Source organism: Musa acuminata, chromosome BXJ3-5, assembly GCF_036884655.1.
Source record: "Musa acuminata AAA Group cultivar baxijiao chromosome BXJ3-5, Cavendish_Baxijiao_AAA, whole genome shotgun sequence".
Taxonomy (NCBI): domain Eukaryota; kingdom Viridiplantae; phylum Streptophyta; class Magnoliopsida; order Zingiberales; family Musaceae; genus Musa; species Musa acuminata.
Window position 1 is genome coordinate 30,704,844 of NC_088353.1, and position 144,179 is coordinate 30,849,022.

Sequence of the window (144,179 nt, forward strand, 5' to 3'; positions counted from 1 at the left end):
AATGGAAGTAAGACATGCAGCAGAAGTTGCGTCGAAGTCAAGACCATGATCACGTTGGGGGTTCGAGAGTTCGACGTAAGTCCGGACGATCGTCGGAGGTTCTGTGGGAACAAATCCAAGAAGTCCAGGAGCTTGCCAAAGAAGCTCATCAAAACTCACCAAGTGAATCGTCGCAAGTCCAGGAGTTTGCCAGAAGTCCGCCGGAGCATCGCCGAAGGTTCGTCGGATGTTCGCCGGAAGTTCGCCGGAAGCTCGCCGGAAGAAGCGATTGACGCACCAGAGCAAGTTGCAGTAAATGTCTTAAGAAATATCGTAGTTAGCATGTAGATTAAGTTAGGAATGGGAGGTAATCCCATTAACAAAATCTGGGAGCAATTGGGCCCTTAATAGACCCAAATTGGGCCAAATGGATCAATCCATTCGGACTAGAATTCCTGCTAGGCGATGGCACCACTAGGGTTAGTGGTGGCACCGCCCAGGAGATGGTCTCCCAAGAAAGCCGGGCGGTGTAACCGCTCTAGTCAAGCGGTCACCGCTTGGGCTCAGTCTCCGAGTGAGACTTAGCGATGCAACCACCCCAGTCAAGCGGTGGCACCGCCTAGGCTCAGTCTCCGAGTGAGATTGGGTAGTGCAACCACCCCTATCAAGCGGTGGCACCGCCCAGAGGCTTAGTCTCCGAGCTGCCAGGCGGTTGTATCGCACCAGTTATGAGGTAGTACCGCTAGGACCCCGAAAATCTAAGAAAAGACATTTTTTAGCTCCAAATTCAAACCATTTTAGGGCCTATATATACCCCACCCTTTCCTATATGAAAGGACACCGAAAATACAATCTTACTCTATGATTTTTAGAGCTCAAAAGTGTTGTAAAGGCTAGAAGTTCTCCTCCCTCTTTTCTTCCAAGTTTTAATCTTTCTAGATAGGAGAGAAAAGTTTGTAAGGGTTGTCTCTTAAGCCCGTCAAAAGGAGTGAAACTGTAAAAGGGTGGTTGGCCTTTGCCTATTGAAAGAAGGCCTATAGTGGAAGTCAGTGACCTTGTCGGAGTAGGAAGCCAAAAGTGGATGTAGGTCAAGATTGACCGAACCACTCTAAAATTGCGATGCTCTCTGGTTTGCATTTCTTCTTGCTGCTTACCTTACTGTCACGGCCTTAGCTGATTTTGCCTAAGTTATGCGGCACCCTTGCGTGTCTATCCGCAAAGGTCAGCCTGCCCGAAGCCTCCCATGTCCCTTAGGACCCACAAAAGAGAGAACGGGTTAGAGAAAATGCCTCATTTGGGATCCATAAGCAAACATCTCCGAAAATACTTCATAGACAATGCAAATAATAAACAGACTTGACAAGCTCTAAATAGTTGCACAACAAAGGGTAAAATGGTCCATTATAGACCGAAAATCTCTCACACATGTTCACATGACACAACCTTTATTTTCAAGCCTAAAGCGGCCACCGACCTAACTAAAATGGGACTATTAAGCCTTCGGTCATCCCTCTACATGTTGTACAAAGCAAGAACATACCAAAAGACACAGACAGACATAAGCATTACATCAAATATCCAGTTTAGAAGTTTGTCCGTGACATTCTCCCTCACTTATTCCTTCGACGTCCTCGTCGAAGCCTTTGTCAACACTATAACTCCTCACCTTTGCTGAGTCTTGAATCTTCTGCTCCAGCTGCAATGCACCTCCTGGCTCCCAGTTGCTCTCCGCTATTGCTTTTGAGTAGTCGAACCTTTGATCCGCCATGTTGCTTCAACCCGCCAATGACTTTGACTCTAGTGTGGGGTTGGCTGAGTTGTGTTGATCCCTGTTGGTTCCTTCAGATCCTCCAGATGAAGGAAAAGATCATCCTTACTATGCGCCAGTCTCTCAAATGCTCATGCTGCTTGAACTGGGTGGATGCTTGTTGGAGCTTTTAACGAGCATCGTCTCACAAACTTCTGAAATTTTGGGTCCTTCCTCCATAAAATTTGCTCATTGACTCTTCTTTCACTTAGTTGTCACATCCAAGTATGTTTGCATCACTTCCACTTTCGATTGGTATTTCATTGGGAAATGAAGCGGACAATCTACTCTCAGTAGCACTGATCACCGTTGGTGAGGATTTGACAACTATTATCTTCCATTATCTTCAAAGGGTCTTTGAACTTGTGCAGAGCTCCTCTGCTGGATAGATAAGAGAATTGGGGTACTCGGTTTCGCCCATTCTCTTAAGGGTTGAGAAGGCAAAGGTTACTTGACTTTGCCCACCTCCTCGAGGTTGTACTCCATACATCGAGTTAGTTACTAGCCTTTGCCTACTCTTTGCTCACACTTCTGAAGCACTTAAAGTGTTTGCGCTCCTTGTGTTGAGTTAGTTATTATGATTCACCTTCTCAATGCCATCGAACTTCTGGAATGCAAGAAGTTTTCACCCCAACTTGGAGTAATTCTCTCATAGGTTTGGTCACCTCTGGGATTGTACCGTCTTCTCCATCAACCCTGCCGCCTACTCCACTGAGTAGCAAAGGTACAACACCGCATACTACTAGCTTCATTCCTTGGTTATGCACTCTTGCATGACCCGAAGTCCTTCACTTTTGGCTATCTTGATAAGAAGCTCATTGACACCGGTCTTACGAAGTTCCTCGGCCTCTGCCCTTCAGCCTTGTCTCGGTACTTGGAGATTGCCTCTGCATGCACCACCTCCTCGGCCCCTTCCACGACCAAGCACTCTCCCTCCATGAGAGCAAGGGATCAATGACTTTCATGGAAGTCCCGCCTCTGCGGTACCATGACGCTACCATGCCCATGGCCCTACTATCAGTCGCCTCGCAACTGCATCCCTTTTCTTCACGATCTGTAGATATGTCTCCATGGCACTCCTCTAAGTCCACCTCCATTCTAACTCATTCTTGATTTTGGGTAGCTAAGTCCCTCTGGACTCGTTGTCGCTTCCTCGCCCCCTTCGACCACCTGCTTCACCACCTCTGTGTTCTCCAAGCAGCTCCCTTTGGTCGATAGAAAGACAGACTGCAACTCCCATGCATGGCCTCTGCCATCGCATTATAGGGTTTGCACCGATTCTGTTCTCCTTAGCTTCTTTGGTAGCAATGTTCGCTTACTCGACCTTGTCCTTTGACTTGTCGGGCTCCCTTAAGCGAATATGGGCTCTAGAGCAGTCCAACTCTCCAGTTGCTTCGATCATACCTCTGCATGATCAAGTCCCTCCCATGGGAATCATTGGTACTTGCATTAGAACTTTTCCCTTAGTGGAACCCAGCCCCCATATGCTGATGACCAAGGTTTTCATCCGATGCAAAATTCGATGCACGCACGGAAGACCCGCCTTTGCGGTACCATGGCCTTCACTCCTTGAATCCATAGCCCTTCTTGCCGTCGTGTTGTTCACCGAAGTGGAGCTTCCAATAGCTCCCGATCATACCTCTATATGATCTAGTCCCTCACGGGACTATGTCGTGTGTATCACATTGCCATGAACTGTTCCACCACGATCTGCTGCACCATGTCGCCTCCTGGTGACATCTCTATTGCATTCTAATCCTTGTGTGATGAACTCGAATTGTGAACCCTTCAAGTGTGGCCTCTGCCAATACATCGCAAGGTCTCTTCCACCTTCGATTTTGTTCGCTCCTTTGGCAATTGACCTTCATCCATCCACTCTTGGGTCACATCTAGATGAAGCACCGCTCTAGGACAATCCGTCGCCTAGTAGCTCCTGAAGTCCCCCGACTTCGCTGCAATTAGTGCCCCATTGTCTGGATCCTGGGCCTCTGCCCCTACCAGTGCAATCTCCGCTGCGTACCACTTCTTGCCTAGAACTTGATTTGCAACACTGTGGTATATTCTTCAAGAGTACCCACCTCTGTGTCCTCTTGCCCCGTACTGAGGCTTTCTGAACCCAACTTCACATCTGAAAATTGAGTCGCCTTAGTTCCCTTCGTCTTTGGCACCAAGCAAGATGAGTCCGCTCTGTCAGAATGAAGGACCCATGGAACAACATGATCCTACTCTTGCCTCTGCAAGAGTTCATGTCCTTGACCTCTGTCTAAGGAAAGCACTGTGCCTCTGCTCCATGTTCCAACTTCTATGCTAGCTCCCTTCATGCGGCTTGGGTACTTCGCCAAGTTACACCCAAGTTGCTTGGCTCCTTGTTTTTGCATTGAGTCGATGGTGGCCCCCGCGCCCACCATTCCATGGGTCAACCCTCCCTTGAGTCTGATCTCCATATCGACTCCAAGTATGCCTTCATTTGAGTTGCTTTGGGTCGCTCCCCCACTTGATCTCGCAATGCATCCACCAATGCATTCTCTCGAGCGAGATCATGCAACAACTCCTCGCCGCTTGCTCAGTCCATTGTGCTTCATGGAGTTATTGTTTGTTGAGGTACTCCTCCTCAATATGTGAGGTCTGTCCCACATGATTCTCCCTTTGGAGAGTCGAGACTTATCCCTCCTGGATAACTGTCCCATTGGAGCAACATCTCTCTTCGTTTTGGAGACCACCATCCCCTTGGCCTACTCCGATATACTGAACAAACTGTGCATTGTTCTGCCTCCTGCAAACACACTTGCTTAATTGCAACTCCATGTCAATACAGCCCCCGCTGCACCACTTAAGGCCTAGCAACATGCTGAACTCGTTGCACCCTTCAGCCTCCTACGGATATATCCTTCACATGCTGAAGAGAAAGTTTCAATACTCCATAGTGCCGAGTTTCAGTCGCCTTGGGATAGCCACGAACATTCCATCGTCTGCATACAAGCCCATACATGAGTACCAAATTCTTTGAGTTAGCAATTCCCCTCACCTCTGTGAGCTTTGCATAACTCTTTTGGTCGTTGAGCAACTCATTCCACCTTGCGTGGTCTCATCCTTTACCAAGCGCCTCGCTTGTCTTGAGCACCATCAAGTATAGTTGTCAACGTTGAGCCATAGCTCAAACTCAACCATCCCAACCTTTGTGCGCTCTGCATTCTTCTAAGCTTGCCTGTTCTCATGGTCCCTCTTGCGCGAAGGGTTGGTCATTCCTCTGAATGCCAATGTTAGATGCCCGCTCCTCCGAGCGACTCCTTTTCCCTACATCTCCATACCCGTTTTCCCCCAAACGGTCGTGCGTGTGCTGACTGCCCTCAACGCAGCCCCGCTAGGTCCCCCACGTTTGCATGCTAAGTGTTTCTATGAGTGCTTGTCCCGCTCTAATACCATATGTCACGGCCTTAGCTAGTTTTGCCTAAGTCATGCGGCACCCTTGCGTGTCCGTCCGCAAAGGTCAGCCTCCCCGAAGCCTCTCATGTCTCTTAGGACCCTCAAAAGAGAGAACGGGTTAGAGAAAACACCTCATTCGGGATCCATAAGCAAACATCTCCGAAAACACTTCATAGATAATGCAAATTATAAACAGACTTTACAAGCTCTGAACAGTTGCACAACAAAGGGTAAAATGATCCATTATAGATCGAAAATCTCTCACACGTGTCCACATGACACAACCTTTATTTTCAAGCCTAAAGTGGCCACCAACCTAACTAAAATGGGACTATTAAGCCTTCGGCCATCCCTCTACATGCTGTCCAAAGCATGAACATACCAAAAGATATAGACATACATAAGCATTACATCAAACATCCGGTTTAGAAGTTTGTCTATGACATTACTGCAAACCTCCATATGTGCTTTACTTCCTTATTACTTTTGTTGCACTCCTTTACGAACTCACTTTCAAGTTAAGTTTTTGAAAACAGTTTTACGTCAGAAATGATTTCATCGTACGAACGCAGTTTTAATCATCGAAAGTTTTTCGCTGCACTAATTCACCCCCCCCCCCCCTCTTTTAGTGCTCTTGATCCTAACAATTGGTATCAAAACGGGGTTCACTCTCAAACAGATTAAAACCCAAGAAAGATGGCATATGCCGGAAACCAAGAGGGCCACTCTATTACATGTCCACCTATGTTCAATGGGACGGACTACACCTATTGGAAGACCCGAATGTGGATCTTTCTTATTTCAATTAATTTTGAACTTTGGAATCTTGTCGAAAATGGATTTTCGAAGTCTTCTCTTCCAATGATCGATTGGATGAATAGGAGAAGAAGACTTTCGCTCTTAATGCAAAGGCTATGAATGCTTTATTTTGTGCACTTGATAAAAATGAATTCAATCGTGTTTCGGTTTGTGAAACCGTGTTTGATATTTGGCATATACTCGAAGTGACTCACGAAGGCACAAGTAGAGTGAAAGAGACAAAAATCAATCTTTTGAGACATTCTTTTGAACTTTTCCGAATGAAACCGAGCGAGACTATTGGCGATATGTATACCCGTTTCATGGATGTCGTCAATGGTCTAAAAGGACTCGGCAAAAGTTTTTCAGATTTTGAGCTCATAAAGAGGCTAAAGATTTAAACAACTTCTATCTTGAAGAACTAATTGGGTCATTAATGACCTGTGAAATGACTTGCAAGGCTCATGAAGAGCAAGAAGACATCCTTCCAAAGAACAGGAAGGATATGACACTTAGAACTTTAGATGACCACTTGAGAGAAAACTCAAGTGATGAGGACGGTGACGATGACTTAACACTTCTAACAAGGAAATTCAAAAAATTCATTAAGAAAAACAAGTTTAAAAATGACACAAAGAATAAATTTGAACCCAAAAAGGACAAAGTTATTTGCTATGAGTGCAAAAACCCGAGACACTACAAAAGTGATTATCCCCAAGCCAAGAAGAGAACATCAAATAAGAAGGCACTCAAAGCAATGTGGGATGACTCGAGCGCGTCCGAAGAAGAGGAGTCCAATACCGAGCAAGTTGCTCATTATGCCTTAATGGCCATCGGAGAAGAGGTAACAAATTTAATTGATGCAGATTTATCATTTGATGAATTATTAAATGCCTTCCATGACTTATTTGATGAATGCAAAATAATTAGTAGAAAATATAAATTGTTAAAAAAGGAGCATGATAGTCTTATTAGTAATTTTGATAAATTAAAAACTAAATATCATGATAGTTTAGCTCCATGTATAAAATGCCATGATATAGAAACTCTCCAAAAAGAGAACTTGCTACTTAAGAACACCTTGAAGAAATTCGAGGTTGGTAGCAAGTCTTTGAACATGATCCTTATAAATAAGGGTCATGTTCCCAAAAGAAGTAGAATCGAATTTGTGAGAAGTCCTCACCAAAATCTAACCACCTTCATAAAAGGCCGTATCTTACATGTTCGGCACCAAAGCAAATGCAACTTTTGTTGCAAACATGGACATAAAATGTATCATTGTCCATTCAAGAAAACTAGCCCGAACAAACTGATTTAGGTTCCTAAAGGAACCATGATAAACTCGATGGAACATAATAAACAATATAGATCCATGTTTGAGGCACCCAAAAGTAAATGGGTACCTAAAAATTATCCTTTCTTGTAGAGACATACACCATCACAAGCTAGGAGCAAGAGATGGTACCTTGATAGTGGATGCTCAAGGCATATGACCGGAGATCCATTTCAATTCTCTAAGCTCACTAGCATAGACGAAGGCTATGTCACCTTCGGAGACAACAACAAGGGTAAAATTCGAAGATGTTTTATTAGTTGATGGTTTAAAACATAACCTCTTGAGCATTAGTCAATTATGTGATAAAGGATATATCGTCAAATTCGAATATAATGCTTGCATCGTTGAAAAACCACTCAAAAACACATCTATGATTGCATTAAAACAGAATAACGTATACACCATTGACATCAATGATCTTTGCAATGAAATATGTTTCTCGGTTTTGAATGAGGATGCTTGGCTTTGACATAGGAGATTAGGTCATGCTAGCATGAAACTAATCACTCAAATATCATCTAAAGAACTTGTACGAGGAATTCCTTATATCAAGTTCATCAAAGATAATGTGTGTGATGCTTGTCAATTAGAAAAACAAATTAAGGGTAGTTTCAAATCTAAGAATCAAATAAGCACCTCTAGGCTCTTACAATTAATCCATATGGACTTGTTCGGACCAATCTCTACATCAAGCCTAGGAGGTAGCAAATACGCCTTCGTCATTGTAGATGACTATAGTAGATACACATGGACTTATTTCTTGTAACATAAAAATGAATGCTTTAGATATTTCATCAAGTTTTGTAAACTTGTTCAAAATGAAAAGGGTTTTATGATTTCATCAATTCGAAGTGATCACGGTGGTGAATTTCAAAACCGTGATTTCTAAGAATTTTGTGAATCTAATGGATACAACCACAACTTCTCTACTCCGAGAAATCCTCAACAAAATGTAGTAGAAAGAAAGAATAGAAATTTACAAGAAATGGTAAGAACCATGTTGAATAAACATAGCCTACCCAAATACTTTTGGACCAAAGCCGTAAACACTGCATGCTATATTTTGAATAGAGTTCTAGTAAGACCCTTACTCACCAAAACTCCCTATGAGTTGTGGAACAATAAAAAACCCAATGTTTCATATTTTAAAGTTTTTGGGTGTAAGTGTTTTATCTTGAATAAAAAAGATGCCTTAGAAAAATTTGATGCTAAATCCGATGAAGAAATTTTTCTTGGTTATTCTTCGGTTTCTAAAGCTTTTCGTATCTTCAATAAAAGAACTTTAATTATAGAAGATCCATTCATGTTGTTTTCAATGAGATTTCCAAAATGAAGAAAAATGATTTTGATGATGATGTTAATTTTGATTCTTTAAATTTAAATGAAACTCCTTCTCCAACTAGCAACTTGGATCCTTCCACTTCCGAAACATCCTTACCCAAGGATTGGAAGTATGTAGATGCTCATCCTAAGGAGCTAATCCTAGGAGACACATCTAAGGGGGTTCAAACACGTTCTTCTCTTAAAAATTTTTGTGCCAATGTCGCTTTTCTCTCCCAAATTGAACCTAAATGTATTGACGAAGCCATGAAAGATGATTCATGGATTATCGCAATGCAAGATGAGTTAAATTAATTTGAGAGAAATGAGGTGTGGAAGCTTGTTCCTAGGCCAAATGACCATTTAGTTATTGGTACTAAATGGGTCTTTAGAAACAAGCAAGATGAATATGGTATCGTGGTTAGAAACAAGGCTAGATTAGTGGCCAAAGGTTTTAACCAAGAAGAAGGTATCGATTACGAAGAAACCTTCGCTCCTGTGGCTAGATTAGAAGCCATAAGGATGCTCCTTACCTATGCTAGTAATAATACTAGATTAAGTTGTTTCAAATGGATGTTAAAAGCACTTTTCTTAATGGCTTTATTTTTAAAGAAGTTTATGTTGAACAACCTCCCGGATTTGAAAATAATAGCCTCCCTAATCATGTATTTAAATTAAATAAAGCTCTCTATGGTTTAAAACAAGTCCTAAGGGCTTGGTATGATAGACTTAGTACTTTCTTATTAAAAATAATTTCACAAAAGGTAAGGTCGATACTATATTATTTATCAAAAATTTTGAAAATAATTTTCTCATTGTTCAGATTTATGTTGATGATATTATCTTCGGTTCTACGAATGAATCTCTTTGTGAATTTTTTGCTGAAACCATGAGTCTAGAATTTGAAATGAGTTTGATGGGAGAATTAACCTTTTTCTTAGGCTTACAAATTAAGCAACTAAGCAATGGCATCTTTATTAGTCAAACTAAATATACCTTAGATCTGCTAAAAAGATTTAATATGAATAGCTCAAAAGCTATTAACACTCCTATGAGCACCTCCACTAAGTTAGAAATTGATGAAAGTGAAGAAAGCTTCGATCAAAAAACTTATAGGGGTATAATAGGAAGTTTACTTTACCTCACTGCAACTAGACCAGATATCATGTTCAGTGTAGGACTTTGTGCTATGTTTCAATCGAACCCTAAGATATCTCATCTTAAAGCGGTTAAAAGAATACTTAGATATCTTAAAGGTACCACAAATCTAGGATTATGATATCTAAAATCCAAAAATTTTGAGTTAATTGTGTATGCTTATGTGGATTTTGCTGTGTGTAGATTAGATAGAAAAAGCACATCAAGATCATGTCAATTTTTGGAACATTTCCTTGTTTCCTTATCATCTAAGAAACAAAACTCAGTCAATATCAACAACCAAAGCTGAGTATATTGTAGCTAGTGCATGCTATGCACAACTTGTGTGGATGAAAAACACCTTAGAAGATTATAAAGTCCATCTTAAAAATATTCCCATTAAATGTGATAACACAAGTACAATATGTTTAACAAAGAATCTCATTCAATACTCAAGAATAAAACATAGTGATATTAGACATCACTTTATACGAGATCATGTCACTAATCATGATGTAATCATAGAGTTCATTGATACTAAGCTTCAACTAGCTGATATTTTTACAAAACCTCTAAGTAAAGAATAATTTGATTTCATTAGAAGAGAATTAGGAAAGTTAATATGTCCGAATGCATAAACTTATTAAGATTATTTATTTGATTTTTTTTAAATCACTTAATTGCCATGATGATTTTACACAATTACATGCCTTAACTACATGTTGAAAATTATGTGTTTTGAATACAAAAATTTTCATGATAATAAGCATGTTTTATCTTCATAATTGAATTAGAAAATCTATAGCAAAACCTCGTCCGAATGCATGAAAGTGTTAAATTTCATTTTCGGATCTTCTTGATCCTGACAATCAGATTTTCTTGATACATTATTCTCTTCTGGACTTAATAAATATATGTCATATCGAGTTTTTGGATTCACATCATTGATTTTTGACACATGGAATCAACTAGCAAATGCATCTCTTAGAGACTTATCATGTAAAAAATATCTTTCGAGAAATGGATTTGATGATTCCTTCTTATATCTTTTGAGAAATAGTTTTACATACAAGGATTTGATTCACCTACATATCTTAATCCTTGCAAGAATGAAGCGTGCTTTAATATCTTGTCAATTTTAACTTCATTCGAGTAAGCTCACAAATGGCTTTCCTCCTTCATGCAAAAAGACAATAACAAATAAAAAGGAAAAAGTAATGAAAGCTATCTCCATGTCATGTTTGTATAATTGGTATCCTATCACTCATTATTGAAAAATGACATAAACTTAGTTAAAATTTGCTGATATCGTTCTCATTTTTGTTGATGACAAAGGGGGAGAAATATATGAATTGATACTATGATTGCCATATTTGAATGAGAAATATATGAATTGATGCTATGAGTGTCATATTTGAATTTGAATTATGTTAAGCTTGCATCGAAATATATGATAAATTGGTGATAGAAATGCTATGATTGTCATATTTGCACTATGTTATTGCCATATCATGATAAGATATTAAGAACTTGCATAGCAACTTTACTTGTTGATATCTTACCATGTGATGCTACGATTGCTAAACACTTAAAATGTTTGCTTTACGTTAAGATATCAAAAGCTTAAATTGTAAATTTACATGTTGATATCTTATGTTGAACTGCTACCATCATTCATATTTGAAATGTAAAACTCGAGAATGGATGTCAAGTCTTGACATCATTTTCAGTAAGATACATTGTGATAGGAATCATGATTGGAGTAATTGATAAAGTTAAGAGTTCTTAACTTATCAATAAGTCTATTGAATTCAAAGGCCTTGAATTCAAGAATGACTTATCTCAAGTATGGCATATAGATATGGGGAGTTAAGGTTAACTCCGTTATCAATTGATTGTCATCATAAAAAAGGGGGAGATTGTTGAATCTTGGATTTTGATGATGAAGTCAATTGTCATTTGTTATCTAATCCATATGTTGAGATAAGTGTACAGGATTAACTACGATGGAAGTAAGACATGCAGCAGAAGTTACGCCGGAGTCAAGACCATGATCATGTTGGGGGTTCGAGAGTTCAACAGAAGTCCGGACGGTCGTCGGAGGTTCTGCGGGAATAAATCTGAAAAGTCCAGGAGCTTGCCAAAGAAGCTCATCGGAACTCGTCAAGTGAATTGTCGCAAGTCCAGGAGTTTGCCGGAGCATCGCCAAAGGTTCGTCGGATGTTCACTGGAAGTTTGCTAGAAGCTCGCCGGAAGAAGCGATTGACGCACCGAAGCAAGTTGCAGTAAATGTCTTAAGAAATATCGTAGTTAGCATGTAGATTAAGTTAAGAATGGGAGGTGATCCCATTAACTTAATCTGGGGGCAACTAGGCCCTTGATAGACCCAAATTGGGCCGAATGGATCAACCCATTCGGACCAGAATTTCTGCTAGGCGGTGGCACCGCCCAGGAGATGGTCTCCCAGGAAAGCTGGGCGGTACAACCACTCCAGTTAGGCGATGGCACCGCTTGGGCTCAGTCTCCAAGCGAGACTAGGTGGTTCAACCGCCCTAGTCAGGCGGTGGCACCGCCTGGGCTCAGTCTCCGAGTGAGATTGGACAGTGCAACCGCCCCTATCAAGCAGTGGCATCGCCCAGAGGCTCAATCTCTGAGCTGCCAGGCGGTTGTACCGCCCCAGTCAAGAGGTAGTACTACCAGGACCCCGGAAATCCAGGAAAAGATATTTTTTAGCTTCAAATTCAAACCAGTTTGGGGCCTATATATACCCCACCCTTTCTTGCATGAAAGGACACTGAAAATCCAATCTTACTCTATGATTTTTAGAGTCAAAAGTGTTGTAAAGGCTAGAAGTTCTCCTCCCTCTTTTTTTCCAAGTTTTGATCTTTCAAGAGAGGAGAGAAAAGTTTGTAAGGGTTGTCTCCTAAGCCCATCAAAAGAAGTGAAACTATAAAAGGGTGGTTGACTTTTGCCTATTGAAGGAAGGCCTCTAGTGGAAGTCGGTGACCTCGTCGGAGGAGGAAGCCAAAAGTGGATGTAGGTCAAGATTGACCGAACCACTCTAAAATTATGGTGCTCTCTGGTTTGCACTTCTTCTTGCTGCTTACCTTACTGCAAACCTCCATATGTGCTTTACTTCCTTATTACTTTTGCTGCACTCCTTTACGAACTCGCTTTCAAGTTAAGTTTCCGAAAATGGTTTTACGTCGGAAACGATTTCATCGTACGAACGCAGTTTTAATCGTCGAAAGTTTTTTGCTGCACTAATTCACTCCCCCCCCCCTCTTAGTGCTCTTGATCCTAACACCATAGTTTTTCATGAACTTGTGGTAGTAGCCTGTTAAACCGAGAAAGCCGTGTAGCAATTTTATATTCCTCGAGGTCGGCCAATTCTGCATTGCTTCAATTTTGGAGGGGTCCACTACCACACCTTCCTCTGATATGATATGTCCAAGATGTTCCACCTTCTATTGAAGAAAGCTGTACTTTGATTTTTTGACAAAAAGAGCATTTTCTCGCAAAATCGTCAAAACAAGTCATAAGTGCTAACCATGATTTTCAAGAGAAGGGATGTAAATAAGGATATCGTCAAAGAAAAACAGCACAAACTTATGAAGATAATTCTAGAAAATATCATTCACAAGGCTCTGGAAGGTAGAGGGAGCATTGGTGAGACCAAAGGGCATTACCAAAAATTCATAGTGGTCGTTGTGTTTTCGAAAGGCGATTTTCGGTATGTCTTCTTCGCACACTCGCATCTGATGAAACTCGGATCGAAGGTCTAGTTTTGTGAAGACTTATACTCCCTTTAATTCATCAAGCAATTCATCTACTACTGGAATAGGGTATTTGTCCTCGATGGTTATGCCATTGAGAGCTCGGTAATCAATGCATATTCACCATGTTTCGTCCTTCTTTCATATGAGGAGCACCGGTGAAGAGTAAGGGTTGCAACTTGGCCGAATAACTCCTGTTTCGAGCATCTTTTTTATAATCCTTTCTATTTCATCATTCTAGAGATATGAATACTAATATGGCTGAGTGTTAGAACCCTTGCAGATTCTAAACTTGGGGTTGATCTCTTTAGGGGATTGGCCTCCTTGGAACTCTATAGGGGTTCCTCCCTCCAAGTTGCTGCTCAAAGGCTACAGAAAAGATTCATCTATTGCCTAAGAAAAGAGAAGGAATACATGGCTATTTATAGGGCTTCTAAACCCTAACTCCTAATAGGACTCCTACTTAAGACTCTTACTTCTAACCAACTCCTAATAGGACTCCTACTCAAGACTCCTATTCCCTTACAATTCCTAATTCTTCTATAAGAAAAAACCTCCTACATGAATGCCCCTCTCAATTAGGACTCTCCTAGCTAGAGTCCTAACAGAATGTCCCTCTCAATTAGGACTCTCCTAGCTAAAGTCCTAACAGTTTTACATGAATGTCCCACTCAATTAGGACTCTCTAAGCTAGAGTCTTAACAGACCCGCCCTCTTCAAATCAGCCTTGTCCTCGAGGTTGATGATTCGTGAATTCTGGGAATTTGATCTTCAAGTCGTCATAGTTCTCCCAAGTGGCATCTTCTATTGGTAGGTTCGCCCATTGTATTAGCACTTCATTAGTGGGTCATTGTCGTCGAGTCACGATCCGTCGATCAATAATGGCACTTGGCTGGGTCTAGAGTTCTCTTTGGGTAGTCATATTTAGTGGGTGGCTTTGGGCTGTCTCCAAGCACCTATTTAAAACTTTCATCTGGCTGTTGGTTTATGGGTGATATGTCGTACTCCTTTTCAATTTAGTACCCTGCATATGGAATAACTTTGTCCAAAATCTGCTCTTGAAGATGCAAGTAGAATTTGTCACAAGCACAATGCGTCCCTTATAGCATAATTCTTTTGAGTCCTGATTGTAATGAGCCACGGAGCTTGGTGCTTCCTCTAATTTTTTTTTTATCTTACTGGTCTCCGAATCTTCCTACCATTCCATCTTAATATTCTCAAGGAAGTCGTTGGTTGGAAGTAAAACGACCGAAAATTCAGCTTGCTCAGGTAGCTGCGAAAGTGCATCTGCAACAACATTCTCTTTCCACCTTTTGTAAGTTATTTCATAATCAAATCCAAGAAGTTTTGTTACCCATTTTTGCTGCTCAAGGGATAATATCTTTTGCTCCAAAAAGTACTTGAGGCTTTTATAGTCGATTTTAATTTGAAATCGTCGACCAATCAAGTAGGGTCTCCACCTCGTTGCTGCACGCACAATGGCGAGCATCTCCTTATCATATGTTGACTTATTTTAATGGGAGAGAGATAATGCCTTACTAGTGTATACGAGTGGTCGACCATCTTGCATGAGAATGACTCCAATTCTGACTCCAGATGCGTCGGCCTCAATAACGAAGGGTTGGTTAAAATCTAGTAGTGTTAGCGCCGGCGTCGTCGTTATGGCTGCCTTAAGTTTGTCGAAGGCAGTGGAGGCTCTGTCCGACCATTGGAAGACATCTTTTTCCTGTAAGGAAGTAAGTGGTGCACTGATCTTTCCATAGTTTTTCACGAACTTACGATAGTAGCCTGTTAAACCCAAAAAGCTATGTAGCAATTTTATGTTCCTCGGGGTAGGCCAGTTTTGCATTGCTTCAATTTTGAAGGGGTCCACCATCACACCTTCCTCTGATATAATATGCCCAAGATATTTCACCTTTTGTTGAAGAAAGTAAAAATTCGTAGTGGCCGTTGTGTGTTCGAAAGGCGGTTTTCGGTATAACTACTTCATACACTCGTATTTGATAATACCCGGATCGAAGGTCCGGCTTTGCGAAGATTTGTGCTCCCTTTCATCTAGCAATTTATCTGCTATTGGAATAAGGTATTTGTTCTTGATGGTTATGCCATTGAGAGCTCGATAATCAATACATATTCGCCATGTTCCGTCCTTCTTGCGTACAAGTAGCACCGGTGAAGAGTAGAGGTTGCAACTTGGCCAAATAACTCCTGTTTCGAGCATCTCTTTTACAATCCTTTCTATTTTATCCTTCTAGAGATATAGATACTGATATGGCCGAGTATTTGCTGGAGGTTTGCCTGAAAGAATCGTTATATAATGATCATGCCGACTGGTAAGACATAGGTTGTCCGGTTCGTTAAATATATCTGAAAATTCAGCAAGCAAAGGAAGTAGGTTTGGGTCTTCAAATTCTATTGGCTCTCCCTTAATTTGCTGCTCAAGTTGTACCAAAAGGCCGCTGCATGCTTTATGCAAAACCTTCTTCATTTGTTGTGTGCAAATCGTCGTTATGTCGCCCTCACGTTTCCCGTTCAGTATCACCTGTTTCTCCTTACTGTAAAATTTCATAATTAGTTGCATAAAATTTCAAGAAATATCACCTAATATCATCAACCATTTAATAATGAGTATGGCCTCATGATCATCAAGAGGGAGAAGGAAGAAATCTGCAATTATCTCTTGGTCCTGCAGCAATAGTTTCTCCTGCGGGCGCCTACGATCACAATTCAAAATCCGTCCGTCGATGACCTTAACGTCAAACCTGCTGCAATTCTCAATAGGTAAGGCCATCTAGATAGTAACCTTACTATTTAAAAAGTTATTAGAACTGCCCGTGTCGATGAGAACAGTGATCGGTTGTTGTTTGAGAAGGACTCCAACTTTCATCGTTTGCGGGTTTGAGTAGCCGGCTAGTGCGTGTACCGTAACTTCAGTCGATTGTGGATCTTCTTCTGCATCTTCTTCTTCATGTTCAAGGCTCTCTTCTGGATGTTCAATGACCTCTTCTTCTATCATAAGAAGTCTCCCTTTACTACAGCGATGCTCACGGCTCCACGGCTCGTCACAATGCCAACATAACCCCTTCGCATATCGCTCCCGAAGCTCTTCTCTTGTTAACCTCTTTGGTGTAGAGACTTGGTCGATAGTAGGAGGGGCTGAGGGCTTCAATATTACTGGTTGAGGAGCGACCCTAGTCCTCCGAGCTTCATGGTTCAATTGCTCCTCTTGATGTCGTACGAAAGAGATGGCTGCCATCAGCGTATACGGTTGTTGCGCTTTAACTTCTCCTCGGATCTCCGGCTTCAAGCCCTCAATGAAGGTCCTCAATAGTTGTTTTTGAGACCAATCATGAGTTTGATTAGATAACCTTTTAAACCTAGTTTGGTACTCCTGAATGGTAGAGGTTTGTCGGATCTTCGCTAGTTGTCCGTCAATATTCTCGTAATTGGTTGGTCTGAAGCGGATTAGCAGTCCTTCTTTGAATTGTCACCATGAAAGAACTCCATAAGTATGTTCAAACCAGTCAAACCACTGTATAGCATCCCCTTCAAGATGTATAGCTGTAATTTTCACCATAGATGCATCCGCGGTTTTGTGGTACTGAAAATATCGCTCCGCGCGCGAGATCCAACCAATCGGGTCTCCTTCTTCCCATCTAGGGAAGTCCACTCTCATGCATGGATAGTTGGGGTCAGTCATAGAGCTTCCCCTCTCTTGGAAGTCATATCTTTGGGTTTGGTGTGATTGGGCATAGCTCTCTCCTTGATGTGATTTCTTCGTGCTTAGTGGTCGGCCCAATCTGAGTTCGGTAAAGAGCGTCCGAATCTTATCCTCCATTCGTGCCTCGAAGGCTTCGAATTTAGCATTGATTACCTCCTCAGATGCCATAGTATATGCCGCCAAATCTGTGATGTTAAGATCTCTCTTTTGTTGTCGGGTTAAAGGCATGTATTGGTTGAGAGAGGTGATGGTCGAAAGGGTTGGTAGATCGGTGGATGTAGGCTACGGTTTAGGCTTGTTTTGTAGCTATTTTGGGTGCAGTTTGAGGGTGTGGTTTAGTGGAGTTTTAGGGTTGTAGATGAAAGTTTTGGATCTGTGGTAGATGGTAGCAAAGGTTTGATAGAAATAAGTTGAAGTTGCAGCAAGTATGTGCTGTCTTGTAAGAGTAGAATTGTCGTCGAAGAAACAACGGTTTCTCGACGTAATTTCCACCAAAAACATGAGAGAATTGAGGAGGGAATTGATAGCAAAATCACAGTTTATATGACAGCAAGGATATCTAATTTAATCAAGAAAATTTCAATAGTATAATAGTAAGGAAATTGGTGCAAGTTGCAATTGCAGAATTCTCGTCGAAAAATTTCAGCAGGTTACGATGAAAATCTGCAGCAACATAAAATCATTTTTAGAGATGAATTTCTTTTCTTAATAGATCAATCTTAGATGGAAGCCAAGATGATCTATGAAGTGTATAAGAAATTTCATTCAAAAAAGATTACAAATAGATGGGTTAAGGCAACAATATACGGCTGAAATTTTCTGGAGCACAGATTTTTAGGTATAGCAGATTGGACGTAAAAGATCAGTGGTTTATATTGAGAATTTTTTGATGAACCCAAAGGAAAATCTACTGTTAGGAAGTGTCAAAGCTGTCATAAAAATTTCGTAGAGATTTGGATAGAAACAATATAGTATCAAAGATCAAACAAACAGTGCTATGCGGCTGAAATTTTACAGTGTAGATTTTCAAGTATAGCAGATTAGACATAAAAGATCAATGGTTTATATTGAGAATTTTTTGAAAAAACCAAAAGAAAATCTGCTGTTAGGAAGTGTCAAAGATGTCATAAAAATTTCATAGAAATTTGGATAGAAAAAGCACAGTAGCAAGATCAAACAGATGGTACTATGCGGTTGGAATTCTGCAATGTATCTTTCGTCGTAGAGATGAAAACTTTGTGACGAAAGGTTTATGCAGCAATATAGGAACAATTTTTTTTTTTGGATTTTCGAATAAGGATAACTAAATTGCTGCAGCAGTAAGGTAGGAAACCAGAACCTGTTGCAATTCACGGGGAGATCAAAGGATGATCCACGGTGGTGGAGATGATGGCGGAATTCGGCGACGATCTTTTAAGCAATTGTGGGAATTGCTTTGGGCGGTTGTGGAGGGCTGATGGATGGCAGTGGAAGGGCAGCGAGATGCCAAGAATGCTGCTCTGATTCCAGGTGTTAGAACCCTTGCAGATTCTAAACTTGGGGTTGATCTCTTTAGGGGATCGGCCTCCTTGGAACTCTATAGGGGTTCCTCCCTCCAAGTTGCTGCTCAAAGGCTGTAGAAAAGATTCATCTATTGCCTAAGAAAAGAGAAGGAATACATGGCTATTTATAGGGCTTCTAAACCCTAACTCCTAATAGGACTCCTACATAAGACTCTTACTTCTAACCAACTCCTAATAGGACTCTTACTCAAGACTCCTATTCCCTTACAACTCCTAATTCCTCTATAAGAAAAAACCTCTTACATGAATGCCCCTCTCAATTAGGACTCTCCTAGCTAGAGTCCTAACAGAATGTCCCTCTCAATTAGGACTCTCCTAGCTAGAGTCCTAATAGTTTTATATGAATGTCCCTCTCAATTAGGACTCTCCAAGCTAGAGTCCTAACACTGAGTATTTGTTGGAGGTTTTCCTGGAAGAATCTGTATATAATGATCATGCCGACGAGTAGGAGGTAGGTTGCGCAGTTCGTCAAATATATCTAAAAATTCAATAAGCTAAGGAAGTAAGTTTGGATCTTCAAATTCTTTCGTCTCTCTCTTAGTTTGCTGCTCAAGTTGTACCAAAAAGCCGCTGCATACTTTGTGCAAAACTTTCTCCATTCGTTGTGTGCAAATCGTCGTTATATCGCCCCCACATTTCCTGTGCAGTATCATATGTTTTCCCTTACTGTAAAATTTCATAATTAGTTTCATAAAATTCCATGAAACATCACCTAATGTCTTCAACCATTTAATGCTGACCACGGCCTCATAATCATCAAGAGAGAGGAGGAAGAAATATGCAATTATCTCTTGATCCTGCAGTAACAGTTTCACCCACGGGCACCTATGATCACACTTCAAAATTCATCCGTCAGCGACCTTAACATCAAACCTGTTGCAATTCTCGATAGGTAAGGCCACATCCAGACAGCAACCTTGCTATTCACAAAATTATTAGTTCTCCCGGCGTCAATAAGAATAGTGATAGGTTATTGCTTCATCGTTTGCGAGTTCGCATAACCAGCAAGGGCATGCATCGTAATATCGACCAGCTGCTGTTCTTCATTCGTGACCTCTTCCTTATGCTCCTGGACCTCCTCCTACATGTCTTCAAGAGGTTCAATCAGTAGGAGGCAGCCCCTTTTGCAGCGATAATCGTAGTTTCACGGCTCGTCGCAATGTCAACAAAGACCCTTTGCTGATCGATCACATAGTTCTTCTCTTATCAATTTTTTTGGCTGTGAAGGACGGCTAGGAGCAGAAGGAGGTTTATATATCGTGGGCCTAGGAGAGGTTTTCATCCTCCGAGCATCTTGGTTGAGTCGTTCTTCTTGTATTTGGACGAAAGAAATCACAGTTGTCACGGTACGGGGCTGCCGCACCTTAACCTCCCCTTTTATCTTTGGCTTGAGTCCTTCGATGAATGTTCCTAATAATTGACGGTCAGTCCAATCACGAGCAAGGTAGGATAGCTTCTCAAACCTAGTTTGGTACTCTTAAATCATAGAGGTTTGTCGAATCTTTGCGAGTTGGCCATCGATATTTTCATACTTCGTAGGTCCGAAACGATTCAACAGTGCGTTCTTAAATTGATTCCACGTCGGAGCCCCATGATTGTATTCCAGCCAATTATGCCATTGAATAGCATCTCCTTCAAGGTGGATGACAGCAATTTCCACCATAGCATCATCCGACGTTCGATAGTAGTGAAAGTAATGTTCGGTGCACGAAATCCACCCCGCCGGGTCTCCTTCTTCCCATCGTGGGAAGTCTACTCTCATGCATGGCTAATGCATGTCCGAGGGCTGTCCCTCCCTCTCTGGAGGCCTCTCTGAACTCTCTCCTTGCTGAAATTTGGTTGGACTCGACGGTTGTTCAATTCTAAATTCTGCAAATAAAGCACGCAATTTGTCCTCCAAGCGTGATTTAAGCCGCGATTCAATCCGAGATTCCTATGCTTCAAATTTAGCATCAATTGGATCTTGAGAAGCCATAGTATATGCTTGTAGATCATAGATGTCCCTGTCTTTTTTCTGTTGACCCATTAATGGCATGGGGTGGTGGAAGGTTCAGAAAAATTAAGGATCACGGGAAGGTACTATTGCAAATTTTTACGCCTAAAGTGTAGCAATTTGGACGTAAAAGGTCAATGGTTTATATTAAGAATTTTTTTTTATGAAACCAAAGCGAAATCTGCTTTTATGAAGTGTCAAAGCTATCATAAAAATTTTATAGAGATTTAAAAAGAAAAATCGTAGTAGCAAGATCAAACAAACTAAAAATTTCATAGAGATTTGGATAGAAAAAATACAGTAGCAAGATCAAACAATCTATGCTATGCGGCTAGAATTCTGCAGTGCATCTTTCATCACAAAGATAAAAAACTTTGCGACGAAAAGTTTATGCAACAATATAGGAATGATTTTTTTGGATTTTTGAATAAGGATAACTAAATTGCAACAGTAGTAATGTAGGAAATCAGAACCTATTGCAATTCACAAGGAGATCAAAGGATGATCCGCGATGGTGGAGATGACCGTGAAATTCGTTGACAATCTTTTAAGCAATTATGGGAATTGCTTTGGGCGATTGTAGAAGGCTGATGGATGGCTATGGAAGGGTAACAAGACGCCAAGAACATTGCTCTGATACCAAGTGTTAGAACCCTTGTGGATTCTAAGCTTTGGGTTGAACTCTTTAGGAGATCGACCTCCTTGGAACTCTATAGGGGTTTCTTCCTCCAAGTTGTTGCTTAAAATCCGCTAATAAGATTCATATATTGCTTGTCAAAAGAGGATGAATATATAACTATTTATAGAGCTTCTAAATCTCAACTCTTAATAAGACCCCTATTCAAGACTCTTACTTCTAACCAACTCTTAATAAGACTCCTACTCTAATAACAACCTCCCAACTAACTCTAACCCTAGCCGACCTCTTCACCTCTCTTTAATAGGTCGACTAAGTAGGCTTTACATGAATGCCACTTTCAATAAAATTCAATTAGAACTCTCACGTATACTCCTAATAGATCGATTCAACTAAAAATAATTGAAACTGACCCATTCACAAAAATAAAAAGACCTAAACCATAAATCCTTCATGGGTCATGATGTCATTTAATCCAAAGTGAACATTTTTGTGTAACTTCCAAAAAAAAAAAAATCTCCCCCCGCAGAAACGATTATAAGGGATATATCTGATAAAAAATCAATAGATTTTATAACGAATGGTTTTTTATCCGTACATTGACTTTCCAATTTTCCAATAAATAACATAAAATACCAATCTGCACATTTACTCAGCACCATTAACGCTTTACTTTTAATTGTATGAATGAATAAAAATATTCATATATAATATGTTTCTACCAAAGGCACCAGGATAGATTTCTTTTTCATTTATCAATTTTATATTCATATTTTAATACATTTTTGTTGCTCCAAATGTGAATCATAACAAATCTTCAAACTGAGTGAAATATAAATAATAATTTTGTCAAAAGGGCATTCTTGGTCACTACTACTGTAAAAAGTTCAGCCTCAACTGGAAAACCAAGGAATAGAGTAATAATACAAATGTATGTCTACCTCCTTATGAACATTACCAGTAACTAGAATGCCAAAATCAACGTGATATCTGCCAAGTGATCAATACTTTCTAATAAAATCTTTCTGTATTTTGACCCTCAGAAGTGGTTCAATCAATAAATTATCAATCGGTCAGACTGAATATGAATCATAAGAACAATTCATCATCATAAACGACTATTTCCTTGATATGGTTCTTTGTCCTTGCACATCGATCATGCATCAAATCACTATCGTCATTGATGATTGGTTATGCATCACTCTGTTCCATCACGTGTGCTCAGGTGTGCTCAGATGACTGTAGGCAAAATTCTTCCCAAGACATCAACATTATTGTTATTAGGTGATGACATGTACATTAAGCTTTCCCAGATATCGTTCTTGGTGGCCTGACACCATGCAGCTCCAGGTATCTCCTCAGCGGGAGCTTGACTTGATCACATCTGTAGCATGGCAACAAGAGACAGCGGTAGACACGATTCTGCTAAATTCTTTGAGATGCTCATATGTCTACAGAAATACATCAACCAGAATGCTGGCTTCAGAACCTGAAAAAATTGAAGACAACAAAGAGGCAGGTGGTAAGCAATGAACAAGAAATTCAACAAGAATATTATTGTTATGGGCAATGAAGGCAAAGAATGCAAAGAATGATAATGATGACATGGAAGAATAACAAATGGAGGAAAAAACTTCATGCCATAGAAAAAAGGCCACAATATGAGGTGTCTAATAATTGCCAAAGCATTCAAGAATTCTTAACATAAATCTGTACCTAGAATTCAATCAGGAGTTAATGTCATATACTAGATGATTTTAAAAAGATAACGAGATGATTATTGGATAATGAATACGAGTAAATACCTCCGATGCCGGGTCACCAGACAATATCTGAGGATCATAGACCCCTCCATATGCTATTTCTGCCATAATTCTTACATACTGACCCATGTACTGCATTAAGACAAATCAACTAAGAAAAAATATGACAAACTTAAGGAGATTACTCCATGTAGTGAGACATTACCTGTACATATTGGGTCATATGAGAAGGATGAAACTGCTTAAGAAATGTTCCAAGTCCAATGGCCTAAAACAGAAATCGACTCAATATATACTATCATAAATTGGAAACATTATGATTTCAATATATACTATATTTAACAAATTCAGAAACAGAAACAAGAAGCTCCTATAACTGTAGCAGAATCTATCCATTCTTTTAATGAATATACCCTATAACTAGGTCAATTGACAAGAAAAAATATAGAGGGACTTACAACAGGAGAAAAGTCAATTATGGATTTCTTTGTTTTACTGGTCAAAGTGCCCAAGTGAGAATCGAGTACATATTGTGGCAGCTGCATGGAAAATAAAAATAAACATTAAATTAAGAACAGAACCAAGTAAACCTAGGATCTTCTTTTCTCTGTTAGTATTTTGCAGAGCATAAATTTTCAGGAATAAGCTATTCGAAAAACTCAACCTCACATTGTGGTTTCCATTGAACACATTCACACAAAAAAGCAAATTCATGTTATAAAACAAATGGTTTATAAATGAAAAAAATCTGGCTTGATAAGATGTGAGATACTGGTATATTCTCCATTACCCCAAAACAAATTCATGTTAGCCAGTCCATATGGTAGATATGAAAAAAAGACATTGTCCCCATCAATCGAGTCAGAGAAGAGGCACAAGTAGCCTTAAATAAGATGACTTGAACAAAGCACATTTTGCAATTATACAAGTCTAGGAGCAATTTCAAATATATACCAAAATATATATTTATATACCCTATGCTTAGGCAAAGTACTTTAAGAGTTTTTAAGACAAATCAGGCAAGAGTGTTAAAAAAAAAGAATCTATGTGTGACAAAATAGAAGCATAAATAAAAAAAATGTTAAAAGAACTCAATTTAGAATCTACATGTCTACATCTTTTAATGAGCATGTCTCCTGTATACATAAAAAACAATTGCTGTCACCTTATAAAAATACTATAGGTGATGTAGACCAGCAAGAGAAGTAGAGACAGAGAGTAAGAGAGGAGTGAGCTTAGATAGGAGAATAAGAGACTAGAAGAGAGAAGATGCAAATTTTTTCACTCAAATCTGAGCTTTTTCATCCTTTGACAAGCTCGACTATTTATAGGGTTTTAGGAGCTTTAGTACAATAAATGTGGGCAATGATCCCCAAGAGTAAACTCCTAGACTTCCTCCTTTTACTTCTAAGGGACTTATGTCTTTTAGAAACCCAAAATGCGGGCTCCTAGGAAACCTAAACAACTTTAAAAACTTATCGTAGTTGAGAAGAAAAAGATTGCACTTATTACAAAAGTAGTCCCAAGGTTAACATCTAGAAAGATTAAAAGACTCTTTATCTTCCTACAACTCATAGAATTACTAGGGTAGCTAATTAATGACTTTTTGTTGAATTCTGTGTAGAATAAACTCTTCTAAAATCTTTTATAAACCTAAAAGGTTCTCCATCATTCTCCTTGATGAAAAATAACTCGACCCCAAAGAGTGGTCTATAAAGTACTGGTCCAATAAGTCTAGTGCAAAATCATGAAATTCTATTAAGTAATCCAAGTGGCATATTAGAAGTTGCACAATCATGATATTTGATAAGAAAGTGTTGAGTGATGCTAGTAGCAGACGTAACAAGACGATCATCAAGAATAGCCTCTGCATCATCCCTATATTGTGGAAGAGTCTATGCTTTGAGAGGATTGTCACTTGCAAGAACATTGATAGACGGAGGAGGTTTAAAAATACCATGATATGGAGTTAAATACTCCATATTGAAAACTAGACATATTTAAATCCGAAGGCAAATCGAGCATATATGCATTAGATTTAAATTCTTGGATAATAGGGAAAGGATCAATAGCTCGAGCATGTAACTTTTTGAATAAGTTTTTGGGGAATCTCTCAGGGTGAATACCAACCAACACAAAATCACTAACTTGAAACTCTTGCCTCCTATTATGTGCATTGGCAGCAAGTTTGTAACTTTCATTACCTTGGGTAATTTTATGTTGAATCGTAGTATGCAAATCTTAGATAAGTTGAGCGAAGGAGTGGGCTAATTTTTTAGGTGTGATAGTAAGTGCAAGGGTGCAACATTAATGGGTGGGTCAAGACTAAAGCCAAGAATAACTTTAAATGAGCTATTTCTAGTGGAACGATTGACTGAGTTATTGTATGCAAACTATGCTGTGGTATCATTAAGTCCTAGTTTCTCAATTTCTCCCCAACTAAATATGTAAGAAGATTTCCCAAGGAATGATTAACAATCTCAGTTGCCATCAATCTAAGGGCGAAAGGCTAAAGAGAACTTCAATGTTGTGTCAAATTGTTTCCAAAAGGCTTTCAAAAATTGTTAACAAATTTTACTTCCCTATCAGACACCATGGTTGAGGCAAACTGTCTAACTTAACCACTTCCCAAAAGAACAACTTAACAATGTATGAGGTATGATTAGTCTTATCACAAGGGATAAAATGAGTCATTTTTAAAATTCGATCAATAACAACTAGAATAGAATCATGGCCATAGGTTGTTTTAGAAAGTCCACGGACAAAATCTAAACTCACATTTTGCATTGTGAGTGTGGAATGGGTATGATAATAGAAAATTCATCTAACAAGGATTTAACCTTAGTTAGCAGTGCAAGGGCTAGGAATCTCTTTAGTGATGATGGCCACACAAAATTGTTGTCTAGGCTCTCTACTTCTAAAGACTTAGGATCCAGTAAATGGAGTTCCCTTGGTGGTTGGGGCTTGTGAAAAGGACTTAGGAGCTCTTGATTTGCCCTTTTTCGATGGTTTCACTAGTCGCATGATGATGTTTTTAACTTTGTACCAAAAGACAGTTGTTTTTCCTCCCTTGATTGATAACATCGAGGTCATATAGCCAAGGCCAACTTAGAAGAATATGGGCAACATCCATTGTTAGAACATCGTAGTAAATTTCAGTCTAGTAATCACCTATTTTGATTGGTTCCAATCACCTCTCAATTATGTTAGTTTAACTTATCATACACAATTGGAATAGAAGTCTGCGACACAATGTTCAAACTGCAATACACAGATCATAGTAAAACCACAAAAGCTCAAACACACATGTTGATTTATACAATCCTCATAGGATAAATTTTCATTAGACATTTTCCTCAAAATGCTAATGAAATAACTGAGCTAATAGAATGTGTATAATAATGTTCTTCTGCATCCTCATGTTTCTGTAGAATTTCACTCAGATGCTTGCTTCCTCTTTATCCAGAAAAGATTAGCGTGTCCTGATATTCTAAAAATCTTGTGCATCTAGGAGCTCAGTGTCAATGCAAGCACATTGGTTGTCACAACAGCAATACATGGTTCTGCACTTGTAATTATTGGTGCATATTGTTTTCTGAGGTACCAGTGCATAATGCTTATCATGAATGAAGTAAAGCATAAAACAATGTGTGGTGCAGAACATGTAACACACATAAAAGCAACCACAATCAACAGTTCTGCCAATAAAAATAAGCCTTTATAGAAAGTTGATACTATAACTGTTATTGAAGTAGGACCTTCATTAGGGGAAGAGCAATTAAATCTAGATGCCCATTCTATAATCATCAGCTAATTAACCACTCATGAAGCATCATCAGCATCTAATTTGTTTTGCTATCATATTATCAGTGTTCCTAATGAGGACAACAAATTGAGAAGTTTCCTTGAAAGCATTATTAAGATCACTGACAGTTGATTCCTACTGAGTATTCAAATTGAGAAGTTTCATTGAAAGCATCATTTAGATCACCGGTAGTTGATTGCAATTCACCCTTTGGAAACAGGTTGAGTTTCATGCCATGGTAATTCATGAAAGTGAGCTTTTAAAGCAAAATTAATGATAAAGTTTCTTGCAATGGTACCTAAGTGGTATGCAGGCTGAAAGATTTATTATGGTTGTTACAATTTCATCTAATGCACTAAAGAAGCAAATCACCTAAAATCATCTTCAGTTTGCAAAGACTATAAAGAAGAGCATAGAACTCATCGCTAAGCTAAGTAAGTTAAGGAAGTTTATTAGGCCCCATTTAGTTCATTACCAATCAATTTAAAATGTTAGTTTTGCTACACAAAGTGGCTTGAAAGAGAAACAGTTATTGTGTGAAGATCCAATAACCACTATTGCTTGAGATTTCCAGCATGAGATCATGAAGCATTGACTCCACTATTGATATGATTTGAAAGGTGGAACAAAACAAAAAAGAAACAATGGAAGGTGCTTCATACAATAGAAAAAAAATACAATACTTCTAGAAAAACTTTTAGATCATGGTGCTTTAGAATGCTCAAACAATAATGTCAAGCATGTTAAGCCTCATTTCTGATTTGAAAAGGCTCTCAGGACTATCCAGAGTCAATGGTTGGCACAAAGGTCCCAAAAGCAACCTTGGAGAAAACAGCAAAGATTTAGTCATGAGTTACTGATAGGAAGGCTTAGAGCTAATTATTATGACATATAGCAGCACTAGTTTGAAAACAAGTTCCTGTTCAAGTAAAAGTGGCTGTTAAAAGCCAGTACCACATCATGCTCGTCAAATGTCTTGAGTGTGAACAACCTTTTTCCCCACATAATTGTTTTCTTCTTCGGATCCATCACTTCACCTCTGAATAGTATTGATGGCAGGTGCCATTAGCAGATTTACTCCATAACACTAAGATTCTAAGAAATAAACAGGGCAGAGAGACAGCTTTCGAAATTACACATGAAGTAGCTTTGTCATTTAGTGGTAAGCAATTGACTTGATTTTTTTTTACAGTAGAAAGAAATGAAATGATTCTCTTCCAGTTCGAAACTATGACTTGTCCTATGTAAAATTCAACTACACAAATTTCTGACATAAAACATCAAGGAACAATTACCTGTGATATGGACAAAATAGATGCAGATCTGCCCAACAAAATAGGAGGCTCTTCCGAAATATAAATGGTTTGAAGAGGAGAAAAGAGACCACAAAGCTTCCGCTCTTTGTTAAAAGCTTGAAGAAATTTTATAGATGGATTATCCTCCATTTCTGAATTTATGCTCTGTTTTAAGAAAATAATGACTAATTTATCAATATTTCTACAGTAAAGTTTGCTCTTTGAATAAGAAAAATTCACAAGAAACATCTACTAACCTCAAGTATTTCATCCCTCTGGGAGTAAATTGAGGCATTTAGACCTTCAACAACAGAATAAACATGACCTGCCTTAATCTGCTAAAATTATGGTATACTAGGTTATAAAATTGTCAAATCTATTTTTAGATGTAATTTAAATGAAAATATCAACTAAACAAAGAAAAATAACAGTTATATATACATACATATGTATAAGTATATATATATCAAGAACTACTTTGTTGGTACAAATGCTCTGAGGCCTCAAAGAATATACAGATGTATGTGCAACCATTTGAGTTGCTTCAGTCGGAAAATTAGAACACTTGGATAGTCAAAATTTTGGCCAAAAACACTTGTTGGATTTGTATATCTTGCTCTTTCGTATCATCATAGAACTTTCCAGTCTTACATCAATCTTATCAAGGTGCAAACTGAAGAAACCTTGAGATTTATCACTAAACATTGACCATAGCTTCATGCAAAATTTGCCCTAGTAATGAGCAAATTCTACAACTCAAATTACTTTTAACTTGGTCATGCTTACAGTCATGGGTTAAGTTAATCTGGGTAATCTTTGTTGTCACGAACAATTCATAGGGAAGGTGATCGATGTAATGTCTATGTATGTTTGTGCTTTTCTGTTTTGTTCATGCCTTGAACAACATGTAAGGGGCTTGCAATAGGCTTGGCAGCCCCATTTTGGTTAGGTTTTGTTGTCATTTCAGGCTTGTAAACGCAGCATGTGTGTGGTCATCACGCAGAGGCAAAACTACCCCCAAAAAAAATCTTCAGCTGGCCATTTTGGGTGTTTTCCATGTGCACAAAATAGCTAAAAACATCAACATCTCAACACCTTAGCACCTTAGAGCTACTTAGAAGACACATCGCTGAATGAGCTTTTGGGATAGTATCTTGGGTTGGTTTGTCCCTTGGTTCCGTAGCGGTGTCATATGGGTACTCGTTCGTCAGGAGTTCTGGGCACGATGGATTGTTTAGGAACTTCATTGCACAATTGTTCAGAGCTTACAAAGTCCATCTTTATATTTTGCATTGTCTACCAAGTGTTTGCTAAAAATGTTTTCTTATGAGATCCTGAGTTTAGTACTTCCACTAACCCATCTTCTTTTTTGCACGTCCTTAAGGGGCCTTGCGAGGTTACGAAGATGCTCACCCTTTGTAGATAGACATGCAAGGATGCTATACAACTTAAGCAAAATCAAGTATGTGACATATGATATCAGAGCAGGATAAACATGTTAAAAACACTTGGCATGCAACATAGGGGACCAAACAGGGCTATGTGGAGGGCATCTAGCATGTGTGATCGTTTGAGGGAAACGGACATTGAGGCATAGTGAAAAGAGTCACTCAGAGGAGCAAACATTCGAGATTGGCATTTAAAGGAATGACCAACCCTTCGTGCGAGAAGCACTATGAAGACAAGCGAGCTAGGAAGAACGCATAGCGCAGAAAGGATGAGATAGCTGATTTTGAGCTACAGTTCGACGTTGGCAACGTAACTTGATGGTGTTTAATGCAAGCGGGGGCGCTTAGCAAATGTGAGATAGTGCAAGTAGGCATAGGTTGCTCAACGATTGAAAGAGTTTGTACAAAGCTAGCGAAGATAAGGGAAATTGTTGACTCGAATAATTCGATACTCATGTAATACCTTGTATAAAAACGATGAACTATCCATGGCCATTGCTAGGTGATCGAAATTCGACGCTGTGGAGCATGAAAACTTTCTCTTCAACACAAAGGATGCATACATTTGCAATGGGTTCAGCATGTTGCTAGGCTTGGTGGGGCTCAACAGAGGGCTATATTGATGAAGAGTCACGATCTAGTAAGTGTGTTCACAGTGGCAAAACAACACACAGTTTGTTCAGTAAGGCAAAGTAGTCAAAAGAGATGATCTCCGAAACTTTCAGAAAGAAGTATACAAAGAAAGAAGTTGCTCCAATGAGATAAGTATTCAAGGGTTAAGTCCCGATGCTCTCGTGAGAGATTCATGTGCATTGGATTGCATATATTGTGAAAGGTACCTCAAGATTGAAGCTTTATAAAGCTCAAACGAGCAAGTAGTAAGGAGTCATCATAAGATCTCATATGAGATGATGCATCGAGAGACACATTGCATGATCAAAGTAGGGGAGAAACCAAAGGCAACACCAAACGAAGACACACTAAGAGTAAATGAGGAGAATATCGGGCTCAACAAAGGGTTAACCCATGATATGGTGGATGCGAGGACCACCATCATCTCAATGCAAACCAAGAAGCAAAGCAACTTGGGTGAACTTCATGAAGTACTAAAGTCGCATAAAAGGAGTTGAATTAGAAGACATAATATAGAGCGAAAGTACCAACTTCGTGGAGCTTTCCTTGGAAAGATCAAAGACATGAATTGTTGCAGAGACAAGAGCGGAACCATGCTGATCCCTGGGTTCCTTATTCTGATGGAGCGGACTTATCTTGTACGATGCCAAAGTTAAAGAGAAAATTGAGGCACATGCACTTCATCTTGGCAAGGCAATTGACAAAGAGACTAAGGTAGGAGGCCAACTCAATTTGCAATGGTGAAGTTGGAATGGTACGAGGCAAGAGACCATAGAGGTAGATGCTCATGAAGAATATGCCGCAATGTACCATTCAAGTTGTCACAAAGGAAGTTGTGCGCAATAGAGATTACACTAGGGCATAAGCCTAGGATCCAAATAATGATACACCAATTTTCAGTTAAGTCGATGGACTTCAAGAGTTAGTAGGTGACAGCTTGACCTAGAGCTATGCTTTGGCCGTGAGTGACCCAAGTGCGGATGGAGAAAGGTTAATTGCCAATGGAGGGAACACAATTAAAGATGGTAAAGGCCTAGTGATATGTCGACGAAGGCCACACATGGAGATATCGTAGTTTGAGTTCACCACACAAAGATTAAAGTGCAATAAAGACATTATCAGGAGGTGATATGATGCAGTGGATTATGGTAGAACAGTTTAGTAAGCAACACGATAGTAAGAAGGGCCTTGAATTAAAGGAATGAATGTCATGGTCTCATAAAGGTGAGTTTTCCAGGAGTGCACCAAATTTTGTATCAGATGAAAGCCTTAGACATCAACATATGAGGGTTATGTATTGCAATGGTGGATCTTTTGAGTGCAAGTACAAAGAGTCCTATGGATGACTTGGTAATATGGAGGTATGATTGAAGTTGCTAGAGGGTCGTCTGCTCTAGAGCTCATTCGCCTGAGGGAGCCTAGCAAGTCAAAGGAGAAGGCTGAGTGAGTGAACATTGTTACCAAAGATGCAAAGGAGAACGACACGAACCCTACAACATAGTAGCAGAGGCCATGCGTGGAAGTTATAGCCTATCTTTCTATCGACCAAGGTCAACTGCTCAAAGAACATAGAGGTGTTGAAGCAGGTGGTCGAAAGGGGTGCGGAAGTGATGATAAGTCCACAAGGATTTAGCTACCTAAAACCAAGCATCGGACATAATGGATGTAGACTTGGAGGTGTGCCATAGAGGTAGATTTGCCAATGCAAGGAGTAGGAAAGGGACACAGATGTGAGGCGATAGATAGTAGGGTTATAGGCATAAGGAAGCTCCACAGTACCACAAAAATAGGAATTCCGTAGAGCCAACGATCCCTTGCTTTCATTGAGGGAGAGCATATGGTCGTAAGAGGGGCCAAGACAATAGAGAGTGTAGTGGCAAACTCTAAGTACCCAGACAAGGCAAAAGGGCAAAGGCCATGGAACTTAGTAAAACAAGTGTCGACGAGCTACTCATCAAAGTAAACGAATGTTGGGAACTTTGGATCAATGCGAGAGTGCTCAACCAATGAACGAAGTAGGCAACACGTAGTGTTGTATCCTTTTCTACTCCAAGCAGGTGACAAAAATAGAGGTGGTACAATCCCAGAGGGATGATAAAAACTAATAAAGAATTGCTTTAGTCAGGGTGAAATTTTGTTATTTTTGGGCATATTTTGAAAGTTCGATGACAATGAGAAGATAAATCATAGTAGCTAATACAGCGCAAGGAGTGCAATACTTCAAGTGCTTCAAAAGTATAAGTAAAGAGCGGACGAAAACTAGTAACCAACTTGATACATGAAGTACAACCCTCTAGGAAGCAAGCGAGATCAAGCAACCTTATTCTTTTTAACTTTTGAGAGAATGGGCGAAGCCAAATACCCTAGTTCTCTTAGTTATTTAGCAGATAAGCTCTACACATTTTTGAAGATCCTTCGAGGAGACATAGCAACAGACAATAGGTACCAAACCCTCCCCAATAGTGATCGATTCTATTAAAGGTAGATTGTCCACTTTATTCTTAATAGAGTAATAATTGAAAGCATAAGTGATGTGAATGTATTTAGAGGTAACGACTAAGCAAAAGAGAAATTGATGGTCAAATTTTATAGAGGAAAGGCCTTAAAACTTTATATTCTACAAGGCAATGCTCGTTAAAGCTCCAACTACATTCATCCAATTCAATCAACATAAGATGTTCGAGGGACTAGCACACAACAAGGTCTTTTCCTTCATTTGAAAGATCTATAGATACTAGCAGATTAGCATGACTCAACCAACCCTACACCATAGTCGGAGTCATTAGCGAATTAAAGCAGTGTTAATAAATCAAAGTTTAACTACTCAACAACAATGACAAAGAATAATTGGGAGCCAAGAATAAGTGGGGCAAAATGTCATCAACAGTTCGTAAGGTATTCGATGTAATGTTTATGCATGTTCGTATTTTTTTTTGTTTATGTCCCTATTTTGGTTAGGTTTTGTGGTCGTTATAGGCTTGTAAACGTAGCATGTATGTGGTTGTCGTGTAAAGGAAAAGCCGCCCAAAAATAAGACCTCTAGCCAGCCATTTTAGGTGTTTTCCATATGCACAAAATAACCAAAAACGTCAGTCATCCAAGCATCTTGGATCTGCTAGGGTGACATATAGCTAGATAGGCCTTGGGGTAGTGCCTTATGTTGGTTTATTGCTTAGCTCTATAGTGGTGTCATATAGGCACTCTTTTGTAAGGACTTTTGAATGTGGCAGATTGCCTTGGACCCTTTATTATACGACCATTCAAAGCTTACAAAGTCCATCTTTGTATTTGACATTTGCTTATTAAGTATTTGATGAAATATCTATTTGTGAGATCTCGAGTTTAATGCTTCTACTCATCTGTCTTCTCTTTTGTAGGTCCTTAGGGAACTCTACAAGGAGGTTAACCTTTTGTGGGCAAACATCGAACGGTGCTGCATGACTTACGCAAAATCAGCTAGGTGTGTGATAATGTGGTACTTCATTGCCCAGTTAACTACACATGAAAGAAGTTAGCCTAACTAAATGTGTACAACGGCAAAATGCCTTGGCCGTCTGCACTTGCATATCACTTGCTAGAATCAATAGATAAGTGCTTACAATTCAATGCAGTCACAAAGGTCCTAAGAAGTGGTAAGGTGGACATCATCATCCAAACACTTCAAACAAGAGCGAAACAACTAGCTTAACCCTCAATACCCACCTCTTAGGTACTACTCGGAAGAAGTATCTCCATATGAATACAAAAGTAGTTTTACCAAACTAGCGATTTCAATAGGCACTCGGGCGAGGCGACGCGCGGCCCGAGCGCCTCGCTTCATTTCTAGGTGGTGCGCTTCAAAGAGGTGCCGCCTGGGGTGTCGCCTGAGCCTAAGCGCTAGCGCTTCGGGCGAGCGCCCGTGTTAAACCAAGCGACCGAACCAATATTTTAGGTCTGGTTCGGTCTCTAGTTCTTTAGTTGGTTCGATCGAACCAACTAAAGCACCAATATCAGCCTCCCAACATCCCTCTCGTGACTTTCCCAACCTTAACCCTGCTCGTGATTTTACAACCGAGATTGCTTCTCCGCTGTCGTTGCCTCTCTCGGCTGTCGTTGCTTTCCGCTACTACTGCCACTATCGCTGCTCGCCATTGCTGTCGTTGCTCACCGCTGCCACAATCGCTGCTCGCCGTTGTTGTCGTTGCTCACCGTTGTCGCTACTTGTTAGGACTATAGCTAGGAGAGTCCTAATTGAGAGGGACATCCATGTAAAACCTACCTAAGCCGACCCCTATTAAAGAGGTGAAGAGGCCGGCTAGGGTTAGGAGGTTGTTTCTTAGAGAAGAATTAAGAGTTGTAAAGGAATAGGAGTCTTGAGTAGAAGTCCTATTAGGAGTTGGTTAGAAGTAGGAGTCTTGAGTAGAAATCCTATTAGGAGTTAGGGTTTAGAAGCCCTATAAATAGCCATGTATTCCTCCTCTTTTCATAAGCAATAGATGAATCTTTTCTGCAGCCTTTGAGCAGCAACTTGGAGGGAGGAACCCCTATAGAGTTCCAAGGAGGCCGATCCCCTAAAGAGATCAACCCCAAGTTTAGAATCTGCAAGGGTTCTAACATCTGGTATCAGAGCAGCGTTCTTGGCATCTCGCTGTCCTTCCACAGCCATCCATCAACCCATCACAGCTGCCTAAAACAATTCCCACAATTACTTAAAAGATCATCGCCAAATTCCGTCGTCATCTTCACCACCGCGGATCATCCTTTGATCTCCCCGTGAATTGCAACAGGTTCTGGTTTCCTACCTTACTGCTGCTGCAATTTAGTTATCCTTATTCAAAAATCCCAAAAATATTATTCCTATATTGCTGCATAAACTTTTCGTCACAAAGTTTTCATCTCTACGACGAAAGATACATTGCAGAATTCCAGCCGCATAGCACTATCTGTTTGATCTTGCTACTGTGTTTTTTCTATCCAAATTTCTACGAAATTTTTATGACATTTTTGACACTTCCTAAAGCAGATTTTCCTTTAGTTTTGTCAAAAAATTCTCAATATAAACCATTGATCTTTTACGTCTAATCTACTATACTTGAAAATCTGCATTGTAAAATTTCAGCCGTATAGCACTGTTTGTTTGATCTTGATACTATGTTTTTTTCTGTCCAAATCTCTACGAAATTTTTATGATAGCTTTGACACTTCCTAACAGTAGATTTCCCTTTGGTTTCGTCGAAAAAATCTCAATATAAACCACTGATCTTTTATGTCCAATCTGATACACTTGAAAATCTGTGCTACAGAAAATTTCAGCCACATATTGTTGCCTTAACCCATCTATTTGCAATCTTTTCTGAACGAAATTTCTTAGATACTTCATAGATCATCTTGGCTTTCATCTAAGATTGATCTATTGAGGAGTTCATCTCTAAAAACGATTTTGTGTTGCTGCAAATTTTCGTCCCAAGCCGTTGAAATTTTTCGACGAGAATTCTGCTATCGCAACTTGCACCAATTTCCTTGCTGTTATACTGCCGAAATTTTCTTGATTAAATTAGACATCCTTGCTGTCATATAAACTGTGATTTTGCTGTCAATTCCCTCCTCAATTCTCTTAAGTTCTTGGTGAAAATTTCGTCGAGAAACCGCTGTTTCTTCGACGACAATTCTGCTCTTACAAGACAATACATACTTGCTGCAACTTCTACTGATTTCTATCAAACCTTTGTTGTCATATGCCATAGATCCAAAACTTTCATCCACAGCCCTAAAACTCCACCAAACCACACCCTCAAACTGCACCCAAAATAGCCACAAAACAAGCCTAAACCTTAGCCTACATCCACCAATCCACCAACCCTTTCAACCATCACCTCTCTCAACCAATACATGCCTTTAACCCGACAACAAAAGAGAGATCTTAACATCATAGATTTGGCGACATATACTATGGCATCTGAGGAGGTAATCAATGCTAAATTCGAAGCCTTTGAGGCGCGAATGGAGGATAAGATTCGGACGCTCTTTATCGAACTCAGATTGGGCCGACCACTAAGCCTGAAGAAATCACATCAAGGAGAGAGCTTTGCCCAATCGCACCAAGCCCGAAGATATGACTTCCAAGAGAGGGGAAGCTCTATGATCGACCCCAACTATCCATGCATGAGAGTGGACTTCCCTAGATGGGAAGAAGGAGACCCGATTGGTTGGATCTCGCGTGCGGAGCGATATTTTCGGTACCACAAAACCGCGGATGCATCAATGGTGAAAATTGTAGCTATACATCTTGAAGGGGATGCTATACAGTGGTTTGACTGGTTTGAACATACTTATGGAGTCCTTTCATGGCGACAATTCAAAGAAGGACTGCTGATCCGCTTCGGACCAACCGATTACGAGAACATTGACGGACAACTAGCAAAGATCCGACAAACCTCCACCATTCAAGAGTACCAAACCAGGTTTGAAAGGTTAACTAATCAAACTCGTGATTGGTCTCAAAAACAGCTATTGGGGACCTTCATTGAGGGCTTGAAGCTGAAGATCCGAGGAGAAGTTAAAGCGCGACAACCGTACACGCTTATGGCAGCCATCTCTTTCGCACGACATCAAGAGGAGCAATTGAACCATGAAGCTCGAAGGACTAGGGTCGCTCCTCGACCAGCAATATCGAAGCTCTCAGCCCCCCGTACTGTCGATGGAGTCCCTACACCAAAGAGGTTAACAAGAGAAGAGCTTCGGGAGCGATATGCGAAAGGGTTATGTTGGCATTGCGACGAGCCATGGAGCCATAAGCATCGCTATAGTAAAGGGAGACTTCTTATGATTGAACCAATAGAAGAAGAGGTCATTGAACATCCAGAAGAGAGCCTTAAACATGAAGAAGAAGATGCAGAAGAAGAGCCACAACCGACCGAAGTTACGGTACATGCACTAGCTGGCTACTCAAACCCGCAAACGATGAAAGTTGGAGGCCTTCTCAAACAACAACCGATCACTGTTCTCATCGACACGAGTAGTACTAATAACTTCCTAAATAGTAAAGTTGCTGTCCGGATGGCCTTGCCTATCGGGAATTGCAACAGGTTTGACGTTAAGGTCACTGACGAATGGATTTTGAAGTATGATCATAGGCGCCCGTGAGTGAAACTGTTGCTGCAGGACCAAGAGATAATTGCATATTTCTTCCTCCTCCCTCTTGATGATCATAAGGTCATGCTCAGAATTAAATGGTTGACGACATTAGGTGATGTTTCTTGGAATTTTATGCAACTAATTATGAAATTTTACAGTAAGGAGAAACAAGTGATACTGTACAGGAAACGTAGGGGCGACGTAATGACGATTTGCACACAACAAATGGAGAAGGTTTTGCATAAAGCATACAGCAGCTTTTTGGTACAACTTGAGCAGCAAACTAAGGGAGAGCCAATAGAATTTGAAGATCCAAACCTACTTCCTTTGGTTGCTGAATTTTCAGATATATTTGACGAACCGCACAACATACCTCGTACCCGTCGACATAATCATTATATAACGATTCTTCCAAGCAAACCTCCAACAAATACTCGGTCATATCAGTATCTACATCTTCAGAAGGATGAAATAGAAAGGATTGTAAAAGAGATGCTCGAAACAGGAGTTATTCGGCCAAGTTGCAGTCTCTTCTCTTCACCGGTGCTACTTGTACGCAAGAAGGACGGAACATAGCGAATATGCGTTGATTACCGAGCTCTCAATGGCATAACCATCAAGGATAAATACCCTATTCCAGTAGTAGATGAATTGCTAGATGAAAGAGAGCACAAATCTTCAGAAAGCTGGACCTTCGATTCGGGTATCATCAAATACGAGTGTGTGAAAAAGGCATACCGAAAATCGCCTTTCGAACACACAACGACCATTATGAATTTTTACTTTCTGCAACAAAAGATGGAATATCTTGGGCATATCATATCAGAGGAAGGTGTGATGGTGGACCCCTCCAAAATAGAAGCAATGCAGAACTGGCCGACCTTGAAGAACATAAAATTGCTACATGGATTTCTGGGTTTAATAGGCTACTACCGTAAGTTTGTGAAAAACTATGGAAAGATCAGTGCACCACTTACTTCCCTACTGAAAAAAGATGTCTTCTAATGGTCGGACAAAGCCTTTGCTGCCTTCGACAAACTTAAGGCGGCCATGACGACGACGCTGGTGCTAGCACTACCAGATTTCAACCGACCCTTCATTATTAAGGCGAACGCATCTGGAGTCGGAATTGGAGCTATTCTCATACAATATGGTCGACCACTCGCATACACTAGCAAGGCATTGTCTCCCTCCCATCAAAATATGTCAACATATGATAAGGAGAAGCTCGCCATTCTGCACGCAGCAACGAGGTGGAGACCCTACTTGATCGGTCGACGATTTCAAATTAAAACCGACCATAAAAGCCTCAAGTACTTTTTGGAGCAAAAGATATTATCCCTTGAGCAGCAAAAATTGGTAACAAAACTTCTTGGATTTGATTATGAAATAACTTACAAAAAGTGGAAAGAGAATGTTGTTGCAGATGTGCTTTCGCAGCTACCCGAGCAAGCTGAATTTTCGGTCGTTTCACTTCCGACCAGCGATTTCCTTGAGGATATTAAGATGGAATGGCAGGAAGATTCGGAGACTAGTAAGATCATAAAAAAATTGGAGGAAGCACCAAGCTCCGTGGCTCATTACAATTGGGACTCAAAAGAATTACACTATAAGGGACGCATTGTGCTTATGATAGATTCTACTTGCATCTTCATGAGCAGATTTTTGACAAAATTATTCCATATGCAGGGTACTAAATTGAAAAGGAGTACGGCATATCACCCACAAATCGACAGCCAGACAGAAGTTGTAAATAGGTGCTTGGAGACAGCCCAAAGCCACCCACCAAATATGACTACCCAAGGAGAACTCCAGACCTAGCCAAGTGTCATTGTTGATCGACGGATCGTGACTCGACGATGACGACCCACTACTAAAGTGCTAATACAGTGGGTGAACCTACCAACAAAAGATGTCACTTTGGAGAACTATGAAAACTTGAAGATCAAATTCCCAAAATTCATGAATCGTCAGCCTCGAGGACAAGGCTGATTTGAAGAGGGCGGGTCTGTTAGGACTCTAGCTAGGAGAGTCCTAATTGAGAGCGACATTCATGTAAAACCTACCTAAGCCGACCCCTATTAAAGAGGTGAAGAGGCCAGCTAGGGTTAAGAGGTTGTTTCTTAGAGAAGAATTAGGAGTTGTAAAGGAATAGGAGTCTTGGGTAGAAGTCCTATTAGGAGTTGGTTAGAAGTAGGAGTCTTGAATAGGAGTCCTATTAGGAGTTAGGGTTTAGAAGCCCTATAAATAGCCATGTTTTTCTCCTCTTTTCATAAGCAATAAATGAATCTTTTCTGCAGCCTTTGAGCAGCAACTTGGACTGAGGAACCCCTATAGAGTTCCAAGAAGGCCGATCCCCTAAAGAGATCAACCCCAAGTTTAGAATCTGCAAGGGTTCTAACACTACTGCTGCTGCTGCCACTGCCACTATCGCCGCTCCCGCTCTCGCTGCCACTACCTCTGCTACCACTATCGTTGCTCTTAGTCAGCAGCCTCGATCTTCCTCTTACTCACACTCTTCGCATTTCGATAGTATACTGTTAGCAGTATATTAACAGTATACTGCTAACTGTATACTAGTAACAGTATTTTTATTTATTAAATTAATAATATATTATTTTTATTTTAATACTATTAATTTTTATTTTTTTAAAATTATTGATAGGTTTCAAGATAAATGGCAAGTGTACAAAGCAACTCAATAGATTCTCCAATGACATCAAAAAAAGATCCTACATGAAAGTATAATTATCTAAAGGATCCGAAGTATAATTATATTTATTAATTATATTATATATTTTTATATTTTAGTGCCTCGTTTCGCTTGAGCAAGCACCTAGCGCCTCGAGCATTTTTGGACCTTGGTGTCTTTTGGAGCCTAGTGCTTTTTAAATCACTAGACCAAACCACGTAAGAGCAAAGTATCATGGTCGTCCCCACTTGCTCACCACTTGTTGCATAAAGGTGAGGCATAAACAGTTGCAAATAAAAGAGGGTCTTACAACTTGATGCAATGTTAAAAGGATTTCTAGGGCAAGAGAAATTGTCACCCAAAAACTTCACACAAGTGAAGCAGCCAGCTTAACTTTCAATGTCCACCTTCTAGGTGCTACTCAGTCGTGGTATCCATCCAAGTACCACCTAGGGGGTACCCAATTGCTGAGATGACTAACACTTTAATTTAATAATAACATTCATATCCTATGTCAGTTTTCAGCTTGTAGCATGAGCTATGGCAAACAAAATGAGCTAGAAAGCTAGAATGAAGCTAAGAAAAGGTTCCCTTCTTGAGATAGATAGTATATTTTCACTATATCATAATATGTTTTGACCCTATGATGATCTGCACAACAATCCTTGGTGAAAAACATCCTGAACTGTTTCCCTAGCAGCATGCATATTAAGCATCATATTCTTAAGTTTATTTTTTAGAACAACAGCAGTGAATTTTATTATTAAGATGGAAATGTAACAAGTTGCTAGTATGATAACAATTGTAAAACAAATAAGTTGGGGGCAGGAAAACCTTCCAAAAATTAGTAAGTTCTGTAATTTGATTGGGAAAGACCTGTTCATTTTGGATATCAAATCAATGGTAGATTTTCAGATGACAACTTTGATCATTTTGCAATGATTACCTTAGATGTTGACTGCAGCTTAAAGGAAATGAGGCAGCGAACTAATTGCAGTTGTCCAATAGTCGCGAAACATGGAACCAGTGGTTCCCATGAGTCACTGGCATTCTTAATCTATACAAAAGAGAAAAAAAAGAATCAATCAATAATATATGCATTCTGGTAAACAAGATGAGATAGGATCAGAAGAACAAAAAGTTTATTAAGTGCAAGAGGAAAAAAGTGTGGCTGAATGCACAAGGCTTCTGCCAATGCAGGGCTAGAAGTATGACATGAACCTTGATTACCTAGATCCCAGTGGAGCAGCCTTACTATGACGTGAAGGCCTACGCTTTTATTAATTGTCAAAATAAGAATAAAAATGGATTATAATTCTTTTCAAACAAAGTTATATTATAGAGTACACTAAAACCATTCATTATTCAAAAGTTTGCAAGTTTGCACTAATGTGGAATGCCTACTGAATTCAACAGCAGAAAGAGAAAAAAAAAAAGAATAATATCCTTGATTATTTAATTTCAATGTTTGAATAAATTTCTTAGAATAGTCTTATTGTGAACCATTTCTAAACATAAGAATCAATCACTAAGGGGAAGTTATAAGACAATTTCATGTTCTCTTACCATATTCTTATATGATGTCCAACCTAGCAATGGTAGAGATGTAGCTGGACCCAGATAATCATCCATCTTATGCAGTTCATTCAAAACACTAGCATCCAACTGAATCATGACACAAGATTAGAGAGTGAAAACCAATTGGAGAGTGTCAGAATGCACCAGAAAGCAAACTTTCCACAAGAAAAATGTTCATTAAGATAAATTATATTGCTAGACAATCATCATAATGCTTTTCCTGAAACAATATGGTATCAGCTATAAAATACAGCAAAATATTAATAAAGCCCCACAGAGTGATGATAGCTACAAATCTAACATCAAACACTCAAAAGATGGTGCCAAGTTTCTGAATGAGGCAAGTTTAGGCAAGAGAGTAACTTGCCAAAGAACCTAAAACAGAAAAGATAGTTGATAGGAGAAACATCTTTCTCACTGCAGCATACAGTACAGTCATGCAACTAGGAAGCAATTTCTTCTGGTTCTCCTACATCTGAGAAAACCAGAAGAAGTATCGGACAAATGACAAGCAGCAAGGTCCTTTTGTAGGTGCAAGTATGACAATAAGCCAAATAAACACAATCCCTGATAGTTCAAACAGTTGTAACTTGTAAGAATACATGTATGGTCTCAATTTCAGAAAGTATTAGATTAGCACTTTCAAACAGTTGCAACATAATTTCAAATGCCTCTACTGTGGTCCAGAATGGACAATCCCTACTGGAAAAAGGGAGCTCACAATTGATACCCAATCAGTTCCTCCCATATGCATTCAAATGCAATCTCACAATCTATTATTCATGTACGAAATCAATATAAATACAGCTTTAGGTCAATAGTTTCCTGAAAAAAATCAAAGAAAACATAATAACAAGCTTAAGCATTATTCTCGAGCTTACCAAACTTTTGAGACTCCTCAATGCATGCTCCAAACTGTCTTTAAGAAGGATACATAACAGAGAATCCAAGATGCACAAACCTTCCTGCCCAACACTGAAAAATATAATGTATTTAAGCACTTGACATAATGAACGAAATAAAATTTATAAGGTAAATACGACTTAGCAAATTAATAACTAACGACTATTGTAGTCATCGGTGATATGCAAACAAATTGTTGAGAAAGAAAAACTCAAAGCAGTACACTTGTGCATGCAACTTCTAATACAGAATTTGGATGGTAGGGTTGCATGTTCTAGATGCTTATCTCAAATAAAAACGAAACAATGAAATTATCATCCAGGAGTAACAAAACAAATTTATAGAACAGGATTAGTAAATGACTGGTTACAGAATAAAAACCAATTCAATCAGGTCTACATAAATACACTAAAAAGTTACAAAAGCCGAACTGGATTCTCGATGTTATAAAACTGAACTAACAGGTCCAGGGGCATCATATCTGTATTCAGTTATAGTAAGATAATAACAAAGAAGTTACAGTTATTGGAGGGCATCAAGTAAGATTAGTTTACAGAAGGGAGAATTTTTTTGCTAATAAGCAATAAATATTCTCTCATGTAGTTATAAAACTGAACTAGTAGGGTCCAAGGGCATCATATCTGGATTCAGTTATATAAAGAGAGTAACAAAGAAGTTACAGTTGTTGGAGGGCATCAAGTAACATTAGTTGACTGAATGCTACAGAAGTGAGAAAATCTTTGCTAATAACAATAGATATTCGCTCATGTAGTCTTCAGCAAAGGTAGGTAGAAAAGCAGAAGGGCCCTTGCCTAGAGTGACGGGCAAATGTTGCAGTTCAACAAAGTGTCAAAATGAGCTTTCTCGCGATTGTTTGACATGTAACAAGGATAATCTTAAGATCTCACTTTCCTAGCCTGGCTCATGCAACCTAGGAACTTACGTCAGTCATGGCATGTCAGAGGACAGATATCAAGATTGTCTGATTGATAAGGTCCTTCAAAGGTTGGAGGGGTGGAACAAAAGATCGATTTCCCAAGCTGGGAAAGCCACCCTCATCAACTCAGTTATTAATGTTATCCCCATACACACCCTCATGAATACTTGGATTTCTGAAAAGAACATTAACAGAGTAGCCAAAAAATATACTTGTGGAGCCACAACTCTTCCTAGAACAAAATGCATCTTCTCAGTTGGGACTGTGTTACCAATCTCAAGTTGGATGGTGGGCTTGGCTTGAAAATCCTCAATCTTGTTAAAAGTTAAAAGTTAAAACAACTGCGGGTGCCAAGGAACTCTCATTTTAACAACTCAGGTTTGCTTGTGGGTCAAAGTGTATAATGATATGGGTCCCCTAACCCTTGGAATTGTCAAACTAAAAAGAGTTCTAGTGCCTGAAAAGGCTTGTGAAAGCTGCAGGACTTGGCTAAAGATGGCTTAGGAAGTTGGTTGGAAATGGTCTGTCTACCCGCATAAGAAAGCACACTTGGGTAGAAACATACCTGCTCCAATTCTATTAAGGAGCAGTCTGTCTGGCCTTCTTCCTCCTCTAGCTTCTTTCCATATTGAGGAAGACTTTTAAAGAAGGCAAATCTCACATATCGGTGAGATCCAATTCTTCACAGCTCATTCGGATCCTTACCAATGCAAATTGTGTTCCCTGGTATTTTAAAAATATCTGCCAACATCTATTGTATCACACCAAAGTTGTGATGACCACTGGATGGAATTATATCCAAGATCTTTGAACTCTGTAGCACATAATCTTGCCAATTTTGCAGAATGACAGGTATAATTAATGGTTTTGGAGAGGTTCTGCGCCTTGTAATCTTTTGTATTAACATCAGTCAATGTAATTTTAATTTCTTCTTTTGAGAAAAAAAAAGATCACACTTACCTAAACCTGTCATGATGTAAATGACATTTATCGTCAAGGTCATTTTGTCTCTTGTTTGCCGATGATGCACCCTAATTCAAATATATTTTATGCTATTTTTAAATGTGAAATTTTGGTAAAATGCCTAAACCTTTAGAAAAAACTGACGTGCATGAGATTTAAGCCTTCCATGACATTGCACGATTTTATGAAAAGACTTTAAGCTTTAATTATTTCACTAGAAAATGGATGATGTAGAATTTCTCCATCAGTTAATGTTCAGATATGGAGATAAATCAAAAAATCAATTTATTGTAAATAAAAAATGTGTGATTTGTAATTCACCTTACCACATGATTTGAAGAATCTAAGTAGGTTGTAAACATTTATGTCATGTCAATTGTTTAATACGCATGAATACATATCCATTCCTCAACTTGTTGCTCTCACCTAATACCAAGCAAATGACAGTGAAAAGAAAGGATACAGTTGTGGCAGTAGCTTTGTACCTCACCACATCAAGTCTATAATAATGTCTTGTGCTTTTGCATTTTCTTAAAGCTGACTGCAAGAATTCAGCTTTTGAAATATCTAGAAAGACAATTCTGGAAAGAAGGAAATAGGAAGCACTTTAAATGCTGCCTCCAAAACTAATAATCTATTTACTTCCAGGTATATTATCTGATTGTGGCACTTTGAATCTTATGTACCAGAATAAAGCTGTTACTTCATTATTTTCCAACTTCAGAACCAAGTAGCACTATAGTTGCAAAGAAGACCATTTCATGTGTTTAATGTTAACAATAGCAGTCAATAACAGATGGAAAATATATGCAAGCTGCATTCAATAAATACTATATGCAGTCATTCAGACAGCAAGAAAGATGAAATATTTATAAAAGCATGAATTAAACAGCACAACTTAAAAGGCTTGTACTATAAAAGAATTTGCATTCTGTGAGATATATCAGAGGCAATGAGCTCAATAAGTGAAGAAATGCTTCAGCAAACCATGAATCAAGTACATCAAAGAAGAGCAACCCCAGTAATTCATGTCCTTCAGCACCAAACCTGAAATTAAAATACTCGATGTTAGGACACCTGGCAGCAGATATTTCATGAATAACACTGGCTTCTAGACTACCACAAATAGTTGATTGTTGAATAGCATTATCAAACTAAGAAATTAAGCAGGGGTTAAATGCACTCACCAACCGCTCATAGGTTCTATAAACATTGATCGAGATGGATCTGTTAACTGCAGTACTTGGAGCAACAAATTTCCTGAAAATGAAGATTGCCAGTATACGTGAACTTAGACATTGTTCATGTGGTATTTACTGCTTATGGCAGAATTATAAAAAGAATTAATAATGACATGAGAACAATTTCAATTCCCTGGTAGCAATAAGCAAGAGTAAAATAAATACATCATAAAATAGTTTTTCCATTGAAACTACAGTAATTTCGACATATAACTAATGCCTATATTGATTGACCTTACCGTAAAAGGTGTCCGACTTAGAAAGATTAATCAACAGAGCAGAAAAAGGAACCGATTCCTGCTTTTGTTTCAGAAGTTCAGTATATACCTGTAAAGAAAAAATTTGACCACACAAGTTATTTAGTCAAAATTAAAAGGAAAAAAAGAATGGATAAAATGACAACCATATTTACATACTTTCTGAGCAGATTGTTTCAAAAAATTGGTTAAGATTTCTTCCAAGATACATCTCCCATGTATATGAAACAAGTCCTGCAATTTCTAGTCGTCATGATTTATGAAATAACATAGGCACAGTATTCAAAGAATATAATAGTATAAAGGTGCTTTGTGCAGTATCCAGCAACAAACAAGCAATTAAAGAATGCATATGGATAAATTGTGCCTGACCGAGCTAAAATTTCGTGGAACATCTATTCAATGCAAGCCAGGAAGGAAGAACTAATATATCACAATGAGACTCATTGGTTGCCGAGAATTCCACTTTCAGGGATTAAACTTTGAAGTAGTAGCCCACTTAACATGGTTGTTAGAAGTCCAGCTTGAAATCACTTTCACCATAAGTGAGCAGATAGATGTTTTGTATTAAAATATACTATCATAACTTGGGGTTCCACAATCAGCAGCACATATCACTCCACCTTGAAATTGAAAGTGAAACAAGATTGAGACCAGGATACATCACGGATATCCCTCGTTTTCATGCCCAAATCACACATCCACCTAATAATCATCTGCCCTGACGAAGCATCCACTCATCTCTCATCCTTCTTCCTCTGTCAGGTAATAACCAAGGATGATGGCAATGACTTCTTCTTTCTCTCTACCTCTGTCTCCTTCACTCTCTTCCTGACATTTGTAGGCCAATTTATAGAAGATAGTTTTTCCTTAGGGCACTTCGACTGTATGGATGCTACATGTTTCTTAACTCATAACTCTATAAACAATACCATATCAAAGAGATAATTCTTAGATGATAACATAAGCTCTAGTTTACAAAAAGGATTAAAATCTGGTTGCACAGTGAAAGCAATTATTTTGATCAGTTCAGCTAGCACAAGGACATCACTATAATATTGTGCCCAAGCTGTATGATGTCGACTACCAGCTAAACTCCTTGGTACCACCAGTATTTCCATCCTAATTACAATAAACATGAAACTGTGACATAAAACAATGCAAACTGAAGACATTCTATTTAAGCCAGTTGGATCCATTTAATAACTTATCACTTTTTTTTTAAAGAAAGACAAGCTAATTTAAACCAGATCCAAATGAAGTATTTTTTTTTCTAGGGTTATGGTCAATCAATTCCTTATTAAAAAAAAACTGACCAAGCAAGTCCATTGCATTCAATCTTTCTGCCTTCCATGTGCTTTTGCCTCTCAAGATACCTCTTAGAGTGATTGAACCAAAGAGGCAAAGACCACATTGGCAAGAAACAACACCAAAAACTGTTCCTTTTTTCTGAGTTGATTGTCTTTTTCAAACTTTGCTTTATTAAACCAAAGATCTAAAATAGATTATTTTAGTGCCAATTAATTAAATTAATTTTCAGAATTTTAAGTAAGTTTTTAATAATTTCTGAAAGTGAGAAATCGATGAAAAGCATTTGAGGAGGGTATATTGACATAAGACAATCATTTCATGGAAATAACTTTGGAATGATGCCCAGAATAGGATATTATGCCAATATGGTAAGCATATGGTAAACTAGCAAAGACATGTAGCACATGATGGGCATTGAAGTCTAAAACTAAGATCTGAAGACATTCATATTTACCTGAAAAGTCTCCACCATTTGCATTTGAGAATGGATATAAGTAGATAGTGTCCTTAGATTGGCTTCCAGAATTCCATGTGAAACTGCAAAAATTCAAGAACTTGATTTAGCTATTATTGTTTTACATTCTTATTGACTGTAGAATTCGCATGGGAGGAAATTTTAGAAAGCACTACCATGAAATTTTTACCAGGAATGCATTAGTTTGCTCTTGTAGAAACTTTAGAAAGCACTACCATGAAATTTTTACCCGAAACGCATTGGTTTGCTCTTTGTACAGATAACCAGGACATATTAACTCTGATGTTTATCAATACGTCACACTTGTTTTTATGTGCAATTAATACATTTGATACTGTCTTCCAGTTAACTTGTATATGTGCAATGATATATAGTACATGTGGAGTATAAATATCTCAAAATGAAGAAAGTAAAATATCTAGTGCTACAGCAGGCTAATAAATGAATGAAGGATTAAGCATGATGTCAACTAATTAAGCTGACAAGTTGCACAGCAGAACAGGCTATGATATGGTGTAACCCATGGAATAATGGGAAGGTTATTTGCCATCCAGCCAATCAAACAATCGTCTAACCTCCCTTCCCCTAAAGCAGCATCGATGGGGTAAACTTACAGTGTATAGCCTAGGAAAGTGCCTAAGTTGGCACTCGAACTGTACTTCAGAAAACAATCGTTGGCACGATGTACAATTTTTGGACTATCCATGGATTTGACAGCAACAGATCTCAATGGTAAAGCGATGGCATATAATGGATCACAAAGAGACATTTTTATATATGCCTTGTTTCATACATGAGCAAATGAGCTTGTTGACACGTGCAGCTTCAAACAAACATTTTACATTATGCATACATAAATGTTCTCTTCACAAGTAATTCGCAAATTCCTAGCCAAATTCATTTCATTACAAAAAAATTTAAGGAAAAAAAAGAGGCAAAACTAATGTTGATTGAAGCCAGAATTCAGCAAAAGTCCCGTTAACATCATACTTGGAAGTGTTGGGTGCCATGTATAGTTTAACTTTATTTTAGTATTGACAATAGTTAATTTTAATTGTCTGAAGCAATATTAGGAGTTCTAATAGGATATCTTCCTCTTAATTTCTTAGTGTTCGAACGCCAATCCTCTAATTGCAACAACAGTTAGATATTTAATAAAGCAGTCATCAAATAGATCTACATTTTATTTTATAGAAAAGTATTTATGATTCAAGAAAAATAGAAACTATCTGCTCTATATTCTCCTTAGATAAACAGAGGTTGCATTATGAATTTTACAATATTATGAAAAAGATTCATATACTTGACCCCAAGCATTTTGACACACAACTATGTTTTCTGTTAAATAAAGTAACAGATAACAGAAGGTGTCTATTGCAGCTCTTTACCACTGGATGACAGGCAAAAGCAATTCAGTCTGTTCTCAATTCGCTTCCCAAGTTCCTTTATTGTCCGCTCCACCAACCAGTCTTTGATGTTCTGTAACATAGAAGAAAATTATTTCATAATATAAAAGAAGGTATCACGGATACAAAATAATGACAAAAAAGATCATAGATACAAAAGGAACCAAAATGCATAGATATGATTTCAAATACATAACAAGATAAATGGACTGAAGTTTGACATTGTCTAGACTCAAACAAATTGCACAACTTTAAATGCTTGCTATGAATTAGCCATCATAAGTTGAAGTTCCAACTTTGATTCGAGTTTTCCAATATGTATAGTCTGTTTCATTGAACATATGAGGACGAATAATTGAGTGACCCTCCTAACTTATGAATATTAATAACGGCCAAAAATAACAAAAGCCTTCATGTAGTCTGCTTCCAGTGTCCATATTCCTGGAAGAAAAGATGAAGTTCCTTATGCGGAAGCACAAGATCCACCCTGAATTTTCCTGCACTCAATTGCTGCTGTCCAACCAAAGTAGCACATGGACCGCAATTAATCAAGAAAGAAATGCACAATGAAATTATAACATGTGCAACCTTTCATAGGTTAGCATTGGCACAACAATACCGGTTATGTCACTTCATTGCAGTTTACCAAATGTTCTCATTTAAGAACTTGTTTTAGTTATTGTATCAAATATCATTTTAGTCCAAAGTAGTCAACATTATCGTCTTCCTTAACGACGCTAAGATAATAACTAATTATACTGATATAAAGAATAAGAACTCATATGAGGATCTAAGCAAGAAAAGCATGTACCAGATTGATCAGGCCAAAGAAATTCCTTGACAAGATTGTTATTCCCTGCAATAAAATCAGTACAAACCATAAATTTCTCCCTAATATTTGTGTGCATTAGAATAATAAACGATACTAAATAAAGAGTAGAAATTTAAACAAGATTAATAGGGGAAAAAATGGCTATGAACTTCCATGGCATGCATGTGCACATTGATGTACATTTTATCTTTAATCGTTCTGTCAAAGTTACCAAACCAATAAAAAACATCACTTATCTTGCAACTAACAAGGAATGGAAAGTATTGCTAATGTCAAAGATCCAAAACAACAAATACCCTACTAAATCAGAGAATTCTCAGAAATCCATTTTCATCAAAATCATTGGTATACTCTCAGTCGTCGAGTCATTTCAATTATTAAACTTTACAAATTAATGATCAATTTCTCTTTTTTTCTATCTTCTTTCTTCAACAAAATGACAGAAATATCCTTGCTGCTACTAGCCCCACCAATACCAGCACCCAGAAATAGAATATTATCCATCCACCATCTTCCTCTCCAAACAACTAAACCATGGTCCATGTCTTTCTAAATCCTCCTAATACCAAATCAGATGCTTGGCAAGTACCATTCTATACAGATCAAAGACCTCTTTGAGTAGTTGTTTTATATCGTTTCTTCACACCCATTTCTTTTCTTTGCCAGTTCTCTCTTCTAATGTTGAAGGCTTGCAATCCATATTTTCACCTCGTCTAATCCTGCACCTCCTCTAATCCGCAATGTTATACCCTTTCTATTTACAAGAGTAGGTGGCGAAAACCAAGGATTATAATACCGAATAATACCGCCTGGTAATTCCGAATGATACAACCCGTACCAAGCAGTACCATTGATCTAGCCCCGTATCGGACGATACAAGGCTGTAATATCGACTGTTACCGCCCGAAACAGGTCGGTAACGGTCGATTTTGACCGTCGCCGCCCGCTACCAGGCGACATCAGCCTAGCTGTCACCTAGCTACGGTAAGTGAAGAAGAAGTGTCAAGGGAGAAGAGGGAGAATCAGGAGAATCTCGACGCTTCCCTATCCGGCGCCACCCTCCCTCAACGATCCCAATCCAGGAGATAACAAAAAGGCGGTGGCTCGACTTCTTCTTTGTTGCGTTCTTCGACAAAGGCTGGAGATGTCTGCGGCCTTCGACGTCTTTGCCAAACTGTCACGGACAAACTTCTAAACAGGATGTTTGATGTAATGTTTATGTATGTCCGTGTCTTTTGGTATGTTCATGCCTTGTACAGCATGTAGAGGGACGGCCGAAGGCATAATAGTCCCATTTTAGTTGGGTTGGTGGCCTCTTTAGGCTTGTAAATAAAGGTTGTGTCATGTGGACACGTGCGAGAGATTTTCGGTCTGTAATGGACCATTTTACCCTTTGTTGTGCAACAGTTCAGAGCTTCTAAAGTATGTTTGTAATTTGCATTGTCTATGAAGTGTTTTTCAGAGATGTTTGCTTGTGAATCCCGATTGAGGCGTTCTCTCTAACCTGTTCTCTCTTTTGTTGGTCCTAAGGGACAATGGGAGGCTTCGGGGAGGCTGACCTTTGCGGACGGACACGCAAGGGTGCCGCACGACTTAGGCAAAACCAGCTAAGTCCGTGACAGATGGTATCAGAGCGGGACAAGCATTCATAGAAACACTTAGCATACAAACGTGGGGGACCTAGCGGGGCTGCGTTGAAGGCCGTCAGCACACGCGCGACCGTTTGGGGGAAAACGGGCATGGAGATGTAGGGAAAAGGAGTCGCTCGGAGGAGCGGGCATCTGACATTGGCATTCAGAGGAATGGCCAACCCTTCGCGCAAGAGCCACCACGAGAACAGGCAAGCTTGGAAGAATGCAGAGCGCACAAAGGTTGGGATGGTTGAGTTTGAGCTACGGCTCAACGTTGATAACTATACTTGATGGTGCTCAAGGCAAGCGAGGCGCTTGGTAAAGGATAAGACCATGCAAGGTGGATTGAGTTGCTCAATGACCAAAAGAATTATGCGAAGCACACAGAGGTGAGGGGAATTGCTAACTCGAAGAATTTTGTACTCATGCATGGGCTTGTATGCGGACGATGGAATGTTCGTGACCATCCCAAGGCGACCGAAACTCGGCGCCATGGAGCATTGAAGCTTTCTCTTCAGCATGTGAAGGATACGTCCGTAGGAGGCTGAAGTATGCAACGAGTTCAGCATGTTGCTAGGCCTTGAGTGGTGCAGCGGGGGCTGTATTGACGTGGAGTCGCAATCTAGCAATTGCGTTTACTGGAGGCAGAACAATGCACAGTTTGTTCAGCAGATCAGAGTAGTCCAAGGGGATGGTGGCCTCCGAAACGAAGAGAGATGTTGCTCCAATGGGATAGTTATCCAGGAGGGATAAGTCCCGGCTCTCCAGAGGGAGAATCATATGGGACGGACCTCACAAGTTGAGAGGAGTACCTCAACTAACAACAACTCCACGAAGCTCAATGGACTGAGCAAGCAGCGAGGAGTCGTTGTATGATCTCGCTCGAGAGAATGCATTGGTGGATGCATTGCGAGATCAAGTGGGGGAGCAACCTAAAGCAACTCAAATGAAGGCATACTTGGAGTCGATATGGAGATCGGACTCAAGGGAGGGCTGACCCGTGGAATGGTGGGCGCGAGGGCCACCATCGACTCAATGCAAAAACGAGGAGCGGAGTAACTTGGGTGTAACTTGGCGAAGTACCCAAGCCGCATGAAGGGAGCCAGCATAGAAGTTGGAACATGGAGCAGAGGCACAGTGCTTTCCTTAGACAGAGGTCAAGGACATGAACTCTTGTAGAGGCAAGAGTAGGATCATGTTGTTCCATCGGTCCTTCATTCTGACGGAGCGGACTCATCTTGCATGGTGCCGAAGACGAAGGGAGCTTCTGGGCACATGCACCTTATCTCGGAGAAGCATTTGATGGAGGAACTACAGCGACTCAATTTGCGGAGGCGAATTTGGGTTCAGAAGGCCTTAGCACGGGGCAAGAGGACTCAGAGGTGGGTACTCTTGAAGAATATGCCACAGTGTTGCCATTCAAGTTGTCATGAAGGAAGCGGTGCGCAGCGGAGATTGTGCTGGTAGGGGCAGAGACCCAGGACCCAGACAATGGTGCACAAATTACAGTGAAGTCGGTGGACTTCGGGAGCTACTAGGCGACGGACTGTCCTAGAGCGGTGCTTCATCTAGGTGTGACCCAAGAGTGGGTGGATGAAGATCGATTGCCAAAGGAGCGAACAAAATCGAAGGTGGAAGAGACCCTGCGATGTATTGGCAGAGGCCACACATGGAGGGTTCACAATTCGAGTTTATTCCACAAGGATCAGAATGTAATGGAGATGTCACCGGGAGGCGACATGGTGCAGCGGATCATGGTGGAACAATTCGTGGCAATGCGATACACACGACATAGTCCTGTGAGGGACTAGATCATATGGAGGTATGATCGGGAGCTACTGGAAGATCCACTTCGGTGAACAACACGACGGCAAGAAGGGCTATGGATTCAAGGAGTGAAAGCCATGGTACCGCAGAGGCGGGTCTTCCGTGCGTGCATCGAATTTTGCATCGGATGAAAACCTTGGTCATCAACATATGGGGGCTAGGTTCCACCAAGGGAAAAGTTTGAATGCAAGTACCAGTGAGTTCCATGGGAGGGACTTGATCATACAGAGGTATGATCGAAGCAGCTGGAGAGTTGGACTACTCCAGAGCTCATATTCGCTTAAGGGAGCCCGACAAGTCAGAGGACAAGGTCGAGTAAGCGAACGTTGCTACCAACAAAGCTAAGGAGAACAGAATCGGTGCAAACCCTATATTGCGATGGCAGAGGCCATGCATGGGAGTTGAAGTCTGTCTTTCCATCGATCAAAGGAGAGCTGCTTGGAGAACACAGAGGTGTTGAAGCAGGGGGTCGAAAGGGGCGAGGAAGTGACGACGAGTCCAGAGGGACTTAGCTACACAAAATCAAGGATCAATTAGAATGTAGGTGGACTCAGAGGAGTGCCACGGAGACATATCTACTGATCGTGAAGAAAAGGGATGCAGATGCGAGGCGACGGATAGTAGGGCCATGGGCATGGCAGCGCCATGGTACCGCAGAGGCGGGACTTCCGTGAAAGTCATTGCTCCCTTGCTCTCATGGAGGGAGAGCGCTTGGTCGTGAAAGGGGCCGAGGAGGTGGAGCATGCAGAGGCAATCTCCAGGTACCGAGACAAGGCTGAAGGGCAGAGGCCGAGGAACTTTGTAAGACCGATGTCAATGAGCTTCTCATCAAGATAGCCGAAAGTGAGGGACTTCGGGTCATGCAAGAGTGCATAACCAAGGAACGAAGCAGGCAATACGTGGTACTATACCTTCGCTACTCAGTGGAGTAGGCGGTAGGGTTGATGGAGAAGACGGTACAATCCCAGAGGCGACCAAACCTATGAGAGAATTACTCCAAGTTGGGGTGAAAACTTCCTGCATTCCAGAAGTTCGATGGCATTGAGAAGGTGAATCACAGTAACTAACTCAACGCAAGGAGTGCAAACACTTCAAGAGCTTCAGAAGTGTGAGCAAAGAGCAGGCGAAGGCTAGTAACCAGCTCGATGCATGGAGTACAACCTGGAGGAGGTGGGCGAAGTCAAGTAACCTTTGCCTTCTCAACCCTTAAGAGAAGGGCGAAACCGAGTACCCCATTTCTCTTATCTTTCCAGTAGAGGAGCTCTGCACAAGTTCAAAGACCCTTCGAAGATAATGGAAGACAATAGTTGTCAAATCCTCACCAACGGTGATCAGTGCTACTGAGAGTAAGGATGGTCTTTTCCTTCATCTGGGGGGATCCGCAGGAATCAACAAGGATCAACACAACTCAGCCAACCCCACAACAGAGCTAGAGTCATTGGTGAGTTGAAGCAGCATGGCGGATCAAAGGTTCGACTACTCAAAGACTGCAGCGGAGAGCAATTAGGAGCAAAGAGGTGCATTGTTGCTAGAGCAGAAGATTAAAGACTCAGCAAAGGCGAGGAGTTGTAGTGTCGACAAAGGCTTCAACGAGGACGTCGAAGGAATAAGTGGGGGAGAATGTCACGGACAAACTTCTAAACAGGATGTTTGATGTAATGCTTATGTATGTCCGTGTCTTTTGGTATGTTCATGCCTTGTACAGCATGTAGAGGGACGGCCGAAGGCTTAATAGTCTTATTTTAGTTGGGTTGGTGGCTTCTTTAGGCTTGTAAATAAAGATTGTGTCATGTGGACACGTGCGAGAGATTTTCGGTCTGTAATGGACCATTTTACCCTTTGTTGTGCAACTGTTCAGAGCTTGTAAAGTCTGTTTGTAATTTACATTGTCTATGAAGTGTTTTTCGGAGATGTTTGCTTGTCGATCCCGATTGAGGCGTTCTCTCTAACCCTTTCTCTCTTTTGTTGGTCCTAAGGGACAATGGGAGGCTTCGGGGAGGTTGACCTTTGCGGACGGACACGCAAGGGTACCGCACGACTTAGGCAAAACCAGCTAAGTCCGTGACAAAACGGCGCAGACAAGGAGAAGACTGCGTTCTCCTCGTCTAATGCAACGAGGAGAAGAAAAGGAGGCGACATCACTGAGGCAACATAAGCCTCCTTTTTTTATTTTTTTATTTTTTTATATTTTTATATATTGATTTTTATATTTTTTATATTATATATATATATATATATATACATATCGAGCGGTACACCATAGCATACCACTCGGTATGCCCATACCGTACCATACCGAGCAAAGCTCGATACGTCGGTATGGTACGAAATTACGAACCTTAATGAAAACAATAAAAGTGGTACAATCCCAAAGACTTGCTCTAAGCAAGACAAGATTTTGCTCTTTTCGAGTAATACTTCTTGCATTATGAAAGTTCAATTCTAAAAGTTTGATGGGAACGAGAAAGTGAAACTCAGTATGTAACATAGTGCAAGGAGTGTAACACTTCAACTGCTTCAGAAGTGTGAGCAAAGGACAAGTGAAGATGAGTAACCAGCTTGATGAATAAAGTACAACTCTTAAAGAGGTGGACAAAGTCAAGTACCTTTAGCCTTCTTAACTATTGATATAATGAGTGAAATTGAATAACCCAGTTCTCTTAGTTATCTAGTAGAGGAGCTCTACACATTGTCAAAGATCCTTTAAAAGAAACCAAGTGATAGACACTAGTTGTCAAATCCTCACCAACAATGATTGGCTCTACCGAAAGTAGATTGTCCACTTCATTTCTCAAAAAAATGTCAACCTAAAGTAGAGAAAATAAGCACCTACTTTGAAGTGATGACTAAGTAAAAGAGAAATTAATGGGCAAATTTTGGGAAGGAAAGGTCTTAAAACTACAAAGTCTGAGGCTATGCTCATTAATGCTCCAACAAGCATTCATCCAATTCAAGCAACATGAGATGTTTGAGGGACCAACGCGCAACAACGAAGGTCTTTTCCTTCATTCAAGGGATTCGCAAGGACCAACGAAGATCAACACAAATTGACCGACCCTACACTAGAGTAAAAGTCACTAGCAAGTAGAAGCAATATAAGTAGATCATAGTTCGATACTCAACAACAATGATGGAGAGCAGTTAGGAGCCGAAAGGTGTGTTGCACCTAAAGCAAAGGATTAAAAATTCAGCAAAGGCAAAGAAATGTAGCATCCACCAAAGTTTCTAATCTCGTGTCGTACCAATGTACCGAGCCTTGCTCGGTAAGGTACCAATATACCGAGCAGTACACCAAGGCATACCGAGCGATTCCGGGTTGGTTCAACCACAACGGCCATTGAATGCAAGTTAGTTTACTTGATGCGGTTAGTCAGGATCCGTGACCACCAAGCAACAGATCTCACCATGCACGGCCCGGTGCTCTCCATGCATTGATAACGAGCCATCACCTTAGAACACAGGGTTTCTATAAGACATGGGATCGGCCCCGTCCAACCCTTGGGCCTCGTTGATCCTCTCCATCACCTTCCGTGGCAACACTCTGTCACGGACAAGGCTGAAGGGCAGAGGCCGAGGAACTTCGTAAGACCGGTGTCAATGAGCTCAATAGTCACATTTTAGCTGGGTTGGTGGCCTCTTTAGGCTTGTAAATAAATGTTGTGTCATGTGGACACGTGTGAGAGATTTTCGGTCTATAATGGACCATTTTACCCTTTGTTGTGCAACTGTTCAGAGCTTCTAAAGTCTGTTTGTAATTTGCATTGTCTATGAAGTGTTTTTCGGAGATGTTTGCTTGTGGATCCCGATTGAGGCGTTCTCTCTAACCCGTTCTCTCTTTTGTTGGTCCTAAGGGACAATGGGAGGCTTCGGGGAGGCTGACCTTTGCAGACGGACACGCAAGGGTGCCGCACGACTTAGGCAAAACCAGCTTATATTCGCTTAAGGGAGCCCGGCAAGTCAGAGGACAAGGCCAAGTAAGCGAACGTTGCTACCAAGGAAGCTAAGGAGAACAGAATCGGTGCAAACCCTACAACGTGATGGCAGAGGCCATGCATGGGAGTTGCAGTGTGTCTTTCCATCGACCAAACGGACTGCTTGGATAACACAGAGGTGTTGAAGCAGGGGGTCGAAAGGGGCGAGGAAGTGACGACGAGTCCAGAGGGACATAGCTACCCAAAATCAAGCATCAGTTAGAATGGAGGTGGACTCAGAGGAGTGCCACGGAGACATATCTACTGATTGTGAAGAAAAGGGATGCAGATGCGAGGCGACGGATAGTAGTGCCATAGGCATGGCAGCGCCATGGTACCGCAGAGGCGGGACTTCCGTGAAAGTCATTGATCCCTTGCTCTCATGGAGGGAGAGCGCTTGGTCGTGAAAGGGGCCGAGGAGGTGGAGCATGCAGAGGCAATCTCCAAGTACCGAGACAAGGCTGAAGGGCAGAGGCCGAGGAACTTCGTAAGACCAGTGTCAATAAGCTTAATAGTCCCATTTTAGTTGGGTTGGTGGGCTCTTTAGGCTTGTAAATAAAGGTTGTGTCATGTGGACACGTGTAAGAGATTTTCAGTTTGTAATGGACCATTTTACCCTTTGTTGTGCAACTGTTCAAAGCTTGTAAAGTCTGTTTGTAATTTGCATTGTCTATGAAGTGTTTTTCAGAGATGTTTGCTTGTGGATCCCGATTGAGGCGTTCTCTCTAACCCGTTCTCTCTTTTGTTGGTCCTAAGGGACAATGGGAGGCTTCGGGGAAGCTGACCTTTGCGGACGGACACGCAAGGGTGCCGTACGACTTAGGCAAAACCAGCTAAGTCCGTGACAGATGGTATCAGAGCGGGACAAGCACTCATAGAAACACTTAGCATGCAACCGTGGGGGACCTAGCGGGGCTACGTTGAGGGCAGTCAGCACACGCGCGACCGTTTGGGGGAAAACGGGCATGGAGATGTAGGGAAAAGGAGTCGCTCGGAGGAGCGGGCATCTGACATTGGCATTCAGAGGAATGGCCAACCCTTCGCGCAAGAGCCACCACGAGAACAAGCAAGCTTGGAAGAATGTGGAGCGCACAAAGGTTTGGATGGCTGAGTTTGAGCTGCGGCTCAACGTTGACAACTAGACTTGATGGTGCTCAAGGCAAGCGAGGCGCTTGGTAAAGGATGAGACCATGCAAGGTGGAATGAGTTGCTCAACGACCAAAAGAGTTATGCAAAGCTCACAGAGGTGAGGGGAATTGCTAACTCGAAGAATTTTGTATTCATGCATGGGCTTGTATGCGGACGATGGAATGTTCGTGGCCATCCCAAGACGACCGAAACTCGGCGCCATGGAGCATTGAAACTTTCTCTTCAGCATGTGAAGGATACGTCCGTAGGAGGCTGAAGTATGCAACGAGTTCAGCATGTTGCTAGGCCTTGAGTGGTGCAGCGGGGGCTGTATTGACGTGGAGTCGCAATCTAGCAATTGCGTTTACTGGAGGCAGAACAATGCACAGTTTGTTCAGCAGATCAGAGTAGTCCAAGGGGATGGTGGTCTCCGAAACGAAGAGAGATGTTGCTCCAATAGGACAGTTATCCAGGAGGGATAAGTCCCGGCTCTCCAGAGCGAAAATCATGTGGGACGGACCTCACATGTTGAGGAGTACCTCAACAAACAACAACTCCACGAAGCTCAATGGACTGAGCAAGCGATGAGGAGTCGTCGCATGATCTTGCTTGAGAGAATGCATTGGTGGATGCATTGCGAGATCAAGTGGGGGAGCGACCCAAAGCAACTTAAATGAAGGCACACTTGGAGTCGATATGGAGATCGGACTCAAGGGAGGGCTAACCCGTGGAATGGTGGGCGCGAGGGCCACCATCGACTCAATGCAAAAACGAGGAGCGGAGCAACTTGGGTGTAACTTGGCGAAGTACCCAAGCCGCATGAAGGGAGCCATCATAGAAGTTGGAACATGAAGCAGAAGCATAGTGCTTTCCTTAGACAGAGGTCAAGGACATGAACTCTTGTGGAGGCAAGAGTAGGATCATGTTGTTCCATGGGTCATTCATTCTATCAGAGAGGACTCATCTTGCATGGTGCCAAAGACGAAGGGAGCTTCCGGGCACATGCACCTTATCTCGGAGGAGCATTTGATGGAGGAACTAAGGCAACTTAATTTGCGGAGGCGAAGTTGGGTTCAAAAGACCTTAGCACGGGGTAAGAGGACGCAGAGGTGGGTACTCTTGAAGAATATGCCACAGTGTTGCCATTCAAGTTGCCATGAAGGAAGCGGTGCATAGCGGAGATTGTGCTGGTAGGGGCAGAGGCCCAGGATCCAGACAATGGTGCACAAATTACAGTGAAGTCAGTGGACTTCGGGAGCTACTAGGCGACGGACTGTCCTAGAGCGGTGCTTCACCTAGGTGTGACCCAAGAGTGGGTGGATGAAGGTCGATTGCCACACATGGAGGGTTCACAATTCGAGTTTATTCCACAAGGATCAGAATGCAATTGAGATGTCACCAGGAGGCGACATGGTGCAACGGATCGTGGTGGAATAGTTCGTGGCAATGCGATACACACGACATAGTCCCGGGAGGGACTAGATCATATGGAGGTATAATCGAGAGCTACTGGAAGCTCCACTTCGGTGAACAACACGACAGCAAAAAGGGCTATGGATTTAATGAGTGAAGGCCATGGTACCGCAAAGGCGGGTCTCCCGTGCGTGTATCGAATTTTGCATCGGATGAAAGCCTTGGTCATCAGCATATGGGGGCTGGGTTCCACCAAGGGAAAAGTTCGAATGCAACTACCAGTGAGTTCCATGGGAGGGACTTGATCATACAGAGGTATGATCGAAGCAGCTGGAGAGTTGGACTGCTCCAGAGCCCATATTCGCTTAAGGGAGCCCGGCAAGTCAGAGGACAAGGCCGAGTAAGCGAACGTTGCTACCAAGGAAGCTAAGGAGAACAGAATCGGTGCAAACCCTATATTGCGATGGCAGAGGCCATGCATGGGAGTTGCAGTTTGTCTTTCCATCGACCAAACGGACTGCTTGGAGAACACAGAGGTGTTGAAGCAGGGGGTCGAAAGGGGCGAGGAAGTGACGACGAGTCAAGAGGGACATAGCTACCCAAAATCAAGCATCAGTTAGAATAGAGGTGGACTCAGAGGAGTGCCACGGAGACATATCTACTGATTGTAAAGAAAAGGGATGCAGATGCGAGGCGACGGATAGTAGTGCCATGGGCATGGCAGCACCATGGTACCGCAGAGGCGGGACTTCCGTGAAAGTCATTGATCCCTTGCTCTCATGGAGGGAGAGCGCTTGGTCGTGAAAGGGGCCGAGGAAGTGGAGCATATAGAGGCAATCTCCAAGTACCGAGACAAGGCTGAAGGGCAGAGGCCGAGGAACTTCGTAAGACGCAGAGGCGACCAAACCTATGAGAGAATTACTCTAAGTTGGGGTGAAAACTTCCTGCATTCCAGAAGTTCGATGGCATTGAGAAGGTGAATCACAGTAGATAACTCAACGCAAGGAGTGGAAACACTTCAAGTGCTTCAAAAGTGTGAGCAAAGAGCAGGCGAAGGCCAATAACCAGCTCGATGCATGGAGCACAATCTCGGGGAGGCGGGCGAAGTCAAGTAACCTTTGCCTTCTCAACTCTTAAGAGAATGGGCGAAACCGAGTACCCCAATTCTCTTATCTATCCAGAAGAGGAGCTCTGCACAAGTTCAAAGACCCTTCGAAGATAATGGAATACAATAGTTGTCAAATCCTCACCAACGGTGATCAATGCTACTGAGAGTAGATTGTCCGCTTCATTTCCCAACGAAATGCCAATCGAAAGCGGAAGTGATGTGAACCTACTTGGATGTGACAACTAAGTGAAAGAAGAGTCAATGAGCAAATTTTGTGGAGGAAGGACCCAAAACTTCAGAAGTTTGCGAGACGATGCTCGTTAAAGCTCCAACAAGCATCCACCCAGTTCAAGCAGCATGTGTCACGCCCCCCCCGAATTTTATTCTCATTTAGGAGGTGTGAACCTAATTCAAGATTAATAATATTTAATTCAACAAACAATCCAGGATCCAATCACACATTTGAGGTCACTAAGAAAAACATTCAAGTCATTCACCTCTACAATCCACAATTCACAAAACCTGTGCAGTTTATAATCATACATCATGTCACTAGATGATTCTTAAAATCCAAAAGCAACTTAACTAAACCATAACTATATCATAAATCCATAAGCGCAGCAATTATTGCAATCACAAAACCAACATATACTACATGTTTATATCAGTACCCAGTTTAGACTTAACATTTCCAAAATCCTGACGTAAGAGGTACTTATCAAATATTTACAAGATACATCAATCTAGATTTGTCATTGATATTTCATTATACCCAAAAAGAACTTATACAACATCAACCTATCAAGTACAAAATATTTGCCCCAAAATCTTCTAGTCTTCCACTGCCTCAACCCAATTTACACATTTTAGTGAGCGATAAGCTATCCTGAAAAATTTATATAGCAACGGGGTGAGCATATAAAGCTCAGCAAATGACTAACATATCCATAGCAAAGAGGACAGTTTTCAAACAAATGAGGTATCAAAATACAAGGCAGAGATACAGGATGAAATAGTAGCATGTTTTGTTTGAATGCAGAATTTCGATATCATATCGTTCAAAGCACGTTTTATTCATACAATCGAGGAAAGGTAATTGGAGCATATCTTTGGCATAAAGAGCATATCATTGACATATGGTAATTTCAAGGCATAACAAAGACGTAAGGAGCATTTTGGATACCATGAATGCAGAATTACGATGTCATTTCGTTCGAAGCACGTTTTGTTTATACAATCGAGGAAAGATAATTGGAGCATATCATTGGCATAAGGAGCATATCGATGACATATGGTAATTTCAAGGCATAACAAGGACGTAAGGAGCATTTTGGATACCATGAATGCAGAATTACGATGTCATTTCGTTCGAAGCACGTTTTGTTTATACAATCGAGGAAAGATAATTGGAGCATATCATTGGCATAAGGAGCATACGATGATATATGGTAGCTTTCAAGGTATAATAAAGACTTATAACATTTCGAAAATATATCAAAGAACAAAACATGAATAGAAGCTCAAATGTCACATAACGATGCATTCATTTCATTCTTATCCAAAGCATGCATAGAAACATAGCCAAAGCTTTGGATATCATATCAAACACATAGAAGGTGAAGTGGGATCATAACATAATATGGTCCATCCATTTCTGAATGACCAACAAACATAAGTCATACCCACATAGCGGGCAACAAGCGCATATCCCACATAGCGGGATCCCACATAACGGGCAACAAGCGCATATCCTTTACCATTTCTGGCAAGGGTCCAGACAATCCCACACACCAGAGTACAAGAGGGCAGTTTTAACAATAAGCAGCATATATCGGAAGCACACGCGGAACAACAAAGCGTACATGTGCCTTTACGAGTCAATCCGAAGTAAGCAATAATCTTTCACAAGTATATTCAGATTTGAAAGGAAGCAAAAGCAAGAGCATACAAGGATTTCAAGAAATCACATATAGCTCAATTGAAATAAGAAAGTTAGGTGAATACAATGGCCAACGAAATGAAACTGGAAGAGGCACATTTCAAAAGCAAATATGGAACAATGGGATGCATGTGCCGAATTACGATGCAAACATGAACTTTAGATGATAGCTGCAGATATACAAATAAATAAAGGACTAAAGTATACAGGAATTTAAGATAATAATGCAAAGCTTAACTGAAGTAAGAGTTTTTGCCAAAATCGAATTCCAAAGGAAGGTAACAAGGAAAGCCGAAATCGACCAAAGCTCGATTCTGGCAGAATTTGATAGGAACATTGTATGAACTATTTGGATAACCAATTATGCTCCAATTTATACAAAATAGGTGTCATTAGAAAGCTTTGTCAATCTAGTTTTATGCAAATCAAGTTTTACAAGATATGGAATTTACAACCGGGAGTTACAGATAATTTCGTAGCGAAGGATCTGAAAATATTAGCTCTGTTTTACTGAATCCATAGGGTCGATGAAAGCAGGTGTTTCAGTTAGCAATTGTACTCCAAAAATTTCAAATCAGGTATATACAGAAAGAATTTTGAGTCAAGCTTCGAATAAAACATACTTTGTATGAATCTGAGTTCACAACAGAAAGTTATAAGTAGTTAAGCAACAAGAGGTCAGAAATTTCGGTCCTTATTTTGCAGAATCTGTAGGGTTAATTTGAACAGAAGTCTTAGTAGGCATTTAAACTCCAAATCATTCGATCTTTATATCAAAATAAAGATTTTCTTGTCTACTTTCAAATGGAACAGGTTTTGTCTAAATCAGAGTTTATTACAAAATGTTATGACCGAAACATTGAATAGAGGTCAGATTACCGAAAAATTTCAGATTCATGGATTTGTATCAAAAGGAAAGAACGGTTTGGTACTAAGCTGAAATCTTTTGCATTATGAAGAATTAAAAGGAAAACAAAGATTAGGAATTCTGTAGGAAGAGGTTAGAACACTTGCCTTCAAATTATTTGAATCCCAAATGTGAGAAAATTGATGAAAAACCTCAAGCTCTTCTTCTTCTTCTTCTTCTTCTTCTTCTTCTTCTTCTTCTCTCAAACTCACGTTGGCTGCAACTCTTCAGGTTTGTTTTCTTTAACCTTTCATCTAATTATTTAGGTTTTGGCTAATATAAAAGTTGCAAGGTGTCATGCATGCATGAAAGGGGCTAGGTGTCATCTTTAGAGCAAAGATAAGTGGCACAACCTTATGTTAGTTAGTGACACATGTCCACTATATTATTTTTTTTTTTTTTTTTAACTTAAATCTGAATCTTTCATAAATTATATCAAACTTCTAATATTTACTCTTAGGTCCCTAGCCATAAACCTTTAATATAATATCATTTAATATAAAATAATTATTAAATAATCCTTATTTTTATAAACAAACCTTTTACTAAATTTTTAAAAATGGGGGATGTTACACTCTCCCCTCCTTAAAAAAAAATTTAGTCCTCTAAATTTATCATACCTCATTCGACGAAAAGATGAGGATAAGCTTTCATAATTTCTTCCTCAAGCTCCCAAGTTGTTTCCTCTCCAGAATGATATCTCCAGATCACTTTAACTAGAGGGATAACCCGATTCCTCAAGATCTTTTCTTTTTTTTATCAACAATCTAAGTGGGCTCTTCCACATAAGACAAGTCTTTATCAATCACCATCGACTCATACTTAATGATATGAGAGGGATCAGGTATATACTTTCTGTCGCCAATTTCTTCCCAACATATAGGCATCCTACACTTTCGCCCATATAAAGCTTCATAAGGAGCCATCTGAATATTTGAATGATAACTATTATTGTAAGTGAACTCAATAAGAGAGATATCTTTATCCCATTCACCTTTCCAATCCATAACATAGGCTCGAAGCAAATCCTCAAGTGTTTGAATGGTTCTTTCTGATTGACCATCAATTTGAGGGTGATAAGCAGTGCTAAACTTGACTTTAGTGCTAATAGATTTCTATAACCTTCTCCAAAATCTAGATAGAAATCTGGAGTCTCTGTCAGAGATTATCTCCTTTGGAATACCATGAAGTCTTACTATTTCATTTATATATATAAATCTGCAAGCCTATCAAAAGAATAAGTTATATTGATCGGTAGGAAATATGCAGATTTCGTTAACCTATTAATGATAACCCAAATAACATCATGCTTTCTAGAAGTTCGGGGTAGTCCTGAAATAAAGTTCATGGCAATACATTCACATTTCCATTCAGGAATATCTAAAGGTTGCAACAAACCTCCAGGTCTTTGGTGTTCTGCTTTGATTTGCTGACAAGTCAAACACTTTGAAACATATATTGCAATCTCCTTCTTCATGCCTTCTCACCAATAATGACTTTGGAGATCTTTATACATCTTAGTGCTACCAGGATGCATGGTGTACTTTGAATTATGACCATCTCTCAGGATTTGATTTTTGATATCTGAGTCATTTGGAACATATATTCTATTCCTTAATCTCAATAGGCCATCCTCTGAAACTCGAAAATTCAGTTTCAATCCCTTTTCTACTTCATTCCTTAAGCAGATCAAGCGTCGATCACGTAGTTGTCCTCCTTTAATTTGTTGAATGAGATCAGATTGCACTTGGATGGAGGCCATTAATATCATTGAGTCTTGCCCTTTTCTCAACATTCAAATCATAATTCTCTTCTAATAACTTCCATTGCTTCACAACCAAGGTCGCTATAAAACTTATAGATTTTCTACTAAGGGCCTATGCTATAACATTAGCTTTACCCGGGTGGTAACGAATGGTACAATCATAATCCTTTAAAAGTTCTATCCATCTCCGCTGTCTCATGTTTAACTCTTTTTGAGTAAAAATATACTTTAAACGCTTATGATCAGTAAAGATTTCAAATGTTCGTCCATACAAGTAATGCCTCCAAATCTTTAGAGCAAAAACAATTGCTGCCAATTCCAAATCATGAGTTGGATAATTCAGTTCACAACTCTTTAGCTGTCTAGAAGTATAAGCAATCACTTTCCTTTCTTGCATCAAAACACATCCAAGGCCCTTTCTTGAGGCATCAGTGTAAACCATAAATCCCTCATCACCACTTGGAATAGTGAGAATAGGGGCACTAGTCAATCTCCTTTTTAACTCTTGAAAACTTTGCTCACAATCATTACCCCATACAAATTTCACATTCTTTTGAGTGAGTTTGGCGAGAGGTTGAGTGATTCAAGAAAATCCCTCCACAAATCTCCTATAATAACCCGTCATGCCCAAGAAGCTTCTAACTTCTGTCACGTTTGTTGGTATTTCCCACTTAACAACAGCTTCCATAAAAGCTGCAGGGGCATTAGTTAAACCAAAAGGCATCACTAAGAATTCATAGTGACCATATCGAGTTCTAAAAGCTGTTTTTGGAATATCCTCCTTCATGATCTTCAACTGATAGTAACCTGACCTTAAATCAATCTTGGAGAATACTTGTGTACCCTACAATTGATCAAACAAATCATCAATTCTAGGTAGGGGATACTTGTTTTTTTTTTTTATGGTCACCTGATTCAATTGTCTATAATCAATACAAAGCCTTAATGTTCCATCCTTCTTCTTAACTAATAGCACCGGAGCACCCAACGGTGAACACTGAGTCGAATGAAATCCTTATCTAATAGTTCTTGTAGTTCCTTTTTCAATTCCTCTAGCTCAAGTGGTGTCATTCCGTAAGGAGGCTTAGATATTGGGGTTGTCCCGGGGACCAAATCAATAGTAATTCACCCTCTCTATCTGGAGGTAAACCTAGCAAGTCATTTGGAAATACATCAGGCAAGGAGGTAAAATCATGCCCAATACTCTCAAAATAAAAGATGGGATGATCTAGTATGCAAAAAGTGATCATTTTGTATAACAATCTATACTGGTATGATTGGAAGATAGTCAATTCATACTTAGTATAATATCAAAACTCCAAATATCTAGGAGAACCAAATCAGCAAGAAGTTCGTGTTCTCCAATAGAAATCAAACAAGATAACCAGATCGAGTTTGTTATCAAACAATCCCCAATAGCTGTATTTACATATAGCATATAATCCAGTGATTTAGGTTGAATGCCCATGTGATAAGCAAAATATTGTAATTCAAATCATAGATGAGACACATGGTCAAACAAATATTTGCATTCTTTCAGAACCATGAATAGTACCTTCGACCACTAATTCATAAGCTTTAGAATCATATTCCGTGATAACATACACTCTGACATGGGCTGATGATTTATGCGGCAGTGATTCTTTCTTCTTGTCCAAAGGGCAGTCTTTCATTTTATGATCCAAATTTTTATAAGCAAAATAGGCTTCAGTCACCTACAAATACAAACTTATTTCATAATTTAACTTGCATCATACACATGATTAAATCTTTTGTGGTAACTTCCCTTTTCAAATCGATGATGTCTTGACCCTCTTATTATCACATTCAGAATCATTTCTAATCTTTTTTTTTTTTTTTTTCATTTTTTTTTTTTTTTTAGTAAACTTGTCCTTTCTATTGCTGTCCTTGAACTCTAGAAATTCATTTGATCATCAGAATAATTTCGTGCATCAAATATCTTCTCCAATCACATCATCTATTTTTCTACTACCAATGTATTAGGTTCACCACGCTTCTACTGCGCTACTCTGATTTAATATCCTCGATCAACCCTTTTATCGTACTTCTTTAATCAAAAGCAGATTAAGTAGGAGGACTAAATGTCCTCGTCATCCTAAATTCCAAAAATGCATCAAAGAAAATTTTCACCAATCACTATAGTTCACTAGACCTCAATATATTTTGCACGTCCACGTATCAAATATTTTAGTGAACCTCAAACCATGCTCTGATACCACTCTGTCACGCCCCCCCCCCCCCGCCGAATTTAATTCTCATTTAGGAGGTGTGAACCTAATTCAAGATTAATAATATTTAATTCAACAAACAATCCAGGATCCAATCACACATTTGAGGTCACTAAGAAAAACATTCAAGTCATTCACCTCTACAATCCACAATTCACAAAACCTGTGCAGTTTATAATCATACATCATGTCACTAGATGATTCTTAAAATCCAAAAGCAACTTAACTAAACCATAACTATATCATAAATCCATAAGCGCAGCAATTATTGCAATCACAAAACCAACATATACTACATGTTTATATCAGTACCCAGTTTAGACTTAACATTTCCAAAATCCTGACGTAAGAGGTACTTATCAAATATTTACAAGATACATCAATCTAGATTTGTCATTGATATTTCATTATACCCAAAAAGAACTTATACAACATCAACCTATCAAGTACAAAATATTTGCCCCAAAATCTTCTAGTCTTCCACTGCCTCAACCCAATTTACACATTTTAGTGAGCGATAAGCTATCCTGAAAAATTTATATAGCAACGGGGTGAGCATATAAAGCTCAGCAAATGACTAACATATCCATAGCAAAGAGGACAGTTTTCAAACAAATGAGGTATCAAAATACAAGGCAGAGATACAGGATGAAACAGTAGCATGTTTTGTTTGAATGCAGAATTTCGATATCATATCGTTCAAAGCACGTTTTATTCATACAATCGAGGAAAGGTAATTGGAGCATATCTTTGGCATAAAGAGCATATCATTGACATATGGTAATTTCAAGGCATAACAAAGACGTAAGGAGCATTTTGGATACCATGAATGCAGAATTACGATGTCATTTCGTTCGAAGCACGTTTTGTTTATACAATCGAGGAAAGATAATTGGAGCATATCATTGGCATAAGGAGCATATCGATGACATATGGTAATTTCAAGGCATAACAAGGACGTAAGGAGCATTTTGGATACCATGAATGCAGAATTACGATGTCATTTCGTTCGAAGCACGTTTTGTTTATACAATCGAGGAAAGATAATTGGAGCATATCATTGGCATAAGGAGCATACGATGATATATGGTAGCTTTCAAGGTATAATAAAGACTTATAACATTTCGAAAATATATCAAAGAACAAAACATGAATAGAAGCTCAAATGTCACATAACGATGCATTCATTTCATTCTTATCCAAAGCATGCATAGAAACATAGCCAAAGCTTTGGATATCATATCAAACACATAGAAGGTGAAGTGGGATCATAACATAATATGGTCCATCCATTTCTGAATGACCAACAAACATAAGTCATACCCACATAGCGGGCAACAAGCGCATATCCCACATAGCGGGATCCCACATAGCGGGCAACAAGCGCATATCCTTTACCATTTCTGGCAAGGGTCCAGACAATCCCACACACCAGAGTACAAGAGGGCGGTTTTAACAATAAGCAGCATATATCGGAAGCACACGCGGAACAACAAAGCGTACATGTGCCTTTACGAGTCAATCCGAAGTAAGCAATAATCTTTCACAAGTATATTCAGATTTGAAAGGAAGCAAAAGCAAGAGCATACAAGGATTTCAAGAAATCACATATAGCTCAATTGAAATAAGAAAGTTAGGTGAATACAATGGCCAACGAAATGAAACTGGAAGAGGCACATTTCAAAAGCAAATGCGGAACAATGGGATGCATGTGCCGAATTACGATGCAAACATGAACTTTAGATGATAGCTGCAGATATACAAATAAATAAAGGACTAAAGTATACAGGAATTTAAGATAATAATGCAAAGCTTAACTGAAGTAAGAGTTTTTGCCAAAATCGAATTCCAAAGGAAGGTAACAAGGAAAGCCGAAATCGACCAAAGCTCGATTCTGGCAGAATTTGATAGGAACATTGTATGAACTATTTGGATAACCAATTATGCTCCAATTTATACAAAATAGGTGTCATTAGAAAGCTTTGTCAATCTAGTTTTATGCAAATCAAGTTTTACAAGATATGGAATTTACAACCGGGAGTTACAGATAATTTCGTAGCGAAGGATCTGAAAATATTAGCTCTGTTTTACTGAATCCATAGGGTCGATGAAAGCAGGTGTTTCAGTTAGCAATTGTACTCCAAAAATTTCAAATCAGGTATATACAGAAAGAATTTTGAGTCGAGCTTCGAATAAAACATACTTTGTATGAATCTGAGTTCACAACAGAAAGTTATAAGTAGTTAAGCAACAAGAGGTCAGAAATTTCGGTCCTTATTTTGCAGAATCTGTAGGGTTAATTTGAACAGAAGTCTTAGTAGGCATTTAAACTCCAAATCATTCGATCTTTATATCAAAATAAAGATTTTCTTGTCTACTTTCAAATGGAACAGGTTTTGTCTAAATCAGAGTTTATTACAAAATGTTATGACCGAAACATTGAATAGAGGTCAGATTACCGAAAAATTTCAGATTCATGGATTTGTATCAAAAGGAAAGAACGGTTTGGTACTAAGCTGAAATCTTTTGCATTATGAAGAATTAAAAGGAAAACAAAGATTAGGAATTCTGTAGGAAGAGGTTAGAACACTTGCCTTCAAATTATTTGAATCCCAAATGTGAGAAAATTGATGAAAAACCTCAAGCTCTTCTTCTTCTTCTTCTTCTTCTTCTTCTTCTTCTCTCAAACTCACGTTGGCTGCAACTCTTCAGGTTTGTTTTCTTTAACCTTTCATCTAATTATTTAGGTTTTGGCTAATATAAAAGTTGCAAGGTGTCATGCATGCATGAAAGGGGCTAGGTGTCATCTTTAGAGCAAAGATAAGTGGCACAACCTTATGTTAGTTAGTGACACATGTCCACTATATTATTTTTTTTTTTTTTTAACTTAAATCTGAATCTTTCATAAATTATATCAAACTTCTAATATTTACTCTTAGGTCCCTAGCCATAAACCTTTAATATAATATCATTTAATATAAAATAATTATTAAATAATCCTTATTTTTATAAACAAACCTTTTACTAAATTTTTAAAAATGGGGGATGTTACAGCATGAGGCATTTGAGAGACTGGCGCAGTAAGGATGGTCTTTTCCTTCATCTGGGGGATCCGCAGGAATCAACAAGGATCAACACAACTCAGCCAACCCTACACCAGAGTCAGAGTTATTGGTGAGTTGAAGCAGCATGGCGGATCAAAGGTTCGACTACTCAAAAACAGCAGCGGAGAGCAGCTAGGAGCCAAGAGGCGCATTGTAGCTGCAGTGTCCACAAAGGCTTCAACGAGGACGTCGAAGGAATAAGTGGGGGAGAATGTCACGGACAAACTTTTAAACAAGGTGTTTGATGTAATGCTTATGTATGTCCGTGTCTTTTGGCATGTTCATGCCTTGTACAGCATGTAGAGGGGCAGCCGAAGGTTTAATAGTCCCATTTTAGTTGGGTTGGTGGCCTCTTTAGGCTTGTAAATAAAGGTTGTGTCATGTGGACACGTGTGAGAGATTTTCGGTCTGTAATGGACCATTTTACCCTTTGTTGTGCAATTGTTCAAAGCTTGTAAAGTCTGTTTGTAATTTGCATTGTCTATGAAGTGTTTTTCAGAGATGTTTGCTTGTAGATCCCGATTGAGGCGTTCTCTCTAACCCGTTCTCTCTTTTGTTGGTCCTAAGGGACAATGGGAGGCTTCGGGGAGGCTAACCTTTGTGGACGGACACGCAAGGGTGCCGCACGACTTAGGCAAAACCAGCTAAGTTCGTGATAACTCGTCGCTTGGTCGCCCTCCTCAGCTGCCGCCATGTCCCTCCCAATGAGCTCTGCTGCCCTCCCATGCACTTGTTCAGCCTTGAGACACACAACCCCATCCCTCCCTCTCACTATCTCCTCTCTCTCTCTCTCTCTCTCTCTCTCAATCCTGCTCCTCTAATCACCTTTTGCACCGACGCCCATCGCTTGGTCGCCCTCCTCCACCGCCCATGCATCCCTCTCAGCGAGGTTTGCCACCCTCCCACGTACCTATCCAGCCTCGAGATGCATAACCCTATCCTCTTCGTTGCTTTCTCCTTTCCTCTCTCTCTCCTACTCTCTTAGGATCGAAATGTTGGGGTCTACATCCTGACTCCAAGATCCAAGAAGAAGAATCGTACCGGTAGTGATCCTTTGTGGACGAACATACAAAGGTATCACACGACTCAGGCAAAACCTGTCGACCCACCACTTGCCATTATATATAAATCATGACAATGCTCACTTGACTATAGTAATTGGTAAGGCTAGTAAAGTTTCTTCTTCTGTAATAAATGAAATACAATAATCTTATCATTATCAAGGTCATCTATCATATTATCAGTCAAAAAGTTTCACACACTATGAGATTAGATGATTATACAATTGGAAAACCAAACATGTCACAAGTCTATGGCAAAGGATATGTTCAGAAACATTGATGCCAAAGAAGAAGCTTTGGAGTATTTAACCACTTTGCCAGCTACAGCAGATCATCAAATGTTATCCTGACTTGTAGCACAAAGAAATTCCTAATCTTTATCTGCCTTTTAACTGATAGCAGCAGCTGCATATTTACTGAATCATACACATGCAATTCCAATACATTTCTCAATAAAAAGGAACAACAATTACCTGTGATATAATAGATGCCTTATTGACTGCCCTTCCTGACTTAAGCTGCTTATCCAACTATAAAACCGGCAGCAAGATAAACAATACTTTAATTTAATAGGAAAAAGATTTAAGTAGAATTAGTCATGCAAGAAGTGGTAGAGAAAAGCCTGACATAACATATATCAAAAACAACAAAAGGAGATTGGCTGACTCATAATTCAACTAATTATATTTCCATCAATGAAGCTCAATAATGGGAAATGATTCATGTAATCAACCCCAAATATTGTTTATGTAAATAAGTAACCATACTACATTAATATATATTTCTCAATTTGATCAGAATTAGTTTCTCAATTTTATGAAAGATGGTCATTCAAGTAAAAAGATATTGCATCTGAGTCCTTTCTATATAATCTTCAGAAGCAACTGATTTGAAGATTCTTGTGATTATCTTAAGATAATAATATATTAAAGCATGCACCTTCAGAAAACACAAAAGTCAAATGTTAAAGCATCTAATTATTGAGTCAACAGAGAAGAAGCATAAACTTAGCTTCTTTGAAAATCTTCTCATAATTGATGATGAGACAAGTGCAAAGAGAAAATTCAATATTTTATCTTTTGGAAGGGTTTGAGTTAATCAAGTTAATTTGTTCTAATAAATTTTAATTGGACATTTTCATATTTACCATTAAGAAATTGAGGTTTGGGTAGCTGTGAGTATGAGGAATGGACAAGTTGCCTAGTGATCTGTTTAAAATACTATTTGTGGAACTTGAACTCCCTTGAAGATCTAAGTTAAAATTCAATAAGCAAAAAGATTTAAGAAAAACAATATAGCACAGTCTTACTTCTATCTCTCCCTTATTTGTTAATAATAAAAAAATCAGAAAAAAAATAGTTTCTGCAGACTTTTGACAAAACAGCAGATATTCTGCTCTCTATGCAGGGATACACTTTTAGCATCCATGTAATGGTTGATATTACTGAGGCAACAGAACTCATTGCATAGAGCCAATGACAAAGTTTATTGACTACCGTAACCAGGCAGCCTGGTCATGATGGTTGCTTCTAGTGAAAAAAATTGAGAACTAAGATGTTGCTGTAGCATGTCTCTTGGCTATATGAACAGAGAGCTCAACAAAGTTCTTTGTGCGTATCGATAATCCCACCAAAGACTCACCAGAAGGTAACTGTTCCTTGTTAAGTCCAATGATCATGGAAGTTAAGACCAAATCATATTCTGCTTAGAACGTAAGGAAACCATCCTTTTGTAAAGTGCCAAAACGTAAGTCTCTTTCTTGATGTTAAGCCTAATGATCATGGCTTCTCGTTAAGGAAGAAGACAACTTATATGAGCCAATTTAAGAGGGATGGGCGCTTATATTTTCAAGATACTTAGTGAGCATCATTACAATTAATTTCTCAATAACAAGTTGATCATAAGACTGCTACTGAAATTCCACAATAGCTGACATTATGGAGGAATATTTAGCACGGTTTAGAAGGAACAGAAAAACAATTTTCAAATTAATCCATGCATACAAGTCCAGGAACAAGGTGTACCAAAGATCAGCAGCTGCTTGAAATTATTAATTACCTTCTAATAATTAAACATGTATAGGTATTCAGGCTTCAGATCATTCTACTTTTGCACTAGCCAAAAGTAGGAGGTTCAAAACCACAGCAAAAACTACAAAAAACATATTACCTAATGGAGAAAACCATGAGAATCAACAACACAAACTGCAAATCTTGTTGTGGTAGAACTAACAATTGACAACCATAACATACTATCCAATATGTTAATTAATAGGAAAAGTGATAAATATAATTTCGCACATAGAACCAATACCAGCATAAGATCTTCAAGCTTATCTTTGTCTATACGATTTACTGAATAAAATGACTGATTTTGTATTCCATCTTCCTTAAATATTTCAAGCAGTAAAACCTACAAACAAAACAAGTGTAAGATAAAAAAAGTATTGGTTGGTTAAACAAGAAACTCAAGACAGTATCACAAAGAAGAACTAACAGGTAGAGTATCCAAAGCTGTACATATCTGAGCCGCAAACTGTGACGAATAAAAATTTGAGACACAGGGAAGATCTGGACTGAGATTTCAAAGATAACAGAAAATCATTAATAAGTACTTAGTAACACCTAAAAATTGAAAACTTGGAAAAGGAAAAAACATGGAAGAGAAATAAGACATGAAATAGAATGACTATCGGTTGGTTAGAACTTAAAAGTGCTATACAACATTTCTAAACGGACATATGTGTGACATTAAGTGCAAAAGATTACTAGGGGCCTAAAAATTAAGTACAAGCAAGCAAGGTTCGTAATTTCATATCGTACCAGTGTATCAAGCTTTGCTCGGTATGGTACAGTGCAGGCATACCGCTTGGTACATGTATATGTATATAATATAAAAATATAAAAAATCAATATATAAAAATATAAAATTCAAATTAAAAAAAGGAGGCATATGCTGCCTCGAGGGCGTTGCCCCCTTTTCTTCTCCTCGTGTCAGACAAAGAGAAGAACGCGGTCTTCTCCTCATCTGATGCATTTAGTAAAGACGTCAAAGGTCGTAGACATTAAGGCCTTCAGCAAAGAACGCGGTGAAAGCCGCAGGCATCTCCGGTAGTCGGCGAAAAACGCGGCGAAGAAGAAGCCGAGCTGCCACCTCTCCATTACCTCCTAAATCGGGATCATCGAGAGAGGGCCGCATCGAATCGAGAAGCGTTGAGGTTCTCCCGATTCTCTCTCTTCTTTTCCCTCTTCTTTGAGCACCTTCTCTCTCTTCTCCCTCGATGCTTCTTCTTCCCTCGTCATAGCCAGGCTGCAGCCAAGCTGATACCACCCAGTAGCAGGCAACGACAATTGAAATCGACCGTTACTGACCTGTTTTCGGTGGTATCAGTCGAAATATCGATCGTTACCACCTGATACAACCTCGTATCATCCAATAAAGGGCTAGATCAATGGTATAGCCTAGTAGCTGGCGATCCGCGTATTGGTCTGCTAGCAGACCGGTACATACCGCCCGGTACGAGCGGTATCATTCGGTATTGTAATCCTTGCAAGTAAAAGAGGAGCACAAAGACATAAAAGAACCACCAAATCAACATTCCGAGTTAAAAGAGAGAATCGCTAGCCAGTTATTCTATAATAACATAAGCTTTGGAATTTTTTAATTTACATGGTATAGTATAGCAGGAAATTAAACAGCAACATTCGAAGTTGTCTACATGGATCCCCTTCAATGATATTCTATATACTGAAAAGAAAGATTATTGGCGTGATTGTTTAAAGCTCCAGCAAACAAGAGACATAATCTCTTTGTACATTATTTCTAGTATTTCTACCCAAGACCCTTTTCTCCTTTAACTTCTCCTGGTTATGGCACCTTTAGTTGCTGACTTGCTATTGTTAATTTATGCACCAAATAATCTTCATCAAAAGTGTCTAAAGCAAGTTATGTAGTTTCGAATAATGCCACTCATACCGGGCGGTACGTACCGGTCCGTTAGCCGACCGGTACACAGACCGCCTGTTACCGGATGGTATAGGTATATATATATATATATATTTTTTTTTTTTTCTTTTTTTTTAAAGGCAACGTCGCCTTTTATAAAAATATTTTATATATAAAAAATTCTTTTATATATAAATAATATATATATATAAATGAGGCGACATCACCGAATTATATATATATATATATATATATATATATATATAAACCAAGCGGTATACCGAATGGTATACCGCTCGATATACTGTATCGTACCACACCGAGCGAATGTCGAAATGCTGGTACGGTACGATATTTCAAACCTTGGTCTAAAGAATATAAGACAATTTCACTAATACTGTAAATCAATCCGATCCCGAACTTATCCTCAAGGCGATAAGTTCTCCGGTCTTATCTAGTACTATTACATATAAAAAAAAGCTTATGCAAACATGTGTGAATAAGTCAAGCTCATATTCCACAAAAATATTAAATTAATATATACAATCATTTTTTTAGCCACTTGGGATTGGCAATACAGATTTTATTCACAAATTAGATCGTTCAAAGACAATATCATCATGAAGTCCAAAGGCCACCATGTCCTTTTTTAATAATTTATTAATCAAGCATTAAGATGATAATTTTTTCTGTTCTGGAACTCTAATGTGAAAACTGCAGCATAGATTGATTTTCTTTAGGTTTTTGGCATATATGCCCCATCAAAGAAGGTCTATTTGCATATATATACCCAAAGGGGCTTCTTGTAAAATCAAATATAAGCAACACAGCAGCAGTACTTAATTCTAAAGGGGCTTCTTGTAAAATCAAATATAAGCAACACAGCAGCAGTACTTAATTCTAAAGGGGCTTCTTGTAAAATCAAATATAAGCGGCACTGCAGCAGTACTTAATTCTAACGGGGCTTCTTGTAAAATCAAATATAAGCAGCACTGCAGCAGTACTTAATTCTAAATGGGATTCTTGTAAAGTTATAGAGGAAGCCAGTGCCATAAGACTTCCATCATGAAGGAATATGAAAAGGTCAATATGCAGACAACCTACCTACATGTGAAGTGATTTTTGAATCCATGATACTGTGCCATTGTGGAGTAACTCCAATATAAAATACTAAATATAGTAATCAAGCTACATGAGAAAAAGATGCACAATATGTACACAGAAAGAAAGAAGATGTATTAATTGTCTGCAGTAAAACCTTTCATTTTGTGCAACCCGTAATAATGGTGCATCTACCCATCTCTGAAACTTAAGAAAAAACATATGCAGAATGAGCATTAGTGAAGGATCTAGCTCAATCTTCTTGCCAAGCAGTTCACCAAACCTTGGAATATACCCCCAAGCATATATAGCATCTGTAATCTGCATAAATAAAATAAAATTTCCATGTCAAGGGATGATAGAGAAATCTTAAATATAATCATTAGGGGGAATTAAACTGGAATATTCCTGAATAAAATTTCTCAAAGATTTTCCAATTTGGCAAAGGTTGTCTCAGTACTCAAGACATACCCAAATCATCAGCACATAGCAGCTTAAGCTGCTATTTTGACAAAATTACTCAACTATTCATATCCATTTATGGGTGATCAATTACAAATATAAAATTTGAAGCCCAGTAACAGTTTGAAGTCCATCGAAATTTTAAGTTAATCTGCTGCAAGCACAAAAAATCAATTTATCATTTAACAGGAAATTATAATCACAGCAGATAATGGAATGTGAATATGAAATTGAAAAAAATGAAAATTGTGAAAGCCATGGAACGTGCACTTTAGTTCTTTTGATTGCTTGATAGTCTAGTTAGCTAGTACACTCGAGAGATGCCTTAACTCTGGTATTATTATCATATAAAAAGTAAATTGTGTCATAGAGACATATCATAATACCTAACAAGAGAGTTGCAAATCAACACCAAACCCAACAATTATAAAGTTGTTATTTATATCTGAATTATTTGGTCTATGTGCCTCACTAAAAATTTTACTAGTATTGTCTGCCTTTGAAAATAGTTTCCGTTCAGAATCCCAAGCTCAAATCATCCCAGCCAGCATAGAGCAGTATGTTCAAAATAGGCAATACATGCATGGAGCATTTGGTTCTGAGTTATACTTTGTGGCTAAAGGTTAAAGATCAGTTACAAAGATGGCAATGCAAGGTACACACACAACCTTCATTTCTTAATCAATAATTTAAATTAATTGTACTGACAGGTAAATGCTGACCCAAACGCCAAACAGGTATAAGGTACAACCATAGCAGAGTAATTCAAATATAGAAATATTTTTATATTTTCTAACCCATCCTGTAAGAATGTATGGTATCTGTTAGGGACTGGTCTTTAAATCCTTACATAAACTACCTAGAAATTTGGGTGAATATATTATGGTATCAGGCCAACCAGCTTTCTCAATGAGTTAATTATTATATTATCTGTGACAGTATTGCCACTTTCAGTAAATAAGGAATCTTTCAAGAGGTTGATCAGTAAGATCCATAGTTGCATCCCCTCTTTAAAAGAAATATTTCTTAGCATTCTGGTTATCACATAGCATTCCAATCTCACCATCTTGTTGGAAGAAGATTGATAGCATATGCCAATCTTTTTATTAAAAAGACGAGAAACTTTTATAAAATAATTAATTGTGGAGTTCCTAATAATGGTTTGTCATGACATTTGTTGCTCGGTGCATTACAGCTGTCAATGGGCAGTGAGGTTACAAGAATGTCTAGTTTATCATACAAGGAGATGGTTCATCTTGCTTTTCGTTTCTTCCACACTGCATGGTTGTTAAGAACTAAACCATAAACCCTTCTTTGTGTCAGAAAAACTTTGGCACTATCAACCATACATCGGAGAAAAAAAAAGTTCTGATATTACTACACAAAATATTTCTGGGAGTAAGAATAATTAAGGCTAAATCTTATTGGCCAAATCTTAAACTAAATTATAGAATAGTACCACAGAAAATGTAGAAAGAGCATCATTGTCCAAATTAAGAGTTTTAATCATATCTTGCAAGTACTTCTGCAACTCTGACAAATGCTGCTTACTTTGTACATTTTCTTCAATCTGAAATGTTAACAAAAAGAAAAAAAACAGTTACAAACCCACTCTAAGAATAAAACCATCACTAAAATAAAAAATTAACTGAAAATAAACTTGAGTAACTGATATCTTTCTCTGTTAATTGTATATCTATATGTGTCTCTCAGATAGTAACATAAGCAAAGATAGAAAGAAAAGGATAAGCAAAAACTGTAATATACTTGTGCATACGATAAACAACAATAAAAGTTTAGATGAGAGAATAAACAAGCTGCACAATGAAAAGCTATATGACAATTACACTGTTAAAGAAACATTAGGTACCTCTTTTATGCACTAGCACAGGAGTTTTCACCTCAATCAAAGTTATTAGCTTCTTTTCTGGCTCAACTTCTAGGCCTCAGCAACAGTTTGCTATAAAGGTCTTTAGACTGACCCACTGACTTTAAAGAAATTGAGGCATTTTTCCTCAAGAAAAAATAAAAAGCCTAATACATATATATACCAAAGTAACTCAACATTCCTTTCCTTATAACAAGCAAGGGGTATGGACTGTTACCCAGGAAAAACTAGTTGGACCAGTTGGTAGATGTCTAATAACAAAAGCCTCATCTAGTAGAGAGGTTTCATAGGGATTTTCGATGAAATAGTGGAATTTTGGCCACACATCCTCAAAATCACATCCAGAAAGTTCCACTCTCAGAACCCACTCTCAATATCCCATTATCCAAATCCTTCCCTCCAAATCCAAAGCCAAGTTCCCTATGGAACTTCCCACCCTATTAATAACCCAGGTTTTTGGTTCCAAGCGGTACCCATGGAACTTCCAAAACCTAGAATTTATAAATTTTCACGCATAATTCCCATAATTGAAATCCCCCGATAAAAACAAAAAAAATTTCCTTGTTAAAAACTTGGAGAAATATCTGTTTTTGAGTTTGGATTCCTACTTGTAACTCTTTGCAAAAACCACGGAAATTTTATACCCAACAAAATAGGGCCTTAGAAATTTCTTGTTGGCTAACAACAGTAAGACAAAATTCTTCTTACATCGTAAGTAAAAGAATGTCAACAGAAAAAAGGTATTCTCTAAGCTGTGTCATGCCCTATCTGCTTAAGTAAAGGATTCAAATGTCTAAAAATTCTTGGTGAAATTCATCACAAGATTGAGCATTTTCAACCACTCTTCTAACTTCTAGGTTCTATCACCAACCACCTCCTCTCAATTATAACCTTTTATGTTGCCCCCATGTTCTCCATCTCCCCTATTCTACCACCCAAATCTATCAACCCAACTAAACATGTTTCAATCCACTACCCATCACACACCATCCCCCTTACCATCCTTACCTCTTCCAACACCATCTTCATCATCTACCTCCCTATCAAAGTCTCAATTCCCTCCCACCCTACGAAACAAGGGTTCAGAAATGGGATACTGAAATGATAAAATACAAATACTAAAATGTATCAAGTCTTGTGATTATAATACACAATATAACATGATGTAACAATAAAATCTATCTTCTGAAAATGTATTATTATCCATGACAAATTTCGACATTGCACTTATCATCACGAATAATCAAATAAGTAACTAGCATCCTACTTATCCATCATGAAAATTATTTTTAGAAACATAGTTATTTAGAAATATAGAGAACATAGCAAGAATTTGATAACTGAGTGAGATCATTAGATAAATTTAACTGATCATAATTTAACAATTAATACAAATGACATAAAATAATATCATCTAGAATTTGAAGTTGAATATTTAAATAATTCTCCCAAAAGTATTTGAAAAATATCTATTAAAGTATTTGTAAATCATCCACTAACTACCTTAAATTATTAATTCCTTTCAAAAACTTTTTAACACTTTCAAGGAAGTATTCTACATGTTTGTAAAACTAAGAAATATTGTCAAGTATCATATCTAAAATATATCATATAAAGATACGACAAGCAATATGAAGTGTTCATTTTCCATAACCTCTCACTGGGATACTCTCATCAGACTGCTTATGCCACTACTTCCACAAGTACCTGCAAGTAGCAAACCCAATCACCACCAGCCATCTAGTCTTCTTTATTGACCTATGTAACAACATATACAACACCAAATATTACAAACATGGGAGTAATACCATGCCTAGAGATCCCCATTAAGGCGTTACAATGGTGTAAGGCCTCAGACAACAAGCAGATACCCTATTCCTAGGCATATTGATTGACACATAATATATCAGCATGAACGTCGCACAGGAACATGTAATGCTGCAATTTTGTGCTACGCTACTTGTCACTTCTATTTTTGTGCTCCTCAACATAGCTAATTTCACTAATTTAAGGACCTTTCATTGCTTAAATTTGTCATCAGCATCAACATTCAAGGATGGAAGAAGACTAATTTGTCCAGCAATGTTGGCATCATCGCCAGCAATGTCAATGAGCAATGCAGCCCTAGGAGCTGGTTGGCCTTAGGGATTGCTTCAGTGGCTTATAGGGCTCATACTTCCCAAGTCAGCTGCTTATGCCCTTCATGGGATTGTGTTACCTCATAGAGGAGAATTTTACTGGCTTGGGAGATGAATTTAACAGTCAAGGTTGCTGATTCCTATTTACCTTAGGATTCGAGTAAGGTGTGATCTTCAACTTCCTCTCTTAGTCTAGCAGGGTTTCCAAATATGGAACAGCCCTAAACTAAAACCAGAGAAAACCAAAACTCTTGTAATTACCACAGAAAGACAGGTTGAATCACCATCTAACGATAGATATTACCCCTTCTTGACCAAATTAGTGGTCATAAAGTGTCCATCCGCAAAGATACAACCTCTTCATAACCTCGTAGGGTCCTGTAAGGATGTGCAAAAGAGAGAACAATTAGTGGAAGCATTAACTCAGCATCCCACAAACAAATATCTCAGCAAACACTTGATGCGAACCTGCTTTTTCCTCACACTTCTAAAGCACTCGAGTATTGCAACCCCTTGTGCTAAGTTAGCTATCGTGATTCACCTTCTCTGATCTTATCACCATCAAACTTCCGAAACACAGGAAGCATTGCTCAAAAAGAGAAAAATTTTGACTTGGCTAGAGCAACTCTCCACTTATTTTGGTCATCCCTGGGATTGCACCACCTTTTTTAATGTTTTGGCCACCTACTTTAATAAGAAAAGTGTACAACATTGCATGTTGCCTACTTTGTTCCATAGTCAAGCACCATTGTATCGAACCAAAGTCACCCACTTTAAACCAGTGATTTAAAAAGTGTTAGACGCCAAAAAATGCCAAGGTCCAAAAATGCCCAAGGCGTTAGGCGCTTGCCCAAGCGAAACAAGGTGCTAAAATATAAAAATATATAATATAATTAATAAATATAATTATTTAAATAAAAATATTATATTAAACTAAGAAAATCTTGCAAAATCACAATATCACATTAACAAAAGTCTCAAAATTCAAAACAATAACAATAATTTCAAATAAATAAAAATTAACAGTATTAAAATCAAAATAATATATTATTAATCTAATAAATAAAAAATATTGTTACTAGTATATTGTTAATATACAGTTAACAGTATACTATCGAGTCGATGTGACAGCAGCGGCGAGCAACGACAATGGCAGCGGCGAGCAACGATAGTGGCAGCGGTGAGTAGCGACAGTGGCAGTGGCAGCGAAGAGCAGCAACAGTGGAGAGAGGCAACGGCAAAGGAGAGGAAATGCCAGTGGCAGAATCGCGAGCAGGGTTAAGGTTTGGGAAGTCACGAGAGGGATGTTGGGAGGCTGATATCGATGCTTTAGTTGGTTCGATTAAACCAACTAAGGCACCGAGGTCGCGTGGTTTAACCCAGACGCTCGCCCGAGCCCAGGCGACGGGCGCTTCAGGCGAGCGCCCAAGTAGCACCTCTTTGAAGCGTGTAGCTTGGACATGAAGCGAGGTGCTCAGGCCTCGCCTCTCCTCGACCGAGCGCCTAGGCAAGCACTTGAGAGCCTATTGAAATCACTTTTTTAAGCCATCTTGATGAGAAGCCCTTCAACACTAATTTTATGAAGTTCCCTAGCCATTAACCTTTTGCCTTGCGTTGGTACATGAAGTTTGTCACTACATTCTCCACCTCCTAGGCCCCTTTTCATGACTATGCGCTCTCCCTCCATAAGGGGAGGGATCGATTGTCATATAGAAGTCCCGCCTACTACTCGTTGCCTTGCGTCCACATCGTTTTTCTTCCCAATTGGCAAATCCACCACTATGGCATTATGGCACTACTCCGAGTCTACCTCCATTCTGAATAATGCCTTATTTTGAATAGCTAAGATGGGGAACCACCTAAAATATAGCCGACGCCAAAAACTTCACATGAGATGTCAGCCAAGGAAAAGAGAAATAGTCTAACATTATCATTCTAACTTTTTTGCTTATTTAATCGAGTCCTAGCATTTTCGTCTATAGAAAAATGCTCGTAGACCTTTAGGCAAGCCTATCTCCTTTCATCTTCCTTATTGCAACAACATATTTCTCTCTTTCCCCAAATTCTCTCGTCTCTCTCCCCTCCATTCTTCCTTCTAGATGATATGACCTTCCCTAAAAAAATAGCTTATCAGGTAGGAAAGCGATAGAAGCAAGGTATTATCAATTGGAGCAGTTGAACAATATCTATTTAAAAGAACAATAGGGAAGAGAGAGACTAGAGAAATTTTTTTTTTTCCTTCTACAAAAAAAAGTAATATCTTTGTAAACAACCAGATTAAAAGGACTATGTTTCCTTCTAAAGATAAAAGAAGTAAAACCTTTGTCAACCAGATTAGAAGGACTAGATTCTCTTTACAGGATATAGTTAGATGCAGATACATGTCGGTAAGTATGAATTATATTGCAAAGTAAAGAGTTTATTTTACTCAGTTCACATGATCACCATCTAAGGTGAACAAAATCTCACTTGGTGGAATTTTTCAATGTCCTTCAGTGTAGATATCATCCGATAGATTATCCTGCCTGAACTTCCAGCTCTTCTGTGGTCCAACAAGCAAACCTGCCCTAAGAAAAACATAATTAGATTATGATAAATTTTAAGCAGATTATCATGAGATGAAAACATAAATGTAAATTTCATTCCTGCTTGACATTAGACAAAGTTTTCCATGACAGTGTGGAAGGAAAAACAATGGTCATTGGTGTATGAGATCAAGGGTTTTCGCTGAATAAGAAAAGGAGGATTGATACAAGGAAAGAAATTTAAAAGTACACTCATAGGTAAATCATTCTAGTGTTTGGTTTGGACAAACTTTTCTCCCCCAAAAGATCATTTAATTAACATCTCTAAGTAGTAGAAAGTAGCAAGTTGGTTTACTTGATACATTTATGATTTAACAATATTGACTAATATGGTCATATTTTAACCAAACATACAATTATTAATTAACAATTTATTGATTCCTGATTGACTTACAAACACTAAATAAATGTCACTGCTTCCAATGTAGGATTAATTACCCTGAGTGCTAAACACAATAGATAAGCCAATGTAGTATTAAATACCTTAATACAACATCAGATACAGAGATATAGAAAATGCCTCTAATAATTAGTCATCTATAAACAGCAAAATAAAGTATCTAATTTTTTTGTCAATTAGTTGCCCTGTTCTTACATTTCCTAGAAATAGACAAGCAAATCATAGACAGTGATATCACTAACCTCCTGTGACAGCTTTCCAAACCAGTCCTTCAGACTTTCATTCTTAGTTTTGCATGGTGAAGCCTAAAACACATCAAAAACCAATACCCATTTAATAAATGTAAGACGTAGTGCATGTTGAGCACAACTAAGAAGCAATGGATCATAGTGCTAGAGGAAATCACAATTCATAATAACAATGGATGCTAGAGGAAATAACTAGTACTCAATAACAATGGATCGTAATGTCCTAATTATTTGTGTGGCTACATAAAGCATAAAATGTTGGCAAGCCAAACACTCTACAGATTAATAGAAATATAAAATTAATCAGGAAAATTGTATATTTGAGGATATATAAAACCGATGACCAGAATACTTGCAAAATTAGCATTGCAAGGAACAAAAGTTAGAGCCAGAACAGACCACAAATAGTCATCACTACAGTCAGCCATTAGATATTTAATAAAAACAGCTTCACAAATAAAGAACTTTGTATAAAGGCTGCATATTTTTATTCAAAAAAGTATGAACACTATAGATCAATGTTAGCTCTATGATCTTCTCAAATGAATCAAATTGTACATAGTTATAAGATGACATTAATAACACTTGGCTGAATTTACATACTCATTACTCAACGTGAAAACATAACTATGGATAATTTACTCCGCCAGGCAGAACCAAAATGCACAAAGTCAAGATAACCTTTATTTTATTAACATATGAGGCTACCAGTTCAGGTTAAATGAGCAAAGAATGTAAGTTAATCTCATTTGGATCCTTATGATCTACACTGCATAATTAGCAGCCTGAATTATTAAGAACATAATCAGTTATAAAAGTATGAAAATCATATGATATAAAAAATTGCATAATCTTGTAACCAGTTCAACTATTTATTGCTTAATAAAATAAGACTAATACAAATGCATTGGCAAGGATATCAGAATTAGGCTTTGTCTATATGTTTTGTCTCCCAACAGCTTGTTATACCACTTACTTTTTAGGGACAAAGGTGGAAAGATGCTGAGTTATCTAATTAACAGGGTTTTGAATACCGGTCCGTACCGGCATACCGAGCTCTGCTCAGTATGGTATGTACCAGTATGCAAGGTCTTCAATTTCGAATAATACCGCTCGCTACCGGACGGTATTTTTTTTTTACTTATATATATATATATATATATATATATATATATATATATATATAAAGGCAACTCGGCGACGTCGCCTCATTTTTGTGCGACACACGTGGGGAGAAGAGAGGTGACGTCACTGAGGCAATGTCGCAGATTTTTTTTTTTACTTTTATATATAAATATATATATATATATATATATATATATATATATATATATATATATATAAACAGAGGCGATGTCGCAGATTTTTTTTTACTTTTATATATATATATATATATATATATATATATATATATAGAGAGAGAGAGAGAGAGAGGCGGCGTCGTCGAGGCGATATTGCCCCGCCGTGTCACGGACTTAATTGGAATTGCCCAAGCCGTGAGGCACCCTTGCGGCAAAGATGCAAACTTAACTTGATTTGCCTAAGTCACGAAGCACCCTTGTGCCAGCTTCTCGGACTTAGCTAGGATTGCCTAAGTCGTGACGCACCCTTGCGATATGTGTCCGCAAAGGGTCAGTCAATTTGCAACCTCACTCAGGTCTCAAAGGACCTGTAAAAGAGAAAGTTGATTAGTTCGAAAACGAACGACGGACAAGTCCCGACATCTCGCGAAAAGGGAAGCTTTGCAAGCAATTCAACGAACACCTTGCGTGCATAAGAGAAAAGAGGGGAAGGAGGAAAACAAGGACTTTAGAAGGTAGAATGAATAGTTGCAAGTCCACAAGCAACTGCTCACCGAGTGCCGGGCGTGAAGGCAAGTTCCCGTCAAGTTAACGTGCGAACTTGTGAAGATTTTTTAACGTCCGACAATATATCGAAGCCCCATCCAGCCCTATGCCACCCGGGGGGTTCTAGGGTGTTGAGATGGCTGACGTTTTGCGTGCAGCTGCGGCTTGCAGAAAACAAGCTATGGCATGCGAAAACGAAGCCATTTTAGGGCAGTTCGGCTTGGCACGTCGAGCAGTCACACTGCAGCGCTGCAACTTGTTCGGACATGCATTTTTACAAGCAAAAACACACAAAACCAAGGCAAAACAAGCAATCATGTCTCTATACAAGCATGCAAAAGTGACAAATGGTTCGTTGAACGAAGTTGTTGCAGGTGCACGACGACCGTTCGTGACAGCCTGGGGAGAAGAGAGGCGACGTCGCAGATTTTTTTTTTTACTTTTATATATAAATAAATATATATATACAAATATATATATATATATATATATTTATATTTATATTTATATTTATATGTAAGATATATATATATATATATATATATATATATATATATATCTTCACCTACCGATGGTACACCCTAAAACCTTAAAAATATCTCCACCTACCATGTCAGGACATACCTATTGGTACACCTTAGTAATAGTCGAAATCTGGGGTGATATTGATCGGTATGCCTCGGAACCAGTCAAAACACTAGTATCACCCAATAGAGGGTAGTCCGCATACCAATATCCTCTCGGATCGGTACATACCACCCGTACCAAGCGATACATATCGAAATTGAAAACCTTGCTCATTAAGATAGTGAAATGAGCAACAAGGTTTTATGACTTATCATAGTTTGCTAAATTGGGTATTATCGTTCACTCCAAGATCGTTGGCTAATAAATCAAGTATTGGACAATAAAATGAAAAGACATTCTTTAGCATCTGAAACTTTATAAAGTTGATGTTCATGAAATGCCTATTCCCAGGCAGCAGTTTACCATATGCAACTCTAGTTTAAAGTTGCCTCATAATGTGACTGTTCGTCAAAGGAAGAATTTGGTTTTCCCCACTATGCTCCTGCTGGTTATGTGCCAGCACAATATGCCACACATTGCACAAGCCAAAAACTGTCAAAAGGGCTTGTCACACAATACGGCACCCACCATATAATTATTACATGGGCCAGGCTGGAATGCCCTAAAATTGAAATCAAAGTTGCATCTCTCTGGATATTAAAAACTACAATGGACCTACCATCTATAATTTATCCCTTTAAAACTTGGAAATGTCTGCTGACCAACTCCCTACCTGATATCAAACTTCATTGTTCAGAATCTCATATAAAGAGAATTCTGGAGAACAGCACAGCACACTAGCTGACCAGCAAGGCCAATCAGCCTGTATAAGTATTCAATCTTGGTGGTTCCACTGAAAAAGAATGTAGACAAAGAGATGTGTATGATTACAGGATTGCAGAAGTATGGTTGTTTTCTTTTGGACAGAATTGCAAGTCAAAGCTCAGCCACAACAAAATCCCTTCAAAAATTTTATCAAGAAGCAATTCGATGGAAATGACCTCAATAAACAGTTGAATTGTATGAAAATGCTAGTATTTACCCAAGATCCAGAGCAGTGGCCAGATAGTTCTTCAATACATTCAGAAGCACCATGTTTCTTTTCATTCCACAAAGCTTCCTTGTTCTCTAGAAGCTCTACAATAAGTTCTTTCACCTTGAACTCCAACTATTTTAACAAAATTGAACAGTATCATAAGACAGATGAACTGCATTAAGAAACAGCTAACAAAGGGAATGTCTCAGGAAAACATAGTACTTGGGAGGTCTTCAATAGCAGTACTAATAGACAGTCTTCATCCACTTGCTCTGATATCCCTACAGAGGTAACTATTTCCCGGAATTTTCTCTCGATGCTCTACAAGATAACAAATATTACAATAAGTCAGGAGTTATGAAAGAGTTATTTCAAGTTTAACTGCAACAAGTAAAAATAAAGATGTCAAAATATCATTAAGTTAGTTGCAAGCATAAACAAGAACAAAGGCATGTGTATATATAATCTGACTAGATGCTCACAATTCTATGAAGCAAAAGCCAGCGCAAAGCAACATTGCAATTTCTGACCAGTGAAAGCAAGTTCTGAAATCTATCCAAGACATAATCTTTGGTTAAAACCGAACCAGTGAGTACCAAATCTATCTTGGACAGTAGATGTCTAACCTGCCAAACACATATAATCAGTTCCAACGAATATGGTGCAAAGGGATAAAGTTAGCATGATAATTTACATCAAGACTGAGGGCTTTGTTAAAGTTCAATAGCCAATAAATGCTGTTACATCAATTTGTCACTGTCAAATGCACAACATAGTACCATCTGCTAGAGTTTAATATATATTTAGCCCTTTTCCTAATTGCCTAAGATTCTTGGATTTGGGATAACCTAATCCAAATCTTTATCATAGTACCAAAGCAGGTTTGAGTTTTAATCTTGTATCCGCTCCTCTTTAATTAGCCCAGTGTTTAATTGATATTTGTGCAATGTTCATTCCTCAACTGAACTCATTTAGGCTTCCACCACAAACCTAGGTTCAATTGGACATGTCAAGCCTAATCCGGATCAGATGTGAGAGGGGCAGTTTAGAATTTAATATATATTAGGCCTTTCCTTTAAGCTTTTGAGGTTTAACCCAATCCAAATCTTTTATCACCATTGTTCTCAATTGTTCAAGATGGACAAATTAAAAGATGCTAGATCTCACATATGCAAAGCACGTGGGAAAAATCAAGCATGGGTGTCATGTCCAATATTACTGAAGAGTTTCATGAACACAGATAGATAATGTAAAAAATCATAATCAAAATAAGCATACAAAACACAAAAACTCTACTGTGTGGCCCACTGCATGAGAGTTTCTGTGACTGAACCTTGATAACCTCTTACCCTGACATCAAGGTACAGCTTCAAACAACAAATATAAAGATGTGATTTTCCTAAGAATTTTTTAAATGGTTAAAACGGGATATACTAAAAAATTTTTAAATCATGAGAAGATGTTCCTCATGAAGAACCATCTATCTTAGAAGCCATTCCCAAAGCACACAATGAATGACCAGCAAAGGATTCCTTAAAATTTCCCAGAAACATGAAAAGTATGTTCCTCACAAAGAACCATCTATCTTGGAAGTCATTTCCAAGAAAAAAAATCAGCAACCTGTAAGTGTCCTGAGCTACATTTTACTATCTTCTATTATAAAAAAAAGAAACTCCACTCGTTAATATATGTTAATACATATATTTTTACCTTTGACTGCACATGCATTGCACTGACCGCCATGATGTCTCCTCAGAATAAATCAAGTCTAGATTATATTTTTACTGGGCCTTTCTAGCACTGTCCTTATGTCCCTCTGCTCCTTGCTGTGTCATTACCTCTGACCCAGACAATCATTAAAAATATTAAGAAAAACCAATTGTTAAATTCTTTGTGATATTATCTTAACAAAATAGTGAAAACTGACCCAAAAAATCATCAAAAAAATTGAAAAAATTACAAATTTCAATTGCTAGAGTTGGAACTAGACAAGGACTTTAATCGAAGACTAAAGAGATCTATATAAAACAATTTGTCTAATAAACCAAATTATTTAATTGCATATTGCTAATCACATGAGCTCAATATTTTGCTGTTCTATGATTCTACCATGATATGACGTACATCACTTACATATATATAGCACAAAGTGATGTAGAATCTTTGCCCAAAAGCTTCTGAATGGTGATAATCTATTATCTTGACCCAAATGCATTCACTTTCATGTTCAGTATTCAGTAACCCAATTTTTATCATGTGTGTTCCACCATTTATCTTGGTAGTATATGTATGAAAGGTGTAATATTCACCTCTAAAGAAGGCTCCACGTGGCAACCCAATTAGCAGAAAAAGACAAAAAAGCCAAACCACCAAATATGCCACATCTGCAACACCCTAATAGAAAATATTTATCAGATATTTTCTGTTCGCAATGTATATTTTCCCTACCCATATGTGATTAGGAGGGACCAGCTATACAGGGTGATCAGGGACACAATTATCAAGGTTAGATCTCTCTCTAGCTTTACCCTCGAGCCAACTTGAGTGTTAGAGGAACCACATCATGAACCCCACCCGACATTGATCTTGGTGTATGCCGACATCACCTTGGGAACTCGCAAGCACTTTGAGCAGAATGCAAGTTGGACCCGAACCAAGTCATGCTAGGTGCTGTGGCACCATGCTGATAAAAGACTGGCATATGTGAAAATAAAGAATAGGCATGTCCTAGTTGTTATCAATGCTATAGTATAGGTGAAGAACAAAATTGTTTGCACATGCAAGGGGCTTGGTGACCAGATTATGCTTCTTGATTACTACCATTGATAATCCATTTGAGAATTCTAGACTTAAATATGAACAAAAAAAATCCCAACAAATTACAACAACAACGGAGTAAATTCCCTACTATTTAGGGTCAGCTACATGAATCTTTTGGAACCAAATTCGTAAAGAGTCATATCTTTAACTAAGTTAGGAGGATTTAAATTTTTACTTATAATTTATATTAAAGCCTTTAGGTTTCCCTCTAACTCTCCTCGTCTCCTCCTTCCAATAGTCCTCATACAACTAATAGTAACCATTTCACATCTTTTGACTATCATATGTATAGATTTATATCTATGTCATCTTAAACGATTGTCTTTCATTTTATTCTCCCTCGAAGTAACATTTAATTGTTCACGAATGAAAATAATTTTTTCTGACTTCCTTATTGATTCCATACATCCACCTCAACATCTCATCCTAGCAACATAATTTTTTTTTTTTTTTGTTCCTTAACTATCCAATACTCAATTTCATAAAACATAGGATCAAATATTTACCTTATAAAAAAAAAATTAATCTCAAAGATGCCCGATAATTACATAAGACATGTGCTTCATCATTTTAACCATCATGTTTTTATCATGAATAAAATTTTCATCAATCATCCTTTAAACTTTACTTGCTTGAACATTTTATCATTCTTAATTATATCATTCTATCTCATAGATTCAGTTTTAATCCTACTTAATCTAAAACTTTTAGTTTCCAAGGATTATCACCAAAACTCAAGTTCAGAGTTAATTCCATTTAAAACCTCATTAAGATAATATCATTAACAAATAACATCCATCAAGGAAGCAGAACCCATAAATGACTAGTATGTTCGCAAATTATCAATGTGAAAAAGTTACGTAGGTACCTATGCGCAAGGACTGCAATTTTGTGTGGATTGGTCATGCCGATCTTTGGCCAGTCCAGTACATACCAATTTGTATCGGTGTATTAACTCATGGTACACCGAAACATGTCAACAATTCCAAAAATACCCAAAAAAACTCTGAAAATACATGAAAATTAAGAAAAACCTAAATTAGGGTATTTTAATTAGAACTAAATTGCAAATTTAGTTCTATTTCAATAAAAAATATTCAAATAAGGGATAGCGGATTTATCTTTTTTAGACATTGATGAGCAGCTTTGCGACACGTTCCCGACAATTCTTCCGTTAATATTGAACGATAGTGAGAATTTGTGAGAAAGAGAAAGTGATTGAGTAAGAAAGAGTATTAGAAGATGTGAGATTGAAATATGGTGAGAGAGGAGGGAGGAATAGGTTAAATAGACATTCAAATGGGTCTAATGATCAAATTGATCATTTGAACAATTCAATCTAAGCCCTTGATTAATTTCGGTCGAAACCAACCATTACCAATCAGCACAAGATGGTAACAATCAAATTTTGACCATTTCACCTGATACACCCCCCCAACTGCTATATTGCCCAGTACAGGGCAATCTGCATTCCTATCAACTCTTAGACCAGTATGTACCGCTCGTATCATACAGTTTTAGGCAATACATCAAACCATACTTAGATGTAGTTTCATACTAATAGGAAACTCACTAGACAAAAACTCTTATAACTCTAACAATAGTGACTATATTATCATGCATATACTTTAGGAACTTTATTATAAATCTTCTTGAACTTATCATAATAAATATCTACGAAGTCTATCATAGGTCGTCTCTAGATCAAGAAAAACCATCTGAATTTCTTTCTATTTATTTCTATACTTTTTCGTTATTTATCTTAATAAATGAATTTTTTTTTTGTTGATCTTCGAAGCATAAAATCAAATTAATTCTTAGAGATATTTATTTTAAATCCTCTCTACTTAGAACCAAGGTTTGTCGTACTACGGTATACCACCCGATATGGGCGGTACGAGTTGGTCCAATGAGGGACCAGTATGCAGACCACCCTATATTGGGTGGTATATGCTAAAAGGCTCTATATAGCCTAATATGGGCTTGTACCACTTAGTAATAGTCGAAATCTAACCGTTACCGACCTATACCAATCAGTAACAATCAGATTTCAACCGTTACTGACGAACGGCTCAGATATGACCCTTTCCAATGGTTAGATCCATTTGATAGGGTTTTTAAACCCTTTCCTCCCCCTCTTTCATCCTCTTTCTCAATCTCTTTTTCACTCACTTATTTCTCTTATTCTCACATTTTCACTCTCTTAAAACTTCACAAAGCTGCAATTTGTGGATTGGATCAAACTTGGGAGACTAATTAAGGAGGATTAATATCTAAGTTAGAGGAAGAACTCTCTAATCAAAGGTATATAGACAACTTCTCAATCGCATTCAACAACTCACTCAATTCAAAGACATGATAATGACATAGATAGAAATACCTCAACCGACAATAGTGATGATGCCAGGGAGTCAATGGTCCCATCTATACAAATTGAGGGTGGTGCATGGACCAAGGATTAGTATTTTATGCCTGCCACCCGAGATTTAAATCTTATTGATCTTCATAATCCATAAAATATTAAGATTATCCTCATCTAAGTTCCAAGCCGCTTCCTTTCCATCCTATTCTTAAATTCTTATATTATTATCTCTAAAATTTCACTATCTAGTCATAGTAAATCTTTTATTATATTTTTCTTCTTCCATTTTTTCTACAACAAATATGTAATATCATAAACCTATTTTGATTTGTTAAGATTTCACCAAGCATAACTTTACAATTCTTACATGTTAACTTTGAACTACAGTTATGACCACTCTTATGATTAATCAAATGTTCATAATTCTCTTCTTAAACTGAGTATTAACGATTATGAAATCATACAAAATGGAAAATTCTAAAATCATACCACCTTCTTCATTCCTCTCTACATAACCAAAGCCCTATGCAACCCTTTATATTCACTATATGTTTTTCTTATATAACCATTTAAGTCTCCTCTAATTATAAATTTTTCAGTTATGGGTATTTTTTGAATGATATTGTTTAAGGTTTTCTAAGATTCTCTTTTAATTAGATCATCTAGTCCAACTTGAGAGGTATAAAGCACTTATAACATTCAAAACCTCCTCTCATAGAATAACTTTTATAAATATAATTCTATATCCATATAGTTTATTATTTAGAACATTATTGTTAATATTCTTATATACAATGATTCTTACACCATTTCTATGTTTAATTTTTCCCTTATATCAAATTTTAAATCCAGCACTATCAAACTCTTTATTTTTCTCCTTTCCACTTGGTCTCTTGTAAACAAATAACATGTAGTCTTCTTCTATTCATAATGTTTAGCCCTCAAAAGTCCCAATAAATTAATATCTCGAAAGTTAAAAACAAGAAAATCATAAGAGATAGTGTAACAAAAAATAAAAGCACTAGAAACACTCCAAAGTAGTTTAGATGAACATACTTTAAAAACATGGATAACAAGCTAGATCAACAACTATAGACTTAATTAATACCAATGGTACAAAGAAGCTAATGTGTACCACAACCAATTATTTGTTTTTCTTTTAGTAAGACAAAATGTGGACAAGACCACTTAAAACAAGGGTTCCAATATATATAACATTATAACAATTAAAGACCTCAACCAAAAAGGCTAACCATAAGCTATTTCTTAGGTTCCTCAACCCCACATGATCACCCAAGACCTTTGCCATGCAGGAAACAAGTTTCCAAGATGTTCAACACAAAAGAGATAAGCACAAATTACAAATGAAATAGCAATTCTATTTAAATGTTTACCAAAAAATCAACAGCATCATTTGGCAATGGAAGGCCATCAAGTTAGTACGAAACTCCAAATAACTCCAAGGACACGTCAGTTTAGATGGCATGTGACTTTTTAATTTCTTCACATAGAATTAATGGCAATAATTTAAAATAAAGTTATCTTCAGCATAAATATATATATATATATACATATATAAATATATACACATTTATACACATGTATACATGTATATATATATACATATTTATACACATGTATACATGTATATATACATATATATATACATGTATACATGTATATATATACATATAATATATATATATATACATATATATTAGTAATGAAAAGGAAGAAAAAATTATCTTTAGCATCAAGAATGAACTCAGTTATGATATCTGGGTGATGTGAAAAAAGTTGTCCACAGCCAACACGTACTCACATGTATTCTTTCTCAGAACTTGAGTCAAAATTGCACATGTACCTGACTGCAATGATTATGGCAGCGGTCACGTATTAATGTTGGAGAATGACAAGAGGATATTGACAATTTCGCTTCTTTATATGCTTCCCATGATGCAAGCAGATCTACCGCATAATGTAAAAATATAGGTACAACCCAGTGATCTTTGAAAAACCGATCAACAATCTCTCGCATAACAAAACCATCATGCAAAAACTCAGTTGAATAAAGCAGTAGAATGTACAAACATCTGGCCTGTAATGACAATGCCACAGTACGATGTTGTGGATCTGGATAGTGGCGTGCTTGATCGTACAAGTCATCACTCCGCAGACGAGATATGATAGCATCAACAACCAATTTGGGAAAAGGAAACTTAGCCAAGATATCTTCAGGCTTCTCTATAAGAATCATTGCTGATCTTAAAGAAAGTGAGCTAACATCCAAGATTGTGTCAGATATAGGTCGGTGTGCACGACAAAATGAGCAGATCTGCTTTATGTTCGGGTAATCAAAGCAGCGAGTATAGCGTAAATATGCCACAAGAATTTTCTCTCTCAAGAAGCCACCCATTCGGTGCTCAACCAATAATAGAAGGCATCCAAAGAGTTGTATGGACTCTGCCAGCAACTGGCTGCCACATTCATCATCGAGTACTCTATCTAGAGTACATTGCACATACAAGCCTTCCTGTATGAAAAACACATATACTTGATAGCCTTAGGGAAGAATAGAAGAGAAATCAAAACATAATAAGCATTCTAAGTTCAAAATATATTTGTTTAAAGGAAAACAGTTAAATACAAGTCCAAGTAGCAAATTTATATCTCAAGTTCTAGCACATGATTATCTTATTAATTTGTAAGTGGTACCACCAAACAAAGAAAATTCTGAGAGATAATTAAAAGTTTGCTACGATGATCATCTATAAAATCCTTTGGTTAAATGTTGTATTTCACTAGATTGTTCTGATAATTCACAAGAACAACCCAATCCTTCACAAGAGACCTAGAAGTAGTGGGTTTTTTTCCCCTTAACTAGATAGCATCATCCTTAAAAAGACAACAATGTAGCAAGATCATGTTAAGGCTCCTTAGTCTCTATAATGGCAGAAGCCTCATGCAATGGGCCATTTTTTTAAATAATATCATTATTATCATGCTGCATATCAGACGCCAAAGATTGGACCTATCATCTTATACAGTAAGCACCTTAAATCAAGTGATTGAGGCTGAATAACTCAATCATAACTCTTCCATAAAGCCATATGAGTCAAACCTTTAAAAGACAACCTATCCCAACAGCAAAATGTTGAGCCAAGTTCAGAGAGATTGAATATTTTGTCAAATGTATCACAATGCCATCACTAACATCAAACGGCAAGATGTACCATCAAAATAGAGCTCCTAAAATGTAAAATATATCAAATGCTAGGTTTCTTTAGGTACAATCATGATGAACTTTCAGAAAGCCAAGTGATATACACAAGTTCAAATATACATCTCTGAACATGTGTATTTCTGTATGTTCTTTTGTGGTGAGTAGCAACAGAAATAGCATAAGCAGCACACACCCACCCACGCACACACATATAAACCAGTAAGGACTTGCACTCACAACATTTCTTGAGTGCCTTCAGTTATGTTTGAAGATCTTCAAGACATTCGTAACCAACCAAGGAGATGCTAGGATGAATTTACTATAAAGAACAATATACCCTGTTGTCTTGCAGAGATAGAAAAAGTGGAAGCAAACAGTAGTAAAGAACTACACTGAATAACCAGTACTAATCCCGCATTGATTTCTATCTAGTTGTACAAACCCAGAGTACATGATATTAAGTTTTAAGTTTGAGGAACATGTCGAATCAAAGATGTGACACGAGAAGAATTGGGTTGGTGTATAGGAAGACTAGATGGGTTGACTAATATTAACCTAGACTTAAGCAGTTTGGAACGATGGTTTAAGCTCATCAAGTTTATAGGTCAATTATCTAATCAAATTGGGTCATGACAAAAGAACAACAAATTAGGAAAAGAGGAAAACAATAATAGTTTCACACCTTCTTCTATTTAAAAAGCCACATGACACTAAAAGGTTGACACAGTACAGTAGGTATGGAACAGTGTTGTGCGATCGTCCAACAGCACAAACACAATAGGTAACCTTGTCTTGCATGGAAAACATCATGTGTGCTACTTTCCTTTGAGACATTACATATGTCATTATAAGCATCTCTCAAAAGATCAAAAGAAATATAAAGATGGCGAAAATCAAAAACATTTTTCAAGCCCCATATATTTGGTAATTTAGAAGCTTCAATCATGTCAGAAGCTAAAATTAACATGATGAAATTATTCACCAGGTACAGTAATATTTAAAAGAAACAACTGAATAAATGTCAGTCATTGCTTCCAATAACAAATTGAAATTATAAGATTAAACTGTGAAAATTTTCTGTATGATGAAATCATTAGAAGTACTATATACGTTTTGTAATACTAAGCAACAAGAGTTTTGGTATTAATCAATTAGTGATATGACTTTACCTGCAGCTCATTTAGGTACTTAAGGAGCTCCATATGGTATACAACAGCACCATTGGCCAAAAGAAAGAATCTATGCATGAAAGTAGAACAAGATTCACGGAGTTGGTCTTCAAGTGCTTCCAGTCTAATGTTTCCTTCGATCCTTGTCTCAAACATACTAGGAGAGTCAAAGTACCTTAAAAGCAAGAATATAAAAGAATGAAGCCAAAAACAATTACAGATCAAATGAATTTATTTATCAAATTGGAGTTGTAAGAAAAGGATAGTTTGGCTTATTAGAAGAAAAAAAATTGGATCCAAACTGTACAAAAAAAATTCTTGTTCTGCATGAGCACACACCCACATTGAAGGCAATAACAGGAAGATAGATTCTATGTTTCAAAAACGTTTCCAAATATAGATCTTCTTATAGTACATCAAAGTTCCATCCAGTCCGTGCAGATGCCAACAGACTATAATTATAACCAACATGCAACAATCTATTTTATGTCTCCTTAAGCAGCAGGCAACTATCGATTCACAATGGTTGACAAGAACCAAAAAAGGGAAAATAAATGCCTTCCTCCCCCTAGTAAAATCAGCATGCTACAATTTCCCCATCCAAATGTGTAAATTTTCACTAGCATCCATAAAAATATCCTATGAATCTCCTCCAAATCCGAAAATCCATTCTCCATGAACAAAAAAAAGGAATAAAGATGTTATGTCGCCTAGGTTACTATTTATAAGCCTATGTTATTCTCATGTGAGAGAAGCAGAGATGTCTTGATTATCAATGTCATTGCATCTAACAAGTTAAGCCAGTAGATGAGTCCATGAGACATGATATTACTAATATTCTTAACACTCCCCCTTACGTGTAGGTGGCAATTGCCTCAACCCAACGTGTGAAACTTGAATTAATTACATGGCCTGTGTTTCAACACAATACAATCCACTTAGATATCAACTTAAATGTTTAATCGCTTCACTCGCCCTAAAAGCTGAAACTAGTAAATAAGACATGATCTGACTTGTATTCTTAACACTCCTCTCATGACACCGGTTGACAGATGGTTGAAACTGAAGACGTGAAACTTGAATTGATCAGTGACATATTTTTTAATGCATAACTTGGATATGTTTTCGGACATAGGACCTTCCACTCTGATATCATCTTAATTTTTTTTGTCAATGTCATTGCATCTAAAAGCTCAAGTCAGTAGATGAAACATGATTTGAATTATATAATCTGTAGGTCACCATAGTTCCTATGAGATCAGGAGAATACTTTACGCCAACAAGTCCTGCCAAATCCTTAGTAAGGCGAAAGGATCGAATGCTAGGTGTCTGATCGGCAACAAGAACTCAATTAAGGTTTCGGAGGTGGACGCACCTGAGATCAAAGAGAACGGATTCGAAGTGGCGGTTGAGGAACTCGGGGGGGACGCGATCGGAAAGGCAGAGGAGCTCAGAGATTAGGGTTTCGGCTCTGCTACAGAACTGGAGGAGATCCGGCAATGAGGCGGCGCCTCCGCCAACTCCCTCTTCGTCGCTGTCATCGTCCCTCTTGGACCGAGGACGGTGGCTTTTGGAGGACGACGCCATTTTCTCACCGGTTCGCTCCCCCCAGTCCCAAGGAAGAAGAGGAGACTAACGGAGGCCAAACGAACCACAATAGCAGTACATCGGTAGCGCGTTATTTTAAGCGCAACGGCCGTTATTTACGGGCGTTGCACGCGATCGACATTCGGCGGTGTCCGACAAGTGTTGATACCCAACTGACCGAGTTCGGGTCGAATCGATTACAAATTTGACCCGGACCCACCAAACAAACCTGCAATAGGAAAATAACAAACCATTGCCCAAACAAGTTGACGGGACCATCTCAGCTTCGTGGGCATCTCAACGTCAAATCCAGTTTTCTTTTTTTTACGTTTGAGGTTCTATTTAACTTTAAGATAAATTAAAGTTCTAATTAGATTATTATGACCAATAATACATTTATATTAGCGAGAGACCTCCTAAAGATTATAATAACATTACAGATAAATCTGTGTAGTGAGGTGCTTCCTATTCAAAAGATATATACTATATTTTTTTATCTATATATTTAATTCAATCTTGATATTAAAATATTTTAATTATAATTTTTTATTTATAATTAGTATCACAATCATATCATTAAAATCTAAATGATCATAGATTAAAAAGTACTAAATATGTTTATATGTTTATGTTTAAATCTATCCATGTTTTCTTATCATCGTCCGTGTCTATGTTTTCTTATCCATGTTTTCTTAAGAAAGGGTGTTTCGATGCTTAAACTATCCGACAACTTAAAAACAGTACTCGGCCGTGTGCATTTTACGAGTATTCGGATTATGCCGATCTTCCCTCCGTTTGCCTATTCGCATGGAGATTTCCTAGTACTCGCAAGTGGAATCTGAGGTGCTGCCCAGCTTTGGTCAGCGGTCTGCCATCGGCAGCTTGCTGTCGGCAGCTATGCAGCGGAGGGCGGCGACTTGCAGTGGTGGTCGCTGGGCCTATAGCGAGGAGCGGCTGTGTTAGGCAGCAATGCAGCTGCGTAGGGCGACGGTGCTGCTGCGATCGACGGCTGCAAGCTCTGGTCCCGCCGTGGGGAGCGGCTGCGTTGGGCTGCAATGCTGCTACTTACGGTGGCGGCGCTGCTGTGATCGGCGGCTGCGTGAGATCGACGGACCCGAAGGAACATCGCAGCGTAGTGACGCGACGGAGGCGGTCGCACAGTGGCCACACACAGGCGGAGTGAATCGCGGCGACAGGAAGGATTACCGCAGACAACGACTCACGGCATTGGTTGGACGCAGCCGGACGGCTGCTGTTGGCACCGCGGCCGAGTATTGTGTCGTTCGGCAACGGACTGTATATCGCAGACGGCGTCAACATTTGGGGATGTGGCCTGGCGCTATTGGTTCAACAGACTGTGACTGACGAAAGCGGGCAGCGTTAGGTTGTGTAGCGTTGGTTGGGCGCAGGCGGACGGAGACAACAAGCCACAAGCGGCGACATGGGCTAATGTGGCGTGGTGATGTTGGGCGATCGTGCTTCACAGCAGCGCGTGGGTGGTGCATTGTCGGTTAGCTAGTCACCAGGAAAGGTGGCAGCGGTGGGGAGGTCGCGCGCAGCGTGGGAGGTCGCGCAGCGTGGTGCATTGGCTTAATTTGGTCAAAATCAATTTTGACCTTAAAGCTGCCCGAAAAGCAATTTTGACTAGATTTAGATCTCGGTCAACCATGACCAAACCTCCATATTTGACCAGTCCTATTTAATTTTGAATTTTGACTCGATCTGAACCTTCTTTTTATCAGCATAATTTTGATTGATTTAATTAATTAAGTTAATTGTTGGGCTCAATTTGGGTTGTTTAATTTTGGGATGCCTAATTCATTATGACTCAAGATGTCTAATTAAATAATATCGATTGATCCAATTTAAGATCCTTTATAGAATTAAAAAAGAATATCATAATAAAATTCGATAAATAATTTTATCAAAATTGTCAGGAAAAGTAAACTATAGATATTTTGGTTTTTACACTTGACAAGAATTATTATTGATCAAATTTAATTCGTTTGACATTTGGTTTTTCAAATTTAATTGCTTTTGATATTTAAGTTTTAATTATTGTTTTAAAATTTATGTAATTATTAAATACACAAGCATGAGAGAAAAATTATAAAATTATATTTATTTTCACATGAAAGAATGAATTTTATTTTGTCTTAACTACTACACTTACATGACTATGATAATTAAAGTTTATGTTTAATTATTATTATATTTTTTTGAACACGTTTAGTTAAGTGAGTATTAATAGAAATTTTAATGAATATTATTTATAGATTATATCCATAAATTTTATTTGATTAGTAGTTGCCAAAGTTAACTATAAACTTATGAGATATAAATTATAATAAATATTTTATTATTTATAAAATATTTAAAATATATCTTATATTCTTATATTGGTCTAATAATAGTCAAAGTGATCTAGAATAATAAATTTATAAAATTATATTAAGAAATTAGTCTTAAATAATATAAAAAATAATACTCATAAAAATATATAATTAAAATATTTAGATACTTTAAAAAATATATTTTTTCAATAATTATGTTATGGGGATAGAATAATAATATTTAGGATATACTTGCAATGATGATATTGGACCTTCGTAAATCTTGAGTAAATATTATATATGTCAATATTTCACGAAATAGAAATGATATCAATAGTTTATTTTTTAACTCAAAATATTAATATTATATTATTTTATTATTATAGTGATACATCATTGTATTAGTTTCTAATATCCCCATATATTTTCGATATCAAATTATTTTAAATGACTAAAATCAAGTATTAGATATTGACATTAATCAAGTATTGAGTGTCAGTTAGAGTTAAAGTGAATGATAATACATAAGCAATCATAATCAAAAGTTATAAATAAGAGAACAAATTCAAATAGATTTATAGTTATTCAATCCCTTTGACCTCTGTTTACTCCCAATTTATTTCCTTCCGAGGCCATTGCTTTTATAACTAATCTTCCTTTTAATACATGAAGATCACAACATCCCTTTGTTGAATCTTGGATTTAGATGATGAAGTCAATTGTAAATTGTTTGATCAAATATATATGTTGAGAAAAATGTGCAGGATTAACTATGATAGTAGTAAGACATAAAGCAGGTGTTGTGCCAAAGTCAAGATCGAGATCTCGTTAGAAGTTTGGACGTTCGTTGGAAGTTCCTCGGAAGTTTGGACGTTCGTTGGAAGTTCTACCGGAACTAACCGAGAAGTCCAGGAGCTTGCCAAAGAAACTTATCGGAACTTGCCAAGAAGATCGTCGTAAAGTTCAAGAGCTTGCTGGGAGTCCGCCGAAGCATTGCTGAGAGTTCGTTGGATATTCGTTGGATGTACGTCAAGAGCTCACTCGAAGAGCAATTGATGCACCGGAACAAGAAGTGCTGTGATTATATCTTAATTATCGTAGTTAGAGTATAAATTAAGTTAGGATTGGGAGGTAATCCTACTAACTTAATTAGGGGCCAACTAGGCCCTCAATAGGGCTGAATTTGGCCGAATTGAGCAGCCAATTCAGCCCTTAAAATCATGACCGGTGGTGGCACCGCCTAGAAAGCAATACCCCAGGTTATCTGGGCGGTGGTACCACTGGCAGTTATTGCTGCCAGCGGTGGTACCACCCATGTCAAGCGATGGTACCATCAAGACTGGGTGGTGGTGATAGTACCGCCAGTACCCCGAAAATGTGGGATGAGACACTTTTTGGCTTTATTTTTGAAGCCATTGGGGCTTATAAATTATTAAGATCGGGGTCGGCACTAAGAGGGGGGGTGAATTAGTGTAGCGGATAAAAATGTCAATTTCAAAAAATCTTTCGTACGATAAAAACCGAACTCGGAAGTGCTTAACTTGAAAGTGTATTCGTAAAGGTGTGCAGCAAAAGTAATGAGGAAGTAAAGCATGTATGGAGGTTTGCAATAAAGTAAATAGCAATAAGTAAATATAAACCAGAGAGCACGCCAATTTTATAGTGGTTCAGTCATTGTGACCTACATCAACTCCGTCGATTCCTCTTTCGTCGAGGCCACCGGCATCCACTAACGATCTTCCTTTATAGGCGAAGATCAACCTCCTTCTTACACCCCTCTTCTCCTTTTACCAGGTTTAGAAAACAACCTTTATAAGCACTCACTCTCCTCTTACAGAATTCTAACACTTAGACTAGAGGAGGATTCTTACAAGGGATTTCTACAGCGTTTTTCTACTTTTGAACTCTTTGTGCTTGTGTGCTTTAACTAGGGATGAGAGGGGTATTTATAGGCTTCAAGTTGATTCAAACTTGGAGTTTAAAACTTTCCTATCCTGGGTTCCCCGGGCACGGGCAATATTACCGCCCAGTGTTAGTTTGACACTAACATAGCCCTGGGCGGTACTACCACCCAGGTCTGGCGATACCACCGCTTAGGGGGCAATGCTGGGCGGTACCACCACCTGGCACCCTGCTAGGGGCGGTACAATTGCCCAGACTGGCGGTACCACCGCTTGACATAGTCTCGAAGACTGTGTCACGACGGTAAGACTTCTTGGGGCATTATTTGAGCATCTTATTGGGCCTAACATAGTTCTTATATGGGCCTACTTGACCCCTAATTGGGTTGACCCAAATCTAAACCCAATTACATGCTAACTACGAAATCTAAGACATAATCTGAGGTAAACAAGTCTGTAAGTCTATTCTTTCGGCAAGCTTCCAACGATCTTTCGACGAACTTCCGATGATCTCTTGGTAATGTTCCGGCGGACTCCCGGTAAGCTCTTGGACTTCACGACAATCTTCTTGGCAAGTTCCAATGAGCTTCTCTGGAAAGCTCCGAGACTTCTTGGTTGGTTCCCTTAGAACTTTCGATGAACGTCCGAACTTCCGACGAACTCTCAAACTCCCAATGAAGTCACGTCCTTGACTCTAGGACTTCATTTTACTTCATGCCTTGCTATCATAGTTAATCCTGCACATATAAAATACACTTCAATCTAGACAAATAATACTAAGCATTAATCATGTTATCCGGCATGTCATTGGTCCCTCGACGCTTCGTCCGATTCTTCGGCACATTGTCCTCTCATGCGGCCTATTGCCCAATCAGCCAGTTGACTCCACAACTCCGATATTCTTGGCACAATATCCGCTCTTCTTGGCCCGATTCCTAAATCCATGGCCTGAAGCCTTCTGTTGATACGTCGACCAATCCACCAACTCGACGTCCAATCTTCTGACATGTTTTCCCCCAACACAACATGATTCTTTCCTGCTTTAATTGTCTTATCCTGATCAAAGCATCCTGTGTCACTCAAAACGTAGATTAAAACATAAACACTTATCAATTGGTTTCATCATCAAAATCCGAGATTCAACAATCTCCCCATTTTTTATGATGACAACCAATAGACAATGGAGTTAACCTTAACTCCCGGAGTTTAAACAAACTCCCCCTATCAATATGCATATAACTCTTGGATTCAAAAATCCAAAAAAACATGTCATGATAAAATCATGCATAACATCAACATACTTCTCCCCCTTTATCATCAACAAAAAGGAGAAGTATCAACTATCAAATGTTTAGAAATACAAGTTCAACTCATTGCATGATAAACATAATATCATGTTTTATCATCATGCAATTTGTAAACTAGAAAATTTAGTAAGTGTTACATCATGCTTAGAACACTCAAGCTATCAAGTTGTAGATATGCAAGGTAGTATAACTTATAAGCTAGCAAATTTAAAGATGTGCAAGTTGGCATATTTGTTTTTCAAGATAGCAAGTTCTACATTATGCTAGCTAGCAAATTAGAGATATTCAAAAAAGCAACTCTTGCTTCTTGAAATGTGTAAGTTGCAAGCTAGCAAATTTTTGCTTCCTTTGCAATATTTGAGCTAGTAATTTTGCTTCCATTGCAAAGTGCAAGTTAGCATGTTTTGCATCTTCTTGACTTGTGCAAGCTAACAAGTTTGCCTCCTTTCATGATGTACACGCTAGAAATTCTTTCTCCCCTTTTGTCATTGGCAAAAAAAGGGAATAACAAAAACAATAATGTAATTCATCAATTTTCAAATTATGACAAAAATAAAGTATCATTCTTATTGCAATATGTCATAATTAATATAAACTTTGAATTTAAATTTAATTCAAGTCAATACAATTTTAATCATGATTCACATATATGATATGCAATACATCAAATACATTATCATAATAAACTCATAAGTATTGCATGCATCGTTTTTGAATAAGCTAGCAACTTTGCTTCCTAGAAAGTTTTCTCCTTGGCAACATTTTTGCATCCTTTTTTTTTTATGAGCAAGCATTTTACTTCTTGAAAGATGCAAGATAACAAATTTGCTTTTTAGTAAGTTTTGGTCCCCCTTTGTCATTGTCAAAAAGAAGGGAAAAATATAATGTTATAATTCTTTTCCCTTTTCAATAATTTCTAAATCATGACAAAGATAAGTATCAATCTTATTTATGCATCAGTATATATTCAAATTAAAATATGCATAATTTTAAAACTTTACATTTTATTTTTCATGCACGATACTGAAATATAAAATCATCATTATATGCATGATTCCAAATCATCATTCTAGAGTATTATTTCAGAAAATGATAAATATTAATTTTCATATTATTTCAAAAAATCATAGTGTTGCATGTATTTTTATCTAAGGGAAAAATTATATTGTTGCATGCATCATTCCAAAACATTTCAAGTCATACAAGCTATAAATACAAAGAAATCATGTCATGAAGGATAAGACCAATTAAATACTAAAAGACATGATTCATATAGTAAATCTCTTTTTTAAATAGAATACCAAAAAAAAATGTAGGTGTACAAAGAAAAGATCTTGAAAAAAAAAATCTCATGTAATTCCAAGAAATCAAGATCATGATTTTGATAAACTCATTCAAATTTAAATAATCAAATCATCAACATCTTTTTAAGAAAACTTAATGAAGATAACGTAAATAAATTCTCATGAGAACTTGATTCATGCATAATGTCTCAATTTTTCATGAATGTCATAAGACATGATATATTTCAATAAATCTCTTTTTATAAGTGGATAAAAGAAACATAGGATATCTTGATTCATATATAAGAAATCTTAAGTTATAAATTTTAAAAAATTAAGATAAAGCTCATTTAAATTTAGATCATCAAATCAAGATCTTTTTCAAGAGATTCACAAAAGTTATACAAATAGATTCACTAATCTCCTTTTTGAAAAAAATCGATAAAGTCGAAAAAATAAAATTTTCAAGGAGAAACCTTTCCTCTTTTTAGTTGTCTCAATTCATATGATTTTATTTCATTTATGCGAAATAAAAACATGTATCATTTTTAAAATCGAAGGTGCAAGATTTATTACGACAAAGATCAATAAGGCACTTTAATTATGGTAAAAATCGGTAATCCGTAAATCGTAAGATTCATCAAAAATTATAAAACCATTAAACATGATTTCAAATTAATATACTCAAGTTTTTGTATGAAAACCATCCATCTTGTTTAAAAAAAAAAAAGCAACATTTCATCATGAATAACTTCAAAGTCTCATGCATAGAATAAAATCGTCAAGCATGATTTCATTAAACATAAATCATCTTCAATCAAAATCATGAAATCATCAAGATACACAATAATGCTTCTTAAACTAATCTTATTAGGTGTACAAACATTAGATTTATATCTATCATTTTATTGCATTATTACATCACTAAAACATCAAGCATAATTTCATAAGGCATTTTTAATCAAAATCATTTTATTTATCATAAACATGTAATTTTCATGATTATTTTTAAAATTCCTAATTTTTTACATTTTCATTATTAAACATGCATTTTTCAAGAAAAATAATTATTCTAAACAAAAAAATAAATAAATGCATCATGAAAAACATCAAGTAATTTTGAAATAAATTAGGAGGATTTCGATTACCTCACCGTTGAAAGTAGTTAATGTTGAATCTCGGATTTTGATGATGAAGTCAATTGTCATTTGTTATCTAATCTATGTGTTGAGATAAGTGTGCAGGATTAACTACGATAAGAGTAAGACAAGCAGCAGGTGTTGCGCCGGAGTCAAGATCAGGATCACGTTGGGAGTTCGAGAGTTCGACGGAAGTTCGGACGGTCGTCGGAGGTTCAGAGAGAACAGATCCGAGAAGTCCAGAAGCTTGCCAAGCGAAGCTCGTCGGAACTCGCCAAGTGGATCGTCGCAAAGTCCAGGAGTATGCCGGATGTCCGCAGAAGGATCACCGAGGGTTATCGGTTGATCGACGGAAGTTAGCCGGAAACTCGCCGGAAGAAGCGATTGACGCATCGGAGCAAAGCTGCAGAAGTTGTCTTAGAGTTAATCGTAGTTAGCATGATGATTAAGCATGAAAATGGGAGGTGATCCCATTAGCTTAATCTTGGGGCAATTGGGCCCCTGAAAAGATTCAAAGTGGGCCGAATGGAGTGAACCATTCGGACCCAGATTGCACCAGGAGGTGCAACCGCCCCAACCAGGAGGTGCAACCGCCTGGGATGTGGGGTTGGGAGGTGCAACCGCCCCAGCCAGGAGGTGCAACCGCTTGGGCTGTGGGGTTGGGAGGAGCAACCGCCCCAGCCAGGAGGTGCAACCGCCTGGGCTGTGGGGTTGGGAGGTGCAACCGCCCCAGCCAGGAGGTGCAACCGCCTGGGCTGTGGGGTTGGGAGGTGCAACCGCCCCAGCCAAGAGGTTGCACCGCCAGAGCTCAAGTTCCGAGCTCTGCCAGGCGATGCAACCACCGAGCTCAGTCTTCGAGCTCTGGCAGAGAGGTGCATCAGCCTGAGCTAAGTCTCGAGCTCTGCCAGGTGATGGATTCACCAAGCTCAGTCTTCGAGCTCTGGCAGAGAGGTGCATCAGCCTGAGCTCAGTTTCGAGCTCTCCCAGGTGATGCAACCACCGAGCTCAGATTTCGAGCTCTGCCAGGTGATGCAACCACCAAGCTCAGTCTTCGAGCTCTGCCAGGTGATGCAACCATCGAGCTCAGTCTTCGAGCTCTGGCAGAGAAGAGCAATCGGCTGAGCTCAGTCTTCGAGCTCTGCCAGGCGGTGCCACCTCTCCAGTTGAGAGGTGCAACCGCCTGATCCCAGAATTCTGGGATTTGATCGATTTGATCGTTTTGAGCTCGAATTTTGAATTGGGTTGGGGCCTATAAATACCCCACCCATTCAGCACTGAAAAGATACAGACCTATACCGAAATCTTGATCTTTTCTGTGATTCTAAGAGCTCAAAAGTGTTGTAAAGCCTTTAAGTCTCCTCCTTCTGTTCTTCAAGTTTTCAATTGTAAAGTGAGGAGAGAAAGGTCTGTAAAGGTTGTCTCCTAAGCCTGTCAAAAGGAGAGAAATTGTAAGAGGGAAGTTTGGCCTTCGCCCATTGAAGGAAGGCACCTAGTTGACGTCGGCAACCTCATCGGTGGAGGAAGCCAAAAGTGGAGTAGGTCAAGGCTGACCGAACCACTCTAAATCTCTGGTTTGCGTTTATTTTCGAGCACTTTATCATTACTGCAAACCTCCCTCATCACTACTGCTCTCTGCGCTTTCACGAACAAATTCTAAGTGCTGTTCTTCCAAATCTGCATTCAGACGTAAACTCGTATTTTCATACAGTACAGTTTACGTTTACGTTTGATTCTGCAGAACTGTTTTTCGTGCTTTTACGAACGAGCCTTTTTTGCAGTTTACGCTTACATTTTAATCCTATTAATAACTGCAATCTATCCTCTGTGATTTTACGAACGAGTTTCAACATTTAGACGCAAAACTGCATTCAGACGTAAATCGGCTTTCCTCGCTCAATCGTCAGATTTCAGTTCACGTTTACATCTTGATTTCAACTGCATACTGCCTTCTGCGAGTATACAAACGAGTTTCAAAGTTTAGACGTAAATCTGCATTTAGACGTAAATCTGCGTTTAGACGTAAAACTACGTTTAGACGTAAATCTGCGTTTAGACGTAAAACTGCGTTTAGACGTAAAACTGCGTTTAGACGTAAATCTACGTTTAGACGTAAATCTGCGTTTAGACGTAAATCTGCATTTAGACGTAAATCTGAGTTTAGACGCAAAACTGCGCTTAGACGCAAAACTGCGCTTAAACGCAATCTGCGCTTAGACGCAAACTGCACCTAGATACAAACTGCGAATTTGCTTTTGCATCATAATAGTTTTTGAACGAACGCAGCTTTTGGTTTTTAAATTAATATAAGATTTCCGCTGCACTAATTCACCCCCCCCCTCTTAGTGCTCTCGATCCTAACAATTGGTATCAGAGCAAGGTTAACTCTCTAAAGGATTAAAACCCAAGAGAGATGGCATACGCCGGAAACCAAGAGGGGCATTCAATTACACGTCCACCCATGTTCAGTGGAACGGACTACACGTACTGGAAGACCCGAATGAGGATCTTTCTTATTTCTATGGATTTTGAACTATGGAACCTTGTTGAAAATGGATTTTCAAAATCTTCTCTTCCAATGATCGATTGGAACGATTTGGAGAAAAAGGCTTTCGCTCTTAATGCAAAGGCTATGAATGCCTTATTTTGCGCACTTGATAAAAACGAGTTTAATCGTGTTTCTACTTGCGAAACTGCTTTTGATATTTGGCACACACTTGAAGTGACCCACGAGGGCACAAGTAGAGTGAAAGAGTCAAAAATCAATCTGTTGCTGCATACTTTTGAACTTTTCCGAATGAAACCGAGTGAAACCATTGGCGACATGTTTACCCGTTTCACGGATGTCGTCAACGGTCTAAAAGGACTCGGAAAGAGCTTTTCGGATTTTGAGCTTGTTAATAAGATACTAAGATCCCTTCCTAAGAGTTGGGATCCTAAAGTCACCGCCATTCAAGAGGCAAAAGATCTGCGAAATTTCCCTCTTGAAGAACTAATCGGGTCATTAATGACCTACGAAATGACCTGCAAAGCTCATGAAGAGCAAGAAGACATCCTTCCAAAGAACAGGAAGGATATGGCACTTAAAACTTCTGAATGCCACTTGAGAGAAAACTCAAGTGATGAGGACTGTGATGATGACTTAGCATTTTTGACAAGAAAGTTTAAGAAGTTCTTCAAAAGAAACAAGTTTAAAAACGATGTGAAAAATAAACTTGAACCTAAGAAGGACCAAGTGATCTGCTACGAATGTAAAAAGCCGGGACATTACAAAAGTGATTGTCCCCAAGTCAAGAAAAGAACAACAAAGAAGAAGGCGCTCCAAGCAACATGGGGTGATTCGAGCGCATTTGAGGAAGAGGAATCCAACACCGAGCAAGTTGCTCATTACGCCTTTATGGCTATCGAAGAGGAGGTAACAGATTTATTAGATGCTGATTTATCTTTCGATGAATTATTAAATGCCTTCCATGATTTATTTGATGAATGCAAAGTTATAAATAGAAAATACAAGTTGCTAAAAAAGGTACATGATAATCTTACTTGTGAGTTTGATAGATTAAAAGTCGAACATCATGATAGTTTAAAGTCATGTATCAAATGTCATGATTTAGAAACTATACAAAAAGAAAACTTGCTACTTAAGGACACCTTGAAGAAATTCGAGGTTGGTAGCAAGTCATTAAACATGATCCTTACAAACAAGGGTCATGCTCCCAAAAGAAGTGGGATTGGATTTGTGAGGGGTCCTCACCGAAATCCAACTACCTTTGTAAAAGGCCCCATCTTACACGTTCAACACCAAACCAAGTGCAACTTTTGTTGCAAATCTGGACACAAGACACATTGTTGTCCATTCAAGAAAATAAGTCCAAACAAATTAATTTGGGTTCCTAAAGGAACCATGATAAACTCTATGCAACATGATAGAAAATGTAGATCTATTTATGGGGCACCCAAAAGCAAATGGGTTCCTAAAGATCATCCGTTCCTATAAAAACATTAAAAGTCTAGGCCGGAGCAAGAAATAATGTTCTGCTCCTTGACTCTCAATGGTCAGAAACCAAGAATCAAAAAGGAACTCGCAACGCTTAAGTAACAAGTGAAAGCTATGAAATCACAAATACGATACAATTACAAACATATGATATACCCCCCTGATCTTCAAAACCTGTTCATCTACGAATTAATTCTTGTAGAAACTAAATATGTCATGATCTTAAAAGGGACAAACATACGTATGCACGTTAAAAGATCTATCTTACAAAGAGCTTCTTCCTTAAATAAAAACTCATACGAAATCATGTAACAAACATCAATTGCTCTGAAACTCTCCTCAAGGCAAAGGCTCCCTAATCAAATCATCCTAAGTACTCACCTGCTGCAGGCGGTGGCACCTCTCCAGCTGGCGGTTGCACCTCCAGCTATCACGGGTTGCCAGAGGTTGCACCGCTCCAGCCAGAGGTGCAACCGCCAGCAGCTCTGCCCTTTAAAATCACGCTAGGGCCGGCTAAGGAACCGACCCCAACTCCCCCCATTTCCTCCTCTACTCTTCCAAGTCTCCTCCATCCCCATTTCACTCCTCTAAGCCTTTCAAATACCTCCTATTTCGGAGCAAAACATCAAGAATCCTTCCTTCTCTTGAAGATTTCACAAAGGTACTCTCTAAGAAGCTCTTAAATTCTGCTTTGTTCGTCATTTACTTTAGCTCATCATCATCCCTCTAAACAGCAGTAGTAATGGGATCTAGAAGATCCTCAAGGGACAAGGGAAAGAGGAGAGTAGTAGAAGAGTTTGATCTCACTCTTTTTGATACCAAAAACCATGCTGAAAAATTTCTTTCCTTCGAACTAAGAAGCATCAATAAGGGAAAATACGTAGATCTGAATGAACTAAGAGATGTAGAGACTATCCATTGGTTTGTAAACCTAAATCTACTTCCCATTTTGCAGATCAACGAACCCATTTATCCTAGACTAGTTAGATTGTTTTACAACAACATGCAAAAAGATGATGAAGAAAGGATATCAACCTATCTCTTAGGACAACACATCTCAATCACTGATAGATTCATTTGTGATATGATAGGTATTCCCATGAAAAGCATAGGACTTTACTTTAAAGGATCATGGGATGAAAAAAACTATTGAAACATCCTACGTTGAAGCCTTAGGAACAATCCTTGCCAATCCTAACATAGAATCTATTCCTAAAAGTTGTGAACATCTAATGCCTTTTAACACTAAGATACTTCATCATATCATGACTAGTATAATTCTTCCTAAGCAATACCATCATGATGAAGTGAGTCAATTGGAATTAGGAATTATGTACCTAATCATGAAAGAACGTGACATTTGTCTTGGCTATCTGATCCAACAAAACATGTTGGAATTATCTACAAAAGATATGATGCTCCCATATGGTGGAATAATTACTAGAATAATGAAAGCTTACGACATTCAAATACCACTAGAAGAAGAAGTAATGAAATCAGATAGATTCAGCGTAATAAACAAAAATCTACTTCACCGACTAAGATGTCACTATAGAAACGGTAACTGGGTTAGAATGCCTAGAAGAACTGATCCCCCTCAACCTGAACCTGAACCAGAGCCGGAAACCCCAGTCTTTAGGAGTACCCACTCTCCTCCGATCTGTCCCTTTGAGGAAACACATCCGGTTGAGCAAACTCACACATCATCCATCGAAGATATCGGGATTCGGATGGACCGATTTGAACAAAGACAAGAACGGCTTGAACTTCGACAAGATCAAATCCTAACCGAGCTGCAGCAAATCCATCGACAATTTGACTCTTTACTTAGGCACTTTAATCTTCCACCTCATGAATAAGCTTGTATGAACATATGATGTTTTTGATATGACATGTTGTAAACTCCTTATGATATTCATGAAAGACTTTGTCTTTATGGTTACCTGATATGCTGTACATATGTTACCCTGATATGGTTATCCTTGTTTGTGTAAGCATATTTGCAAACATCTCTTGTTGTTTATCTCGGTCTTTGCACTGAAACTAAAAAGGTTTAAAAAGCCTATGCCTTGAAAAATATGAAGCAACATACCAATGTAAGTTGTTAAGTCAGCAGTATGACATTGATATGGTTGCTATTACTAATATGATTACTATGTATCAAGATATCAAACAAAAATTTGCATCGTACGAGCTGATATCTCACCATGTGATGCAATGCTACAAAAATCTTGCTATGCAGTATGATACAATGCTACACTTGCTGAAATAAAAAATCTTGCTATGCAGTATGATATAATGCTACACTTGCTGAAATAAAAATCTTGTTATGCAATATGGTAGAATACTGCACTTGAAATGATTGTGTTACTATATCAAAAGCTTAACACTCAAAAATCAAACACATTGATATTAGACCTCACTCTATACGAGATCATGTCACTAATCATGATGTAACCGTAGAGTTTATTGATACCAAACATCAACTAGCTGATATCTTCACAAAACCCCTATGTGAAGAACAATTTGATTACATAAGAAGAGAATTAGGAATGTTGATGTGTCCGAATACTTAAACTAGTTAAAATTATTTTTCGGATGTTATTACTATTACATGCCTTGACAACGCTTGATCAAATAACATGTTGCAAATTATGTGACAAATACTTTTAACCAAATGCATGTAAGAAGTTCATTTTTCGATGTGATGTTCCCGTACATTCTTATGAAAACTCTTTGGAAAATGACTTTCCTCCGTCAAGCAAAAACAATAAAGAGATATATGTGTCATGACTTCCTTTATATGCTTGATAATGCTATCATGCTTTTTGTTGATGACAAAGGGGGAGAAACATATGAATTGATAAACATATGAATTGATAAACACTATGTCATAACTGAACTGCCATAATCATATGTCATAGTTGCAAATACTTGAGTGATGCTATAAACAATGATTATGCCATCCTTGCATCACCAAGAGATATGTGAACATGTGCTATAGTTTGCATCATATCTTGATTTGATATTCTATAGAAAATGCAAACTTGCTAGAAAATCTCAAATGTAAGCATCATGTAAAAAGTCCTTCGTAGCTTTATATGATTACATGATGAATGGTTACAAACACTATCATACAAACTTGATGATGTATGTCATGCCTTGACATAATTCTTGAAGAGATACATCATGATGGGCATCATGATGGGAGCATTGATAAGTTTAACTGATCTAACTTATCAATACGTCACTTGAATTCTTAGGTCTTGAATTCAAGGTTGACTTATCTCAACTATGGCATATAGATAGGGGGAGTTAAGGACAACTCCTTTATCAATTGATTGTCATCATCAAAAAGGGGGAGATTGTTGAATCTCGGATTTTGATGATGAAGTCAATTGTCATTTGTTATCTAATCTATGTGTTGAGATAAGTGTGCAGGATTAACTACGATAAGAGTAAGACAAGCAGCAGGTGTTGCGCCGGAGTCAAGATCAGGATCACGTTGGGAGTTCGAGAGTTCGACGGAAGTTCGGACGGTCGTCGGAGGTTCAGAGAGAACAGATCCGAGAAGTCCAGAAGCTTGCCAAGCGAAGCTCGTCGGAACTCGCCAAGTGGATCGTCGCAAAGTCCAGGAGTATGCCGGATGTCCGCAGAAGGATCACCGAGGGTTATCGGTTGATCGACGGAAGTTAGCCGGAAACTCGCCGGAAGAAGCGATTGACGCATCGGAGCAAAGCTGCAGAAGTTGTCTTAGAGTTAATCGTAGTTAGCATGATGATTAAGCATGAAAATGGGAGGTGATCCCATTAGCTTAATCTTGGGGCAATTGGGCCCCTGAAAAGATTCAAAGTGGGCCGAATGGAGTGAACCATTCGGACCCAGATTGCACCAGGAGGTGCAACCGCCCCAGCCAGGAGGTGCAACCGCCTGGGCTGTGGGGTTGGGAGGTGCAACCGCCCCAGCCAGGAGGTGCAACCGCCTGGGCTGTGGGGTTGGGAGGTGCAACCGCCCCAGCCAAGAGGTTGCACCGCCAGAGCTCAAGTTCCGAGCTCTGCCAGGCGATGCAACCACCGAGCTCAGTCTTCGAGCTCTGGCAGAGAGGTGCATCAGCCTGAGCTAAGTCTCGAGCTCTGCCAGGTGATGGATTCACCAAGCTCAGTCTTCGAGCTCTGGCAGAGAGGTGCATCAGCCTGAGCTCAGTTTCGAGCTCTCCCAGGTGATGCAACCACCGAGCTCAGATTTCGAGCTCTGCCAGGTGATGCAACCACCAAGCTCAGTCTTCGAGCTCTGCCAGGTGATGCAACCATCGAACTCAGTCTTCGAGCTCTGGCAGAGAAGAGCAATCGGCTGAGCTCAGTCTTCGAGCTCTGCCAGGCGGTGCCACCTCTCCAGTTGAGAGGTGCAACCGCCTGATCCCAGAATTCTGGGATTTGATCGATTTGATCGTTTTGAGCTCGAATTTTGAATTGGGTTGGGGCCTATAAATACCCCACCCATTCAGCACTGAAAAGATACAGACCTATACCGAAATCTTGATCTTTTCTGTGATTCTAAGAGCTCAAAAGTGTTGTAAAGCCTTTAAGTCTCCTCCTTCTGTTCTTCAAGTTTTCAATTGTAAAGTGAGGAGAGAAAGGTCTGTAAAGGTTGTCTCCTAAGCCTGTCAAAAGGAGAGAAATTGTAAGAGGGAAGTTTGGCCTTCGCCCATTGAAGGAAGGCACCTAGTTGACGTCGGCAACCTCATCGGTGGAGGAAGCCAAAAGTGGAGTAGGTCAAGGCTGACCGAACCACTCTAAATCTCTGGTTTGCGTTTATTTTCGAGCACTTTATCATTACTGCAAACCTCCCTCATCACTACTGCTCTCTGCGCTTTCACGAACAAATTCTAAGTGCTGTTCTTCCAAATCTGCATTCAGACGTAAACTCGTATTTTCATACAGTACAGTTTACGTTTACGTTTGATTCTGCAGAACTGTTTTTCGTGCTTTTACGAACGAGCCTTTTTTGCAGTTTACGCTTACATTTTAATCCTATTAATAACTGCAATCTGTCCTTTGTGATTTTACGAACGAGTTTCAACATTTAGACGCAAAACTGCATTCAGACGTAAATCGGCTTTCCTCGCTCAATCGTCAGATTTCAGTTCACGTTTACATCTTGATTTCAACTGCATACTGCCTTCTGCGAGTATACAAACGAGTTTCAAAGTTTAGACGTAAATCTGCGTTTAGACGTAAATCTGCGTTTAGACGTAAAACTACGTTTAGACGTAAATCTGCGTTTAGACGTAAAACTGCGTTTAGACGTAAAACTGCGTTTAGACGTAAAACTGCGTTTAGACGTAAATCTACGTTTAGACGTAAATCTGCGTTTAGACGTAAATCTGCATTTAGACGTAAATCTGAGTTTAGACGCAAAACTGCGCTTAGACGCAAAACTGCGCTTAAACGCAATCTGCGCTTAGACGCAAACTGCACCTAGATACAAACTGCGAATTTGCTTTTGCATCATAATAGTTTTTGAACGAACGCAGCTTTTGGTTTTTAAATTAATATAAGATTTCCGCTGCACTAATTCACCCCCCCCCTCTTAGTGCTCTCGATCCTAATAGTTAAGGCATAGTTTGTCACCTCACCTTTGTTGATTTTCTCCTCATTTTTGGGGGAGCTCGATTCATCCCAATTTATATTCTTCTTCTTGCGTTCAAAGCAAGTAGTTTCGTTCTTTTTGTTCTTTAACTTTTGTCTCATGAACTTTTTAAATTTCATATGTAGTTTAAGTTCACCATCACTTGAGCTTATGCTCGAGTGGTCTTTGATTGTTCTTAGTCTGAAATCCTTCCTATTCTTTGGAAGGTAGTTCTCAAGTTCTTCACGTGCATTGTACATCATTTCATAGGTCATCAATGACCCGATAAGTTCTTTGAGAGGGAAATGGTTCAAATATTTTGATTCTTGTAAAACCATTACTTTTGAATCCTAAGTTTTAGAAAGTGAGCGTAAAACTTTACTAACAAATTCAAAATTCGAAAAAGTTTTACCAAGAGCTTTTAAACCATTGACGACATTCGTAAAACGGGTGTACATATCTCCAATGGTTTCGCTTGGTTTCATATGAAACAGTTCAAAATCGTGCATTAAAAGATTGATTTTAGAATCTTTAACTTTATTTGTGTCTTCGTGTGTGATTTCGAGAATAGCCAAATATCGAAGGTCGTTTCACAAAAGAAACTCGATTAAACTCCATTTTATCTAAGATGCAAAATAGAGCATTCATAGCTCTAGCATTTAAAGAAAATGTCTTCTTCTCCAAATCATTCCAATCTTTCATTGGAAGAGAAGATCTTTTAAAACAAAATTCGACTATGTGCTATAAATCGAGATTCAATGAAAAAAAGAAAACTCTCATTCGAGTTTTCCAATAAGTGTAGTCCGTCCCATTGACAAAGGAAGGACGAATGAGAGAGTGACCCTCTTAAAAGCCGAAAAGAGCCATTTCTCTCAGGTGCTAAACCAAATAAAAAATAGCGAGGCTTTGATATCAATTGGAATTAGTGTAGTGGATAAAAATGTCGGTTTCGAAAAATCTTTCGTACAATAAAAACCGAACTCGGAAGTGCTTAACTTGAAAGTGTTGAATCTCGGATTTTGATGATAAAATCAATTGATGGGTTAATTGATCTAATCCATATTATTGAGCTAAGTGTGTAGGATTAACTACGATAACCAGAAAACACAAAGCAAGTATACCGGAGTCAAGTTCGATGGATGTTTAAGAGTCCGAAGAATCGTCGGAGATGTTGCCGGAACCAATCGAGAAGAAATCGGGAACCTGTCGGAATTTTCGGAAGTTCGCCGAAGAGATCGTCGGAGGTTCACGGAGATCACCGAGAAGGCTCGACTACTCGTTAAAGTCATCACAAGTTCGGGAGCTTGCTGGGAGTCCGTCGGAAGAAGTTCGTCGGAAAGCTCGCCGAAACAAGACTCGACGTTCGCGGTTGAAAGCTTGCTTAGGATGTATTTTTTGTTATGTAGTTCACTTGTAATTAGGATTAGGATTAAGAGATAATCCTATATCCTGGTTAGGGGCCAACTGGGCCCAAAGTCAGATATGGTTTGGGCTAAAATTAAGCCAATCCAGTGAAATCGAAGAGCCAGGCGGTGGCACCGCCCAGCACCCGAGAGCTGGGCGGTGACACCTCCTTGGCTGGGCGGTTGCACCGTCCAGCACCCGAGCGCTGGGCGGTGGCACCGCTTGGCTAGGCGGTGGCACCTCCAGCACTGGGAACCCAAAGAGAATTCAAATTTTGGAGCCCAAAATTTGAATCCTCTTGAGGCCTATAAATACCCCTCAAATCTCAGCTGAGATGACAACTTTTGAGCAGTAAGTAATTGAGAGAAAAGTCTTAGAAGAGTCTTTGCCTTTCTTGGTTTCATTTGCTAGTGTTTACCTCCTTCTTTCTTGCTGAAAATCTATAAGAGAGTGAACCGCTTGTAAAAGTTGTAAGAGGGGTATTCACCCTTCCCTTTCAAGAGATTTGCTAGTGGAAGGTGGGAGCCTCATCGAAGAGGGGCCTCACAATTGGATGTAGGTCACTTGACCGAACCACTTTAAAAACAGCGTAATCTCTGGTTTGCATTTCATTACTGCTATTTACATTACTGCAAACCCTCTTATTGCTTTATTTCCTCATTACATTTACTACACAACTTTGCGAATACGCTTTTAAGTTAAGCACTTCCAATTCCGATTTCTTATCGTACGAAAGATTTGTCTAAAACCGAAGTTTTAATCCGCTGCACTAATTCACCCCCCCCTCTTAGTGCCGCTCCGAACCTAACAAGTGGTATCAGAGCGAGGTTATCTCTCATATTTGGTTTAATACCCAAGAGAGATGGCTTACTCCGGCATGTAAGAGGGCCATTCTATTGCACGACCACCTTTGTTTAATGGGTCGGATTACACATATTGGAAGACTCGCATGAGGATCTTCCTCATTTCTATGGACTTTGAGCTTTGGTCTATTGTTGAGAATGGATTTCAAAAATCTTCTCTTCCGATAAGTGAATGGAATGAATCGGAGAAGAAGGTTTTTGCTTTAAATGCAAAGGCTATGAATGCCTTGTTTTGTGCATTAGACAAAAATGAATTTAATCGTGTTTCAATGTGTGATTCGGCTTTTGATATTTAGAGAACTCTTGAGGTCACTCATGAAGGCACTAGCCGAGTGAAAGAGTCCAAAATCAACATCCTTGTGCACTCTTACGAACTTTTTCGAATGAAACCAAGTGAGTCCATCGGAGACATGTACACCCGGTTTACGGATGTCATCAATGGACTCAAAGCTCTTGGTAAAAATTTTACTAACTTTGAACTAGTAACTAAAATCTTAAGATCCCTCCCTAAAAGTTGGGATCCAAAAGTTACGGCCATTCAAGAGGCCAAAGACCTTAAAGCATTCCCTCTTGAAGAACTCATTGGGTCTCTAATGACCTACGAAATGACATGTCAAGCTCATGACGAGCTCGAGAACCCCCTTCCAAAGAACAGGAAGGATATGGCACTCAAATCACAAGAAGACCACTTGAAAGGAACATCAAGTGATGAGGACAGTGACAATGACATTGCACTTTTGACTCAAAAATTTAAAAAATATTTAAGAAAGAACAAACTTAAAAATAATATAAAAAATAAATTTGAACAAAAGAAGGACCAAGTGATTTGCTATGAATGCAAAAAACCGGGACACTACAAGAACGATTGTCCTCAAGCCAAAAAGAGGACATCAAAGAAGAAAGCGCTCAAGGCAACATGGGATGATTCAAGCGCGTCCGAAGAAGAGGAGTCCAACACCGAGCAAGTTGCTCATTACGCGCTAATGGCTTTAGGAGAAGAGGTATGTGATTTATTTAATGAAGATTTATCTTTTGAAGAACTCTCTATCGCTTTTCATGAATTATTTGATGAATGTAGAACTGTTAGCAAGAAGTTAAGTATCTTAAAGAAAGAGCATGCTTTGCTACAAGATAAGTTTGATAGTCTTCAAACTCCTCCATGCTCTAAGTGTGAGCATTTAGAAGCAATAAAAAATGAAAATTTGCTTCTTAAGGAAACCTTAAACAAGTTTAAGGTTGGTAGCAAAGGATTAGATATGATCCTTGCACACAAGGGTCACATCGCAAATAGAAATGGAATTGGATTTGTAAAAGGATTACATCAAAATCCAACCACTTTCATAAAAGGACCTACATTACATGTTTCCTCTTATATGAAATGCAACTTTTGTTGCAAATCCGGACATATTGCCTACAAATGTCTATTTAGGAAAATTAGTTCACAAAAATTAATATGGGTTCCTAAAGGAACTATAAAGGATTCAAAAATAAATAACAAAGTTAGTGGGTCAATTTTTAAGGCACCCAAAATCAAATGGGTACCTAAAAATCATCCTCTTTTGTAGACAAACCCACAAGCTAGGAGCAAGAGATGGTATCTCGATAGTGGATGCTCAAGACATATGACTGGAGATCCATCTCATTTCTCTATGCTCACTAGCAAAGAAGAAGGGTACGTCACCTTCGGAGGCAACAACAAAGGCAAAATCATTGGCAAGGGAACTATTGGTAACAAATTTAATTTTTCCATTGATGATGTTTTACTAGTTGATGGATTGAAACATAATATCTTGAGTATTAGTCAACTATGCGATAAAGGTTATATCGTTAGATTTGAATCAAATATGTGCATTATTGAAAAACCAAATCACAACATGACTATGATTGCTTTAAAGCAAAATAATGTCTATACCATCAATCTTGATGAACTAAGTAATGAAATGTGTTTCTCCGTCGTAAATGATGATGCTTGGCTTTGGCATAGGAGATTAGGCCATGCAAGCATGAAAACAATATCTAAAATCTCATCTCAAGAATTAGTACGAGGGATTCCGAATATAAAGTTTATTAAGGATAAGGTATGCGATGCATGTCAACTAGGCAAACAAATAAAAACAAGCTTCAAACCAAAAAATCAAATTAGCACCACTAGACCGTTACAATTGATCCATTTGGACTTATTTGGACCAATTGATACAACAAGTCTAGGTGGAAGCAAATATGCTTTTGTGATTGTGGATGACTACTCTAGATACACTTTGACCTATTTCTTAGCTCACAAAAGTGATTGCTTCAAGTGCTTCTCTAAATTTTGTAAACTCACTCAAAACGAAAAAGGTTTCATGATTTCATCAATTCGGAGTGATCACGGTGGCGAATTTCAAAACCGTGACTTTCAAAATTTTTGTGAAGTTAATGGATACAATCACAACTTCTCCACTCCGAGGAATCCCCAACAAAATGGAGTAGTTGAAAGAAAAAATAGAAACCTACAAGAAATGGCAAGAACTATGTTAAATGAACATAGTTTACCTAAGTATTTTTGGGCCGAAGCCGTAAATACGGCTTGCTACATCATGAATAGAGTCCTATTAAGACCATCCTTATCAAAAACTCCCTATGAATTGTGGAATAACAAAAAACCAAATATTTCCTATTTTAAAGTTTTTGGTTGTAAATGCTTTATTTTGAATGAAAGAGATGTCTTAGGAAAATTTGATGCTAAATCCGATGAAGGCATCTTTCTTGGTTACTCTTCCGTTTCTAAGGCTTTTCGGGTTTTTAACAAAAGAACGTTAGTAATAGAAGAGTCTATTCATGTAGTTTTTAATGAAATTTCTAATTTAAAGAAAAATGATTTTGATGATGATCTTGGTTTTGATAATTTGAATTTAAATGAACCTCCTCCTCAAAATAGCAACTTGGATGCAACTTCTTCCGAAATTTCCTTATCTAAGGAATGGAAGTATATAGATGCGCATCCGAAGGAGCTAATTATAGGAGATACATCAAAAGGGGTTCAAACTCGTTCCTCTTTCAAGAATTTTTGTGCTAATGCCGCATTCCTTTCTCAAATTGAACCTAAATGCATTGACGAGGCCATAAAAGATGATTTTTGGTTTATTGCAATGCAAGAGGAATTGAATCAATTAGAGAGGAATAAGGTATGGAAGCTTGTTCCTAGACCAAGTGACCACTTAGTCATAGGTACTAAGTGGGTCTTTAGAAACAAGCAAGACGAAAATGGTATCATGGTTAGAAACAAGGCTAGATTAGTGGCCAAAGGTTTCAACCAAGAAGAAGGTATCGATTACGAAGAAACCTTCGCTCCCGTGGCTCCGATTACGAAGAAACCTTCGCTCCCGTGGCTCGATTAGAAGCCATAAGGATGCTCCTTGCCTATGCTAGTAGTAATAATTTAAACTATTTCAAATGGATGTCAAAAGTGCTTTCTTGAATGGTTTTATTTCCGAAGAAGTATATGTCGAACAACCTCCCGGATTTGAAAATTCTCTTCTTCCTAATCATGTATTCAAATTGACTAAGGCCCTCTATGGCTTGAAACAAGCTCCTAGAGCTTGGTATAAAAGGCTTAGTTCCTTTCTTATTTTAAATAATTTTACTAAAGGCAAGGTTGATACTACATTGTTTATTAAACATTTTGAAAATAATTTTCTTATTGTGCAAATTTATGTTGACGATATTATTTTTGGCTCTTCGGATGAATCACTATGTGAATCATTTGCCAAATGTATGAGTCTTGAATTTGAAATGAGTTTAATGGGTGAATTAACTTTCTTTTTGGGATTACAAATCAAACAACTTAGTGATGGTATATTTCTTAACCAATCTAAATATACATTAGAATTGTTAAAACGATTTAACATGGATAATTCAAAAGCAATAAACACCCCTATGAGCACTGCGACTAAGTTAGATATGGATGAAAATAGTGAAAATTTCGATCAAAAAACATATAGGGGAATGATAGGTAGTCTACTCTACCTCACCGCGACTAGACCGGATATTATGTTTAGTGTAGGACTTTGTGCTAGGTTTCAATCTAAACCTAAATTATCTCATCTTAAGAGTGTTAAAAGAATATTTAGGTATCTTAAAGGAACTCTAAATTTAGGATTGTGGTATCCAAAATCTGAAAAATTCGATCTAATAGCTTATGCAGATGCCGATTTTGGCGGATGCAGGATATATAGAAAAAGTACATCCGGAACATGCCAATTTTTAGGACATGCACTTGTTTCTTGGACTTCCAAGAAACAAAATTTAGTTGCACTATCTACGGCGGAAGCCGAATACATTGCTGCAAGTGCATATTGTGCACAAGTTGTTTGGATGAAAAATACATTAGAAGACTATGGAATTCACTTTAAAAACATTCCCATAAAATATGATAATACTAGTGCCATATGTCTTACTAAAAATCCAATTCAGCACTCTAGAACTAAGCACATCGACGTTAGGCATCATTTCATACGCGATCATGTCCTTAACAATGATGTTGTTCTAGAATTCATTGACACAAAGCATCAATTAGCAGATATATTTACAAAAGCTTTGAACGAAGATCAATTTGAATTCATTAGAAGGGAATTAGGTATGTTAAATTGTCCCAAAGAATAAATGTATTTGAATGGATTTTCCGTAAAGTTTTTCATTCTCTCTGATCAAGATTAATGATTTTATGAATCTCGAAATTGATTTTGATGGCTTGATCAAGATTAATGATTTTATGAATCTCGAAATTGATTTTGATGGCTTGATTATGAGTTTCAAGTTGACAATTTGAATGAGTTTGTATTCGAATTATGATCTTGACTTATTGGAGTTACTACTTGAATTTTTTAATCACGATCTCTTCCTTGTACACCTACAATTTTTTATTATAGAAAGAAGAGATTTGATAAAATGGATGAATGTTGAATTTTCCTTTATGATGAACTCGACATAAACATTTTAGCATACTTAATTTTGGATGATAAAATTTTTGTATGATCAATGTTATAATCACAAATTATGTGCTTCAAGTCTCATTCCCTTTTTGTTGATGACAAAGGGGGAGAAAAGTGATGACTTGTACCATTTTGATAGCATGACTTATATAAAAATTGATTGATCCTTGAGAATGTCTTATATGCCTTGTAAAATCCATGAGAATATCACAAGATTGATTGATCATATTGAAAGCATGCCTTACATCTATATCATGAAATTCATGTTGAAAATCTTTATCTCCTATCGTAGTAAAAATCATCCCATATCATTTGACTTATGATTTTCATCGAAGTTTCGCATTTACTATTGCTTAATGAGAATAATGATAAGTTCTACGGTTAGAACTTATCGGTTTATGCTTGAATTCAATGGATGAAATTCAAGTGTTTTCATCTTCTCATAATATGGCATATAGATAGGGGGAGTTATGTTTAACTCCGTCATCAATTGATTGTTGATAGGGATGAAAGTGGCAGTCAACCTCAGGACAATGTCAGCTGCTCCAGATGACGTCACGCACCTTGGAATTGATCAGAACACTGACCGAGGCATATTAAAAAGCCAAGTCCAACACGCCACGCCATGGCTACTGTCAGCCTGCCCCCTGCAAACGGGCAGCTCAGGGAGCAGAATGCTCCCCTACTAATACCCTCTCGTTCATTATAAGGGAAGACACACTGAACACAGGGGGGTTTTCCCTCCTCCTTCACCCCCTCCACATCTTTCATTGACATGATCGTCGGAGGGGTCGGGTCGAGCACCCCGACCCGACCTTTGTGTAGGTGCGACGCCTTTGGAGATCACCGCCTCTGGAGATCCAGCAGACTCGAGGGGCTCCCCCACCCGTTGACCACCGCCTTCCGGACCCGGACCAAGCCGCGACGACCTCGAGGTCACGGTTGAACAGTTACTGACCGTAACATTTTGGCGCTAGAAGGAGGGCCCGGAATGATGGTACGTTAGTCTTCTCCTTGGTTGCGCCACTGCAGCCGACCTGCACCAGCAGCAGCGACTTCTGGGACTGTTCTCGGCCACTCGGCCCCACGCGCGAGGCTCGGCCCCACGCGCGCAGCCAGCCCGCGCGCCTCGGCTCCTCGGCATCGCGCACCTCGGCCCCTCGGCCCCACGCGCGAGGCCCGGCCCCACGCACGCAGCCAGCCCGCGTGCCTCGGCACCTCGGCCTCACGCGCAGCACGCTGCCTTGCTGCCTCGGCTCCTCGGCATCGCGCACCTCGGCCCCTCGGCCCCACGCGCGCAGCCAGCCTGCGCGCCTCGGCACCTCGGCCTCACGCGCAGCAAGCAGCACGCTGCCTTGCTGCCTCGGCGCCTCGGCCTTGCGCACCTCGGCCCCTCGGCCCCACGTGCGAGGCTCGACCCCACGCGCGCAGCCAGCCCGCGCGCCTCGGCTCCTCGGCCTCGCGCACCTCAGCTCCTCGGCCTCGCGCACCTCGGCCCCTCGGCCCCACGCACGAGGCTCGGCCCCACGCGCGCAGCCAGCCCGTGCGCCTCGGTACCTCGGCCCCGAGCGCCTCGGAGCCTCGGCCCCACGCGCGCGGCAGCCCGCCCGCGTCGGATTCACGCACGCGGCCAGCCCGCGCATCTCGGCTCCTCGGCCACACGCGCGGCTCGGCCCGCCCACGCCTCGACCTCGCGGCCAAAACGCCCGCGACGGCCCCGAGAGCCTCGACCCTTCGGCCCCTTGCCCAGCAGCCAGCACGCTGCCTCGGCCCCTCGGCCTCATACGCAGTCCGCACGCTGCCTCGGCCCCTCGGCCCCACGCGCGCGGCCAGCCCGCGTGCCTCGGCGCCTCGGCCCCACGCGCGCGGCAGCCCGCCCGTGTCGGATTCACGCGCGCGGCCAGCCCGCGCATCTCGGCTCCTCGGCCACGCGCGCGGCTCGGCCCGCCCACGCCTCGACCTCGCGGCCAAAACGCTCGCGACGGCCCCGAGAGCCTCGACCCTTCGGCCCCTTGCCCAGCAGCCAGCACGCTGCCTCGGCCCCTCGGCCTCATGCGCAGTCCGCACACTGCCTCGGCCCCTCGGCCCCACGCGCGCAGCCAGCCCGCGCGCCTCGGCACCTCGGCCTCACGCGCAGCACGCTGCCTTGCTGCCTCGGCTCCTCGGCATCGCGCACCTCGGCCCCTCGGCCCCACGCACGAGGCTCGGCCCCATGCGCGCAGCCAGCCCGCGCGCCTCGGCACCTCGGCCTCACGCGCAGCAAGCAGCACGCTGCCTTGCTGCCTCGGCGCCTCGGCTCCTCGGCCTTGCGCACCTCGGCCCCTCGGCCCCACGCGCGCAGCCAGCCCGCGCGCCTCTACTCCTCGGCCTCGCGCACCTCGGCCCCTCGGCCCCACGCACGCTGCCTTGCTGCCTCGGCGCCTCGGCTCCTCGGCCTCGCGCACCTCGGCCCCTCGGCCCCACACGCGAGGCTCGGCCCCACACGCGCAGCCAGCCCGCGCGCCTCGGCACCTCGGCCTCGAGCGCCTCGGCCCCACGCGCGCGGCAGCCCGCCCACGTCGGATTAACGCCCGCGGCCAGCCCGCGCGTCTCGGCTCCTCGGCCACGCGCGCGGCTCGGCCCGCCCACGCCTCGACCTCGCGGCCAAAACGCCCGCGACGACCCCAAGAGCCTCGACCCTTCGGCCCCTTGCCCAGCAGCCAGCACGCTACCTCGGCCACTCGGCCTCACGCGTAGCAAGCAGCACGCTACCTTGCTGCCTCCGGCCATTGCTGCCTCAGCCTCATGCGCAGCCAGCACCATGCCTCGGCCTCGCGCACCTCGGCCTCTCGGCCCCACGCGCGAGGCTCGGCCCCACGCGCGCAGCCAGCCCGCGCGCCTCGGCCCCTCGGCCCCGTGTGTAGCCAACACGCTGCCTCGGCCCCTCGGCCTCATGCGCAGTCCACACGCTGCCTCGGCGCCTCGGCCCCATGCGCGGTTTATCCGCCTACACCGAGCACCTCGGTGACTCTCTGCCGAAATCCCACCTCAGCGCGGCCTGCCCACCTGAGTGGTGTCCCTCGGTCGCAGCTTGCTTGCGCCAGGCACCTCGGTCACTCATTGCCGAGATCTACCTCGGCGCGGCCTGTCCGCCACTATCGTGTACCTCGGCCGCATGGTGCCCGAGTCCACGTCCTCGCGTCCTGCCCGCCTGCGTCGTGCTACTCGGTCGCATGGCCCTTGCGACCACGCCTGCGCGGTCTGCCCGCCTGCGTCGTGCTCCTCGGTCGCGTAATGCCCGAGACCACACCTGCGCCGTCAGTCGCCTGCGTCGTGCTCCTTGGCTCCATGTTCCCGAGACAGACCAGCGCCGCCAGCCCGCCTGCGTCGTGTCCCTCGGCTCCATACCCCCCGAGAAATGCATGCGCGGCTAGCCTGCCTGCGCCGAGCTACTCGGCCATATTCACTGCCGAGCCTATCTCAGGACGGCTTACCCACTAGGGTCTCGCCCCTCGGTCGCAGCTTGCCTACGCCGAGCCTACCTCAGCGCGGCTTGCGCGCTTGAGCAGCGCCCGCTCGGTCGCAGTCTGCCTGCACCGAGCACCTTGGCGACTCTCTGCCGAAATCCCACCTCAGCGCGGCCTGCCCGCCTGAGTGGTGTCCCTCGGTTGCAGCTTGCCTGCGCCGAGCACCTCGGTCACTCATTGCCGAGATCTACCTCGGCGCGGCCTGTCCGCCTCTATCGTGTACCTCGGCCGCATGGTGCCCGAGTCCACGTCCTCGCGTCCTGCCCGCCTGCGTCGTGCTACTCGGTCGCATGGCCCTTGCGACCACGCCTGCGCGGTCTGCCCGCCTGCGTCGTGCTCCTCGGTCGCGTAATGCCCGAGACCACACCTGCGCCGTCAGTCGCCTATGTCGTGCTCCTTAGCTCCATGTTCCCGAGACAGACCAGCGCCGCCAGCCCGCTTGCGTTGTGACCCTCGGCTCCATACCCCCCGAGACACGCATGTGCGGCCAGCCTGCCTGCGCCGAGCTACTCGGCCATATTCACTGCCGAGCCTATCTCAGGGCGGCTTACCCACTAGGGTCTCGCCCCTCGGTCGCAGCTTGCCTACGCCGAGCCTACCTCAGCGCGGCTTGCGCGCCTGAGCAGCGCCTGCTCGGTCGCAGTCTGCCTGCACCGAGCACCTTGGCGACTCTCTGCCGAAATCCCACCTCAGCGCGGCCTGCCCGCCTGAGTGGTGTCCCTCGGTCGCAGCTTGCCTGCGCCGAGCACCTCGGTCACTCATTGCCGAGATCTACCTCGGTGCGGCCTGTCCGCCTCCATCGCATACCTCGGCCTTGGTCCCGCCCGAGTCCACGTCCTTGCGTCCTGCCCGCCTAGGTCCTGCTCCTCGGCCGCGTAATGCCCGAGGCACACTAGCGCGGTCAGCCCGCCTGGGTCTTGCTCCTCGGCCGCGTAATGCCCGAGGCACACCAGCGCGGCCACCCCGCCTGTGTCCTGCTCCTCGGCCGCGTAATGCCCGAGGCACACTAGCGCGGTCAACCCGCCCGAGACCCCACCGGGGCAAAACAAACTGGACCACCTGCCGCCTAAGACCGCTTTGGCACCAAGAGACGCAGCCATGCCTCGGACTCCCTCCCCTGTCACAACCGACGCATAGCTCCTTTCGGGGGGGCATATGATAGGGATGAAAGTGGCAGTCAACCTCAAGACAATGTCAGCTGCTCTAGATGACGTCACGCACCTTGGAATTGATCAGAACACTGACCGAGGCATATTAAAAAGCCAAGTCCAACACGCCACGCCATGGCTACTGTCAGCCTGCCCCCTGCAAATGGGCAGCTCAGGGAGCAGAATGCTCCCCTACTAATACCCTCTCGTTCATTATAAGGGAAGACACACTGAACACAGGGGGGTTTTCCCTCCTCCTTCACCCCCTCCACATCTTCCATTGACATAATCGTCGGAGGGGTCGGGTCAAGCACCCCGACCCGACCTTTGTGCAGGTGCGACGCCTTTGGAGATCACCGCCTCTGGAGATCCAGCAGACTCGAGGGGCTCCCCCACCCGTTGACCACCGCCTTCCGGACCCGGACCAAGCCGCGACGACCTCGAGGTCACGGCTGAACAGTTACTGACCGTAACAATTGTCATCATCAAAAAGGGGGAGATTGTTGAATCTCAGATTTTGATGATAAAATCAATTGATGGGTTAATTGATCTAATCCATATTATTGAGCTAAGTGTGCAGGATTAACTATGATAACCAGAAAACACAAAGCAAGTATACCGGAGTTAAGTTCGATGGACGTTTAAGAGTCCGAAGAATCGTCGGAGATGTTGCCGGAACCAATCGAGAAGAAATCGGGAACCTGTCGGAATTTTCGGAAGTTCGCCGAAGAGATCGTCGGAGGTTCACGGAGATCACCAAGAAGGCTCGGCTACTCGTTAAAGTCATCACAAGTTCGGGAGCTTGCTGGGAGTCCGTCGGAAGAAGTTCGTCGGAAAGCTCGCCGAAACAAGACTCGACGTTCGCGGTTGAAAGCTTGCTTAGGAAGTGTTTTTTGTTATGTAGTTCACTTGTAATTAGGATTAGGATTAAGAGATAATCCTATATCCTGGTTAGGGGCCAACTGGGCCCAAATTCAGATATGGTTTGGGCTAAAATTAAGCCAAACCAGTGAAATCGAAGAGCCAGGCGGTGGCACCGCCCAGCACCCGAGAGCTGGGAGGTGACACCTCCTTGGCTGGGCGGTTGCACCGTCTAGCACCCGAGCGCTGGGCGGTGGCACCGCTTGGCTGGGCGGTGGCACCTCCAGCACCGGGAACCCAAAGAGAATTCAAATTTTGGAGCCCAAAATTTGAATCCTCTTGAGGCCTATAAATACCCCTCAAATCTCAGCTGAGATGACAACTTTTGAGCAGCAAGTAATTGAGAGAAAAGTCTTAGAAGAGTCTTTGCCTTTCTTGTTTTCATTTGCTAGTGTTCACCTCCTTCTTTCTTGCTGAAAATCTGTAAGAGAGTGAACCGCTTGTAAAAGTTGTAAGAGGGGTATTCACCCTTCCCTTTCAAGAGATTTGCTAGTGGAAGGTGGGAGCCTCATCGAAGAGGGGCCTCGCAAGTGGATATAGGTCACTTGACCGAACCACTTTAAAAACAGCGTAATCTCTGGTTTGCATTTCATTACTGCTATTTACATTACTGCAAACCCTCTTACTGCTTTATTTCCTCATTACATTTACTGCACAACTTTGCGAATACGCTTTTAAGTTAAGCACTTCCAATTCCGATTTCTTATCGTACGAAAGATTTGTCTAAAACCGAAGTTTTAATCCGCTGCACTAATTCACCCCCCCCTCTTAGTGCCGCTCCGAACATAACAGAAAGCATGTTAGTAAAGGTGTGCAGCAAAAGTAATGAGGAAGTAAAGCACATATGGAGGTTTGCATTAAGGTAAATAGCAATATGTAAATGTAAACTAGAGAGCACGCTAATTTTATGGTGGTTCGGTCGTCGTGACCTACATCCACTCCGCCGATTTCTCTTCCGTCGAGGCCACCGGCATCGACTAATGATCTTCCTTTATAGGCAAATATCAACCTCCTTCTTACACCCCTCTTCTCCTTTTACCAGGTTTAGGAGACAACCCTTACAAGCACTCACTCTCCTCTTACAGAATTCTAACACTTAGACTAAAGGAGGATTCTCACAAGGGATTTCTACAGCGTTTTTCTACTTTTTAACTCTTTGTGCTTATGTGCTTTAACTAGGGATGAGAGGGGTATTTATAGGCTTCAATTTGATTCAAACTTGGAGCCTAAAACTTTCCCATCTTGGGTTCCCCGAGCACGGGTGATACCATCGCCTGCGCTAGGCGGTACCACCGCCTAGTGTCAGTCTGACACTAACATTGCCTTGGATGGTACCACCGCCCAGGTCTGGTGGTACCACTGCTTAGGGGGCAATGCTGGGCAGTACCACTACCTATACTGGTGGTACCACCGCCTGGCACTCTACCAGGGGTGGTACCACCGCCTGGCACTCTACCAGGGGTGGTACCACCGCCTGACATAGTCTCGAAGACTGTGCCACGACGGTGAAACTTCTTGGGGCATCATTTGGGCCTCTTATTGGGCCCTACATAGTTCTTACATGGGCCTACCTAACCCCTAAGTGAGTTGGCCCAAATCCAAACCTAATTACTTGCTAACTACAAAATCTAAGATATAATCTGAGCTAAACAAGTCCGTAAGTCTATTCTTCCAGCGAGCTTCCGACGATCTTCCGGCGAACTTCCGACGATTTCTCGACAATATTCCGGCGGACTCTTGGCAAGCTCCTGGACTTCATGATGATCATCTTGGTGAGTTCCGATGAGCTTCTTTGGCAAGCTTCAAGACTTCTCGGTTGGTTCCGCCACAACTTCTGACGAACATCCGGACTTTCGATGAACTCTCGAACTCCCAACGAAGTCATGTCCTTGACTCCGGGACTTCATTTTGCTTTATGCCATGCTATCATAGTTAATCCTGCACATATAAAACACACTTTGATCTAGACAATTAATACCAAGCATTAATCATGTTGTCCGGCATGTCATTGGTCCCTCGACGCTTCGTCCGATTCTTTGGCACATCGTCCTCTCTTATGGCTTATTACCCAATCGGCCAACTGACTCCTCAACTCTGATATCCTTGGCGTAATATCTGCTCTTCTTAGTCCGATGCCTGAATCCATGGCCCAAAGCTTTCTATCAATACGTCGACCGATCCACCGACTCGACGTCCAATCTTCTAACATGTTTTCCCTCGGCACAACATGATTCTTCTTGCTTTAATTGTCTCATCCTGATCAAAGCATCCTACGTCACTCAAAATGCAGATTAAAACATAAACATTTGTCAATTGGTTTCATCATCAAAATCCAAGATTTAACATAAATACCTCACCCTTTTCTGCATGAAAGGGCACGAAAGCATTGGAATAATCTTGAGTTCTTAAGTCTTAAAGTGTTGTAAAAGTTAGAAGAGTTTTCCTCCTTCATCTCTTAGCCTTGTAACCATCCAAGAAAGAGGAATAAGACTTGTAAGAGTTGTTTCCTAAACCCAACAAAAGAAGAAAGAGCTATAAAAGATGGTTGGCCTTCGCCTATTGAAGGAAGGCCTTTAGTGGACGTTGGTGACCTCGTTGGAGGAGGAATCCAAAAGTGGATATAGGTCACATTGACTAAACCACTCTACATTCTGGTTTGCTTTTCATTTGTATAATTTACATTACTGCAAATCTCCTTAATCTTCTGTTACACTTTTACGAAAGCTTTCAAGTTCAAATTCTCTCTGAAACGGATTGAATGGAAACCATTTTCGTCGAAATTGGTTTTAATTGAAACAAATACTGTTGAAATCGAGAAAGTTTCCCCTGCACTAATTCACCCCCCCTCTTAGTGCTGCTCTTGATCCTAACACCCTTTATAATCTTTCTCCTAACTACCATTTAGTGTCATAACCAAATTCAAGAGAGAGAAATAAACTCAAATGATGCTAAAAAAGAGAGCTATAATAACTCACAAACTAAATATTAATATTGCATCAATCAAGCCCGAGTGGAGTATTTATGCCCTCGAAAGGCTTCCAAAAAGAGTTAAAAGTTAAATTTTTAACATTTCAATGTACGAGCAATATTATCATTAACTTTGGATGGTACTAGTATCATAATCTTTGAATCAAAGCTATAATACAAGATTCATAAGGTGCTACTATTGTACTTTTTGATCATTGTACTATCATCCTAAATTTTAGGATAGAATTGTAATACTAGACTTCAATAGTACTATCATCATGATTTTGACATGACATCATAAAACTTGATTTTTGTAGTACTACCACTATCATAAGGAGTACCATTTTTGACCTAGGAAGTTTATTCCAAGTATTTGGCCTTCTAACTCGAAATTTAACCAATTTTAAGCTTAATAGCTTTCATAATAATAAGCATAAGCTCTGTTTCAGCCCAATACTAACTCAAATTGGCCCAACCTTATCTGTACGAAAATTTAGGGACGACATCACATGCACAGCGGAAGAATAGAAAATAAAAATCCCTAAATTTCTCAATGATATATTCGTTGTGCAATGATTGGTGCGAAAAATTCATGAAACTAAAAACCACGTGTGAGTTTGTTATGTTACCTAGGGAAATTATACATCCTTGAATCCCTACAAATTTGTAGGAGAGGATAAATGAGGTAAAGCGTCCTCCTCTCTAGCAGTGATCCACAAAGTAGGGCTGCGACGATGCTCCTCGAATCACTATCTAAATCTCCACACTTACTATATAAGGAGGAGAAGGAGAGAGGAGAATAGGAGGTGGCATCAAAAACCTCTAACCTATGGGTGTTTAGTTCTCTCCTATTTATAGAGCCCCCTGTCAATTTAACCCTAATGGATCCTACTATATTGGGTATTGGATCTCCATCAAACTACCAAAGCCTCATAGATTAGTGGATCTCTATCCAATAATCTCTCATTGATTCTTATTGGATCTCATCTATAGGATTCAATAATTCAAGGGCTTATTGAATATCTAATAAGATAAGGGCTTCGGCGGATATCTCATATTCGAACCTCTACTTGTCGCAACGCTTACCATATGTGTATGACCCTTTAGGCCCAATATCGAGCTGGTCGTGAGTCATACTTATCAGAACTCCTTCTAGCTCAATAAATTATTATTTTCATAATAATTCACTCGACTCATCGACTACGGACGTACTATGTCATTACGCCATAGTCCCCAGATAATACAAGGGAATCCAATCAGATTCTCCTGGACATGGTGCTATCAGACCCAAACGGTTTCTTCACGAGTCTCGCTCTAATCGGATTCTCCCAGATAACTCTTTCTCTCTTAATCCGAATGATCGTGACTAGGGATTTGTCTGAGCAAGAACACATAAGATATTCCTCTCATAACACCGAGAGCGGATGATCCTCTATCGACACTCAATAGTCCTCGTAAGTTTGGCTGCCACTCCCGAAGACTGGTAGTGCTAGATTTGAAACTTCTAGGCCTATAAGTCTAGTATAAAAAAATAGAGTACTCATACAAGACATCCTTGGTGTCTCAAGTCTAAGGACTAGGTACACCACTAGGACAACGGAATCACTATATAACAATGAGGTATCATTAACTATCTAGCATTTCGTGAGCAAATCAATCAATGAACTCATTCTCCAATAAGCACCTACACTATAACTCTAGTGTCATCACACGAGTAGCTATAAGACTAGTTGCCTCCATCATATGGATGGGTATATGGCACACCAGTCTATCTGGTTATCTCGATGTCCCTTTCGAGTAACTTATGACCAGGACTATTTAGGGTCTGTGTTTAAAGGAGAATCGATCTCATTATCGTGATCTCATTATAATCTGATTCCCATTACACAGATCCATGGATATCGTGAAATATATGTATATATGCAACAAGTAATATATGTTGAATATCTGATTTTGATGATTAAACCAATTGATAGAGTTTATGATTTGATCTGCGTTTTGAGTGATGCAAGAAGCTTCGATCAGGGAGAGACAATTAAAGCAGGAAGAATCATGTTGGGCCGGAGAAAAACATGTCAGAAGATTGGACGTCACGCCGAAGGATCGGTCGATGTATCGATAGAAGGCTTCGGGCCATGAGTTTGGGCATCGGGCCAAGAAAAGCGGATATTGCACTAAGGAAATCGGAGTTGCAGAGGTTAACTGGCCAATTGGGCAATAGGCCATAAGAGAGGATGATGTGCCGAAGAATCGGATGAAGTGTCAATGAACCAATGACATGCCAGATAATATCTGATTAGCTTAGTATTAATTATCTCGATCGAAGTAGATTTTTATGTGTACATGATTAACTACGATAGCAAGGCATAAAGCAAAATGAAGTCCCGGAGTCAAGAACGTGATTTCGTTGGGAGTTCGAGAGTTCATCGGAAGTCCGGATGTTCGTCGGAAGTTCTATCAGAATTGATCAAAAAGTCTAGGAGCTTGCTAAAGAAGCTCATCAGAACTCGTCAAGAAAATCGGCATGAAGTCTAGGAGCTTGCCGGGAGTCCGTTGGAACATTGCTGAGAGATTATCAAAAGTTCGTTGGAAGAAACCTAGACTTATGAACTTGTTTAGTTTACTAAATGTTTTAGATTTTGTAGTTAGTGCTACTCATAGGTGCCCAACAAGCCAATCACGTGAGTGATGACACATATGACTTGACACAGAATCTTTTTGCTTATTATATTTTGACATTTATCACTTTATATTAACTATTGTATATATGCATATATATATATATATATATATATATATATATATATATATATATATATATATATATATATATATATTGTGATGTCCTTGGATCTGTGCAATGGGAATCGGATTGTGATGAGATCACGATAATGAGATCGATTCACCATTAAACACAGATCCTAAATAATCCCGGACATAGGTTACTCGAGAGGGACATCGTGATAACCGGATAGACTGGTGTACTGTATACCCGTCCATATGATGGATGTAGCTGGTCTCATAGCTGCTCGTGTAGAGACACTAGGGATATAGTACAAGTGCTTATTAGAGAATGAGTTCACTGATTGATCCGCTTACGGAATGCTGAATGGTTGATGATGTCTTATTGTCAAATAGAGATTTCATAGTCCTAGTGGTGTGTATCTGGTCCTTAGACTTAAGATACCAAGGATATCATGTATAAGTGCTCCACTCTTTAAAACCAGACTTATAGGTTTGGATGTCTCAGATCTAGTATAGCTGGTCATCGGGAGTGGCAGTCGACCTTACGAGGGCTATTGAGTGTCGATAGAGGATCATCCACTCTCGGCGTCATGAGAGGAATATCCATGTGTTCTTGCTCAGACAAATCCATAGCCAGGGTCATTCGGATTGAGAGAGAAAAGTTCTCCGAGAGAATCCGATTAGAGTAAGACTCGAGAAAAAATCGTATGGGTCTGACAGCACCATACCTGATATACGGTCTTTAGGATATTAGATAGATAAGGGACTATAGGTATACAGTAACTGAGGACAGATAGGTCCAATGGATTGGATTCCCCTATATCGTTTGGGGACTACGGCGTAGTGGTCTAGTACGCCCGTAGTCGATGAGTCAAGTGAATTATTATAGAGATAATAATTCACTAAGTTAGAAGATGTTTTGACAGGTATGACTCATGGCCAGCTCGATATTAGGCATAGAGGGTCACACACATATGGTAGGCATTGCGATGAGTAGAGGTTCGGATATGAGATATTCGTCGGAGCCCCTATCTTATTGGATATCCAATAAGCCCCTGAATTATTGGATCCAATGGACGAGATCCAATAAGAGCCCATGAGAGATTATTGGATAAAGATATACTAATCTAAAAGGATTGGGTAATTGGATGCAGATCCAATACCCACTAGGGGAGGATCCATTAGGGTTTGATAGGGGACCTCTATAAATAGGAGGGATTCAGTGGTTCATAGGCTAGAGCCTTTGCTTGCCTCTCCTATTCTCCTCCCCTTCTCCACCTTAGAGCAAGCTTGGAGTTTTGAGAAGCATCGTCGTAGCCCTGCTATTGGATCACTGCTAGAGAGGAGGACGCTTGACCTCCTTCACCCTCTCCTAGAGATTTGCAAGGAAACAGGGATATACGATCTCTCTAGGTAACACAATCTATTCTATACGTAGTTTGTTTCACAGATTTTTGCACACTAATCTTCACACGACGATGAACATCTTTTTGAGAAATTGGGGATTTTATTTTATTTTTCTTGTTCTTCCGTTGCGCATGTGATGTCGCCACCAAGATTTTCCAATAGTGGCATCAGAGCTAGGTTGTTCGTGTGAATGATTGGTTTTGAACTATGTATGTTGTGTTTAGGATGAATTTTGACGTTAAATTGTTGACGCAATAGACGATGAAGGGCAGCAACTGTTGCTGCCCTTACTATGCCCAAGGATCTACCTGCTTTCTGCCATCTTCATGCAGGCAGGCCGCCTATAGTGGTAGTGTGCAAGGGCGGTGCCTGCGGGTGTTGGACCCGCGAGCAAAGGTGCCACGGGGCAACGGTGCCTCCGGCCGTGGCGCCCGTGGTCTGAGGCACCACAGGGCAGCGGTGCCTACAACTGCTGCTCCCCCATGGGGTGATGCGCCGTAGGGCAGCGACAACTGTGGCCTCTGCTTCCGCAAGCGAAAACCCTGCAGGGGCGGCCGCCCGGCGAGGCAGCACCACCTGCGGGCGCTGCCTCGCGGGCAAAACCACCCGCGAGGGCAACGCTACCCACGGGGGCGGTCACCTACAAGGGCGGTGCCCTAGCCTCGTTGCACATGCCGTCGCCGGCAGGGTGGCGGCGACAGCAGTAGCATGAAAGAGGGAGAGGGGCTTAGGTTTTTGGGCAAAAAGATAGTTTTGCCCCTTGGAAATTGAGAAATTTCAGTTTCTATCTTTTGTCCAAATTATGAAAATACCCTTAGGAATTCAGAAATTTCCTACACATCCCTGATTTCAAAAAATATTAATTAATTAAAAAGTTTAGTTGATTATTATTATTTATTATTATTTAGTAGTGCTACATGATTATCTGGTGTGTTTGCTTATACACACACACACATATATATATATATATATATATATATATATATGTGTGTGTGTGTGTGTGTGTGTGTGACATGTTCACACATGTTATATTAGGAGACCAAATCATAGAAACATCTCTCTTGATAATATTAAGTCAGTAAACGTGAGGTAATTAGATTGACCCACATGACCTTCCATCGTTATAGGCAGGAACCGATTCGTGGTGTAGATTGAGTTAGTCGAGTCCCTCGAGGCTCACCTATATCACAATTCGCTATCTTGCTTATGACATAGAGATATCACCGGTGACCTGAGGACATAATATGCTTAGTCGAGTCCCTCGACGGTATATCATCGAATCAAACTCATCTTGTAACGATAGTATTGACTTAACCGAGCATCATGGTTAATCGAGTCCCTCGAGACCATAGTGATTTGGAGGCCAAATAGGATGAAAATTATAAGGAGTTGTGATCGGCAAAAGTTGCCTACCTTTTGGGCTTAGTGTGATTAGTCAAGTCCCTCGAGGTTACACTAAGACGGTGATTGGATCCTGATCCCCACGAAAAGTCTGTCGGAGAATTTCGTTTCACGTGTTGAGGGTGTTGCGTAGCTCACTAATAAAATAGTGGGAGCATATTAAGATAGAAGCCCATATCTTGATCGTTTATTTCTTGCAAAATTTGCATGTCATTCATTTCTGCTGCATCTTTATTTTCAGAAAATATCGGTTTCAAATCCCTTACGTGGCATACTTGATGTCAACCGCCTCATTGGTCCAAATTATATGGATTGGCTCCACAACTTGAGAATTGTTCTTACGGTAGAGAAAATCGCATACGTCCTTGATATAGTGATGCCTACACCTGAGGAAGGGTCAAGCGAGGATGAGATCGCTCGATATATGAAGTATATTGATGACTCCACTTTTGCTCAGTGCTACATGTTGGGCTCTATGACTCCTGAGTTACAGAGACAATATGAAAAGATGGATGTCAGATCCATTCTCCTACATGTCCATAAATTATTTGAGGAATAGGGAAGGACTCAGCAATATGAGATATCCAAGAGCCTCTTCCGTGCTAGGATGACTGAGGGGATAGTAATTCAAAACCATGTCTTAAAGATGATTAAGTGGATAGAGAAACTCATAAGACTAGGAATGGTCCTAGAGGATAACTTATGTGTGGACATTATGCTTCAGTCTCTACCAGATTCCTTTTCACAGTTCATAATGAATTTTAATATAAACAAGCTTGAGGTGACTCTCCTAAAGCTCTTCAATACGTTAAGAGAGGCAGAGAGTACTATTAAGAAAGAGAAGCCAGTTCTCTACACTGGTAAGATCAGAAAGAAAAGGAAAGCAGAAAAATCCCTTAAGAAGGGCAAAGGCAAGGGCAGACCAGGTAAAGCAAAGGTTGCTAAGAAAGACCTAGCAAAGGACAAAGGCTAGTGCTTCCACCGTGGCAAAGATGGGCACTGGAAGAGGAACTGCAAAGAGTACCTTGCAGAGAGGGCAAAACAAAAGCTTGGAGAAGCTTCAGGTACATTCATGATCAGTCTCCATTTGTTAGACTCTTCTGATAACACATGGGTATTGGATACTAGAAGTGCTTATCATATATGCAATTCATTACAGGTTTTGGCAAGGCCTAAGAGACTAGAGAAAGGCAAGATGGACCTCAAGATGGGCAATGGAGCAAAAGTTGCTGTAGTAGCTATTGGCGAGGTCACCCTACATCTGCCTAGTGGAGCTTTTATTGCATTAGATGCATGTTATTTTGTTCCTTCTATTATCAAAAATATTATCTCCATTTCATGTTTGACAGTTAGTGGATATAAATTAGTTTTTGAGAACAATGGTTATTCGATATTATTAGATGATGAGATCATCACGAAAAGAACATTGCATAATGGTTTATTTATGCTAGACACTACTCCATATATCATGAATGTAAGTGTGTCTAAGAGGAAACGAGATGAGGTGAATAGTGTATACCTATGGCATTGTAGGCTAGGTCACATCCATGAGGAAAGGATTCAAAAGTTGCTAAATAATGGATATTTAGATCTATTCGACTATGAGTTATATATAACTTGCAAGCCTTACTTTCGTGAAAAACTGACCAACTCTCCATTTAATGGAACACTAAGCTGCTGGAACTCATACATAGTGATGTATGTGGACCAATGTCAACTCATGCCATTGGTGGTTACTCCTACTTCATTACCTTTACTGATGATTTCTCAAGGTATGAATATGTGTACTTAATGAAGTACAAGTCCGAGGCATTTGAGAAATTTAGAGAGTATAAGAATGAAGTGGAGAACCAAACTGAAAAGAGTATCAAAACTCTTCGATCAGATCGAGGAGGTGAGTACTTAAGTACAATGTTTACTCAGTTCCTCAAGGACCATGGGATATTATCCCAATGGAAACCTCCTTATATACCTCAGCTGAATGGTGTCTTTAAAAGGAGAAATCGTACACTATTAGACATGGTACAGTCCATGATGAGTTTCGTTGACCTACCCATCTTATTCTAGGGATATGCCCTAGAGACCGTAGCTTATCTTCTAAACAGAGTTCCAACTAAGTCAGTAGTGTCTACACCATATGAGATATGGAAAGGGAAGAAGCCCATTCTTAAGGTTGTTAAGATTTGGGGCTGCCCTGCCCACGTTAAAAGACACAACCCTGATAAGTTAGAATCTAGAACAGAGCAGTGCAAGTTCGTGAGATACCCCAAGGAAACTTATGGGTATTATTTCTATCATCTTGAGGACCAAAAGGTCTTTGTAGCCAAGAGAGCAGTGTTCCTTGAGAAGGAACACATTCTTAGCAGAGATAATGGGAGCATGATAGAGTTGAGCGAGGTTGGAGAACTAAGCTCAAGCACCACTCTACAACTCGAGTCTGTTCTGGTACCTAACACACAAGTTTCAACTTTACGTAAGTCTGACAGAGTATCCCATCTTCCTAAGAGATATGTTGGACATATTAGAGGAGAGGATGTTGAGGACATTGATCCTCAAACCTCTAAGGAAGCTATTATGAGTATAGACTCAGGAAAGTGGCAAGAAGCCATGAATTCTGAGATGGATTCTATATACTCCAAAAAGGTTTGGAACCTAGTTGATGCACCCGAAGGTATTGTACCCATCGATTGCAAGTGGATCTTTAAGAAAAAGATCAAAGTAGATGAAAAGGTAGAGACCTATAAAGTAAGGCTAGTGGCTAAGGGGTATCGTCAAAGCAAAGACAAGGTGTTGACTATGACGAAACCTTCTCACCCATAGCAATGCTAAAATCCATCCGAATTCTATTGGCTGTTGCAGCATACTATAATTATGAGATTTGGTAGATTGATGTAAAAATCGCATTCCTCAATGGGAACCTCAAGAAGGAGGTGTATATGATACAACACGAGAGATTCGTGTCCAAGAACTGCCCAGATAAGGTGTGCAGGTTGTTTAGATTTATTTATGGACTAAAGTAAACTTCCCAAAGTTGGAACATAAGATTTGATGAGATAATCAGATCTTATGACTTCATTAAGAATGAAGATGAGCATTGTGTGTACAGGAAGGTAAGTGGGAGCGCTATCACCTTTTTGGTGTTATATATGGATGACATCCTGATCATTGGAAATGACGTAAAAATGTTATATATAGTAAAGGCTTGGTTATCTAGACACTTCTCTATGAAGGACTTAGGGAAAGTATCCTATATCTTGTGGATTCAGATCTATAGAGATAGATCCAAGAGAATGCTTGGCTTGTCCCAATCCAAGTACATAGAAACCATTGTCAAAAGGTTTAGGATGGAAAATTCCAAGAGAGGTCTCATACCGATGAGATATGGGATATCACTTTCTAGGAGTATGTCCCCAAAGACTCCAAAAGAAAGGGTGAACATAGATATGATACCTTATGCCTTAGCGATAGAGTCTATCATGTATGTCATGCTATGTACTAGGCCTGATATAGAGCATGCTCTGTGTGTCACGAGCAAGTATCAGGTGGATCCAGGCTTGGAGCACTGAAAAGCAGTAAAGTATATCCTTAAGTACTTGAGAAGGACTAAGGATCTTTTACTAGTATATGGAGGTAGTAGCCTCAGGGTTGAAGGCTACATAGACTCAAGTTTTCAATCTGATGTCGATAATAACATATCAAATTCAGGATATGTGTACACCATGAATGGAGGAGTAATGTGCTGGAAGAGTTCCAAGCAAGATACTACTGCTAACTCGACCACAGAGGCGGAGTACATTGCTGCAGCAGATGCAGCAAAGGAGGGAGTCTGGATGAAGAAGTTCATCACAGATCTGAGAGTCGCGTCGGGTAGCGAGGGGCCAATTTCCTTATAATGCGACAACAACGGGGTGATTGCTCAAGCAAAAGAACCCAAGTCTCATCAGAAATCTAAGCATGTTCTGAGGAGGTTCCTCTTGATCAGAGAGATCATAACCCGAGGAGATGTAGCTGTGGAAATAGTTCCATCCGAAGATAACATTGCAGATCCACTAACAAAGCCATTGTCTCAGATTGTCTTTGAGCATCATAGGGATCTAATTGAGATTAGACACATAGGTGATTGACTTTAGGTCAAGTGGGAGATTGCTAATTATAGGTGCCCAACAAGCCAATCACATGAGTGATGGCACATGTGACTTGACACGAAATATTTTTACTTATTATATTTTGACATTTATCACTTTATATTAACTATTGCATATATGCATGTATATATTGTGATGTCCTCGGATCTGTGCAATGAGAATCAAATTATGATGAGATCACGATAATGAGATCGATTCACCTTTAAACATAGATCCTAAATAATCCCGATCATAGGTTACTCGAGAGGGACATCGTGATAACCGGACAGACTGGTGTGCTGTATATCCATCTATATGATGGATGTAGCTGGTCTCATAGTTGCTCGTGTAGGGACATTAGGGATACAGTACAGGTGCTCATTGGAGAATGAGTTCACTTATTGATCCGCTTACTGAATGTTGGATGGTTGATGATGCCTTATTGTCAGACAGTGATTCCGTAGTCCTAGTGGTATATCTGGTCCTTAGACTTGAGACACCAAGGATGTCCTGTATGAGTACTCCACTCTTTAATACCAGACTTATAGGTTTGGATGTCCCATATCTAGTACAGTTGATCATCGGGAGTGGCAGTCAACCTTACGAGGGCTATTGAGTGTCGACAGAGGATCATCCACTCTCGGCATCATGAGAGGAATATCCCATTTATTCTTGCTCAAACAAATCCCTGGTCAGGGTCATTTGGATTGAGAGAGAAAGAGTTCTCCGAGAGAATCCGATTAGAGCGAGACTCGAGAAGAAACTGTATGGGTCTGACAGTACCATGCCCAATATACAATCTTTGGGATATTAGATGGATGAGGGACTATAGGTATACGGTAACTAAGGTCAGGTAGGTCCAATGGATTGGATTCCCCTGTATCGTTTGGGGACTACGACGTAGTGGCCTAGTACATCCGTAGTCGATAAGTCGAGTGAATTATTATAGAGATAATAATTCACTAAGTTAGATAGAGTTCTGATAGGTATGACTCATGGTCAGTTTGATAGAGTTCCGATTAGAGTGAATTATTATAGAGGGTTATACATATATGGTAGCCATTGCGATGAGTAAAGGTTCGGATATGAGATATCCGTCAGAGCTCCTATCTTATTGGATATCTAATAAGCCCATGAATTATTGGATTCCATGGACGAGATCCAATAAGAGCCCATGAGAGATTATTGGATAGAGATCCACTAATCTAAAAGGCTTAGGTAATTGGATGTAGATCCAATACCCACTAGGGGAGGATCCATTAGGGTTTGATAGGGGACCTCTATAAATAGGAGGGATTTAGTGATTCATAGGCTAGAGCCTTTGCTTGCCTCTCATATTCTCCTCCCCTTCTCCACCTCAGAGCAGACCTAGAGTTTTGAAGAGCGTCGTCACAACCCTACTATGTGGATCATCGCTAGAGAGGAGGACGCTTGACCTCGTTCACCCTCTCCTAGAGATCTACAAGGAAACAAGGATATACGATCTCTCTAGGTAACAATCTATTCTATATGTAGT

General features: G+C 39.8%; 1 protein-coding gene across 3 annotated transcripts; it reads right to left on the minus strand.

Annotated features, from left to right (window-relative positions):
* Window positions 1-22,366: 22,366 nt before the first annotated feature.
* LOC135638753 (uncharacterized) lies at window positions 22,367-99,713 on the minus strand. 3 transcript variants are annotated; one of them, XM_065152088.1, is made up of 29 exons: window positions 99,411-99,713; window positions 98,036-98,210; window positions 95,508-96,176; window positions 88,944-89,087; window positions 88,684-88,782; window positions 88,468-88,593; window positions 85,006-85,068; window positions 84,248-84,340; window positions 79,212-79,322; window positions 77,448-77,611; window positions 74,741-74,819; window positions 74,558-74,656; window positions 72,718-72,774; window positions 50,121-50,165; window positions 49,292-49,382; window positions 47,883-47,965; window positions 46,277-46,351; window positions 46,100-46,187; window positions 45,807-45,879; window positions 45,607-45,666; window positions 42,698-42,791; window positions 41,805-41,903; window positions 41,185-41,295; window positions 28,610-28,687; window positions 28,353-28,517; window positions 23,711-23,791; window positions 23,458-23,520; window positions 23,295-23,384; window positions 22,367-22,978 (listed from the first exon to the last, which is right to left on the minus strand). In XM_065152088.1, exons 1-29 carry the CDS (start codon window positions 99,620-99,622, stop codon window positions 22,868-22,870), a joined length of 3,498 nt encoding a protein of 1,165 aa, XP_065008160.1. In that variant the 5' UTR covers window positions 99,623-99,713; the 3' UTR covers window positions 22,367-22,867. The 3 variants fall into 3 exon arrangements, with proteins under 3 accessions (XP_065008160.1, XP_065008159.1, XP_065008161.1); XM_065152087.1 differs by having other exon boundaries at window positions 28,610-28,690; XM_065152089.1 differs by lacking the exon at window positions 88,944-89,087 and having other exon boundaries at window positions 28,610-28,690.
* Window positions 99,714-144,179: the final 44,466 nt, after the last annotated feature.

Coding starts and splice junctions, on each gene's coding strand:
- LOC135638753 (XM_065152087.1), bottom strand. CDS start 99,622: ATGGCGTCGTCCTCCAAAAGCCACCGTCCTCGGTCCAAGAGGGACGAT. Junction 46,188..46,276: donor TGAAACAATCTGCTCAGAAA/GTATGTAAATAT, acceptor TTTTCTTTACAG/GTATATACTGAACTTCTGAA. Junction 45,667..45,806: donor ATAGAACCTATGAGCGGTTG/GTGAGTGCATTT, acceptor TTTTAATTTCAG/GTTTGGTGCTGAAGGACATG.